At 46.0% G+C, this 138,989-nt stretch overlaps 1 protein-coding gene across 2 annotated transcripts; it reads left to right on the forward strand.

The window, feature by feature from the left end:
* Window positions 1-14,424: 14,424 nt before the first annotated feature.
* LOC149371473 (cytochrome P450 2J3-like) lies at window positions 14,425-98,049 on the forward strand. 2 transcript variants are annotated; one of them, XM_089585181.1, is made up of 9 exons: window positions 14,425-14,537; window positions 63,710-63,930; window positions 71,061-71,182; window positions 77,719-77,825; window positions 78,503-78,810; window positions 86,591-86,706; window positions 87,540-87,798; window positions 90,191-90,381; window positions 96,664-98,049. In XM_089585181.1, the coding sequence occupies exons 1-9, from the start codon at window positions 14,535-14,537 to the stop codon at window positions 96,843-96,845; spliced, it is 1,509 nt and encodes a 502-aa protein (XP_089441307.1). In that variant the 5' UTR covers window positions 14,425-14,534; the 3' UTR covers window positions 96,846-98,049. The 2 variants fall into 2 exon arrangements, with proteins under 2 accessions (XP_089441307.1, XP_089441306.1); XM_089585180.1 differs by lacking the exon at window positions 14,425-14,537 and adding an exon at window positions 44,903-44,983.
* The last annotated feature ends 40,940 nt before the right edge of the window (window positions 98,050-138,989 follow it).

The raw sequence follows: 138,989 nt of genomic DNA on the forward strand, positions 1-138,989 counted from the left end.
GGCATAAATAATCCCAATGGTTAGCATACTATTTGTACTTAGAGCAAAAGACAAAAATGGCGAATAAGTGTAGGTCCGAAGCTAAACAGATATGTGTTATGCGCGATAAGAAGTAGAGGGCTTAAGGGAGTTCGCAGCAATGATTTCTTAATTTTACGCGTGCCCACGACCACGAATGGTTCTAAAAGCCTGAAGCTTTGATTTCTTACACAGAATCTTAGTATACATTGCTGGTTCTGATGGGCTGAATTTGACGTCATTCCACGCCGCACAAGCAATTTTATAACATTGGTCACATCTATTCCTCGTGAAATAATTTGCTTTGGATGATACGAAGTTCGTCATGTCTCGAGTAGGTCAAGTAGACCCGACGAAAGCTCGAGAAAGCGCATCGTCTTGAACGAATTGGTAGAAAGTATAGAAGCTGTAGAAATGTTTAGTAGCTGTCGCACGTTCTGGTATCACTTTATTTCGAGTTATAACGTCTGGATTGCACTGCTTGAGAACTTTGTTAGCCTGCGATCAATGTGACCTTTTTCATTTCTCAACTTTATCTGCCAATCGCTTAAAGCACTCGGTTAGAAACCTTTCTTAATGTGGTCTCCACATTGTGTCAATTATCTTTTGCCGAAAACGACATGAACCTCATACTCAAATCTATTTTGTAGCAGTTAACATGAATATTCTGACGCCACTAATCCACCAGTAAACGCGTATTAATTGGCTCACACTTATAATTAGCATGGCTAAGTAGCTTACACGAGCGATATGGTAGCAAAAAAGGAGTGCTGAGCAATGTGTACTATATTTTATAATTTAAAAAAGTTCCTAAAAAGAAGTTGTCTCTGGTATTATCATGAAAGGCTAGGGAAGTCAGTATCCAGCAACAAACTCAACCTCTCGCAACAAGCCGAGTCGTGTATGTATGATGAAACAAGCAGTGAGCGGCATACAAAAGCAGTAGGCGCGAGTGTTACTGGGAAAAGAAGATACCGTATTTTTTAAAGTGCTTTTCTCTTAAGAAAAACCACAATTTCCGCCGGGATATACTTCGAGGAAAGCAAGACAAATATTGTTGCATTCTATGTTTTCATGTGGAACACTCCGACCCAGCTATACAACCTGTTTCCAGGGATGTGAGCCAGAATTTTTAGATTTATGTTTTTCGAGATTTGGTTTGCTTTGGTTTGGTTATGAGTACCAAAACGACTCAGGCTATTAGGGGTGCCGTAGTGAAGAGCTCCGGAAATGTCGATCACCTGGGGTTCCTTAACCTGCACTGACATCGCACAGTACCCAGACCTCTAGAATTTCGCCTCCATCGAAATTCGGCCTCCGCGGCCTTGATCGAACTCGCGTTTTTCGGGCTATCAGCCGAGCGCCGGAACCACTGAGCCACCGCGGCGGGGCCTTTTAGCTTTAAAGATGACTTGGTAACTGTATGTTGGTCAACTAAAGCACAGTTATCTTTTTATCTATTTAAGTTGGTTAAGTTTTTACCTATTTGAATTAGGCACCTGGCTGCAATCAAAGATTTAGAGCTGCCCGATAGTGATACGGCTTTTTAGGATTTGACAATTAACCTCGGCGCTGTGGCTGGACAATTTTCGGCCGTCACGGGCGCGCTTCAAAGGTAGCGCGTCTTTGGCACACGCACTGCAGCTCCCATCAGTTCACGTCATTTTGTGGCGAGCATATTACGTCACCTTCACTCTCCCGCCTGCTCTGGAGCAGCTAGCAGTGGACAGCACCGCCCCGTGGGTGAGATAAAGAAACTCACGAGTCCGCCCGCCACAGAGTGACGTAAACTGGTGGACGCGCGCAAAAGAAACTTGATCTTTGAAATCCATCCGTGACAGCCAAAACTTGTTCAGAAACAGCGTCGAGGGTACTTTTCATATTTTTAGAAATCCAAATTAGGGATAAGGCAGCAACTACCAGCCAGATAGACATGTATAATTTGAAACGTGTGACTAACTGTAAAAGGTGAAAGTTAACTCTTTAACATTTGTTAACCGACGCATTAGTTAAGATAGTTCACCTGCTTTCTTGGGTCCACAAAGACCGGTATTACACTGGTGCGGAAGCCTTATATAAAGCTCATAAGCCGTACTCTCAAAAATTGTTGTTCACCATTGCTGAAACAGGATACGTAGCACTTATTATCGCTTCACAATATTCAATAGCTAACCGTTCATTCTTGCGTGACGGCATAAAGGGAGGTAACTATATAAGTTAGGGGGCGCCTCGACCAAAGTGAGTCAGCGAATGGTGATTGTGTCCCTGTGTGCACCACATGGCTGAAACCACTGAAACCACTGCACCACCCATTCAATCAAATTACTGATCATTCGCATTCCCTATGTTTGGTACAAAGCTGCAGATTGAGTTCGCGTGAGCTGTTACGACATAATGTGGTTTTGTTTAAAAAAAAAAAGCAACCAGAATATTTGCATCCTATGTAGGATCACATAAAGTATACAAAATCGTACCATTTCCATGTTATTTTGGAGTATTTTATCTTGTATCTTGTACTTTGCATCTTGTGGAGTAACCGCTTACTTAATAATTTTCTTTAATATAGGACACTTCATACAACTCCTGTGCTGAGCTCTGGAGTCCCTCCTTCATGAAATATACAATGTGAAACTATGGGATAAAATAAAACATTTATGATTTTTTTTCTCGATCCTCATGGCAGAATATTTCAAGGATATATGGCGTGCAGGTAAAATTATGCTTACTTGTCTGCATTAAAAAAAGGTACAAAATACTAGTATGTTTGCGATCTGTGCCTGATCACGCACTGAACAGTGTTCTTCATAAATGCGTTTCGTGCCTAATGGTACGCGTATAATTTTTCCCGTTATTCGGCATCACCCAGGAGCAAAGAACACTAATCGAGCAATTCTCATAATTCCCAACACTTGGCAATACGAGCGGGATTTGCGGGCCTCTCTGAAACACGAAAATTGTGGTTAAATTTTAACAAAGAATATTAACCTACTATCTGTCATAGATTGTACGCTGGAGCAATGAACTGGTAATTTTTTTAGTCCGTAGATAAGGACAGGACGTCATTGAAGGGCTCACTCTAATTCGAGGCCTGCTCATACGATAGCGCGATAACCGGCAGCCGCTATCTGCGACCTGATCAAAATAAAGATGATGATGATGTCCTCAGGCTTAATGGCACATACCCACGGCGGGAAATTGGCTAGGGTGCATAGATCGTAGCCATGCTTCACTTCGTTTTTCGCTACTGGCGAGCAGTGTGGACGAGAAATGCACTGTTAGCAAATAGCACCATTCCACTAAGTGTCATTGATGCTTACACAGCATCGCAGAAGCTCTCTGGCTTGCGGCAAAAGCGAAAGAAAAGGACATAACGAAGACTTGAGCTCCACCGTGGACACGTATTGAAACGCGTCATGCTTTCTTATGCTCGTTTCCCGGGGCCGATATCTCCATGTCCATAGAGAGAGGAAGAGCGCAAAAAAACGAAGATCAAGGTAAAGAAAGAGGTTTAGGGGCGCCGTTTTATGAGCTGTTCCTCTCTTTCAGTATTCGTTACTGACTCGCCCACCACTTGCTCCATTTCCGCTTAGCCTTTTTTAAGTATGAAATGATTTTAGCTCCCGTTTTCGGCGACTTTGCGGTGACGTCGAGGAAAAACCCAGAGTCATTAACCGGACACCAATTTCCTGTCATCCGGGCACTAATTTCCCGTCGTCTGGGAGCTGAAACGGGATCGACCGCACTACGAGATTTAACGAGACGAGTTCTTCGCTCTCTAAGCCCTCCTACAGGAGTGGCATACAAACCCTAAAACAACGGCTTCCGCGCCGATCCCAAGGATGGCGCCACGGTCTCGCACAAGCATGTAGAAGGCTGCCCGAAGCCGGCGGTCGAGGTGGAAGGCGTCTGAAGCGCGTTAGGGCATTTGCATTTGGAGTCAAGTCTGTCACTGTGCTGCGGCGTCAGCTCATGGCGTTTCCTCCTTTCGCAGGCGGACGGTAGCACTCGAACGCGCTGTTTATCCCCCATTCTTGCGAGGCCTGCGTCGCGTCGTGGCTGCGTACACTTCTGCATCATTCTGCATTTCAATACCGTCACCTTCGCAGGTGCTTAAGCCGAGCAATGGAGCCTGATGAAAGGAGATGTAGGAAGTGTCTTGCAGAAAGCGATCGCTTTGCGTGCTATACGCCACAGCAGAAGTCTCTTCGCCCATGCCGGCAACGCCATAAATATGCGCTTTGTGATAAGGCTGTCACAGACTGCGACTGCCTTCCTAAGGCCGCACCATTGCAGGAGATCGGTTCGAAGAGACAAGAAGAAAAACTTGCGGGAGACGGTCAGCGCTCTGCCCTGCTGAAAAAAAAAAGCGGTTGAAGGTGACGGCATGATGTGCTTAGCCACTATTTCATATCTACATCTACTCTCGACTGCGCGAGTGCCTGCAATTTTTGTTGTTTTTTTTCTCAGAGTGTTATCCGCCTCTGCACTGAGAGAGGCGGTGCTTTCACAGGGTTCAGGCAATATCTTGATCATGGTTGGTTGGTTGGTTTATGGGGTTTAACGTCCCAAAGCGACTAAGGCTATGAGAGACGCCGTAGTGGAGGGCTCCGGAAATTTCGACCACCTGGGGTTCTTTAACGTGCACTGACATCGCACAGTACACGGGCCTCTAGAATTTCTCCTCCAAAGAAATTCTAGCCGCCGCGGCCGGGATCGAACCCGCGTCTTTTGGGTCAGCAGCCGAGCACCATAACCGCTGAGCCACCGCGGCGGCTATCTTGACCTTCGTCAAAAATAGTTAAGGTGTCCACTGCGCTCGCATCTACTGATGCAGAAGTGAAGCGTGGGGCAATTTTTTGCGAGGCATTAAAAGAAGGTGTTTAGAACTTCACCTAAACTTGCAGTCCCCTAAACAGCTTCCTTCTTAGTTTGAATGGTACGGAGCCTGAAACCGAGCGAATTTTTGCCGAATATTTTACAGGTTTCCATTTTTAGTTGAGTTCTTTTCTTTTGGTTTCTGTTTTGGCTACTTGCCATCTCAGGCTGGGGAGGGGGTTAAGGTATATATAATATTCCAGGATGAATATTCTGCGACGAGAAAAATGTAGTTAGACGAACGATACAGTCACTGAATTGAACTTTGGCTTGAATATATTCCTTTTAGCACAAAGCGTAGGCGAGAGGAAGCGGAGCAGATGAAAATTTTCCACTCGACAGGAGGAACCACAGCTGTGAGACACCTGTAGTGTCACGATGCTTGTACGATCAAATGCTGTGCACTCCAGGCTCAGCCGCCACCGTAGCGAGATAATGATTCTATGTAGACCGCACTCTGCGCATCTGCAGCTGGCATGAGTATTGCGACAAATGCTTTGTATTTGAAAAGGATAGCTGTTTTCAAGCCGTTCGCTCATGTAGAATTGACCGGGAGATTTGGATGACTCGTTAAGCGGAGCAACTGTTTTCAGTGTCCCGTCTCATGGCAGGTGGTGGTGAAAACATTTATTCAGAAGGGACAGGATGTATGTTTGGATCAGCCCGTAAGGGACCGATCCTTACAAACACTAGGTGGAGGTCCCTAGTTTGGGACCCCAGTGGCGGTGGCCGCCGCCCGGGCGCGCCCGACTAAGGCTTGTTGGGCCTGTAGTCGTGGCAGCCGAGCAGGGTCGCCTCCAAGCCCTGCCGGGTTGGGTCGGGGATGACGTCCCTGTCTTATCTGATGTCTTGCTGGCCTATTTGATTGCGCGGAATTCATCTAGAGGTGGCGGTGTGTTTTGTTTAGGCAAAACGAGAAAAAAGTGCTGAATGCAAAATTAAAATATGCGTAATTCATCCTTTCACGGCTAAAGAACTGACTGGAATAGCTCCAAACCTTCCGCTCGTCAGATAGGAAAGTGAAAAACAAATGAAAAAAAAAAGTTTGCTTCTTACGACTACAACGCACTTAGCTTTTTCTTGAAAAGATAGCGGCCTAGGCTCAATGCCTTCTAACACTACTTCTCTGTGCATTGAGATCATGAAGGCTACGTGTTGTTGGATATGCAAGACTAAGAGATCTCTATGTTCAGTGCGCGACGTTGGCGATGATGACTGCAATGCGGCACTTTTTTGTGAGACTTTGGCGAAAAGCAGATATAGTAGCGAACAATAAACCTAGGATACTATGCAAGCTGGTTTGCGACAAACCATTCGGCAAAAGTTGATCGTGTAACGACAGGAAAAGGTCTTCTGTAGAGATAGGGGCAGCCAATTTGGCAAGCCGCTAGACGTTCATTTAGTATAATAGCTTGAAAACACGCGTTAAATCTGCTAATAGGGATACGGTGCCTTGTGAGAAAATCTTGGGCCTTGCTGGAAATTCTATCCCGGCTATATATACTGTTACGTGGCGGCCAGCCGAAGAATGAGACGTGGTGAACGATGGCTATGAGATGATTTAATGGCCGCTGGCCTAGCGCGGGCGCTCCGTCCCGCGCCACTGCCAGCTTCGTCTTCGTCACAATACTCTCTCTCTCTCTCTCTCTCTCTCTCTCTATATATATATATATATATATATATATTAAGACATTAAAATGTGCTCGAATGGGCGTGGTGGCGGCGTTTCCATCCTCTTAATTTTTTAGTATGTTTTTGTTTTGCTGTGAGTTAGCTTCCAACCCTCTTTGGGGCAAGAAAGCACAGTAATGACACGAACAGTGTGCTTTTTTGTGCACAGTATGAAACATTTTAAAACTGTTTCGCTGCAGATAGAGGGCATTGAGGGCGACTCTAGTGTATGTGAATATCAAAAAATTTGAAAGGGCAATTGCGTTTCACCGCCAGCCATAGATCTATAGTTATTACACACATATTTAACGTGCCCTTAGGTTTGTAATATGCACTCACATTGGTAATATTTTGTCTTCCTCTTACTTGGATTTGTGCCCCAAATTGAGTAAAAGGTAACGCCTGCGTGGGTTAATGATACCTAAAGACACGTTTTCACAAGCCTATTTCACAGAGACGAAAGACGCTTGTTCGATCCCGGCCACGGCGGTCGAATGTCGATGAAGGCGAAATTCTAGGGGCGCGTTTGCTTGGCGATGTCAGTCAATGTTGAAGAACCCCGGGTGGTCGAAATTTACGGATCCCTCCAATACGACGTCCCTCAAAGCCTGAGTTGTTTCGGGACGTTAAACACCCATGACCATAAACCGTATTTCACAGAAAAGCAGCAGTGTGTATATTTTCAAAAAAAAAAAGATATAACGGTTATTAAGACTCGAGAAAAATCCAGTTATAGCAGTTATCTATACTTCTAGTGTACTGCTTCCTTTTGCGTTTCCAAGATGCAAGAATTGTTATAAAAATACATTAGATTTGCCGAATGAAGAGCGAGATGAAAAGGTTCTTATGAATATTGTGGCTAGACTGCTAAATGCTAATGCCATCTTATTTAAAATCAGCGCAGGCAGTTTCTCTTCTCTCTCAGAACATCTGCTCTGCATATAGCAGCGCGAATGAACTGATGACGCCAGTCGCGATATTCTAGTTCCAAGAGAACAGGGGCACACTATTTGCATGAGTAAACAGGGAGCCACGAACAGTCGTTGCAGTTTCCTGCCCATCCATGTTTAGGTACAATATTTAGCATCATGTTTAAGTATAAAAAATGAGCCATAGCTCCAGGCGCTCGTACGTGGCCCAGCAGGTTGAAGAAGAGGAATGAAAACGCGCAGCGAGCAAGCGACGATTAGGCTTGCACTCTGACCTGCAGTGACATCTTTACCTTTTGTACAGGAAGAGCTGGCTTCCTGACGCCCCTAATAGGGGCTATTTCGGCTACGTTCCACGATCTGAGAATTAAGTGCTTGCGCTCATAAGGCAGCGCCTCTACCCCACGACTGGCAACTTCTGAAAAGTCTCAACTTGTCTACAGTCCGAATTGATCGAAGGAAGCCCATCGCAGGTTACTAAGAAATACAGCTGTATTTTCCTGTAAGCGTGCACCGGTGGTGATGTTTGCAATGCAGTACTCATCGTCATCATCCTGAGCAATGCAATGTGACAGAAGCCAACAGCCACAGAAACCAAAGGGCACAGGGGATTTTTTTTAAATTAATTTATTTATTTTGTGGTGTTGATCAATTTAGAATATTACTGAATATGTTATCGCTTAAAGATAATTGATTAGAAAAGCAGAAGAAAAAACAACCACATGCCGCCGGTGGGATCCGAACCCACGACCTCCGAATTACGCGTCCGGTGCTCTACCTCTGAGCTACGGCGACGGCTGTCAATTCTTCTGCTTTCGGGGGTATTTATGTTTTACAAGTAACCTAACCTTGAGAGTGTTCATCAGCGCCACCCACGTTCATAAGCGGTGGACGTAGAACGTCCTGAGTTACCGCAGGTGTGACGTAGAACGTCATCGAACGGAGGGGGTGGAAGCTGCGTGATAACCCTCTTATGCTTCCTATGGCGTCAAGGCTGCAAGAATCGAGGCCCTCGCTAAGCAATTAAGCAAACAAGGGAAGGGTAATGAGGGGCTCGTTATAAATATGACAGAAGCCAACAGCCACAGAAACCAAAGGCACAGGGGATTTTTTTTTAATTAATTTATTTATTTTGTGGTGTTGATCAATTTAGAATATTACTGAATATGTTATCGCTTAAAGATAATTGATTAGAAAAGCAGAAGAAAAAACAACCACATGCCGCCGGTGGGATCCGAACCCACGACCTCCGAATTACGCGTCCGGTGCTCTACCTCTGAGCTACGGCGACGGCTGTCAATTCTTCTGCTTTCGGGGGTATTTATGTTTTACAAGTAACCTGCAATGCAATGTTACTTATTCAGATTTTTAGTTCAGCGTATTTTAATTAAAGAAATTCCTCTCCGACTGATTTGTATTCGTCGTGTGCCATCTCCTCTGAGGATATCTCAAGGAATTTTCAAATGCTGTCTTCTCAACAGGCACTTGTCTTGTATACCTTTATCTTCTCTCAAAACACTACTGTTTCCATGACATGGAATCAGCGATCTTTTCTGTGCATTCGACGTTTCGCCCATTTGCACGGGGGTGCTTAGGTAAGGCTGATATTTCAAAATGCAATGCCCAGTGGGCACAATGGGGGCACTTGGAGCTGTGTCTGCTGCCAAGATATCCACATCTTCCCACCCCCTGCGGGATATATGTGGGCTGGCCTATATCGGGCTTCCCCTCTAGAACACCAATCGGACGTGCCAATTTTGGAGGGCCTAATTGATAACGAAGCGTACCTTACGTCATCAGGGGGGACCCATATCTCACTAAAATATGACCGATGGGGAGCCGGGTGGGCTGCCCGTATCGGGTAATGCGGGCTGAATGTGGGCAGCCCCACTTGGGCTACCTGCATCGATTCCAAATGGAACCGATCGGGGTGTTTGTGGTCAACCACTGGGGCCGATGAGGGACCGCATTAGTCCCACCGGGGCTCACATGGGCGGCCTACAATGGAGCAACAGGGGGCCCTCTCTACACAGCACACTTGGTGCTACATAGGATGGCCTGAATAGATGTGATGGTTGCGTGGGAATCTCTATAGTTGGGCGATGCTGAGCAATGAATAAAATATTTAGGGAAGGTATGCTCTTCACCCTTCAGAACAGCCCTTCAAGACACAATGGTGCCGATTCTGAAACGACTACGTTGAATGCCTCCGGAAGCATTGTCATTCAGCGCACCCTCATAAAGAAAGCTACAAAGAGTAAGGCATCATAGAAAGGTCCTAATTTGCAAGCCTTATGGTCAACAGTGGTACCGATGCGTGTATGTGCGCGCGGGAGGGAGGGAGCATATCTGTGCACGGTTGCATGGCTTCAAGGGAATCTCGGAAAGACAGGTTTCAGGTAAATGTGTTGTTTTCGATTGTATGCGAAGTTCATTATTTAAATTCAGGAACACGTGTGTCATCGTACCGAAAATACCAACAAAAAATTTCGTGCCGTGGAAGGTTATACACGAGAATGGTAAACTGGTTGAAAAAAAACTGTCCCATACACATTCAATTTACGGTGGGTAGATAGTATATGACCAGTAAAATGACCAACAAATGAGCTATCAAGCATAGAGATGAAAGGAAAAGTGCTGCTCGTTATAGCACACATGACGGAAGTCAACAACCACCAGAACAAAGGAGCATAGTGGATGTCTTTTTTGTAATATTGTTGCGTGGCGCCCAGGCGAATAATGAGGCGTGATGAACGATGGAAGAGAGATGATTTAATGGCCGCTGGCCTAGCGCGAGTGCTTCGTCCCGCGCCACTGCCAGCTTCGTCTTCTTCGTAACATTACCCGGGGCCACCGAACGATCGTCCCGATTGTAAATAGAAGACATCGATGAAGGGATGGGCGATACGGTGATGGGCTTGCAGGTTAGAAAAGAGGTGGCAAGGTGGTGAAGTGCTGGCCGCCACAGTGGATGAGATGATAGGCCAATGAATCCCGGTCCACGAAGCATCCGGGCCGTAGCGTGCGAGGAGTTGACGGCCGGGGTCCTTGCACGTCCCGAAAGGCAGGGGCAGGGGGGCGGTGTCCTTGTGTGTGGGCAGGTTGTTGGGTCGGTCGGGTCATTCTGGTCGGGGCAACGTCGTCGGTTCGTCGTGTCTAGTGGTCGAGGCGGGGGACGGGGCTGGGGTGAGCGGCGAGGTCGGTTCAGGTCGGACGGGCTGGGGCACGACAGGGCGGGGCGGACCAGGTACTCACGGCCGACTTCCACGGCAGGCCCAGGACGCCGAAGCTCCTGGACCAGGAGGGGATGAAGGGACCCCCGAACCTCACACCAAATGTTGCGTGGCGGCCAGCCGAAGAATGAGGCGCGATGAACGATGGACAAGAGATGATTTCATGGCCGCTGGCCTAGCGCGAGCGCTCCGTCCCGCGCCACTGCCAGCTTCGTCTTCTTCGCAACCATATGTATTTTTTCATCAATGGGAGATGAATAAGAGCATAGGAGAAAAATAACCACATGCCGCCGGTGGGATCTGAACCTATGAATTTCACGTCCGATGCTCTACCAACTGAGCTACGGCGACGGCTGTCTGATCTGCTGCTTTCGGGGGCATTTATGTGTAGTGTAAACATCAGGTGTGACACCCTTGATGACATAGGTAGCATAAGAGGGTTCCAGCAAAGCTCCTGCCCTCACTGCTGGACCACGCTGCGGCACGGCAGTCGTGGTAATACAGGACGTCCTACGTCCGCCGCTATAGAAGAGGGCGGCTCTGGTGAACACTCTCTAGGTTCGCTCATCGTTCACATAAATGCCTAGCTTAATTTAAAGCCGACAAAAAACTTTAAAGGTAATGGGCTGAAACAATCTACAGCAATCTAGAACAACATACGAGTAGCAGCCCTGGAGCACAAATATTCCACTTAGGTCTGATCGCTTCAACCTTGACGAACAATGTTATAAGCGGATGCTGGCGGCTTTTAGCAGAAGGAAACAAGCATTACGAAGCTTACCACCATTACATTGGTGTGAAAGAGCTGGAAAGTTTGTGAAGCGCTACTTTCTCGCCCTTGAATGGCAAATGTAACTGCAATCTTTTTTCTTTCCACCACATTAACAATATCTCTTTTTACACGCTGGGGGCTAGTTGGTGCATGATTTGGTTAAAAGATAAAGAGCAGAAAAGAGAGCACACAAGAGAGAGAGAGAGTCAGAGAACAGAGAAAGAGAGCGCATTTTCTTGTTCGTCTTCCTTGTGTTCTATGTTTTTTGCGCGTCGGCCTTTCATGAAACGATATCTCTTCTTGTTCGCAGAAGTAATGAATGCTTTACACTGATCACGCCAGTTCAACGTGTAAATGTAATACAGATGCATTCACCAATTTCCTGCAGACACATACAGCTTCATACTTTCGCAGTTTCTAGAAATAATTCTTATTATTTACCCACCATAAGCCAGAACTCAAAACAATCCTACAATGTAAACACAGCACACGCTACTCAGGTGCAACAGCATCAAGATGGTGTCCTGCATTTACACATTTTAGAACAAAAGGAAAACTCTAAAGAGTTTCCATACCTCATCTTTACACGCATGTCGTTCGAAGCACCACCTTTAGCTCCTACACCACAACCAGTTCTGCTATTTACCACGGGCTTAGTATTTTGCCTTTCGTTTGTTAACTGCAACAAAATTATTTTTACTTATTGTTTGCGTCGGACATGATAGCATAACCATCACCATCTTTTGATTGTCGTACTTGTGCCACGTCAATAATAATAGAATTTTTCACATAATCTCCTATTTCCGAAAACAAAACTAGTTACGGCAAAAAATTCACTTTATTTTCTGCCATAAACGTGTTAAATTTGGCTTTTGACATTCTTAAAAGCACCTCTTTTAAAGCAAGCAATGTACAGAAGCTAGAAATGTGTGTTTGTAAATTTTGTATTTATTGGCATTTCATTGGGCCTTCTATATTACGTGTGCTGGTTTTTGATTGTCGGCTTGCATATACCAATGTCCTCCTTTTTACCTGGCACCTTAGATTTCTTTCTCTTTACACTCAATATAATTCATTCAGCAGTCTCGATCCCGGCCGCGGCGGTGGCAGTTTGATGGAGGCGAAATTGTATAGGCCCGTGCACTGTGCGATGTCCGTGCATTTTGAGGAACCCCAGGTGGATAAAATTTCCGGAGCTCTTCGATACTGTGTTCCTCATAGCCTGAGCCGCTTTGGGGCGTTAAATGCCCATAAACCAAACCAAAGACAGAAGCATAACTCCTTAGAGGAGTGAAGAAGGCGAAACGTTTAGTGGGAAACAAAAAAAATGAAATATTGAAAAGTAATAAAAATATTTGTCTAGGGAACAAAATATCTCATCACGATTATTCTATGCATCGACAGAGTTTCCGAATTTCGTGAAGGTCAACAAGGTTTGAAAGTATTTCCTCAAAAACATGTGCGGCCGAAGTTTAAATAAAGAAAAGTCGTTAGTTTTGGAAATTAGTTGACTTGGACACCGAACCTGATAGGAGTATTGTGACTGCAATACCACAATTGCTGAATAGAATCTGCGGACCACACGCAGTTAAATGGATTTTTTTTGCTTAATGCAGTACCGAGAGCTTCCGACTAGACATATTTGTTTTAAAAATCTCATCATAACGTCATGCTTCCAACACGCATGCGAATACCATGATGTTTGTTGTTTGTCCTCTTCGGTCCCGAATTGTGATCCTGTAGGAGGATATCTTTCAAAATTAAAAACTTTGTTGACATCACGGCATCACGCCTAGACAGCACATAAACATTCGATTCGCCATGATGAATAATTTCGTAGTTGCTCATATGTCCTGATATTGCCGCGTCATGACTCTGAATCATTTTAACGATATCAGTAATACTTATCCTCACTCATTTCTGGTAGAAGATGTCATTGTATAAACAGCGGGGGCTATTTTATGGGTTTTGAATAGACCCGTGCGCTCAAGACAAGCGGACAGATAGACATTCGTTCCCGAACTACATCGCCGCTTACGTGAAACGTGGAGGTGCCCTTCATAAATTAGTTCTCTGCGTTGATTTCGCATGCTTCGCTTCAAATAGCTGGTCTTGGCTTATCTCGAAAGTTTAGAGGTATAAGCTCCATCCATTTATGACACAGCATATCCGAGCAGTAACAGGAACCGACTGAAAACAAGATGCGTACAGATGCGTATGCATCTGTACGCATCTGTACGCCCTGCCTGAAAGGGTTATGGCCAATCTTTTACCAGGCTTTTGTCGCTGACTGCTTCTGGGGTGCTTTCTGATGCTTTCTGGCGTCTTAATTTCGAAGGATATTATTCGCCTGACTTGTTTTTCAACAAGAATGAAGCTCGTGAGTAATAATTGTCACCTGACGCACATAATGGTTCTGCTGGTGAGTGCTTAGCGCAGAGGGAGGGGTTATAAGTATGTACAGACGGGGAAAAAAGTCTCTGGACTACTTGTTCCTGAAACGAAGCCGATAGCTCTACTATTAGCCATTGGATGGAGACCACACTTGTGGAGATGCAAAAACAAAATTTTGACTCTGACCTCCATAGGTGCGCTTTTGAGCCGTCGGCAAATAGCAGAGCAATCAGCTTCGTTTGAGGGACACGTGGTCCAGAGACGTTTGTCCCAGACTGTACATGCGATGAAATTCGTGTAAACTGTAATCTTGAAGTGCTACACGGTGTTAAACATAGAAACTTTAAACCCCACATGACTCATTAAACACATTGCCGATGCGAATAAAAACTTAGTGCTTTCATTCGCATGACAGTCAAGGTGAACATATGTGGCACAGAGCCGCTGTAGGCGAAAAACACGCCTGCGCATATTCCATACCCCACACACCAGCTGCAGTCCTGAGTCAAATGACAAGTGGCTGTCTGAGCAAATAACACTTTTTTTTTAATTTACAGCCCGTTTTATGCGTGCTAAAATCCGATACGCTGAGAGTTGCAGTAAGCCGCACCAGCTTGGAAAGTGTTCACTGCAAGCCGTCCCATGGTAAGATGCTGTGATTTCCTCGGAACGTGGTGTTCATTGAGCTATGACGCCATTCTCATTACTCGCAAGAAATGAACAACACCCGCTCGGAAGTTCCTAGAAGCGGAGACTTACAGCCGTTTTTTTTTCAAAATGGAGGCTTGAGCATTTTCTTCCTTAGGCGGAGAGAGGAGGGGTAAATAGTATTAGAAATTCATTTAGACTCTTTGCCGGGCTATCGAACAGAGACTGGCCGCTAGAGGGCAGTATGTTTTCGGATGCCTCGGAGAAGAAAGTAATCTGGGTTATAATCTATCGTACAGATTAGGCGGAAATGTAGTTGAGCAGCGACTCCCGGGTTTAATGTATGCGGACGATATTGTACTGTTAGCAGATAGCCAGGAAGATTTACAAACTTTGGTTAATTGCTGTGGAGACGAAGGAGACGCTCTAGGATTCAGTTTTAGCGCAACTAAATCAGGTGTGATGATTTTTAACGATACAACTGATCAGGTGCTTAAAATACAAGGCCACGAAATACCCAAAGTGGCCGAATACAAATACCTCGGGATATGGCTAAACGAAGGGCAGATATACACGGAAAAGCATGAACAGGCTCTTAGGGCAAAAGGACGAAGAGACGCCGGGATAATGAAACATAGGGCATTATGAGGGTACAACAAATATGAACTACTAAGAGGTATTTGGAAAGGAATAATGGTGCCGGGACTTACTTTCGGCAATGCGGTTCTGTGCTTAAGGGCAGAAGTTCAGTCGAGATTAGACGTAAATCAGAGAGCTGTTGGAAGATTAGCACTAGGTGCCCACGGCAAAACCACAAACGAGGCAGTACAAGGGGATATGGGCTGGGCATCATTCGAGGCACGGGAAGCTAAGAGTAAAATACTATATGAAGAACGCCTGAGGAAATTGGACGATAACAGATGGGCAGCTGAGGTATTTAAATATTTATACAGAAAGAACGTTGACTCACAGTGGCGGAAAAGAACTAGAAAACTAACCAGTAAGTATGCCGGTCATGAGGACGGAGAAAGAAAGAGCATTAAACGACAGGTTAAAAACGCGGAAGTTAAAAACTGGATGAATTCAATGGAAAAGAAACATAGTGTAGAACTATATCGATTCTGGAAAAGGCAGATCAGGAAAGAATTTTTCTATGATAACTCAAGAGGCAGTGCCCTACTTTTTGAAGCTAGATCAGGGTGTCTTAGAACGCGCAGCTACAAAAAGAAATTTAACGAAGAAGATGACACATGTGCAGTGTGTGGTAGATCTGTGGAAACAATTTAACACCTCATAATCAAATGTGATGGTATCCATCCGGATGTCGATGCAGGCACAGTCACTCTTTCTGAGGCCCTAGGGTTTAAAGATAACAATGGTCATGTAAATAAATCTGCAGTGGAAGTCAGCAAAAAGCGATTGGAGGATTGGTGGCTGAAAAGCAGAGATGTGGCATAAGGTTAGAATTGTAGGAAGCCGTAGGCAAGGGTGATGGAGAATCTTAATGAGAATTGCCAACACAGTTTAAAAAAAAAATAAGGAAAAGCTGAGCATGGTGGCAATTGCCACCACCCCGTTTCAAAGGGGGTGCTCCTATCCATCCATCCATCCATCCATCCATCCATCCATCCATCCATCCATCCATCCATCCATCCATCCATCCATTCCATCCATCCATCCATCCATCCATCCATCCATCCATCCATCCATCCATCCATCCATCCATCCATCCATCCATCCACCCACCCACCCACCCACCCACCCACCCACCCACCCACCCAACCACCCACCCACCCACCCACCCAACCACCCACCCATCCATCCATCCATCCATCCATCCATCCATCCATCCATCCATCCATCCATCCATCCATCCATCCACCCACCCACCCACCCACCCACCCACTTATCCATCCATCCATCCATCCATCCATCCATCCATCCATCCATCCATCCACCCACCCACCCACCCACCCACCCACCCACCCACCCATCCACCCATCCACCCATCCACCCATCCATCCATCCATCCATCCATCCATCCATCCATCCATCCATCCACCCACCCACCCACCCACCCACCCACCCACCCATCCATCCATCCATCCATCCATCCATCCATCCATCCATCCATCCATCCATCCATCCACCCACCCACCCACCCACCCACCCACCCACCCACCCATCCATCGATCCATCCATCCGTCCATCCATCCATCCATCCATCCATCCATCCATCCGTCCGTCCGTCCGTCCGTCCGTCCGTCCGTCCGTCCGTCCGTCCGTCCATCCGTCCATCCGTCCATCCGTCCATCCATCCATCCATCCGTCCGTCCGTCCATCCATCCATCCGTCCATCCGTCCGTCCGTCCGTCCTCCAACAAAGAAAATGAACTTCCGTTACAATAAGCCGCTTTCGCATACTGGACAGAAGTCCATATAGACTAAGCTTACTGCATATACGAATGCGTTGTGGCCCTGTATTGAGCTTAGAAAGGTCGAGCTTGAAACAGAGACACCTTGCCTCCCTGTGATATTATATGAGCCCGGCAGTATACTTCGGATATGCTTCTAGGCCTGCTATGAAGGATATACCGGTATAATTCGGTGCCACTCATTGTTCTAGCAGCGCTCGACAAACGAGAAGCTTCCTAAATTATCAATTCAAACCCTGTATTCTCCGCACAACATGGTGTTAGAGGCTTTTTCCACGCTGGAAGAAATCTCTCTTCGCCTTACAGTGTTCTTTCTCTCCCTAAATCGTTTTTGGAGCCGCTGTTGCACATATATGACTTTGAACAGATGGACACGCGTCGTTGATTACTTTTTAAAGCAGGAAGGATGTAGCATGGTCACATTTGATGAAACATATACTAGTTTCTCCTGCTTTGCACGCCAACAAATATTAAGTGCAGTCTAGCTGCACGCGCATCAACTAACACAGTGATCTCAACGTGTGGTTGTTGTGTACCTAGTTCTTAGAAAAAAATCATTCAAAACCATGATGTTCAGACAGCGATAAACCGCTCTCTGTCTGCACTTATACTGAGAATGGCTTTTTGCACTTTTATCGCGCAGTTGTTCCCATAATTGGAGCCTTTTATAGGGGCAAAAATTTTTCACGTGCTAAACAGATCATTCATGGTTGAAAAACAGCGCACAAAAGACTAGAGACGAGAGTAAAGGCGACGACAGGACAAGCGCTGAACCTATACCAACCATGAACCTATACCAACTCGCCCAACTTAACGTTCTACTAACAGATCATTCTTGTGCGTTGGTTCTTTCTGTCTCAGCTGTTAAGCCCCTGATACTTGCTGATAAGCTTTCAGAAGAGCACGTGCTCTTGTTACTTCCGGAACTGTGCAACATCATTTTTCTTGTCAGGAGAGGTTGCTCGGCGGCGCATAGGTAACAGCGAGCTGCGATGCCGGCAAGGAGAACGACGGGTGATGAACACGCGCTGGGAGGTTGCGAACGTATTTACTGCTGAGTTTGAAAAGGCAGAGAAAGGCAGCTGAGGTACGCACGCAAACGGTGAAGAGCCAGGAGGGGCGACCGTCAAAAGGCGACAGTAGCGGATGGCGTGTCCGGGAAAACCACCGGAAAAACAAATCGAGTGGTGAGCCAAAGGTTGTAGAGCTGTGTTCGCGCTGGGGGAGGAGCCGATGCCGATTGCGCGCTGAGCTGAGAAGATGAATATGCCGCGCGCGCGCTTTTCCTGTTTCTTCGGAATCATGTCGAGTAGGAAGGACCGGAGTGTGCTGACTTAACTTAGCCGGTACTTCGGCATACGTCAAGGAAATAGCTGAAGGAGTATGCTGGAGGTATGGAACAGCGTCAGCGGCTTGTTTTCAGATGGCCTGCTGCAACGCTAGCATCAGGCGAGAAACAGTGTCGCGACGCAAGGCACGACAAAGCTTCCGCGGAACTTCTTCGCCAAGAAACTATTGAATCGGTATCAGCAGTAGCAATTAGTAGCAGTAGCACACGCAGAAGCAGCAGTAGCAAGCAAGAAGTTCTTTCTGTGAGAGCGGTGAACGAGTGAGGCGTTTCTTGCGGCGGCCGTTGTAGTTCTGGCATTGATTCATGGCGTCGACAAGAGCTGTAGTATTTTTAGCCTTGAGCTTATGGACGGCGTCATCATCTCATCTATTCCTTTCAGAATGGGATTATTTTTTCCTCTCTGGTTCTTAAAGACTTCAATATAACTGCAAATGCTCTGTCCAGGCAGGTATATCTGAGACCACAGGCAATTCTCCGCACGCAGTTTCTGAACTGCAGGGCGAGCGGAGACATTGCCGAAGCCTCTTTTGAAGTCCGACCGCGTAGTAATGTCGGCGTCATGATTTCCGAACGAAAAGAATTGACGGTCAGACAAAAAAATTGCGCTGTTTACCAAGGGGCCGTAATTCTACTTTAAAGTTGCTCACATTTGACGATAACCACTTTTTGAAGTTCCTGCTCTTCAATACTGCCGAAGGCATTACTAGATCAGGCGGTGGAATCCTCCAGCTCTGAGGATGGTAGGAAATTTTGAAGCGGGCCGTGCCTGGACTCTGTGGTAGTGGCGGTCGCGGGGCGAGAGGACCGACTTCACAGTTCCAGGGCGGTGGTCTACACCGGCACTTCATACAAATTTAAAGAACGTTGGTATAAAAGTAAAATGAGGGCATGTGGATTACTTCAAGAAAAACCAAACAAAGGGCCATGCGAATTGAAGCTAGTCCAGGAGTGAGCAGGGACAGCAGTGCTGTTGTCGTCCTAGTAATAAATTACTCACACACACACGCACGCACGCGAGCGAGCACACACGCATACACACACACTCACTCACTCGTTCGCGCGCGCGCGCGCGCACGCACGCACGCACGCACGCACGCACGCACGCACGCACGCACGCACGCACGCACGCACACACACACACACACACACACACACACACGCACGCACGCACGCACGCACGCACGCACACACACACACACACACACACACACACACATATTGTAGGATCGGCCAAAAGTGGCACATATAGAAAGCTATTCAGTTGTACAGGAGTACGGCGGCACTTCGTCTTCCTGTGCATCTCTTGCGATGGGCAATAAGAAAAGCAGCTATCGAAAGCGCATCGAAACCTTAACGCGCATTTCATGAAGTCATGTATAACGGAGGAAAAGAATGCGCACTCAGTCAGTATTCGTGAAACCTGAGCTTAAATTCAACAGAAACGGTTCTGGTCGTGGGTGGTTGAATATACAAAAAAATACCTGGAGGTGCGAGCATGCAACTTCTGCCACTGTCGGAAAACTGACACTAATGGCCTGCAACAATATCAAAAGGTCTTCAAAAATATACTTTTGGCGGTATCTATGGTAATCAAATAACTAATATGTACCCATATATAAGGATGGCGCAAAAATATTGAGAAGCAAGTAAAGTCGGCAGCCGAACCGTACCAGCCGTTGGAGACCAAAGAAGGCTGTGTGATTATATTGCTGCTAAACTGAAGGAATCTCTTACATTTCGGATTTTTTCCTTAGCTCATTATACCATGCACATTCCATTTCATTTCTAACACGCATATCTGAACTCATAGGCCCGCATATCTGAACGCATACAGAAGGCCTCAGCCTTCGCTTGGGAGGCTCGTGAGTCGCACTCCGTGCGACGAATCAGTTGTAACTACAGGAACAAAACTGTTTTAATTCAAACAGCAATCTGCGGTTGGGCAAAGAAGGAAAAAGAGTAAGCGAAGGCAAATCAAGTAATTGCACACGCGGAACGGCAGCTCAAAAAGGCAGCCGAGGCAGCAGCCAACCTGCCGCAGCGGCGAGGCGATGAGACGTACTCTACTAGCAAAACAGAGAACGGACACGCTTGAGCGGGGACTTACTTAAAGTTCACTTCACTGACGCGGTAAACAAACTTCAGGTGAAGCGCTTAGCCAGCGCGCTGAAGTGCTCCGGCCGAAAAAGCTCGCACTGTCGTTTGCTTGCAGCTTATCTAGCCCGGGACGTGTCACGTGCAATTTCGACGCGCTGCCGTCCTGGGACCTGCCTGACATGCGCAATAAGGTCGCTGTCGTTAGAGTGAAGCCGGGTGCACTCGCCCCCAACAGAACACCGCCAACCGCGTGGGTGCCTCGTGCGCGTCCTTATACGCCGAGAAAGAGGGGCCAAATGCCCACATTCCTCCCCCCCCCCCCACCCCCCCTCCAAGATTGAACCGATCCTGGTCGTTCTAGGAGAGAATAGGGAATTGGAAAGAGAGAGAAAAAGAACAGGATCAATCGACATATTAAATGTCATCGAGGTCTACAAGGTTGCCACGTGCGGTACCCTTCCTTTCGCCGCAGGCGCCTCCTGTTGCCCAACAAGACGAGCGCATTGACGCCATCATCAGGAAGGCAACAAAGCGAGCACTGGACCTTCCGGTGGCTACCTCCAACGCCAAACTGAAGGCGTTGGGAGTGGTAAACTCCTATCAGGAGTTGCGGGAGGCCCACCTCGTGAACCAATATACGCGGCTATCGCAGACGGTGCCTGGGCGCCGCCTGCTAAACCGCTTACACATCCAACACACATGCATACCAGAGGGGACGGAGAACGCCCGGTGCTGTGGCGCCACATGCTCTTGGTCGCTCCGCTCCCGCGTAACATGGACATGGCTTCACATGAAGGCAGACGACAAGCGCGGGTTCGCACGCTTGAGAGGCAATATGGTTATAAAGAGGGCGTCTATTACGTGGACATCACAGGGCCGTCGCCCGCGGGATTCTTCACGGCTGCCGTAGTCCACCGGGGAATGAATGTCGATGGGCTATCTTTTCGGGCCCCAAATTCAACACGAGCGGAGGAAGTCGCAATAGCTCTCGCTGCTGCCGATCCAAAATCGAAAACGGTTATCACAGACTCTCGCCGGGCCTGTGAATATTATCTTGCAGGCGAAATATCACCTCTGGCCTCGCAAATTCTAAGACGCGCTCTCGCCGATCCAACTTGCACAAAAGTGATCTGGGCTCCTGGCCACCAGGGTCTACGAGGCAATGAGGCCGCTGATGCGGCCGCCCGAGCGCTCACACACCGGGCTCCTCATCCTAGCTCTCATGGCTCAGAAGCTCATAAACCGCTTCTGCGGTTCCGCGAAATCCTAATTTATTATTGCGACAGCCACCGTCTCTACCCGGCACCTGCCAAGGGGCTGAGTAAGGCGGAGGAGCGAACTCTGCGGCGCCTGCAGACAGGAACCCTTCTCTGTCCTGCAATAGCAAAACACTTCGATCCGAACACAGATGGGCGCTGCCCGCACTGTGGAGAGATCTGCGATATCTTTCACATGGTGTGGGCATGTACTCAGAATCCTCACCTTCCCCCCTCCCCCACCCCCACCCGAGAGGCATGGGAGACTGCCCTCCTCAACTGCTCCACAGCGGGCGCGAGACGGGGCCTCGTCATGCGGTGTCCCGGACTAAGGATACCGACCATGCAGCAGGGTTTTTTTTTATTTTTTTTAACCCTCAAGCTCTCTTTAATTAAAGTTTTTCACCACCACCACCACCTGTTGCCACCGCAAGGGTGCGCGGCAGGTGGGCCAGTTGTTAGGGCTCAGAACCAGGCTATGGTAGGCTCTGAAGTGATACCGATTGCAGGGACCACCGTGTTCGTTTTGGTGATGACGTGGCATACTGCAACGGCTACGAGAAGGAAGATCGGCACGTGTTTAAACATCAGGGCTTGTAATAAATGACTGCAGAGGCAGTCATGCAATGGCCTTTGGGTGGGTACTATTCATTGGAACGCTCATGGTAGGCTCTAAGGTCGTTAATGTTGACGGGCTCTACTGCCCGGTCACTATGATTATTTCTTCGCAGATGGTAGGCTGAACCAGAGATACGTTTAAGAATTACGAAGGACCTTCCCAGCGCTATGCGAGGGAGGCTGCAAAGCCTTTTGCCGCATCGCTGAGTGGATGCGTGCGGCGGAGGACTTTGTGAATACTACGGGTCGCCTTCCCTTGTAGTACTATTTGGAGTGTTCAAGGCGTGCGAGGTCCAAGTTCTCTCTGGCCTCCTCAGGGTTCCGGTCAGGCGGCCAGACAGATCCTGGGTAAACTTTGGGTAATTGCAAGGTGACAATCAAAACAGTGTGTCAGATCATCTTCGATAGGGTACCGGAACTCGCGACAGAGAAGAATGGCTGCTGGCGTGAGTCCTGTTGACCGGTTTACTGGAATACTTGTGGCAAAAGCCATTTCCTGCATCCAGACGTCCCAGTCCTTAAGTCGCTTTGTGCACGCTACCATCATCATCTTGAGGCTTCTGTTAACCCGCTCTGTAATGTTGGCTTGAGTGTGGCATGGCGTAGTTTTTTTGTGCTGCATGCCCAGGGCCTTGCAGGTGTCCGCAAAAATCCTGCCCGTGAAATATGTGGCATTGTCCGTGACAAGCTGCGCGGGAAAACCAAAACGGGTGAAAGTGTTTAGCAGCTTATTCCACATTAATCTCTAGTCTAGTCTATGCAGTGGGTACAGCTCCACCCATTTTGAAAAATGGTCCGTCACCGCTAATAAATATCGGCTCCCTTTACGCAATCGGGGGTAAGGGCCCATTACGTCTCATGCTACAATCTCCCATGGGTATCTGCGGTCCAGGGTCTGCATGAAGCCCGGTATATTCCCTTCCCTCGGCTTCGCTGTCTGGCTCGTAGGACAAGTTTGAGCCTACTTCAAAACATCTCTTCCTTTCTGCGGCCATGTGACGATGAAAGACAGCTTATCGCACGTTTTCTTCCCGTCGCTATGGCCCGCGAGACTCGTGTCGTGGAAGAAGAAGGAAGGGCTGCAGGAAGGGCTCCTAGGAACGACTGCACGGAATGGGGACTCGCCCCTTTCCGGGTCGGCAGCAGGTATGTATCACAAGAGCAAGCCGTCCACAGCTTCTATATAGAAGTCGTAGTTTCCGTAAGGCATTTCGCTTCCGGCAGGTTTGGGACTCTTCACGCTTTGAAATATCAGGTTACACTGGTCATCACCGAGCTGAGCGTCGAGCAGCTGTTGACAAGATACAAGTGTGCCCCAGGTATCTGCGGGTGCTGTCACAGCCAGGATAGCGGGTGTCGGCTCGCCATCACCAGGAAGTGGAGCTTGGAACAGGGCATCGGCTGCTTTGTTGAATGTTCCTTAGCTGTATTCCACCCTATAATTCTAATTTTGAAGACCGAGAGCCCAGCGGGCTAAAGGGCCAGCTGGATTTTGCAACCTTGAGTGCCAAGATAACGACTGGTAGTTGGTTTGAATGGTGAATTCAGCCCCGTCCAAATACATATCAAATTTCTTAAGTGCAAATACAATCGCAAGGCACTCCTTCTCTGTCACGCTATAGTTCTGTCCCGGTCCCGTAAGGGTATGACTTGCAAATGCCAAAGGGCAAAGCCTTCCCTGATTCGCTTGAAGCAAAACCGCCCCAATGCCATACTCACTCGCATCGGTTTGCACCGTGAATGGCAGGTAGAGGTCGGGGAGCCGCAGGCGTGCAGTAACCGCGATAGCTGCAGATAATGCTTGAACTGATCCTTGCTCCGCGTCTGTCCATGGCCAACGGGCACCTTTCCGTAGGAACAGATGAAGGGGTCGCGCCAGGTCGGCGCAGTTTGGTATGAAGTGGCGGTAGAATCGCACCATGCCCAAAAACCGCTGCAGACTCGATGTTCATGGGGGGGGGGGGGGGGGGGGGGGGGGAGCTGTAGTACGGCCCGGAGTTTCTCCTCGTCTGGGCGAACTGTGCCCTGCTCCTCAATGAAACCAAGGAGGTTGATCTTGCTCGTCACTAACCGGACCTTGCCGGGGTTAATAGTGGAGCCTGCGTTCTGCGTTCGCTCTAAGACATTAGATGAACGAAATGCTGTTCTAGGCTTTCCGAGAAGACTGCTACGTCGTCCATGTATGCAATATCGTACCTATATTTAACGTCTCCGAGCCCAATCTTCATTACTCGCTGAAAGGTCGCAGGTGAGTTGCACAAACCGAAATTAAATCGTACAAATTCGAACAGTCCCCGACGACAAGTGAATGGCGCTTTCTCAATATCACAGCGGTCAATCGGGATTTGCAGAAAACCTCTGCTACAACCGAGAGCACTGAAAAACTTTGCTTACCCAAATGAATGCATGACAGAGTCGACTGATGGAAAGGGGTACGAGTCTCGCACTGTCACAGCTTTGAGCCGTCGATAATCGACACAATCGTGCTGTGCCGTCTTTTTTTTAAGTGCCAAGAGCAACCAGAAATGCCCGGGGGCTTTTTGAGGGTCTTACCGCACAGGTGGCCACCATTTCGTCGAGAGCACCACCCAGAAGAGCTCGCTTGTGCATGCTCAGGGGTCTGGGGTTGAATCTGATCGGACGGGTACAGCTGCTGTCGATACTGTGAGTTAGCACGTTGGCCGTCCCAGGAGCCTCTGTGAACATTGTAGCAAAGGGCCTGAGTGTCGTCTCAATTCTGCATCTTTCCGCTGGTGACCACCTGAAGGATTTCAGAACAGTGAGATTATCACTTCCTGTGGCATTGGCCGAAGGGCTGTTTTGGGCAAGCAACTTTGACTGCTGTTCAGGAGGCTTGGTAGTGAACGTAAGTACTTGTGCACCGGTGCCGTACCGGTAGGTGCCCTTATGGAGATAAGGGCTACGAAATTGACACGAAATTCCTGCCCAATATGACTGGACAGGACAAACCGGAAAGATGTAGGAAGCGCTGCATAATCTTTCGCCCACTGACAGTAACCGTTAAACGGGCTGCTGAAGTTGCGGGCGCTATGGGAGCCGACGCCATAAGGAAGTTAGTGTTTACACTTCGAAACTGGAGACGTTTTGTCGCGATCACCAAAAACTGAAACTATTGAGTATGAGTCTAAAAGGGGGGGGGGGGGGGGGTATTTCTATTCCGACCATACTGACCGCGACTAGTGGCGCCTTGTCCAGGCGGTACTGGACTCAAAATGCAACCGTGTCATCTTCTTGGTTTGGTTTTATTCTTTCTGTTTTGGCCTAAAGCGAAGTCCTTGTAAACGTTACACATTTCATTAAACCGTAAGGAAGAACAACTAGAATTCTTAGCGAAATTCTTTCCGTCGTCTTCTTAACGTAGGAAATGCTCGTCGGGCAATACACGCGAGCAGGGTACAATAGATTATCAGAGCTCTGATTATTAAAGTTGACAAGTAATTGAACAGATAATTTAGGCTCAATGTTATGTTATCTTGAGTGAACTGTCGCTAGATCACATAAATAAGTTATAGGCTTGAACGCCACAATATTTACTGCTGTGTAGCGAATTAAACAAATGATGCGTAACTCCAATCATTTAGAATATATCATGGTCATCGTGACCACTGCCTATTAAGACAACTGCAGAACAAAGGCCTCTCCGCTGTTTCTCCAATTAACCCTCTCCTGAGTCAGAGTCGACCATGATATCCCCGAAAACTTGACAACCCCATCCACCCACCCTCTTCTATCCGTGCCCGCTCTTGGAATCCAGTCAATCCCCTCTTTGCAAAAGTTGAAATTTATAAACTTTCCAAAGTTTTAGTTATTTCATTCTCTTGATTTGAATCTGCGCTCACTGCCCGCCCAATGTAGACCTATTTTCTTACGTGATCAAGAGCTTCGCTACCAATCGTACGCGGCTGTTCCCTTGAATACCAGCTACAACACTGCTAGACTTCGGGGGATGAAGCTTTTTCGCCAAAGCATTGGCACTGGTCTGGAGATTCGGAATGCAGCTCAGACATGTTAACTCGTGTCCTGGTACACTCTAAAAGTGAAGTTAACTTTTTAACAATGCCGTTAGTCTCCACATTTATTGAGAAGCTCATAGCCCAGCACAAATACTATCTATCTCAATTTTTAGTATTTCGAAGATGAAGTTACCCTCGGCGCTGTGGCCCAAAAATTCTATTTCTTCGATTTCTGTGCACTGGAGGTGATGCTTTAGCTGAACGTTTCTCTAAAGAACGTGCATTTTGGCGTGCAAGATATTGACAGAATTTGTTGAGCAAAAGCACCCGGGATAACCGCGTTCTCAAAATAAAAAAAATCTATTTAGATATTACTTAGGTTCGCTACACACCTCTCATTAAATAAGGAGACTAACAGTAGTAGTTGAACAGTTACGTCATTATAAGTTAACCAGCCTACTAGTTAGTACATTTCCGCTGTATTCAGATGACCTGCAACCATTGACAATGCGATGCCGAAACAATTACTCTTCTAACTCAAAAAGCCTATGTTTAAGAATTGCATAAGATTTTAGGTGAAACCTGCAGGATGCTACTGCGAGGTACGGGCTGTGGACTCGGTGAAGGTTGGCAATTGGGTCTTCATTTAGAGAATTTTACCCGAAAGAAAAGAGGGCCCCAAGCCTTTGGAAGGTAGAGACTGGCTCCCCGAGCAGCTGCTCTCTTCCGCCTTTCGAGATAGACTCCCCTGCGTTGACTGCCGCGCCCTCGAACACCGTGCCCACGTGACCAAGCTGCGCGTTCTCGGAAGGAAGCGTCCTTGGGCGCTGACGGTCGCGCTCTCGAACGCCGTGTCTACGCGACGAAGCAGCGCGTTCTCGGGAGGAAGCGTCCTTGGGCATTGACAGTCGTGTTTTCGAATGCCGAACATGAGCCCCGCATCCGCGACGAGGCCGGCACCCTTCTGCGCCAAGGGCAAGCCGGAACGCTCGCGGCACAAATTGTTTCCGGGCCCGCAACGCAACAGACTCCTCCCCCCGATGAAGCCCTTCGCCGAGGCTGCGTCTCCAGGTGCACGGTCGAGAGAAGGCGCTCCGGATGGCCACACGACAAACGCATGCGCTCACTTTGAACACACCCGCACCCACACGTTCGGGGCTGACGGTGCCCAAGCGACGAACGACTGCCAGACTCCGTTTGCCACAAAACCTCTCCCTGTCTATTTTCGCTCTCGACAGAAACTATTATCAATTACCATGACTTGCCAAAAAATCGCAATCTGTTTGAACATGACAGTTCACTATACATTTCAGAGTGATCTAAGCTCTTGGCAAAATTGACTAAAAAAAGTTTGCAGTGGCTTAGCTCTGCTATATCAGGATATACGTAGCGTGAGCAATGACGTTACGTGGCTCTGCGCCGGCGGCAGCAGCGGCAGAGGCGAGCGCGCATGGCGAGGCGTGCCAGCTGTGCGCAGTGACGTCACTCACTCCTCGCGCATGCGCAGGATGGTCGACGGAGCGAGCATGTGAAACGGCGAGACTGTAGCCAATGTAACTCACGATACAATTTACTTTTCACTGTTGTCTGCTTTTCTTACTACGGTAAAATCATTAACATAACAACTGAAAAATAGATTCTTGGTCCTAACAATTTACTCTTCAGGGCCCAGCAGAAACTTTCACTGTGGTGTAGCCTGTCATCACGTGGCCAAACAATGAACGAACTATTTCAAAATGCTCACAAATAGAAAGCGATGAGCGGAAGTACCCTCTCTTTTGGGCTCAGGGATTAACATTTCAGCCGTGCCCTACGGGGTCGCGTCCGTCTGACCTTGTCTCCAGCTGCAGAAGCGCGACGAATGAAGTCACCCCTCGCATTAGACATCCCTTGACCACTGCGTTCGTCTCTGGTGGTGGTGGTGAAAAACTTATTTTTGAAAGCCTAAAAAAAAACAAATTTTGCAGCAGTATTGTGGACGGCCTTCAGGATGCCGGTTGTGGCCTCCAGGCCATGCCTAGTCGCGACTTCCTTAGCCCAGGTCACCAGCCGAAGTTGCAGATTCAACTCGGTGCTGGAGAAAGCAGCCTCCCACTGCTGCGGACTGTTTAGGTGCCAAGAGGCGGGGGGCAAGTTTGCTGCGCAGGAGAATAGGATATGAGCGTAGTTGGCTCTTGGGCTGTCACATAAGCGGCAGGCCGGCGAGTACGCTTCGGGGTGGACGAGGGTAAGACGTGCGGGGGTGAGAAAGGTGTGGGCCTAAAGGTGGCGCCACAAGCGTTGGTGGTGTTAGGAAAGGGATTTGTGCGGAGGGGGCAAAGTGAGACGATAGAGGGGGTAGTTTAAATTAATATCATGGTACGGGAGGAGCGCGTCGGGCGTATCCCTTCCCGGCGAGGGCGGTCTTGTTCGGTCAATTGAATCGCGAGCGATATAAGTAGCCGCCTCGTTGCCAGGAGTATTGGCCGCGAGAGCGGGCGCCCAGATGATTCGGATGGGGCGAAAGGGAATGGTGTCTGAACGTAAGATGCCGATGGCCGTGGGTGCCACCTGTCTAACCACGTAGTTGTAGACCGCAGGCTTGGAGTCACTGAAAATGTATTCCGGGGAAGTCGGCGTGATGGCAAGGGCAACAGCTGCCTCCTCGGCGTCTACAGAGGTCGAAGTGTAGGCTGAGGCAGTAAGAGTGGGTTGGAAAGAGTTTTCAGTGACTGCAAAGGTGTGGGCTGGGTAGCGGCTGTACGAGGCGGCATCCACATTAGCCACGGCAGGTTCCCGTCCGTACACACGCCAGAGCGCGGAGGCTCGCGCTGCTCTGCGGGAGGTGTGATGTTCAGGATGCATGTTATTAGGGAGAGGAATGAACGGTTAGGAGGGAGGAGACGTAGGAAGGGATGGGCAGTGAGGTAAGAAGGGGATAAGAGGGGAGAGCTTAAGGGTGGAGAGAAGTGCGCGACCGGGGGGGGGGGGTTGCAGGAGAGACGGAGGAGCGCCGGCGTACGATGGGCCTCCGTCAGCTCCGTGAAGGAGTTGTGAACGCCCATGGTCAATAGCCGAGCCGTCGAGGTAGATGTGGGGAGGAATAGGGCCGACTTAAACGCCAGGCGGCGAATGAGGCTGTTGACTTCGTCCTCCTCGGTGAGAGAAAGGAAGAGAGAGGAAGTATAGCGCCCGGCGACACTATAAAGCGCAGGCGCTGAGATCGCCGTTCCCGCGATAGAGGAAAATAAAGATGGACCGCGCGTGCTCGGAGCGCACGCCCGGCACGGGCTGTTCGGAACTAGAAGCCTGCCTTGCTGGTCATCTTGGTGAAAGACATGAGAGCGCAAAACGGGGACACGGACGAGGAAGGGAACAGGACGAGCGCTGCACTTTCAACAGGATTTATTCAGGGAAGAACGTTTAAATAGCCTTTGCTCTTATCCATGCTCTTGATCGCAGACAATCGCCTCTCACAGATACGCATCAAGAAACAGCATTTCACTGTGGCGAAGAACAACTGACGTGTCACTAATACAACTATCACCTCGCTTCTTGATATAGAAGGCTTCCACAAGCTCACGTTCAGTCCTATCTCGGCTTTTCAATAGCACTTTGCAATCATATAGTCGAGGCTTGCAGGCTACACGCTTCTCTTTCCCAGGCTGCAGAAAGCAGGCTTCCCGGCTTCCCTGGTTCTCTCCGTGGCGCAGACCTTGCTGAAAAAGCTGAAGGGCAGCAAGGAAAACAACCGACCTCAAGAAAAAAAGCAGGCAAGGCCGGAAGTTGTACCTTACGTACACCACACTTCTCATAACCTGAAGAAGGTGGCCAATAAGTATGGCGTCGATGTGGTATTTTCAGCGCCGCGAAAACTCGCCGGAATGTGTTCACGGATTGGAAGAACAAAAGTACAAGAGTGCACCATCAGACACCGAATGCCACATGTTGGCTGCAAGAAAGCAGTAGTCTATGAGTTCCCGCTTACATGCGGCAAGGTGTACGTTGGACAAACCGGCCGTTGTCTTAATGAGCGCCTGCTTGAACACAAGAATTCTTTAAACAAGAGAGGACATCTTCCAGACCACTGCCAAGCCTGCTCGAAAGAGAAGCGTGTAGCCTGCAAGCCTCGACTATATGATTGCAAAGTGCTATTGAAAAGCCGAGATAGGACTGAACGTGAGCTTGTGGAAGCCTTCTATATCAAGAAGCGAGGTGATAGTTGTATTAGTGACACGTCAGTTGTTCTTCGCCACAGTGAAATGCTGTTTCTTGATGCGTATCTGTGAGAGGCGATTGTCTGCGATCAAGAGCATGGATAAGAGCAAAGGCTATTTAAACGTTCTTCCCTGAATAAATCCTGTTGAAAGTGCAGCGCTCGTCCTGTTCCCTTCCTCGTCCGTGTCCCCGTTTTGCGCTCTCATGTCTTTCACGAATATGCACCAACACGCCCAGTTTCAAGTACTTCCTGGTCATCTTGCTCTGGTGCTTCGCTGCGACCCCGCAAATCTTCAACAGTGGTGACCCGGCGAACCACCCCTTCTTCATCAGCGGCGTTTCAGGATGGCGTACTAGCAGGACCCAAGTTTCGACCCGCCGCTCCCAGCGTTCCGGCCTACAGGCGTCGGCGGGTGGTTCGCCCAACTGGAGGCTGCGATGTACTTGAGCGGCATTACCATCCAGCCGTTTAAACACGCAGTCCTTTGCGACATCCTCCCGCCCGACCTCCTGCGTCGGCTCACCTACTCTGCTTTCGGCTGCCGGCCATACGATGAGCTGCGTGCGGCCGTCTTGGCTGACTTCGGCGCCTACTATGTTCCGCCGCCACTCTACGATGCAGCGGACCCGTTTTCGTCGCCGCGAGCCTCTGGCCCTGCACCCGCTTCGCTCGCGCCCACTCAGCCTTCATCAGAACCTGGCCTGCCTCAGCAGCCCCTCGCCGCCTCGCCGCCACTCCTGCACAGCGTTTCCAGCCCGGCCGTCCCTATCGACGCCACACCAGGTGGGATCCGCACGAGCTTCGCCTCGCGTCCTGCTCCCACTACTATCCTACCCGCGCCTCTGGCCCTGCCTCCTTGCGCTTCAGTGGCGTTGTCGCCAGAGCCTCCTGCAGCCAAGGACGACTCTGCGGCAGCAGCCGTACCGAGGTTTCCGACATCTCCATCTACCTCGTCACTACCGCCAACAGCTCTGCAGGCCTCTGCTGTGAGGTTGAAGCCGCCGCCCGCTGATTCTAAAGAGCCCTCGACAACTACCAAGCCTGCTTGTCACACTCCCAGCCCCTCAGAAGGTCCTCAGAGCACTACTCGTCATCAGGAGCAGGATGAGAAGGCCAACCCGATGACAGCAGTAACAAGCATGGCGGTTGCCTCGAGCCCCACTTTGCCTGAAACAGTTCCTGACCCAGTGTCAGCGCTTGCTCTCAAGCCCGAACATGCCGACACGCGCATCAGCACTGGCCAGTCGCTCCGGACTGTCACTCCCGTTTCACCCAAGCACCTGGCATTGCACCGAGCAACTTCCTCCGTCATCACCACAGCTGTCACCGTTGTCTCGTCGGTCACACCTGTGCCAACCCTAGTGGCCGGCCCGCACTGCTGGCGCCCTACATCAGGGGCACCTGAGCCATGTAAGCCAGCCATTTCTACCTATTTGGGCGACTTGAAGCTGGCGCTACAGGAGCGACACGACAACACGATAAAGAGCACATCTGTCCACGGAGCCGTTTCGGCCGCTCCCTTGCTTGTGACGGCGTACTCTGTGTGCCAGGTTCCCGCCGACATCAACTGCAACGGTCCAACACCAATGACACTTGTGCCAGCGGGCAGCACTACAGTCGGTGACGGCCCGACCATGGCCTCCATTGCCCTAATATCCTTTGTCAGCTCGGCACCCTGCATCATTCGCCCGTTGCGCACAGCCAGGCTCGTCCACCTGAGCTCGCGCACTCCACACGACGGCTCTTCCCGGCCCCTGACATGGACTTACCGGACACTCCATCGTGTGACCTCCATATCTACCCCGTCGGCCAACGCTAGGCAACGCTAGCGGCACAAACAGTTTCCTGGCCCGCAACGCAACAATGCCTGTTGTTTGCTGACAAAAATGTGAAGAACAAGTTTTTATGATTAGCAAAATAATATTGCTTAACAGGCATTGCTTTGTGCTGAAAAGGTCCCAGATGGCTGCCTGAAAAGTATAGAACTCTACTTTGCTGGTGGTCACCTATGGGCCAGGAACGTGGAGGCTAACGAAAATGATTCAGCTCAAGGAAAACGCTGCGAGCTATCGAAAGAAAAATGCTAGGTGTATCGTTAAGAGACCGGAAGCGGACAGAGTGGGTGAGAAAACATAGGTGAGTTAATGACATTCTTGTTGAAATCAAGAAGAAATGGGCTTGGGCAGGGCAAGTAATGCGAAGGCGAGATAACCGGTGGTCCTTAAGGGTAAGGGAGTGGATTCCAAGAGCAAGCACAGAAAGGGGCGGCAGAAAGTTAGGTGAGCGATTTAAGAAGTTTGGGGGGATACAGTTGCCGCAGCTGCCAAAGGACAGGGTTAAATGAAGAGACATGGGAGAGGCCTTTGCCCTGCATTGGACGCAGTAAGGGTGAGCAGGAGGATGCCTGCGGGACCGCTTATTTGTCTCGACCGGCGTGAGGTCTACCGTAACTTAGTGTGAAAACTTCACGAAAGCTGAGCTCTTTCTGTGATCCTTAAACCACCTTCATGCCAATCACGAGAAAGACTTTGGGAACAGCAAGACGCCATAAGAACAATTTTGTCCCAAAGTAATAGTTAACTCTCCTCTCGGCAACATGAATTTCAAATTTTTAGCTTTAGACATTTGTCTACCCTTTCTTTCTTTCCAATGTTTTATCTTAATCTGCTTATCAAGGCTAGGCTGGTGGGGTTAGCTTAGGCAGCTAGCTTTCCACTGGTGCCTTGGGATGGGGGGGAGGGGGGCTTAAGAGCGGATTCACGCTCGTACGCACCGATCCAAAGTCAGGTGTAATGATCGTTTATAATGACATTAATCAGCTGTAAGAAAGCAAGCAAGCCTTACCTTTGGCTTCTTTTAGAAGTGCTAAGAATAACGTGACATACCACTTATTGCAATGTTCACACTTAGCACTGTAAATTATAACACGTCGACCTCAGAAAGGCGATCTGAGCATCTTTGTGGGTAGTAAACCTGTATTCAACTAGTCTGCCGCAGACGCTGAACGAAAGCCATCCAGGAAATTAAGAACATAATGCGCCCCTTGTTAAGCCGGCCTTGAACCCTCGACCACCGAGATTAAAACGAGGAGCGCGCTTCCGACGAGAACAGAGGTCTCGCTATTACCGTGGTATGTACTCGGTATTTCTGATTTTGGTAGTTCAGCATTCGGTGAATTCCAAAATGTGAAGCAACTCATCGTGCTCCGCAGAAACGAAAACATTGACGTTGGCCAGGAGCACAACAATTGGACATCCCGCCAGTAACGGAGGAGGTAGTAAAGAAAGCCTTGGGAGCAATGCAAAGGGAAGAAGGAGCTACGGACGATCAGGTAACAGCAAATGTGCTGAAGGACGGAGGGGAGATTGTGCAATAAGAGGTAGCCACCCTGTATACGCAATGTCTTGCGACCTCGAGTGTACCTGTAGATTGGAAGAACGATAACATTATCTTAATTCTTAAGAAAGGAGACGTCAAGACATTGAAGGATTACAGGCCGATCAGCTTACTGTCCGTTGCCTACAAGGTATTTGCTAAGATAATCGCTAATGGATTAAGGACAACCTTAGACTCGAATCAACCAAATGAGCATGCAGTAAAGGATACTCGACAATAGACCATATTCACGCTATCAGTCAAGTGCATTACAATTTGTTATGTATGTAAAAAAACCACTGCAGTGATGTCTGTATTTTGGCATTCGCCATTGAGTTTGTGAGCGTATCCATGTGCGCGCGAATTTTGGAATTTGTTAATATTGTTGCCCAATATTCTTAAAGTAAGGGGCAGGGTCACAAAATTCGGCGCATTTTTGAAAGCAAGAAAAAAAAACAGCGCCGCGCGGACGCATCGTTGCAAAACAGGGTAGAAGGAAACCTCGGAGAGCGCCTAGCCTTGTGTGTGCTGCTCTCCTTTCCACCATCATTCACTGACACGGCGCCGACGGATTGCATCAGCCATGACGCGAATCTTCTGGAATGTCGAAGACTTTTCTACTAAATGTCGGCAGAGAGGGCGTAGCCTTGAGTGGGCTAAGCGATGCCTTCTCCCTCTTCACTCGCGCGTTGGTGGCGGCTCTAGATCAGAAAAATCTGATAACAATCCGAAGCTAGTCGCGGCGCCTGACTAATGAGGGCTCGCGCCCGGCGCGAGAAGGAGGTGACTGCACAGCCGATACTGTGCGTATATGCGGGCCTACCTTTGCGCGAAGAACAAACAGACGCAGAGCTGGCCTATATATGAAGGGCGTTAGGGCGAATCTAGTCAAACTGATGCACCAACTGACCTACTCCATAAAGCTGGTATGCTTACCTTGCAGCAGCGAGCCAAACTAGCACGTCTTAGATTCATGCACCCGTTACTCAAAAAAATATCAACATTTCTAAATATTTATCCTTTATAGATACCAGGCCCACGCGCCATACGCACTGCCATACTTTAAACGAGTACACTTTCCGGGCCGACTGCTTTAAACACTCCTTGTTTCCACTAACCATACAAACTGCTCATCATTAAATACCTTTGTAGTCCTCGTCGAAAACTAGCTGCGTACGGAATAAATGCTTGCAGCGTTTTGGAATATGTACCCGCCTTCTAGGGAGCCGTAGATCATGCTCATTGTGTGCGCATTACTACATGTTCTTCAGTTGCATTACCTTCCATTTTTACCTATTATTTTCAGAATATTGATTCATTGGCTTACAGCGTCTGTTCAAGCTCTGTTCAGTGCTTCCTGTCCATGATTGCTCTGTGTATTTGAAATGTTTAACCTTTTACTTATATTCCTGTGTTCCTGTTAAACGTCTTACTCTCACAACGCTGTCTGTTTACCTTTTTATTATGCTAGCTTGCCCTATTGTGCTTATTTATTAGACTGTTCAACTTATGCCCTTCCTGTTATAATCTCATATGCAATTGAAAGTATGTATCAATAAATATTTATTCGTGGCAGCCCCGACCCTGTCCCTTGAGCTTACGCACCGGGGGCAGGGAGCAGGGAGTCCCCTATATCGGTGGAAAATAAAGTTCTTCGTAACCGGGGAGCAGCGGTCAGGACCGGGGACCACTGCGCCCCTGCTCCGCTGAGAGCCCGCTCCTGGCGCCGTCGCGGCTGCTTAGTTATTTTTGGCAAAGGCAGTACATCCGGCCGGCCCACCTGCCCACCGGGTTATCGGCAACCTGCCAGGTGTGGACAGCTGGGAGGCCGTGTGGCAGGCATTTGCCTGGGTGAAGGTCTTTAAGGTAAAGGCCTTGTGGGTAAACACAGTTTAGTTAAAGATATTTCTGGTCAAAAGCATCTAGGGTAAACGCTTTCTGATAACAACCATGAGTGTGAAGGTCTTCACTGTAAATACATTCTGGGTAAAGGTCTTTATGTTAAAGGCCTTTAGGTCAAATGCCTTGAGCACAGAAGGGTCTTAAGTGCCCACCTTAACTCGTGTTACTCCTCCGTATTCGGTGCTTGGCCATGCTATACCGTCTGCTATTTTGAGTGCAGTAGCACTACTACGCGCATTTTCCGATTTCGGGCCTACCTAAGTGCGTACGTGCAGGTGCGGACAGAAGTAAATTGCGCTTTAAGCTTTCTCACGCGCTGCCTAATTCAGATCCCCATCAACTGCATGTGCATGCTGGCAGGGCACGGCAGTGCACTTTCTCTTGGACAAATAATGATTCATTTCCCGTAGCGATTGCATGATTGTACCTGAAACGAAATCGCTTGCTCTGCTTACGTATGTTGGCGTCTCTAAGCCCCTGAAGCTGACTGCCTCCCGGGTTACGGGCAGAATACCGGGTGTAGCCACCTGGGAGGCTTTTACTTAGGTCTTTACCCAAACGCGGTTAGTGTAAGGGCCTTGCGGTAAATTCCTTCTGGTTAAAGGCATTTAGGTACAAGGCCTTTATGCCACAGGCCTACATGTTAAAGGCTTTTAGGTGAAATGCCTTTAGCACGTAAGGACCTTAAGTACACCCTGTAACTAGTGGTAGAGCGATGTTCTACGCTCAGACATTCTAAACTGTTTGCTAGTATTTCTTTTCAACGAGCTCCGTACATTTGCCCATTTCTACTTCTACCTGTACCACTGAGGCAGAAAATAGAACAAGTTGTAGTTTATCACGATGATCCGCAGCAGTTCGACGCTCGTTGTGGAACAGCAGCATGGCTGTCTGCTTAAGCACGACGTTTCCAGCTTGCGGCTTGCGGTTTGCGGTTTGCGGCTGTGCTTAACGTTAGAAACAATTACTCGACGGCTCGGAAAGGATACCACTCTATTATTGATGGCAGCATGCCGGAAAACATAAACGATGTCCGGGATGTAGACCACAAAAATGACTTGCCATGATTAACGTCAATTGTACGTAAAACATAAAAAAAAAATTGATGTCAACACGCTCGTATGAGCGTTTCGGAAAGGCAGGCACAAGACCAGCCTATCCTATTGCATTGTCAGTCATAAAATTGAGGAATGTAATGCAGTAAAATCAGGTCCTTGTTTAGAGTTCCCTGTGTACATACTACTGCGTTCAGCATGACCCGCCACACTTTAGCCTTGAACAAACGAAGGATTTCTCTTTATGGAAAATCAGTGAGACTTCATACAGAGCATTAAACTTACAAAAACAATTATGGAACTCTGCTGTTCTCGTCATCTATTAAAAGCATAACTTTCCGCCGTCGCTGGCATTGCATGATGCGTCAACTGACTCTCGTCACAGTATTAGAACACTGGAGCAGAGATGCAATAGTGACAAAAGGAACAACAGACGAAGACAATGCGTGACTGACAGCAAAAATTTTTATTTGAAACTCCCTCGCGTTCACAACCAAGAACTGAATGTTATCGGCACTTATCTCCCTGCAAAGTCGTGCAAAAAAACCACTACTTCTTTCGATAGGCCTAGAGACACCGTGCTAACACACTGCTCACTAGCCCCTCGGATGGCCCATGCTTCTTAAATCTCGCGAGTCAGCCTGCCTTCATTTTTTGGCAGAACGTGCACAAAATGAAGATTTTTTGGGGCATTTTCTTACATTGCTCGCAGTGCACAGATCTGTGTGTACCTGAGGTCGCCGTAAGTGATGACGCGTGTTCGCTTGTACGACCATTGATGATACACTGCCTGCCTGATCTATGTATTCGTTTTCACAAGACAGGAGAATGCGATAGAGAATTTGTTTAACGCATTCAGAGTACTTCGTGTGATGTGCGATCGGGCAGTTTGATTTTTTTTTCTCCTGCCCATTGACTCTTGATTGTTGCCCATTCTCTTGAAGATTAAAGGTGCACAAGCTAGCTCAGCTATCAAAGCTCTTATCCGGTTATACCTTGTGCGGTGCAGGTCATATGCAGCGCGATAATGCCTGCATGCTAAGCCCTCAGGTCTCGCATAATTGCCATGGCTCTGCATGCCATGTTGCATTGCGTCTAAGGTGGCCTCCTGAACTATCGGAGCCACCATGAAAGATAGTTTGAAGCATTTGGAAACGTGTTTACTGAGTTGCGCGTTGCTTCTACATGTTCTAGATTCAGATGTCGCCAGTAGAGGTGGTAGTATTAGTAGTAGTAGTAGTAGTAGTAGTAGTAGTAGTAGTAGTAGTAGTAGTAGTAGTAGTAGTAGTAGTAGTAGTAGTAGTAGTAGTAGTAGTAGTAGTAGTAGTAGTAGTAGTAGTAGTACTAGTAGTAGCAGCAGCAGCAGCAGTAGCAGCAGTAGTAATGGTAGTAGCTGCAAAAGTACTGGTAATATTAGTAGCTGTATTGGTAGTAGCAATAGTAGTAGCAGCACAAGCAGTAATAATATTAGTAGCAGTAGTAGCAGTAGTAGCAGCCGTAGTAATTTCTGGTAGCAGTGGTAGTAGTGGTAGCAGTGGCAGCAGTAGTGGCAATAGTGGTAGAGTAGCTGTAGCAAGAGTGTATTACTAGTAGTAGCAGTAATAGTGGTTGTAATAGTCGGAGTAGTAGTAGTTGTAGTATCCCGCCACGGTGGCTCAGTGGTTATGGCGCTCGGCTGCTGACCCGAAAGACGCGGGTTCGATCCCAGCCGCGGCGGCCGAATTTCGATGAAGGTGAAATTTTAGATGCCCATGTACTGTGCGATGTTAGTCCACGTTAAAGAACACCAGTTGGTCGAAATTTTCGGAGCCCTTCACTCCGGCATCCCTCAGAGCCTAAGTTGCTTTGGGACTTTAAACACTAATAAACCAAACCAGTAGCACTTGTAGCAGTAGTAATGAGTAGCAGTAGCAGGAGTAGTAGTAATAATAGCAGCAGTAGTAGTAGTAGCATCAGCAGAAGCAGCAGTATTAGTCAGTAGTAGGACATATCTTCGAAGACAACCGTGAAGCATCGCGTGGATCCGAGTGTCCGCGTTGAGAAAGTGAGCGTGCCAACCTGATCAAGAGTCATTGTCCCTGTGGATGCCGGTGATATCGAAACAGTCGAAGGCATTATCGAGGGAAACAGAATTATGCTTTTAGACCGAGAACTAGGCCTTTCAAGACGCATCGTATGTTGCCGGGATGTTCAAGCACATGTTTTGGTGACGAACTTCAGCGAAGAATACGGACACATGAATAAAGGTCCTTAGAAATACTTTTAGGGACAAAATGGGAGACATTCAACATGTCGTCGCCCTTTTCGACCATTGCGCAGAACAGTCGCCTAAGAAATACCCCTCGTTCACCTTCGAAATCAGCCCACCACTTTCCCGGAACAGACACGAAGAGACACGAAGAGAGTGCTTTTTGTCGTCGTCAAAGGTGCGACATACGCCGATTGCCAAGCAAGGCATTTTAACCGAAGAACACGCCCGAACTCTCCCTCAGGGCCCTTATTGTGAGTCGCTGCTAGAGAGCCAAGGCATCTGGGATAAAGTGCATGCAATGGTTCGCGACAACGCCACCCAGCCATCGAATAGCTCCTTGGCTGCAGCAGATTTTCAGGTGAGAAACACAGGCGACAAACTATGAATCTGTGATGATTAGCGCCACTTGAACAACATGACGAAGGAGGATGTATACGCCCTCCTCCGCATCGATGACGCCTGTATGGGCTCTACAATGCCAGGTATTTCTGTTTGATGGGCCTCAAAAGCCGCTACTGAAAAATGGAAGTCGAGCGCAGACCGCATTCATCCCGCTGGATAGCCTTTTCGAGTTAAAGGTTATGTCATTTGCACTATGTTCCTGGCCAGTGACGTTCCAACGAGCACTGCAAGGGGCAAACGCGTCTGTAGTCCAATAAAACTCAAGAATGAAGCAGGAAATGCCCCTCAAACAGACCCTCAACCCGAAAGCGTCCATCGATTCTAAAGACGTCGTGGCTTTGTGACTTCTAGCGTGCAATCACAGGGGGTGGAGATACAAGAATATTGAACGCGGATCAGTGTGACTAACCATGGTGTCATGAATATCGGTCGACGCTGTTGGCCGGAGCGCCTCCTTTTGAGGTGAATCTGCCGCTTCGTTTTAGAGTTGTATTCGACTTTAGCATACTTAAACGTCATCGTTGTCTTCCCTTCAAACTTTGATGCCCAATAGAAGAGGCTTCGAACACTGCTGGAAGCGATCAAGCCGTCCAGGCTAACCTTGAAAGCAGAGAAACAGCAATGCGCTTACGAGCAGCTGCTGTTTCTAGACCACTTTGTAAGCAGAGATGGAGTACGCCCCGGCCCTCAGAAATCAGCTGCTATGTCACGGTTTTGAAAGCCGGCCGACAAGGAAGCTGAGTGCAGATTCCTCGGGTTGTGTGCAAATTACTGACTTCGCGAATCGGCGAACCTCTGGCCGAGATAACGAAGGCAGGCGTGCTATTTAAATGGGAAGCACCGCAAGCGGAACTTTTGAAAGAAGTTCGGTGTCGTTTACAGTTCCCTCCAGTGCTCGGTCATTTAATAGAAACCGCGAAACTGAAATTCATGCCGACGCAAGCAGAGTAGGCTTTCGCACCGCCTCATTCAGGAAAGTGACGGACTGGAGAAAGCAATCGCGTGCGCTAACCGTTCCCTGTCCAAGGCCGAGGCTAACTATTCGACGACCGAGAATTGGGCGGCGTCGAAATTCCACTGCTAACTGTTGGGACGACCATTCAGAGTGGTTGCCATGTATGACAACGCGTTTAGCAATATATGGGATATCGTCCTCTCCCTGCGTAGTCTTCGCCTACGACACAGTGATTTATTTAGGTACAGCGTACCTGCGTCGCACGCGGCATTATCGCAGGGGAGACAGTTTTACGAGGATGTAACTGTCACAATAACTCGCAGAAAACAGATTCAGCATCAAGGTAATACAAAACAATATGCACAAAAAATAATGAAGACATGTTACACTCATGAATACCTCCGAGAATAAGACTCATGGTTATAGCAGACTCAAAGACATCTTCTGGAAGCAAGTTCCACTCTTTGACTGTTTTAGGAAATAAATTAAAAGTCTTTTACTATTAAAAGTCTTTTACTATTAAAAGTCTTTTACTACTAGGAAATAATGATTTTGCAAACGTATTCGTTTTGCAGTCATGCTCGCGCACCTTTTTGGAGTGGTCGTCACGAGTAGAGGTGTAGGTTGGATCAGACAGATGGTTGCGCTATGCCTGTTTGATTATAGAAGATACTGTGGAAGAATTTGAGCCTCAAATTTTTTCTTCTTGCGCTTAACGTTTCTAAGACCAGCACGGCCTTTATTTCAGCGATACTTTGAAAAGAGTTATAATTATTGGAGATGAAGCGTGCAGCCTGATTTAGCAGTTTTTCTTTTGATTGTATCAAATAGCCCTGACATGGGTCTCAAAGAATGCATGCGTAATCGAGGATAGATCTCACGTGCAAAAAATAAAGTGTTTCTTTAAGGTCCTTCGACGCTTATTTGAGATTTCTACGAATAAAAAGCGGCATATTACTTGCCTTAGATATTTACTGCTGGATGTGTGCATTCCATTTTAGTTTCTGCATGCAATAAACGACAAAGTATTTTCATTCCGACAAGTTCTTGATTGTTATGTTTCAACTTTGTATTGTGTTTGAGATTCGAGCTTTTTATTTGAGAAACGGACATGATTACATTTATTAATGTTAAGACCCATATTCCAGAGCAGACACCAATTTGCTATGTGTGGAGGTCGTTGTGCAGGATGGTTACGTCTGAGGGTCAATTTTTTTCTCTGTACAAAAAGGCAGTCATATGCAAATAGTTTTTTGGGGGACTGTATGTCATCTACAATGACATTAATAGAAATCAGAAATAGCAGAGGCCCCGGAACGCTGCCCTGGGGAACTTTTGAAGATACTGTTATTTACGATGAGCTACAGCCGTTCAGGACCACACATTGTTTACGTTCCTTTAAGTAACTGCTTATCCAGTTTTTTGTTCTATTACGCATTTTTAAAGGCGCTAGCTTAATATTTATTAAGTGATGAGATACGCTGTCAAACGCGTACCTGAAATCAAGTAATACTGTATCTACTTGCTTATTCTTGTCAAGAGAGTTGCCCATAAAGTGTTGGAACTCAACTAATTGTGTATTGCATGAGTGACCATTACGAAAACCGTGCCGCGATGCAGTGAAAAAGTTAATGGATTCGAGGTATTTAAATATTTCAGTGTATAATAGAGTCTCAAAAATCTTGGAGGAAACTGAAGTTAAAGATATAGGCCTGTAATTTTCCACCAGCTACTTATCACCTGATTGAAAGATGGGATTAATAACTGCGACCTCCCAGTCCAGTTGAATCAATCCTGTCTCGAAAGAGGCTTCAAATGTAATACAGAGATATTGTGCTATTATACAGTGGCATTTCTTCAGAATTATGTAGGAGACCACCTAGATTGCGCCGTTTCGGCTCGCCCTTGACAGGCAGGCAAATAGCACACTCGACGCCACGCAGCAGAATGTCACAAGGGAAGAAGACACGCTCAATGTTGCCTCATATCTTCAGCGTGCAGACGTGCCAGGCTACGAATCAAAGACCAGCAGTGCACACACGTCCGGCACTACAGCCTATGAATACGCGATGGGGAGTGGAAGCCAAGCGACAGTCGAAATGTTTAAACAAATGCTCCTTCAAGGACTCAGCGATAAAGTGCTATGGCTTTAATTCGGGCCTTACGAGATACTTTGCCGAATAAGTGAACTATAGACTATGAAGTCGTTCCTAATGGAGCGACAGCACGGTACTGACCACGCGCACGCCTTTGAAGTGGTGCATGTGTGCCTCAGGCCTTATTATGCGCGGTATTAAGGCGGAAGCCTTTAATGTCTCATCGTTGTAAGCAGCAGTTGTCGACAGAAAATGTCACGCTTTTCAATTGGTGGAAACGGTCGTGACGTCACAGTGCGCGAATTTCAAACGGGGCCAATTGTACTTTGCCTAGTAACCATGCAACCAATTGAAGGGATCGTATAGTGATGCTCCAAGTAAGTGGAACTGAGCTTAGTTAATTGCTTAATTACCGAATTAGTTTTACTAGTCAGGCCATATAAATAAATAAAACCGATTAAGAAATTGGTCGAGCTCAGGAATCGAACCCCGGTTTTCGGCGTGAGAGACGAGCATGCTATTCACTCCGCCATGCCAGCTCGATGGTTTGGAATGAACAAAGGCGCGTCTAGTGAATACGATGTCTTCACTCACTCTCATCCTCCTCCATTCCCTTCCGGCGAGGTTTAGGTGTCCACCAACAAATGAGAGACAGATACATTTCCTTTCCTCAAAAACCAATTTACCGACAAGAGAGGCGTAGAACCGAATGGGCGATGGCGTTCTATGGACTCCTTGGCAGCGTTGCAAGACGCTGTCGCGTTCCACTCTTAGGGGCGAAGCTTAACATCTTAACCACACATCAGTGACCACACTTTAGGTCAAAAAAGTGCCCCCCCCCCCCCTGAATTTTGTGACACAGTTACTGCGTAATTTCCTTTCCTCAAATACAATTTTCATTTCCTTCATTACGGCGCCTCTTTATCTATCTTCTTTCACTCCCACTTCCTCCCTTCCTCTACGGTACGGTTCAGGTGTCCACCGAGATGACAGAGAATTACTGCGCCATTTCCTTTCCTCAAAAAGCGTTGCGTTCAAAGGGCAAGGCATCGCGCCGAACGGGTGGTGGCGTTCCGTGTACTCCCTGGTAGCGCTACAACGCGCTGTCGCGTTCCACTCCTAAAGGCGAAGCTTAAGCATCATTAATTAGCAGTTAATTAATATTCAGGCATTAATCAGTAATTAACCATTAATTAGTGATTTGTCATCACTTAGTTATTAGTACTCAATTACATGTGACGCCACCAGTGCCACAGAAACAGCGAAGGTGGTGCGGAAAACGCTTCCGCCTCTACCCACTTTAGACAGTCAAAGTGCCCCCTGAATTTTTAGCTTCTTTATGTTCGCACTCTAGGCGTTGTTTTGCCTTCTTTCATTGTTGTAAAGCATCAGGACGGCGCTTCTTTGTAAGGGGACTAGTGCGACGAAGCTTTGACTGTTTGTTTGTTCATGTTGAAAACAGACGGCATGCGGATTTATCACTTTGTGACGCGAGATGGGACCAGGCTTACCTCCTATGATCGCTGCCACGTGCAAGCGCTTCTACGTTGTCCGCAACTTTTGCGGTTGTTTTTCGGGCTTTATCTCGATAGCTCCTTGTCAGCTTTTCATAGAGCGCAGCCTGGAGCAGCGGTGATTCTGTCCCTTGATGACTGCCGAGCACGCTCACTGCTTCAGCCACCACTGATTTGTTCAGTTTTGTGGGTGCAAATTAGCCCAGTCAATTTCAGAACGTCTTCAGTGACACGTTCAAAGTCCACGGCTTTATAACAACCACGTGAGAATGTGACGGCGTCATGCGCCCCTTATCCGCCCTCGTGCAGTGCAAGGAAGGCTGAGTGCCGTCACGGCTTTCATCGATTATATCGCAATCATTTTAAATGATTGTGATATAATGATCAGTGCTTCTCCTGCAATTTTAACGAATTCGGCCTCTTGAAGCTCGCCAAATTCTAAAAGCTTTTGAGTTAAATAAAGTCTTCCGCTATTAAGAGTTATGGGCGTTTTTACGTGATGTTTAAAATACAATTACTGCATATGGGATATCAGAGACGTCGTAGTTGAGGGCTGCGGCTAAATTGGGATCCCTCGGGTTTTTCAACATGCGCTGATAACACATAGCACACGAAACTTTCTGCGTTTCGCAAGCATGGAAATATGCCCGCCGCAGCCGTCATGGTCATTAACAGCAACCAACCGCATTAAAAAACTTCTAAGCCAGAGGCAACTAAAAAAACAAAACATCTGTGCGCATCGAAACTGGTCGACATGTGTCACCTGACCTCCGCAAAGGAAAAACAAGCCTGCGTGTAGGCCGCACTCCGTGAAGCAGATGTATCTGAGAGTCACGTGACAAGTGATTCAGCGGTCAAAACAACCTTTTATTTATCGGAATGAGTTGAATGAGAGCTTAGCTTCGCTAGGAGTTGCAGCTAGCTGAACAACCCGAAAAAAATGTTTCCTGCTGCCCGTCTCATGGTAAGAACACTGAAAGTTTCAGCTAACGTGGTATTTACTTAATTAACTCTCATTAAATGTTAATTACGTGGAAAAACCGAAGAGGATCTGCAGAGAATGCACACTGTGACTTTTTACTGAAACGTTGATTTGATTTTATGGTCAGGAGAGGCAGCGGTAATAGTCTACTTATATGAACAAAGAAAAACTTTGGGGTGGTCAAGAACAATTTGGACAGATAAAGGAGGACCTTTTCTTCGAAGTTTCCAAGCAATAAATTTAACCTTCAGAGTATTAAGATAACTTTTCCATCAAGACGCGAGATCTTGTAAAGATTTGTTTCAACGGTCTAACACGAAAAGGCTGAGCTACGACGGCAGACATCTGGAGTTCCGATTAAATTAGGTCCTAACTGTAGACTACTACGAAAATAACTAAGATGGAGACCTCATGTTCACGACACTCAAAGCGGAGGCATCCCTGAAACGCAGTCTTTCTGTCTCACTCGTTTTATGTCACAGAACTCCATTTGTATGCGCCGTCAATCTTTACTGGCGCAAGCCCTTTCGGTCACTACCCTGGCGAGCGCCTGCTTTACGGTATACATGTTATACTTCTTCCAAAGCTAAAGTCACCTAAGGAATCTTGCAATTCGGGAACCCGCTGCTAGATAAGATTATTTAAATAGGTATTTGCTAGTTGTAGTTTCCCTTGTGCGCACATACACATGAGTTCATCTGATGTGATACCAGTGTACGGAGCTCTGACACAGCTTATCATCTTATTTGAAACGCATCTTTTGTGCACATTCGTTTCTCACCCAGCGTTTCAAATCTTTTGAATCTATACGAGCTGTTTGACCCAAGTAACAAATGCCGCGCCTTGGATGCTCGTGTGTAAATCGTTAGTGAAAGGACAGGTTTGTTCGCACCGATTCGTTTACAGAAAAAAAAAACAACTCGCTAGTTTCAATGGTGATTTAGTAGCACTACAAGCCGGTAATTTATGGCATCAGTCAAGTTTCCTACTACGCTGAGTCCATGGATTGTCTTCAAGCTTTGTACGATGTTTTTTCTGGATACTCTGGTTTGGTTTATGGGGTTTAATGTCCCAAACCGACTCAGGCTATGAGTAATGCGGTAGTGGAAGGCTGTAGATAATTTAGACCGCTCGAAGTTCTTTGGCGTGCGCTGCCATCGCACAGTTACAGTCCTCTGCCATTTCGTTTACTACGGAATGTGACCGGTACTCCAGAAATCGAGCTCGTGTCACTCGTTTCAGCATCCGAGCATCATAATCACTAAGACACAGCGGCGACTTTTTGGCCATTGTGATGCTGTGTTGTATTGTGTTTGGCTTAATGGCGCATAAGCGGCTAAGGCTATCATGCGCCAAGCTCAGGGTATAGAAAATTGTTTTATATAAGATGTTATACAAAAGTGTAAATCAACGATGGTGTAAAGAGCCTAAAAAGTCATTTCGTGCAGCCTAGTAAAAATATAAAACCAAATTTTAGAAACGACTTATGGTAAAAGCTTTCAGGTAGGTTAGGTAACATCTGCGACCATTCTTGGCTGCGCAAGGATGTCGAGGCTCCCAACAAATCAAATAAAGACCCAGTGTGATGCATTTGTGTACGTAAACAAGCTTCAGTATAGAAGGTAGCAAAAGGAGTAAACTGAAACATTGGCACATATATTTACTGCTATAAAATTTAATTAACAACATTACAGAAGTAACGGACTTAAATTTGGTTTCAAAATGCCACATAAGGCGTTCTCAATCTGGCTGTTACTTCCATACTAAGCAAAGTAGGGATATATATATATATATATATATATATATATATATATATATATATATATATATATATATATATATATTATTTTTTAGCCTCATATTCTAGAATATTTAACAGTGTCTAAAATAGACAAGTAGATAATCCGTATCTTGCAAATTTACGGAGATTTTAGCTTGGCCCGATGCCCCAAACATTTTCTCTCACTGTACTGAGGCACTTCTGCAACAAATCCTACCAATTTTGCATAAACATGACTTCAAGACCATGCATCGCAGTATATTGAAAAATGTTAAAAGTGCACTGAAGATGAAGAGGAATCTGAACTCGTCTTTTTGCCGCGGGAACTCAGTCTGCACGTTCCGGGCATTCTTAGAAAGTTCGATTTATTGTCCTGTGTGGCTGATTTTCCTAATTAAATCGAATTAACGTCCGGCTACCGCCTTTTTTTTTAATTCTCCCTAGTACGGTGGGCGGAGTCGACCAACGCGTGGAGTGCATTTCAGCCAGTCCCGCGGCGGCTTGCGGCGGATAATACGTAGTAGTCCGTAGAAGAAAATAGTCCGCGCGTATTTTTATTTCTGCGGACTTATTTCGCGGCTACATTATCTGCGAATGAAACTATTTATTCACGGAAACCTAAAAAACAAAATAAAGCGAAAGCAAAGCCTCCGCGGAGCTGGCTGCAAGGCACTCCACGCGTTGGTCGACTCCGCCCACCGCACGAGGGAGAATTCAAAAAAAAAAGGCGAGAGCCGGACGTTAATTCGATTTAATTAGGAAACTCAGCCACAAAGGGCAATAAATCGAAGTTTCTAAGAATGCTCAGAGCGTGTAGATCGATTTCCCGCGGCAAAAAGACGAGTTCAGATTCCTCTTCTGTGCACCTTTAAGGTATGCTCAGAATCACGCTAATATTAGGACCAGTATGGTAATCCTCCGATTTTGCATGCCTGCAAGCCTTTCGGGTTGGTTTACAAGCGTGCACACATTTTAGCGCAAACTCTGGGTTGTTATATGCAGGTTTTAAAAAGTTCTTGTGCGTAATGTTTAATAATCAACCAACCGTTTTTAGTGCACTGAAAGCGCATACAGATATAATCAAGAATGCACTCCTTTCTCCATATTGTTTGCTGATAAGCATGTTTCCAAGTTAATTTCATTGCCTTTAATTGTCAGTTCTTCCTCTTTCTCTTTATATAAAAACCACAGATTCATTCTCTGAGGGGTCCCGCCGCGGTGCCTTAGTGGTTACGGCGCTCGGCTGCTGACCTGAATGACGCGAGTTCTATCCCGGCTGCGGCGGCTGAATTTCGATAAAGACAGAATTCCAGAGGCCCGTGTACTCTGCGATGTCAGTGGACGTTAAAGAACCCCAGGTGGTCGAAATTTCCGGAGCCCTGCACTACGGCGTCCCTCATAGCCTGAGTCGCTTTGGGACGTTAAACTATAATGAACCAAACCAAAACCAATATTCTCTGAAGGCATTGGTCGAATGCTTATAAAGCGAGAAAATCATTGCGTCTTCCCTTTTTTCAGCTCTCATGGCTCTAGCCAGCCTGGGAGCCATGCTGTTCGTGGCAATTAGTTTATTCCAAAAAAATTTAGCTTTAAGAAGCCGCAACTTGTGAACGGCATTGAAACATTTACGCTGTGATAAGGAATACAGCGCCACATCGTAACTATAAAGCTGTCACAGTTATATCCTTCATCTCTTCCCCCACGGCGCGGTTGAGGTGTCCACGCCTACTCCTTGTCTCGTTGCTTCCTTGTCACCACTGAGCGCATTTAAGCTAGAGAGGAACGCGAAACAGTCGCTGCATCCTTCTCTTTCCCCCAAAAAAACAACAACAAAAAACAACATATCAATGTCTTGCTAGTGGTGGTCAGTCGTGCAGGCAGCATGCGCAGGAATGTTTTGCCCACTGCACATAGTTCAAGCGCATGTTTTTCACATAGCACATAGTTCACTTGCAAGCATAACTGCCACGTCCTGGCTGCCCGAGAATTTCGATCTGAAGTCTGTATTCGAGTCGACGAGAAAGTAAAAGAAAAATAATTTGAAATTCTTATGTAATCCGCTAAGCTCAGTGGATGCAGCACCTTGGAGCTACTTCCAATTATGGCGCCTTATAGGAAGAAAACGCACTTGCCACAAAAGTCGCCCATATATAAATTTTTTTTAACGCCACTCCATTCACGCGATGGGCAGGTTGTTTGCGAAGAAAGAAAATGGCGCAGTAACTGTCTCACGTCTTGGTTGACATCTCAACTGCGCCATGAGTGAAGGGAGGAAAATGAGAGCAAAAAAAGAAAGAAGAGGTGACGTAATGAAGGGCTCCAGCATAATTTTGACTACCCGGAGATCTTTAACGAGCACTGACATCGCACCCACGAGCGCCTTTCGCGTTTCGCCTCCATCGAAACGGAGCTGCAGCAGAGCTTTACGCCGTGAATAACTCCTGCTATGTACCTCCCTTCGTTCTCTATGTACCTCTTTTTCCTGATCATCCGTTCCCCGATAGCATGGTTCAGGTGACCAGTGGAAATGACACTGTTGTCGTCCCTTTTGTTTCTAAAATCCCAATCACTTGAACTAAAGGAATAATTGTGACGCTGAAATGAAGGTCGTGACAATGGGCGTGGCAGGCGGAATGAACACAGACCAGAAGATGTAGGGCTTGCCGTCCCGATGAAAGGGATGATCAGATGACGATCGCATGAGCGCTGGTCCAGGAAGCTTAAGGGCTACAGGTCACCTTGGGCCGACAGCCGAGGCCCGTGGACGCACGGAGTAGTGGGAAGGGGGCTATGTTCGAACATGCGGGTGGCTTCTCGGGCCGGTGGGGTCATAGGTTCTGGTTGTGGCGTTGTCGCCAAGCCGTCGTGTCTTCTGGACGGGGCGGGCGAGCAACGGCGAGGTCGGTTAGGGTTTTGCAGGCTGGGGCGCAGCCAGACGGCGCGGACAAAGAACGCACAGTTGACGACCACTGGCGACGGAGGACGCCGAAGCTCCAGAACTAGGATGAAGATGATTTCCCGCACCTTCACGGAATGTTAAATGACGACAAGCTGATGAAAACATGGACTACATGACAAATGGCTAAGGCATGATTTAATGGCGGTGGGCCTCGCGAGCCCTCCGTTGATGATGATGATGATGTCTTCAGGCTTAATGGCACATACCCACGGCGAGGGATTGGCCAGGGTGCATGGCGGATACAAACGCACTCATGTACAGGGAATGGAGAATTTTGATAATTTTGACACGCAGAGCTAGAATTTATACAAAACAAAAAAAAAACAGTGAAGGAAAAGTAGTGAATTCCCATTCTAGCCGGGGAATCTACAAGAGGAAATTATATAATCGCAAATATAATCGCACAAAGGTTTCAGGGCATATCCCTTAGAGCTTGCCCCGAACGACAGGACAATTGGAATAGATTGAGGAAGCCCGAGTCGACTCTGTTTCGCGCCGCTGCCCACTTTGTCGTCTTCTAGTCCGTGACTATATAAAACCGCTTTTTTAACCGGACTTGATTGCACGATATTGGCTGTACTAATGACTAACTGAATCATAGCGGTATTAAATTTCTATCTTCACAGGAAATTGGACTGCTTTCGGAAATGGTGCTAATAGTATGATCAAACAGCTTCTGCAGGAAGTGCCGGGAATGACGCATTTGGCTACCATATAGCTATAAAAACCGTTTGATTCTGCTCAAGCAGCACCTAAGCATGGCTTGGTGGAGTTCTACGTAAATACGGCAATATTCCAACCAACCAGAATGGGTCAGAATTCTACGCAGGAAGTGTGAACAAATACAAATCAGAGGGATTGTCGGGCACATTTAGTACACTAATACTCTCTCTGCACTATCCGAGCGAGATCTTGGGATGTACGCTTGCGCTGTTGGGAACCTTGAGACAAGCGAAGTAGTAAATAATAAAAATCAAATAGATATCCATGACTGGGAGCCGAACCCGCGGTGGAGCAACACATCGGCCTTGCATGCCGCTGTGCGAGAGCAGTAAGGTTATCGCCAAAGGCGAGCACACCTCGTGTTAAACTGGAACCACCACTCTCGCGCTGTGCATTGTATATCTTCTGCTTAGTTCATTAATACTGCTATAGAAGTAATATTTGCATTTTGAGCTATGGGGCGGTATTGACAGAGGTGTGCTCTGCAAGCGTTGGCGTGGGGAGCGTTGTGGCAGAAACACGCCATCAGAGCAATACGCGTTGGCGTTGACAGCATTCCTGCAGAGACGCGACAATGGAGCTGACGTCGCATGCGTACATTAAACGAATTGGCATTGACGATGAAAAAGGTGAAGACGGGCATAACTGGCTTCCTTGCTCAGTGAAAACCTTAATCGCGCTTTAGGGAACGTGGCAGTGGGGTCTACATGCAAAAATTACTGTTTTCGTGTAATATAATATCATGGCCAGATCACTAAAACGCAAGGAAACTGGTAATCAGTACAGAGTATCCAGTAACGTAGAACTGAAGAGAAAAACGGTAAACAAACAAAAAACGGGGGCAGAATTATTCAACTTGATAGCAGAGGTCAAGTACCGGCAAGAAAATCTATAAAACGTTTATACTAGTCGTGCAAATAAGTTGGCAAAAACCTTTAATACACCGTTAAGTTGTGGGAAGGAATAAAATCTTCTCTGTGTGATAATGTAGCAGTGAATGTAGCGTGCAAGGCAAAGGTTGCTCATCTTAGCAACTTCTGCGGATGGGTGCAAGCATTTTTTTAGTGTCTGGTGTGACGAAAACTTGATTTTAATTCTATTTTTCAAGGTATGCATCAATAACATCAAATTTAACAAAACATTTGTAACTCAAAATCAACTTATAACTATAGAAGTAAAACTAGCAAAAATATCTTATTTCGAAAAAGGTTTTGTGGTGTATGTACATCATCAATGAAATACACGGCTCTTTTCTGGAGCGTATGGAGCTTGTGTAAGATTTGTAGACCTGTTGTGCCCCAGACCATGCTGAAATACTGTATGAGAGATATCACTAAAGCATTGTAGTGTATAACGTTCACCTCAGCAGGGAGACTATATTGCCTACGGGCAATTACACCAATGCCAGATGACAATATGCGTTGATGTCGTCAAGATGCTCATTTCAATTAATGAAATTTGAGACATTTGAGAAATTTACTCCAAGGGTATCAACAGAACCCCTCACCTCTAACTCCTCAGAGTCCAGAAAGAAATTCATCTGCTTCGTCAACGTTTTCCTTGTTGCCGTTTTGCTTCTAGACATTGCCCTGTTATGCAAAACACAAAACAAATTTCAGTTAATGCTTCAAGAAGTAAGCAGAAGTAGAGTAGTAGGCTTAAATTCGAAGACCAGAAAACAAATGTTCAAAAAACGTAATGAGATGCAGCATCAGTAATTTAGTACATCTGTCTAGGCCAAGCAGTAGCGGCAGATCCGTATTCTGAGGAAAATTACCAAGATAATTGTAATACATTGGAATGCATTTTACTGGTACTCTCTAGTGATGAACAGGAACGTGCGCATATTCTGCTAGTGCCCATCTTTGATGCCTATTCCCATGGACCAAAAAAAAAAGTGCTGAGACTAGAATAAGGACACAGTGAACATAGAAGGAAAGAGAAGTGATAGGGAAACCGTGAAAGCAGAAATAATATATTCTTAACGCGAGTACTAATTGTAGCTTGCGATACCCAAGCGAAAATAAGAAGACAAAAAAGGCTTGTTGCAGAAATGCAATGCAAAGAGGAGGTTACAGGTGGTCTGTTACGGTAACGAAATGGCACAGTTCAGAGGGGAGTCATGTCTGAGATCTAGGAGACGGCAGTGGGTCCGGTGCGAGGATGAGATAAGTTGGAAAAGGGTGGTGATAGCTGGTCCATGCAAGAGCTAATGGCGCTGTAGAAGGAAAAGCCTCCTTTCGTTTTTCCGCATTGAGAACGCCTGTGCGTTATGTCTTCGTGCATCTATAAGATATTTCGAAATCACAAACTTCTTTCATCTTGTTATTAGCTTTATTGCTAAATGCCGCAAGAGTGAGAACTTCCAATTAATAAGAGCCCCTAGTATAGGAAAAATAATTAATGAAGAGATATAGAACGTGACTGAGGTGGTGGAAAATTCGTACATGAAATTGTGGCATAAACGAAATTTATTATCATTAACATTATCAAGCGGTGCAGTGTGTTGCTCCGTTTCGTATTCGCAAAATATTGGTCCATGTCCTGGAAAGAGTTTGGTCGAGAAATGAAAAACACACTTAAATCAAATGTACAATCGCAAGTAAAAATTATTAGTGCTAGTGACGTCCTACATCAACATCATAGCAACCCTTGGAGCTGCGGTTACGAACACGCCCATAACAAAAGCGGCAGGTATATTCGCATAACGAGGCGCAGCGCCAGCCACGTGGTGCGTTTTTCAACACTACGGTGACGTCATTGTGCTAATCATATTCACTCGCAACCGTACTGTATTGGTTAAAATGTTTGCTGAATGCCAGTGTCATCTTTAAAATCATCACTCTCAACATTAACCTCGAGGGATCAATGCTGCTCTAGTTTTCCGCCAAACGGGGGATTCGTTACAATAATAATGAACTAGCTGCTTATTCTCAATTTTACATCATGCGCTGCCTTTTGTTGAATATGGAGCACGTCAATGGTGATGATTTATTCGGAATTCCGAAAAAAATGGCGGGCAGGTTAATAGTTGGTCCACCTGCTCTAATAAGCCTCACAAGTCACCGAAGCGCACACAAAGCGAGAAATTCTGATTTCATTTTCAGTTTAAGGTGCGACATTTCGTCTGCAGACCACGCCGTAGGCACTTAGTGGCTCTTCTCGCCTATTTTCTAACTCCAGTTATAAACAAAATTTGCACAGAAAAACAATTCGGATAAACGCAAATGCAACTTTTCGCAAAAGTTTGAAGCGGGCTAAATGGATATAAGAATTGGTGTGGAAAAAACATCGTTGCATAGTAAAAGTTCCTTTCATCGAGCTGCAGAGTATCGCTGAAGCCCAAGGTCAAAATGAGCAAAAAGTTCCAGAAACTTTAAAGCTAATTTTGCTGCCTGGAGTACATTTAACTCTAAAATATCATGTGATCGCATTTAAAATCAGCACCGCAAAGTTTTACCCTGCACTGATAACACTGCTTTATTTCTACCTGCATGCGCTGTTTCCGGCTGCATTAGTAACGTAGCAGCACCTGGTTTGCGACCTGTACGGGATGTTCATATTAAGAGAGAATAATGCATTAATAGTAACAGATGCGGATTTTAAGCAGCTGTGGCTCTGAGGTACTAGTGAGTTGATCGGATGTGACTGTATCCTGAATGAAAATTCAGGATACAGTGGGGCTACGCAAAGCAAAAAACACAGGTTTCATACAGCACAAAAAGCGCTTTACGTGGTATGTAACCGTCAGGTCTGATGTAGTTTTTACGGGTCGAGCCACGCACGAAGGCTATATGCTCCGGATGTCGCCGCAACGGCGCCCGTAACGTTTGTTTTGTTTCTGTTTACGTTTATGTGAGCATACGCGAGGTATGCTCAGAATCACGCTAATATTGTGACCAATATGGTAATCCTCTGACTTTGTATGCCTGCAAGCATTTCGGGTTAGTTTACAAGCCTGCGCACATTTTCGCGCAAACTCTGGGTTGGTATATGCAGGTTTTAAAAAGTTCTTGTGCGTAATGTTTAATAATCAACTAACTGTTCTCAGTTAACTGAAAGCGCATACAGCTATAATCAAGAATGCACTCCTTTCTGCACATTGTTTGCTGATAAGCATGCTTCCAAGTACAATTGTCTTTAATGGTCAGTTCTTCCTATTTCTCTTTATATTATAACCAGCCACGGTGGCTCAGTGGTTACGGCACTCGGCTGCTGACCGGAAAGACGCGGGTTCGATCCCGGCTGCGGCGGCTGAATTTAGATGAAGGCGAAATTCTAGAGGGCCGTTACTGTGCGATGTCAGTGGACGTTAAAAGCCCCGGGTGGTCGAAATTTCCGGTCGAAACCCCAATAAACCAAACCAAAACCCTCATTCTCTGAAGGCGTGAGTCGAATGCTTACAAAGCGAGAAAATCATTGCGTCTTTCCTTTTTTTCAGCTCCCACGGCGCTAGCGAGCCCGGGAGTCATGCTGCGCGCGGTAATTACTTAATTCAAAAAAAAAATTTCCTTTAAGTGGCTGTGACTTGTCAACGGCAATGAAACATTTACTCTGCAATGAAGAATACAGCGCCACACTAATTGTACAGCTGTCGCAGTTGTATCCTTCATCTCTTCCCCCATGGCGCGGTTGAGGTGTCCACGCCTATTCCTGGTCTCGTTGCTTTCTTGTCACCACTGAGCGCATTTAAGCTAGCGAGTAACGCGAAACAGTTACTGCATCCTTTTCTTTTCCGAAAAAAAAAACAGAAAACAACCTATCAATGTCTTGCTAGTGGTGGTCAGTCGGGCAGGCAGCATGCGGAGGAATGTTTTGTCTGCTGCACATAGTTGAAGCGCATATATTTCACATAGAACATAGTTCACTTGCCAGCATAACTGCTACGCTCGGACTGCCCGAGAATTTCGGTCTCAAGTCTGTATTCCAGTCCACGAGAAAGTAAAAGAAAAATAAATTGAAATTCATAATTAATCTTCTAAGCTCTGTGGATGCAGCACCTTGGAGCTACTTCCAGTTATGGCGCCTTATTAGGAAGAAAACGCGCCCGCTACAAAAGTCGCCCATACATAATTTTTTTTAACGCCACTCCTTTCACGCCATGGAGAGGTGGTTTGTGAGGAAAGACAATGGCGCAGTAACTGTGTCACGTCTTGGTGTCACCCAGACTTCGCGCACTTTTACGTGGGAAGCTCCCAGACACCCTTAGAGCGTGTGGGGGTAGCGGTCTCGGACTCGAAGGAGATGCCCTCGACTCAGCGTGGCAAGCTCAGCGGAGACCAGCTACCAAGTGACAAGAGGTTTTTGGGCGTTCGGTGCCCAGCTTTCGCTGGTCGCAAGCAAGAGAATGGGTCGAAGCCAGAGGTTTACAAAACAAAACAGAGTTTATGCAGCAAAGATACGATACAGAGGGTTACACAATCACTAGTACAAGCACATACAAAGTGATTAACAAACGATGCAACTTGTGCAAGGTTAAATTAGAGAGAGAATACAATACAGAGGCAATATTGCACCTAAAGTGCACTAACGCAAGAGAGAGAGGTAAACAAACAAAACACAATTTGTTCACCGGGCACTGCGGCAGTCCGACGACCAGAGTTCCATGACGACGCCGTCCCGCAGACTGGCGAACGTTGCCTCGTTGGTCCGATGCTGGCCGAGTGGTGTTGTCCCGGGAGACGAACGGGCGCGCTTCGATGAAGCTTAAACGGCTGTCCGGACTGACTTAACAGCGGTCAACGCCCTTCTTTTATAGGCTCGCTCTCCCGTCTGTTCGTTGTACGCGCCAAAGTAGGCGCGCACATACACGCAGCATTTGCAGTGCTGTCTCCCTTCTCTCTTCTCACTGGCCGCGCGTCCCCATTGGTCAGAGTCAGGAGTCGTTTCGCGAAGGTTCCAGCGTGTTCTAGCGTGGCGCCGTCGTGCCGGCATCGCCGACGCCCGAGTGCAGAGGAGGGGTACATGTCTTAGCGCACGCAAGACTTCCCCCTCTTCCCCCCGTCAGCTGTAGAACCGACTCGCATGTTCGAGAATAATCGGCGGGGATGACTCATTTCCTCGGCGCACGCCGCGGCGGTGGAGAGAGAGGCACGCGCTCGGCGGGGCTTTCCCTCTCCCCTGTTGGGCTCGCGCGGGCGAGACGCCGTGCGCGCGGCGGTTTTTCTTTCTTTGTTTCTAAAATGCGCCGAATTTTGTGACACTTGGTAGACATCTCATTTGTGCCATGAGTGAAGGGAGGAAAGTGAGAGTTAAAATGAAAGAAGAGGTTTCGTAATCTTTAACGTGCATTGACATCCCACACACGGGCGCTTTTCGCGTTTCGCCTCCATCGAAACGGAGCTGCAGCAGAGCGTTACGCCGTCAATAACTCCTGCTATGTACGTCCCTTCCTTTTCTGTGTACGTTTTTTTCTCGATCATCCGTTCCCCGACAGCGTGGTTCAGGTGACCAGTGGAAATGACACTGTTGTCGTCCCTTTTGATTCTTAAATCCCGATCGCTCGAACTAAAAGAATGGTAGTGACGCTGAAACGACTGTCGTCACAGTGGGCGTGGCAGGTGGGGTGAACACAGACCAGAAGAAGATGTAGGGCTCTCCGTCCCGATGAAAGGGATGATCAGATGGCGATCGGATGAGCGCTGGTCCGGGAAGCTTAAGGGCTACAGGTCGCCTTCGGCTGACGGCCGAGGCCCGTGAACGCACGGAGTAGTATGGGAAGGGGGCTATGTTCGAACATATGGGTGGCTTTTCGGGCCTCGGGCCGGTGGAGTCATAGGTTCTGGTTGTGGCGGTGTCGTCAAGCCGTCGTGTATTCTGGCAGGGGCGGGCGGGGGAGCAACGGCGAGGTCGGTTCGGGTTTGGCAGGCTGGGGTGAAGCCAGATGGCGCGGACAAAGAACGCACAGCTGACGATCACGGCTGACGCAAGACGCCGAAGTTCCAGAACTAGGATGGAGATGATTTCCCGCACCTGCACAAAGTGTCACATGACGAGAAGCTGATCAAAACATGGACTACATGACAGATGGCTATGGCATGATGATTATGATAATGTCCTCAGGCTGAATGGCACATACCCACGGCGGGGGATTAGCCAGGCTGCATATTTAATGGTGGTGGGCCTCGCGAGCCCTTCGTTTCGCGCCGCTGCCCACTTTGTCGTCTTCTAGTCCGTGACAATATGAAACCGCTTTTTAACCTGACTCGATTGCACGATACTGGCTGTACTAATGACTAAATGAATCATAGCGATATTAGGCTTCCATCTGCACAGGAAAATGGACTGCTTTCGACATTAGTGTTAATAATATGATCAAACAGGTTCGGCAGGAAATGCCGGGAATAACGCATGTGGCTACCATAGATCTCTAAAAACGATTTGATTTTGCTCAAACGCTCGACGTCGTACAGCAGCACCTAAGCACGGCTTGGAGGAGTTCTACGTAAATACAGCAATATACCACCCATCCAGAATGGGTCAGAGTCCTACGTAGCAAGTGTGAACGAATACGAATCAGAGGGATTTTCAGGTACATTTAGTGAACTGATACCCTCTCTGCACTTATAGAACGCATTTTAGTACGAAAGCGCTATCTGAGCGAGATGTTGGGATGTATGCTTGCTGTTGGGATCTATGCTTGTAGTATGTAGCTGTTTGCAACTTTGTGCCAAGTGAAGTAGTAAATAATAAAAATCAAATAGATATCGATGACTGGGAGCGGAACGCGTGGCAGCGCAACATATCGGCTTTGCAAGTCGCTGTGCGAGAGCAGTAAGGTTATCGCCACAGGAGAACACGCCTCGTGTTAAACTGAAACCACCACTCTCTCGCTGTGCATTGCGTATCTTGTTCTTAGTTCACTAATGCTGCTATCAAACTAATACTCGCGTTTAGAGCTATGAGGCGGTAGCGACCGAGAGGTGTGCGCTGCAAGCGTTGGCGTGGGCAACATTGTGGCAGAAACACGCCACCAGAGCAATACGCATTAGCGTTGACAACATTCCTGCAGAGACGCGACATAGAAGCTTAGGCCGCCGGCGTACATTATATGAATTGGCATTGACGATGAAAAAGTTGAAGATGGACATAACTGGCTCCCTGCGTCAGTGAAAACCTTAATCGTGCTTTCGGGAACGCGGTAGTGGTGTCCACCTGCGAAAAACTGTTTTCGCGTAATATTTCATGCTTAGGATTGCGCAACCACGAGCAAATTTTTAGAGGTAAATTAAGAAGAAGTAGCAAAATAACCTAAAGGATAACGAACTGGTTAGCAGCCACCTGGATGTCACCGTTCACAGCATCAGTCATCTTATATTTTCTTTGGAAAGAAGGAGCGTGGTCTAAAAGCCTCACTAGCTTTACGTGGTCCGAAGTTTTTACAAGTTGTTGAAACCGCAGAATGATCACCACATCTCCAAAAGTACCGGCCAGAAAATCTATAAAACGTTTATACTAGTCCGGCAAATAAGCTGTCAAAAGTATTTAATACACAGTTAAGTTGTAGGAAAGAATAAAATATTCCCTGTTTAATAATTTAGCAGTCAAGGTAGCGTGCAAGACAAAGCATGCTCGTCTTAGGAACTTCTGGGGATGGGTACGAGCATTTTTTGGTATATGGTGTGACGAAAATTTGATTTTAATTGTTTTTTCAATGTATGCATCATGAACCCAAAATTTAACAAAACATTTGTATTTCAGCATCAACCTGTAATTATACAAGTAAGAACTAGCAGAAATATCTTATTTCGAAAAAGGTTTCGTGGTCTAAGTGTATGTGCAGTATTTGTCAAAAGTAACCAGGCTCCAGGGTTTGCTTCTCATTCGTTTAGCAGAGCCCACACGTCTTCCCTAAAGATCAAAAAGTTCTTTGAAGTTCAGAACAGCGGTTCTTCTTACCATACAGAGATTTAGAGCTTGAGGGTTGACATAATAGCTCTAATATACGACTGAGAAGAAAAACGTGCAGCCTGGTTACTTTTGACAAGGACTGTACATCATCAATGAAATGCAGGGCTCTTTTGTGGAGCATATGTAGTTCGTGTAAGATTTGTAGACCTGTTGTGCCCCAGACCATGCGTAAATACTATATGAGAGATACCACTAAAGCATTGTAGAACATAACGTTCGCCTCAGCAGGGAGAATATATTGCCTACGTGCAATGACACCAATGCCAGATGACAACATGCACTGAGGTCGTCAAGATGCTCATCTCAGTTAATGAAATTTGAGGAGTGTACTCCTAGGGTATTAACAGAACCCACTACCTCTTACTCCTCAGAGTCCAGAAAGAAATTCATCTGCTTTGTCAACGTTTTCCTTCTAGCTGTTTCGCTTCTAGACATTGCCATGTTATGTAAAACGCAAAAAAATTAGTTAATTCTTCAAGAACTAAGCAGAAGTAGAGTAGTAGTAGGCTTGAATTCCAAAATCAGAAAACAAATGCTCAAAAAAGGTAATCAGGTGCATCATCAGTAATTTAGTACATCTGCCTTGGCCAAGCAGTGGCGGCAGGTCCGTATTCTGAGGAAAATTAACAGGATAATTGTAATGCGTTGGAATGCATTTCACTGGTACTCTCTAGTGATGAACAGGAACGTGCGCATGTTCTGCTAGTGCCCATCTTTGATGCCTATTCCCGTCGACAAAAAAAAAAAAGGCCTGAGACTAGAATAAGCACACAGTGAGCATAGAAGGAAAGAGAAGTGATAGGGTTAGCGTGAAAGAAGAAATAAGATATTTTTAACGCGAGTACCAATTGTAGCTTGCGGTACCCAAGCGAAAACATTAACATTACCATTAACACTATCAAGCGGTGTAGTGTGTTGCTCCGTTTCGTATTCACAAAATATTGGTCTATGCTCTGGAAAGCATTAGGCCGAGAAATGAAAAACACATTTAAATCAAATGTACAGCCGCGAGTAAAATTGATTAGTACTAGTGACGTCCCACAGGAGCATCATAAGCAACCCTTGGCCCTGCGGTTACGAACACGCCCATAACAAAGGCGGCAGGTATATTCGCATAACGATGCGCAGCGCCAGCCACGTGGTGCGATTTTCAACACTACGGTGACGTCATTGTGCTAATATTTTTCACTCGCGACCGCACTGTATTGGTTAAAATTTTTGCTGAATGCTATTGTCTTCTTTAAAATCATCACTCTCAACATTAACCCCGAGGGATCAATGCTGCTCTAGTTTTCCACCAAACGTGGGATTCGTTAAAATAATAACGAACCAGCTGCTTATTCTCAATTTTACATCATGCGCTGTTTTTTGTTGAATATAGAGTATGTCAATGGTAATGAGTTATTCGGAATTCCGACAAAAAATGGCGGGATGATAAAGGTTGGTCCACCTGGTCTAATCAACCTCACAAGTCCCCGAAGTGCACTCAAAGCGAGAAATTCTGGTTTCATTTTCAGTTTAAGGTGCAACATTTCGTCTGCAGATCACGCCACAGGCACTCAGTGGCTCTTCTCGCCTATTTTATAACTCCAGTAATAAACATAATTTGCACAGAAGAAAAATTCGGATAAACGTAAATGCAACTTTTCCCAAAAGTTTGAGGCGGGCTAAATGTATAGAAGAATTGGTGTGGAAAAAACATCGTTGCATAGTAAAAGTTCCTTTCATCGAGCTGCAGAGTATCGCTGAAGCCCAAGGTCAAAATGAGCAAAAAGTTCCAGAAACTTTAAAGCTAATTTTGCTGCCTGGAGTACATTTAACTCTAAAATATCATGTGATCGCATTTAAAATCAGCACCGCAAAGTTTTACCCTGCACTGATAACACTGCTTTATTTCTACCTGCATGCGCTGTTTCCGGCTGCATTAGTAACGTAGCAGCACCTGGTTTGCGACCTGTACGGGATGTTCATATTAAGAGAGAATAATGCATTGATAGTAATAGATGCGGATTTTAAGCAGCTCTGGTTCTGAGGTACTAGTGAGTTGATCGGATGTGACTGTATCCTGAATGAAAATTCAGGATATAGTGGGGCTACGCAAAGCAAAAAACACAGGTTTCATACAGCGCAAAAATGCGCTTTACGTGGTATGTAACCGTCAGGTCTGCTGTAGTTGTTTACGGATAGAGCCACGCACGAAGGCTATACGCTCCGGACGTCGCCACAACGGCGCCCGTAACGTCTGTTTTGTTTCTGTATGAGTTTATGCGGAGGCGACGCGAACGCACTATCCCGCCAGCCGCCATAGTCTATTTTCGTCCCAGGGCGACAAATAGCATATGTAGCATTAATCGGGTGAATGGTGCTAGAAAGTATGCTTCGCAGTTTCCTCTCTGCCACATTCTGAAAGGCGGTGAAGCTGCAAAATGATTATTGAGATTCTTAAAAAAAAAAAAAAAAACCTGGAGAGGGCTGTTGATGTACGCAAAGAACATGTTTGATGCTGCATTTTCGGTCTTCTTTTACCTGAAGACACAAAGGCGCACCATTGGCGCTAATTCATTAAATTTTTGTTTGAAATGTAAACATCATGTGGAGCTAAGCCTTTCAAGCTTGGTTAAATGGCTGCAGGCCGCTATTTTTCTGTAGAAGCAATTGACTTCGGTGGGTGAATTCTGCAGAAGTCATAATAAATTACAATACTTTGTTGCAGTAAATACTAAAAAGCAATACGTTTTTCATACGGGTAAGGCATTTTTCATTCTTAAAATCGCAGTGCAATTAAAGACCTAATTTTAATTCGTGCCGCTGTGAAACCTTCGCCAGGTTTCAAAAAGGGTGAAGCCGAGATGTTAGGTTGGCATATGCTAGAGTGGCGTATGCTACAAAAACAGGAAAGCAAAATATACAGCACTAAATATTCAACAATACGTTTTGCTGGGCAAGTTGGAAGTAATTCATATTGTGGACGAGCGCAAAACGAACAATAGACCAAGGAAAGAGAAGACGACACGGGCGCGTTCTAGCAACTGAAATTTTATTGAAAAACCACGTGAAATATATAAGGTACAAAACAAAAACAACAACCAAAATCAGAACCACATCGAAGATTACACAACGGATGTACGACAGTTATCGAGGAAAGCTATCTCGTTTTTATGCAACGCCATGGATGGTTTCGCAACACCCGTGTCAGTGTTCTTAGCGATGCAAATATAAATATTCTCATATATTCTCAAAGTCGCAAGCTAACAAATAAACAGAAGGATACGTTTGATGAAAAAAAAAATACCCTCTGTCATTTTTCCACATAATATATCTCTCGATATGTATTTCGCTGACTTGGTCTTTCCCTTTCCGAAACATCCAAGTTTATGGAGGATATGGCTTCACGCTTCACTCAGGTCATCTTCCGAAAGATGCACAAATTCTGACTTTGTGACAGTTACATATTAACATTTTTATAAAAAATATAGCGCGGCAAAAACGGCTTCTTAGTAGCCCTGTCGACTTTGTATTCTGCTTGCGTTCGTTCTATAAATGAGCACTTGTTAAGCAAGTCATTATTTTTGGTGCCTTTTCAAAAGAGCCTTCTGACATTACTATTAAAAATATCGTTTGCTTCCACCATTAAATGTGTTTTTGTTCGTTAAATGTTCGCATGTTATTTTTATCCTCTTTACTACACTCAGAACGATTTTCAAACGCTTTTTGACAATAGTAAAGCACACAGTTTGGCGGGTTGCATTTCTTGTCCAATTAGACGACCTCACTGAAATCCTTCTTACCTCTTCTTTGCCGTGGTCCCAATTAGGTGGATCTCTGCTATACTGGAATCAGAATGAGGTAGTCCATAAGATCGCCCGCAAAGCATTCACAAGGTCCTCTGCGATCCCCGTGTTAGGCCCTCCCAACCTGTACGAGGCACTGCGCTACAAACGCACCATCTAGCCACACTACATTCAGCTCAGCGACTCATTTAAGGTATCCCCACACCTTACTGCCAACTCAGCGTCGCCGAGATTAAAATTGTCCGAAGAATACACACCAACACACTTGTAACGGTAGGTCGCCAGCATCAATTTTACGAGCAGTCGAACCCATCCTGCCCCAGCTGCCACTGAAGCTACACCAATCCAGTGCACTGTCTTTTTCGGTGTGAATTTCCTGTTCCCCACCTCCTCCAACCAGGGGTACCTGGCTAGGGTCGGACGAATTGGACAGCCAGCGCTCTCTGGTTCTCTATTCCCAGGATATTTGCAGCGCTAAATCAGTTTCCCTTTAACGATATTATTGCCTGTTTTCTAAGCCTGTGTAATCGCGTCCTTTTTTCCAGGAGCTGCTTCCTACCTTCTCCGGTGCACTATACATCGCAGCTCTGACGGTACTGGTGGCTACAATGCTAGCAACCCTGCTGCGTTTTTCGAAGTGCTACATTCGAAAATCGCCGCCTGGACCCCGCTCTTGGCCACTGCTGGGAAGTCTAAAGTTGTCCACAGCCCGCATTGATCCTCTGGAAGCACTCCAGTGGGCTAAAAAATACGGCTCAATTGTCGGGTAAGTTTGGTTTCATGCTGTTTGGCGTCCAAAAGCGACTCAGGGCATGAGGGACATTAAGTGCGATGCGACGTATTTAGGACTATCAGCGAGTTAACGTGCCATAAACCAGTTCGCAGGATGATTTGCAATTAGTCACACGCCATAAAAGGTCGGGCCATATATATCCCAGCAGCACATGTAATCAGCCCGATATTGGAAATGGATAGTTCCACTCTAGTCCTTTATTGGACCGCCATTCACCAATACATTTCCAATACTGCGCAAATTACCTGCGCTGCTAGAGAATCTTAGTATATGCCATGTACTTAAATTTCTTAACTTTGCCAGTGAGAAGTCACATAAATTCTTTTTGGCTCACATACGGTGAGCCGCTAAATAGATGCTCGTGGAACGAAGAGAAGTGCGTTAGAAGTATTCACCAAGAAACTGCGTACGCAGGCGTGCTAGTTGATGGCCTTTTACACTACGAATAATGTTTGCTGCTTGATAAGGGCCGGGACAGAGGACACAACCAGGTCCCCGTGGCGTGTAGTTTTACTCTGGTCCGTGCGTTTTTCGCGCTGGGAACTTCATTCATGTAGAAAATTCGAATTTCTTGAATAAGAGAACTTCAGATAAGCCGCAGATTGCATTTATAGTGCAGTGGATGGAAGTAGGCTTACTGAGTCCGGATACAACATGCAGCGCAGTGAAACGAAAAGTTTGGCTAGTTGACACTGGTTTTTCACGGTTCGAGCGCAAGCTGGCGAAGATAAAGAAGCACAACATACGCTTTACGTACCTAGCAACTTGGGCGTCATCCTTATTTCTCAGTCTTCATCTAATTGCGCTCGGATTATGCAGGATAATGTGCAGCCCAAGTTTAACTTCGTAAAATAAAATCAAAACAAGTCACCATCTGAATTAGGATCCCGGCCTCATCATCGCTTAGAAAGGTGCCTCGATTCTGTCGCTACTCCAGACACACACAAAGGAGTACTTTTTATCAGGGGAATTACACATACACCATGTAGGATCAGATTGGAAAAACTTTATTAATATAAAAGATCACTGGGGTGGGATCAATGGCCCCATAATGTAGGAGGACCTTTCTCACCCAGTCCGAGAGCTTCGCTTGCGTGTTGCCTGGCTTCCTTATGAACCTAAGCCAGGCCTCCCGGGAGGAAGCCAGAAGGCCTTTCGGAGGTGGATTTTCCTTACAGTCCCATAGGATGTATTCGCCTGTTGCTATGTTATCGCAATGTAAGCAGTTGGGATCGATGGATGGTGGGCTAATTTTAAAAAGAAGAACCATGGAGGATTATGAGAAGGCAGTTCGCTTTGTACACAACAGGAGGCGCAGCGGTTGGCTTTTCCGCAACTTGTGTCGCATCTTAAGCGAGTTTCGTCTGCTCGTCGATGGTAAGCGTATACAGATGTCACAGCTAACTTTAGAAAAAGTTTAGCAATACGCCGCAACACAACAGATGTAGGCAACTTGAATTATGCCCACTGTAGGTAGTAATATGTACGTAGTTACCTTGTTATATGTTGATTCGAATAAACAAAGTGAAAATTTTTCCGTTTTAGCCATTCCGTTTCCGCCACAAATTACCGTCCCAAATTACAGAGTACTTAAAACAGAGTACTTAATTCATCAGTTTCAATTTTGGTGTGAGTTAAAGTTTAGCTTTTTCCGCGTTCAAACGAAAACGAAAAGTTTAAAGAAAATCTTACGTCATCTAGCGTTCGTGCGCCGCGATAACAGCACATTCAAACGTGGTATAAGTGAACGCAGCCTCGGTCGAGGTGTTGCGAACGTGCTGGACGAAACCAGTGAAGTGCGCGCTGGCTGTATCATTTAACGCGACAGCTGTGACCTGGCTGCGTTAAGAGCGCTAAACCGCGGGCGTGCTGGTTCCAGGTGTGCATACGGAGGACACAACACTAAGCATGCGGCGTTCGTAGCTTTCCGGCGACGTTTTGCATATGACCTCTTTGCGTTCGACTCATTGCGTTGCTTCTGAAACGCGATTTTCTTCGGCTCGACAGTTGACACGCCTGACCGGCGACTAGGAGCAGATTATTGCTTCGGCTTGCGTTTCGCTACCGGCAGCCAGCATCCTCCCTATTTTGCGCACTGAATACAGGCGGGCGGCGTGATTTCTTTTTTCAATTTTGCCGCCAAAGGCAACTTTATTGTTTTAATGAGACAGAATTGGTGCATCGTTGAACCACTTTACCACTGCGCTAGGAGGGGTATAAGGACTCCCAGATACCTAGGCATTTAGTGAAGGGAATGACTTTCTGCATTTATGGGAATTACCCATTACGCTATCGCGTCATATTCTCACTGCGCAGCTTGTGTCCTCCAAATCTTTTTCATATTTCGCGCACTTTCTTTAATACGTGGAAAAGATAGTTTATAACACGCATTAACAATAAAAACAGACGAATAGAAGGGGGCGTTTTTGGGACGGTCTATAATCTACCACTAGAAGTTCTACCCGAAACGAAATAGCTAAAATGTTACTTTTTTCAATTAGTTTGTGTATTTAATTGACCAAAGCACAAAAGTCTCTGATGCACTACAGAGAGTGGTCACCAACATGATTGAAGATGACTCTACTTGTAGTGCATCAGTATATTTTTAGCCATTATCCATCGGTAGTTTTGACACGCGTCATAATCATAAGCATAGAGAACTGTAACAGGGTTATTGAAATTTGCAGTTGATGCGATCGTAGTTTGTGAATTATGTACCGTTGCTTGCGCCGGAATACTAAACCTCTTCATAGAGTTCAAAAGCGTAGCTTTTTGGGTTTGTTGGTGCATGATCATAGCGATATACTAGCGCAGAATAGGACAGGACACACGAAGAAGCGCTCGTGTTGTTCGTGTCTTCTTCGTGTGTCCTGTCCTACTCTGCGCTAGTATATCGCTCTTCATAGAGACAACCGCACTGAAGCAGGGCTGCTGTTCGTGAGGTTGAATCGGCCAAAAGTTGCACAAAGCTGCTTACAAAAGAAACCTTCCATGACTTAAATGTGTCATTTTCCCGGCGGGTTTTCTGTCTGCTGCGAGGACAGAACACCTAAAAGTAGATGTGTAGCAAAAATGATAAAAATAACGTAAACTTCTTGTGTTGAAATAATTCAGCATTAGCAGCAGTTACCAGAAGGCCCCAACAATCTTTAGAGCTGCAATGAATACTTGCACTGTACGATTGCCGAATTGTTTAAAAAAATGTTGTGGCCAGTGACCTTAAAGCTTTTATAATGAAGTCATCCTGCGGAGTAAGCATCTAAGTCTACATCCTGTAGTCTTCTTTGCCAGCGCACTTTTTACGGCAGATATTTTAAATAATGGGCCTCTTCAGAACGATTATTATGCAGGGAACAGCGATGAAATATAGCGTGATAGAATTTTGCATACTTTAGCTGATTCCAGCTGACTACCTTTGTTACACCTGCTGCTTGCGACTTACTTTTGTTACATCTTACCAGAAACCAAACGGAATCTAAATGGACCTGGGGGCAAGTTGCATTCTTCACCTTCAGGAGCCAGAACATTGACGGAAGCTAGATTTTCCTATGGGCACTAAATGGGGCGATCACAAAGGCGTGCACGCTAAGTTTTAGATTTTCTGCTGCATCCACGTTTTTTCCCTTCTCTGCTTGCGTCCCAAACAGTAACAATAGAAAGGAAAGCCCCTACACTACTCTACGCTTAGAATTGAAGCAGCTTGAATATTATTTCGTTCTTGCACCGCAAAGGTCAGATGTTAAAGAAAGAAAAAGGTGTCAGTAAAGTTCGCAGCATGCTTTCCATTTCGTGGACACATTCGGGCGATCGATGAAGTAAGGAGACAAGTAAATTGCACACTTAAATCAAACGATGAGTAGCCGCAGAGGGCGCGCTACCTTCGCATAGCGTTTTTTCTCCAGTTCGTTATACACCAGTTTGTTATAACAGTTCGTTATACACAACCGCCGGACAGCCATCGTAACCAGCAGTCCCGTAATGGCGACAGGGTCAAATGACCAAACAGGACGGCGCCCATGCTCTCGCGCTGTAAAATTGTCTATAGAGGGCGCTCTAGCGAAGCTTTCCAGTAAATTGTAAAGTTGCACTTTTTTAGGTATAAGGATGACTTTGGCGGCACAGTCATAGAAGTGGTGGCAAATGTCATAAAACAATTGAATCATGTGAATTGTTAAGATGATTAACTATTTTACTTTGCCTTTTCCCTTTCCCCAGTGTGGCGCTGTAGTGTCACATTGCCGCCGGCTGACTGCTTCATCTTTCCTTTCAGTAAATTAATTTATCTCGCTATCATGATTAACTTTTTAATCATTGTAGTTGGGTCCTTTTCACTAGTACAGAAGAGATTTGTTGCGAACCGTCAGCGTTATTGTAATTTGTGCTAGAATTTCGAACAACGTGTCATGCTAGGCGTTGCAGCCCAAGGTATAAAGCAGTCACATCAACCAGCAAATGTCACTCCGCCATGCCGGGGTCGCATGACCTTCCTTATCTCGCTATGGCAGCTGCTCATCGCTGGTCGCTGATCCAGCGTGATACGTGCGTTGCGGTCTGACGTCTTCTGCTGGATGGGACAATAAACTTTTCACAGCCGGATGGTGTTGAGTTGAAGCGCGGTATGATGAACATTTTTGTGCCACAGCGCAGATCTCAATAAAGTTTTCTTAGTTAAACAAAAAACACAGACATCGCTACCACTGACGGCCGGCTGCAGATGTCTGCCTGCAAGCATGTGCCCGAGTATTAAAAAGTTAACTTTTAGAATTTAGGCAGCCAGCTTTCCAGTTAGCATGATTCATTTGTTTAAAAGCAATGGTAGTAGTAGTAGTAATAGTTGCAGAAAAATTGTATTTTGCAAAACAATCTGAGGCACGCAGGTCCCTGTCTTTCCCAGCGATGCCACTGATGGTCTAAACATTACTGTGGTGCTGGTCCATGATGTATAGGCGGCCCGGCTGACGGCGGTCTACTGCCTGGCCAGGTTCGCTGACTGCTGTAAGGCCTTCCAGTCCTACCAGGTCCGAGTGGCACCAGCCCGGTGAGGGGAGGGAAATAAATAAAAAACAGCATCCAGGTGTCTTAACTTAGTGGCTAAATTTTAATTTTAGAGTTTAGTTTACCAGCTTACTTACTAACAGGGCTCAAGTGTTTTCCGATCTCTGCCGCTTTCCCGAAAAGTCCCATTTTTATACGTAGAATAAACCGTTTTCAATGTATAATCGGGGGTTCGCTGAAGCATCCTGACCCTGTATAAATTAGCTGCATTATATATACTATCAGCAAATGATAATTCAAAGACTAATACTCTTTCGATGACTGAGCCCACAGACGCTCCGAATCTCATGCTCGGCACATATAGAGGCATTTTTTCGGGAGGTACTTATATTTCTTGGTTTATAATTTTACAGGTTACTTCCCTAAATGTTCCTTTAGCGAGTTCAGGGCTTCTAAGCTTCAAAAGGGTTGAGAATTGGGCGAGTTGGTACGAATTCATACTGCTGTGGCACCACAAGCACAAGGACCGAGACAGAGTGACGACAACACAAGTGTTCACTAACAACTGACAAATTTATTAAAACCACAAAATATATAGACAAAACCAACGGTTACTTGCACAGTCAGAGCAAGGTTACAAAGCTTGCTTCCAAGCTTGAAGGCAGGTATCAAATTCCCGCGCCTGCAGCCAATCTCCGTATAGGCCCATAAAGACGCCACGTTAGGTTCTGCGACGACCCCCGCATATTGTAGATCTGAAAACGATGTTGTCTGAAAAACTGCGCATGAATTTGGCAACTGATTTCAGTGCAGCAAGAAAAAATCTGTTCGGGTAGCAGCAGTTTCCTTTCTGCAGCCCATAAGGTAGATTAATCCGTTTTTTATAACTCACTGAAAATAGCGCAGTAAAAATGCTTTCTACAGCTGCGTCGCAACAAAGCAGGGTACAGTAAAGTTTTATGTTCAGAATTTTCCTCGCTGATGTCACTAGGTTCATGCACTAAACAACGTTAGCTTTTATAGCGGATTTTATTTTTCGTAACTGGTCTGAGCAAGCGAAACCCTAATCGAGACATCGTACGAGGAGCAAGCAATTACTTATTTTGAGCAATGGGAAATATTTTGCATGAGAGTTGTAATTTGTTTTCAAGCGCAGCATGAATGCCACAGAGTGCACCGAAGGAGGTTACTCGGCACATTTTTGAGTTATGCTTTTTTCTCGGCAGTGTTCTCACAGCGACCGCCGTTAGGATCACCATGCAGAGTGCACACGTGATCGAAGCAACTTTCAAAATAGCCTTTGCACAATACAGTTGTAGCTTTTGAAACACATGCTTCATGTTGTGACGTCAAAAACTAGAACAATAACAAGATGAAACTTTTTTCCCCCTTTTTAGGTCTCTCAGCCACTTGCAAATGCATATACTGCAGGCGAAGTTTCTGAATTCACTATAACCGCTGGCGATCGCCATATTCGCTCGCTGAAAGAAATCGGCTCGCTACAGACTGATTACAGCTTCGCCTAAAGGCGTAGAGCGTCTGACAGCAGTGCAAGCAATCTGGTACTGTCCGCGAAGATGGCAAAAGAGTGCTTAAAGTCGCACCAAATTGTTTACTGCGACAACATATTACGGCGTGCGCCCTAAGGTATTTGTGCACATACTTTTGAACTTTCTATATGTCGACTTTGAGTGCTACATCAAGCAACAAGCGTAAAAACTGAAGCCTAAGCGATTTTGTAGAATAACAATGGGCGGAACAAGATTTCGCACTGTACTCAAGGTTCAACTCCAGGCCGAGTGATTCGCGATTCTTTTGAGACTCCTTTCAAAAGTTCAAAGAAGGAAAAAAAAGGTTATACTTTGGCGAATGCTTATAAAACAAATTGTGTCGTTTTGTTACGCGTGAAGTATTCGACGTTCTCAAGTAAATTTTCTGAACGCATTGTCCCTCCTGCTCTTAGTTGCAGGCTGCCACATCGCGGCCACCGCACAACTCAGAATATGTGCCGGCGGGAAATAGAGCTTTGAGAACTTTGAAGAAAAGCGTCACTGCTTCCTGACTTCTTCCCTGAACTTATGTTTCTATGCACTGCATGCTGTGTGCAGACTGAAGCAAGGCTCCGTCGACGTGGTCATTCTGAGCGACTACGATGAAATTAAGGAGTTCTTCTCCATGCCAGAGCTGCAGTACCGGCCGACCACGTGGGGCCTTCATTCTGCCGAGAAAGGTGAGGCGCTGACGCATTCTGCACGCGGTATCGGGGACGAAAGGTGGCTGTTAAGCACCCGGGAAATGACTCTTATTATGTATTTATTGTGACGTACTATGCAGCAATTGATGTTCAGCGCAACCTTTGTCTTCAACACATGTAGTAGCTTTCAGAAGAGTGAAATTTGAGTGTCGCACGAAGCAGTCCAAACGCACGCCTTCCTCCTAGCAGCTTTTTTCTTTACTCTTTCCATTTTTCTTCCTTTACTTTTTTCAATTTACTCTCATTATGGACAGCCTTTAGTGTGAATTACATACAGGGTGTTCTGCTTCTGATGACCGGAGATATGTTGAAAACTCTCATTTATTGATAAAGTGGGACTGAAACAGTACTGATAGCGATCGCCTGCAGCAAGCATAAATGTTGTTTTCTTCCCAGCAGCCATTCACTACGAGTGGAAATGATCATAATTTATATTCGTTTAAAGTACTCTACTTGAAAGTAGACAAAATATACCGGAGACTTCAGTGTGCAGCTTGTAGAACGTGAGAGCAAGCCAACATAGGTGCAGTGTTAGAAAAGAGTCCGTCCGACTTTTTCCGCGCTCTTAAAAAGACACCAGGAGGAGGGTACATTCCCGTCCCAGATATCAGCCCTCTACCTATGTGCTTACAGGAGCTGCAGCCGTTCGAACTTGGGCTAGCCTCGTGAGCAGCCGGTATCACCTAAAAACAGGCGCTATATCACTGCATATACAGGGTGTCCAGGCTAACTATAGCCAAGGGTTAAAAAATAAGATCTTTGAGGCATGCCAGTGAAACCCCTTAAATACACCTACCAAGCGACTTGCGCATCTTAGGCAAGTTTTTGTTTTGCAGTTAATTAATTAGCAATTAAGATAATTTTTCTTAATTCGTAAATATTGATTTTAGACAGCAGATGTGAATAGCAAAGTTGGAGAGCACCTTCAGAAACCCCCATTCCATTTGTTTGCGACAAAGAAAGCCTCATCTGTATCTTTTTTCCTATCCCCAAATAAGCCTGCGAAATACAAAAAAATATCACGTGACTAGTGCATTCGCGCTCCGTGATTGTGCTGCTCTCAACCGTGGCATGAGTGATCGAAATCAGCTGCTGGTAAGGCGCTACGACCTCATTGCTCCGGCAGTCCGATATGTTGCGGCGCCCGCGCGAGTCAGTCTGCAAGCGAGACGGTGCAGTTCATTGCTTTCTTTTCGTTATCATTTGCGTGGAGGCAGACAAACAAGAGCCATATTGAGTGGCAAAGAAAGCATTTGAGGCTAATCTAAATTGTACACACCGTCACAAATATATCCAGCAGCTCAGTATGGAGGCTGGAGCAATATGAAAATATGATATGATTTGTTTAGCAATCAATATATTGGAATCCATTACTGTGAAAAAAAGACATAACGAAAGAATAAACTACACTGTATAAAGCAGAACTCGCTGTTTTTAACAACTCAACCAAGGGTAAAGGTAGAGCGGTGAGGAAAGTTTATATACAGAGTGGTACACCATACCCTACCCTTGCTTTGGTATTCAGAGCAACGTGTGTACTTCTGAATATTATTAGACTAAGCTGACTAAGTAAAAAGAGTCGCTTGGATTTTATAGGGCCTGCCTAGCTAACAAAGTCTATAATGCTTTAAAAACCAAACAGGAAATTTTGTGGGCTTCCCAATTGTTTCCGTATTCATCTGCAAAAATAAAGGCAGTAATAAATATCATCCTACAATTAAAAGAGCTAAACTTATTGGTAGCTCCTCTGAGGGCGTTTGATGTACCTCTTTACGTGTCGTGTATTATGTTCTATTGATTTTTGTGGCGACTAGGATTACCGTCATATACGATTTAGAATAAATAAATTGCGACATTTTATCGTCGAAAACTGGTCTAGATAGCTTAATGCCAAGTGAAAGTGCATAATCTATTAACAGTCAACCCAAGACGTCATTGTGCAGTCGAGGGTAAATTTTCGCCCAGCGAAGGGTTGATCTTAGACTGGAGACGCTATCAGTATGCTGCAAGGAGTAAATTTCAAACCTGCACTTTGACCGCCTTACTTGGGCATTAAAACGACGCGCAAATTCAAGTCCATCTTTTCTGTTTGTTGGGAGAGAATATTCTAATCTATTCGAGGCCAGACTTAGCGACACAAATTCAGCCTGATAATCTAGATGCTCGGGAAAGCATTCCTTATAGTAGGAACAAGGTTTGGCGCCAGCCTGAATTCGAGTAGGGCCAAACGCAGCAGAAATTTGCAAACCACGCTTTTATTTTTATCAACCACCGATGTAAAAAAGAGACGAATATCACACAATTATTTTCTATAATCCTGGCATTTTGATCACCAAGTTTGTAAAGGCCAACTAAAGGCAAACGAGAAATTTTAATGAGATTCATTGTTCTGAAACTGTCACATGTTGCTTACACTGTGGAGCGAAATGCTAGAGGCACGCAAAAAAAATTGAGACAGGTTTCAAAAACAAAACTATTACTCATCCTTGCAATAAAGGCACATGAACATGTCTCCATGGACAATATACAGTTTTAATCTTTGCCATCTTATTCGCGTGACAGACACGGCACCGTCACTCGTTTTGCGCTGCGTAATAACTTTTTACTACCTAAGGTCAGAACTAACTACGGGAAACAATGCCTTCATTTTTCATCCGTATCATTTTGGAATTCTTTGAACATAGACATCAAACAAACTAATACGCTTTCTTTATTCAAGGTCAAACTAAAGCTTTTCCTTCTTAATTTGTGATTTTTTTGTTATGTTATTGATTCTATGTATCGCGGCATCTGTGAGTGTTTTATTTTACATTATCGTGCATTACATTGTTTGTATTTAAATATTTCAGTAACTAATATTACACTATGTGCCTATATTTATTCTGTTTCGTCGCTAATTATTGTGTTGTGTATTTTATATTATGTTGCTTATTGAAATTTATTTTCATGGGAGGTCCCGCCCGCGGTCTTGTACCATGGGACCTCTCGCTGTATAGAATTGTAAATTTTATTGTATTACTCAATAAACTTTCAACTTCAACTTCAACCGTACCCGGCAGTGTTGTGTTTCATATACCACGACAGACCAGGCAGTTCTGTAGTAGTCGCATTCCTTTTCTGTTTAAAGTTGCACTGAAGAGGAATCTGAACTCGTTTTTTTGCCGCGGGAACTCGATCTACACGTTCCCAGCATCCTTAGAAACTTCGATTCATTGCCCAGTGCGGCCGATTTCCTTAATTAAATAGGATTAACTACTGGCACCCGCCTTTTTTTTAAATTTCCCGCTTACGGTGGTAGGAGTCGACCAACGCATGGAGTGCCTTTCAAGCAGTCGCGTGGCTACTTTGCTTTCGCTTTTATTTTGTTTCTTTTAGGCTTCCGTGAATAAGCAGGTCTAGTCAGAGACTACATAGCTGCAAATTAGGACCACAGAAATAAAAATACGCATGCACTCTTTGCTTTCGCCGATCACTACGTATCACTCCGCTGATGGCAGAGCGGCAAGCCGCCACGGGACTGGGTGAAAGGTTGGTCGAGTCCCCCCACCGCTTGCGGGGAATTAAAAAAAAAATAACGGCGAGAGCCCGGCGTTAATCTGATTTAAATGAGGGAAATCAGCCGCACAGGGCTATAATTCGAATTTTCCAAGAACGCTCGGAACGCGTAGATCGAGTTCCAGCAGTAAAAATACGAGTTCAGATTCCTCTTCAGTGCACCTTTAAGTGCGACAGCTGTTCTTTGACTTCAGCCCTCTTGAGTGGACATACGATTCAGTTCAATTCGCAGCGAACGAATACGAGGTTTTGAATGTGATTGTAGACAAGACCGATGATATTGCTTCACTGCCAGAAGTCGCTGCACAACTACCTCTCCCTGGTGGACAGAAAGAGTGCGACGCTGAAATTCGCTCTACATTAATATACCTGCGGCCTTTTACAGTGTCTCTTTCGCTTTACTGTTGTTCTGTGGGCTCCTCCTGGAACATCACAATGTTTTACGGCAACTGTGTATCCTGCGGCTCTCTAAAGTTTTGATCATGCATTCTGCTGGCTGTTAGGAATTCAGTGTTTTACTTTTTTGCGCTCGGACTATCGTACAGAAGGAAAACAAGGGTACATTTTAGAAGGAGAAGTAAAATCATTACATTTCTTTTAGAGCCTCCAGAACGATAAATTATCGCAATTTTCCCCTCTTTTAACCAGCTGCTATCATAATAACTGTCTTAAATAAAGAGCTGCCTCATTTTAAAATTCGCATTTTATAACAGTATTCAGAAAATGCAGCAAGTAGTTATATTAATAGAGTACGCTAGGTTGGTTGCAGCGCAAATTAAAAAAATATATGGTATGCAGAATTACGCGACTTTTCGATTGCTTCTTGGTTTACAAGGTCTCACTTTGCAAACTTTTTCTCTGGTAAAGAAAAACAGATGTTGCCAACGTTCAGGCGAGTTGTAGCGCATATGTGGGAGGTCGTGTCAGGTAAACAGCAAGTTATGATTCAGCATTTAGAAGTTACGGCCAAGTAGTCAGCGCTTTTCAAATTTCAATTTCTTTGTCTTGATTCAATCGGTCTTTTATCTGCCGCAGCTTTGCAGAAAAAGGGGCCCATGTAAATCTCAAGAACCTTACAACTCTATTCCCAAAGTTGCTATGCGTTTACCGTGAAATTTTTTGAACATTAACTCCAACCTGCAATTAGTCCAGGTCCTGCTACTGTTGTTCCCTGTGAACTTTGTATTCAAAACAGTCAATAGGACCGCGACCTATTCTATGCGGCATGAATCGTACCGCTTCTTTCAATGCATATCAGTTATGCATAATGAGTTACTGATCACAGAAAGGTGAGATAAAATGAAAGAGAGATGAAAAAATAACTGTAAGGAGTTGCTACTACGAATCTTGTCCAGCCAGTGCCAAGACTGAGATGTTGAGAAATACAAAATTCTGTTCTGCGGGCAAATGCGTCCCATTGTTTTCGGATTTATGTCCTATTCTACAATCCACTGCGGTGGCTTGGTGGTTATGGCACTCGGCTGCTGACTCGAAAGAAGCGGCTTCGATCCCAGCCGCAACAGTGGAATTTTGATGAAGGCGAAATTTTAGAGGCCCGTGTACTGTGCGATGTCAGCGCACGTTGAAGAACCCCAATTGGTCGAAATTTCCGGAGCTCTTCACTACGGCCGCCCTCATATCCGATGTCGCTTTTGAGACGTCAACCCCCCTAAACCGTAAACGAAAGCAGTCCTATTCTACACAATTACTGCAATCATGCCTTAGTTGCCTAATTAAATTGAACGATCGAGGGGTAAAAAGCATTTTTAACGCGGCTGTTTTGCTTGCCACCTATGACTAAATGTTCTGATGTTGCTTCGTTTTTTTTTTTCATTCATTCGAGCTTGGTACGTAGAAACAAGCTGTCTGCTGAGTTTATCACAGTAGGCCTCGCACTAAAGGTGCAATGTTTCTCCACTATCGCACGATGTTTTAAAATAACGTGGCGATATTCAATCAGCGAAGCCTGCATTAGCACCTAGTCTGTGTCGCTCCTCAGTAAATAAATCAGATGCAATGAACAATTTTACCAATTTTTACGTTGTCCGCATCATTCCCTTAACAACTGCCTGGGGTTACGTTTCTTTACCCTCCTGGCATTGTTTTCTGCTTTTGAAACTCCCCACCCACGATTCCTGCGACGTTTTTTTAACTATGCCTTTCACGCCTATTTTAGTGTTTTTGTCTTTTTGTTAGTTAACCCTTTCATGCGACTACTTAAGATCACCCGTCTTGACGCAGCGTGCCTTCCTCTCTGTTACCCCCAACTCCCTCGCCCCACTATATCTGTACTTGTTTGCTTGAAGAAGATTCAGTTGTTAACCTCGTAGACGCATTTTCTTTCCTATGTGTAGCCTATTTGTTGGTTGTAGTTTTCTTAAAATTGATTGATTGCACAAAGAATTTATACTGCGCTTCTAGTTATTTGTTTTCTTTATTTCCTGACAACATCGCAGGTGTAAGCGGTTCTATGTTTAATTGCATTTTTTTCTTACTATACACGACCGCCACCTATACTGCTTTAGCTTAAGAGGGATAAAATGTACCAGTATTTTTAACTTCTTTTAGAGATCCGCTCTCTGCTATGCTTGTTTTCCGCTCCCTTTCTTTATCTGTCCTCAGTGCCATTAAATTATTATATTCAATATATTAAGTTTATGTGCAATTTGCTTTTAGCATGTAATATGCAGCGCATAATTTCGGCGCACCAGACAAGAAAAAAACTTCGGCAAATGTCTTCATCGCTCGCAGTGAACAAAATTTTCGATTGCTGTTGATTTTTTTTTTTCTGCGGGAAGCAAGTGTAAATGATTTAGAGAAAGTCAAATTCATGCATTTAACTGCTGTTTGCGTGGGATGGCTTTCAGGCTAGAAATATTTATGCACTCTGTGGAGCAGTATTTGCTTTCCTGGTGATCTTTGAACGGACGTTATTCATGTCTCATTTTTTTTTCCAGGCCTCACAGTCTTCAATGGGGAAGAATGGAAACAGAACCGTGATTTCTCCATGCGAGCACTGGCGAAATTAGGGCTTGGAAGCACGGACATGAGGCAGCACATCAGGGTATGGGCGGAGGCAGCTTTATTAATTCGCACGTAGCACAGAAACTTGCAAATACTGCAGAATTACATACACAAGGGCCTAGTGCCTCGCTTACTGGCGCGGCTGATATGTGCATACCTATTCAAGCACTGTAAAATGCTTCAATTTGAACTGGTGCACGAAAAGTTGAGCTGTTAATATAGCTGACGGTGCTTAATATTATCCTTAGCGCGCACCGCAAGGAAAGAGAGAAAGATGGGAGCGAAAAAGGAGGCGCCGTAGCAGAGGGCTTCGTACTAATTTCGACCACCTGCAGACATTGAACACGCACTGACATCGCACAGCACACAGGCGCATTTGTGTTTCCCCTCCATCGAAACGCGGCCGCCGCAAATCAGAGGCATTTGCCAAGATTTCATGGGCTTGCCTTGTCTTGCTAGGGTAAGGGATAAACCACTTCTTTTTCTCAGTGTCTTTCCTTTATATTTAACCTGGACAGTGTACTAGAGGTTGCAAAACTTGCATGTAGCGTGGACGCATTGTGCACGAAACGGTGGCCCTAGAGAAACACCTGAAATGCCTAGGACAGCGAGGTTTTGTACTCTTTAAAATCTTCCTCAAAGCCACACAAATTATGACCCTGTGAAAATTTAGCTGTTTGCATCGCGGTTCTCCTTTTGGCTTACGTGCATGCTCAGGAAGAAGCCTGCCACCTAGCGGACACACTTGCGTCTCGACGTGGGTCGCCCGTGGCCGCACACGCCTACATACAAAGGGCGTTCTTGAATTGTATGTGCCGTTACCTGCTCGGCTACCGGTACGACCTGGAGGACCCCCGTCGTAAAGCAATGGACGACGCCCTGTCGGGGTTTCGTCTGCAGGGAGCCACAGCACCGGCCGAGCACCGAGCTGCGTGGCTGCGCCGGGCACTGATCGACCGCTTCTGCCCCAGCTCCACCAGCGCTAACCGGCGACGCTTGCTAACCGCTCTGCACACTGTTGCCAGGTTGGTGTCCTCATCGCACTCATTCCAGACTTTACTTTAGCACCAAACAAAGAAGCGCAGCGCAATTCGAGAAAATTGAAATAAACGCGAGCCGCAAAGGTGCTCAGTGTTGGAGAATGCCGGTGGTTGTACTGAGAGCTATGCCCATAAGGGCTTATTTTGTACTGTTGGGCCGCACCTTGCTTGTGGCATGGAAAATAAAATAAAACCACAATGAAAGGCTAATAACGCAATATTAGAAGTTTCGTTTTGGTTTGGTTAATGAGGCTTAACGTCCCAAAGCGACTAAGGCTATGAGGGACGCCGTAGTGGAGGGCTCCGGAAATTTAGACCACCTGCGGTTCTTTAACGTGCACTGACATCGCACAGTACACGGGCCTCTAGAATTTCTCCTCCAAAGAAATTCAACCGCCGCCGCCGGGATCGAACCCGCGTATTTCGAGTCAGCAGCCGAGCACCATAACCACTGAGCCACCGCGGCGGCCTATGAGAAGTTTCATTGGGAATAGTATGTGAATTCGCTCTCTATCGAGCAGGGAGGGCTTCGGTGTTCCGCGAGCTGCTTATCCGGCGCTGCTAGCACATCTTCAGGTAGCAGACATTATTGGTAATTTAGAACTCATTTCATTCCGTTCAGTTTTGTCTTCATTCAAGTGGAGGTAGATGAACGAGAGCCATATTCGAGTGGCAAATACAGATAGCGTTTGCGGTAGTTTACGGGTAATGTCGATTGTTGACACTGTCGTAAATATAACGAGCAGCTCAGGATGGAGTATTATAAAAACAGCGTATCTTTCTTAGAGTGTTCAACATTTCGAGAGTCCATCGCTATTGAATAAAAAGGCAGAACGAAAAAAGAAACTTTACTGTAAAAAGCAGATTTCTCAATCCGGCACACAGCAAAGGTAGTGGGATGAGCGCAGATCTAAAGGCACAGAGTGATACAGCATACCCGTGCTTTTTGAATAGCAGCAATGTCAGAGCTTCGAAAAATTAATAAACTAAGTCAAGACGGCTCTTGGCGTTTGTAGTTACTGACTAGCTAACAAAGCCTATATTATTTCAAAAGCAAAAAAGTAAACTTGGAGAGCTTCCTAGATCTCTTTGTATTTAATTGCAAGCAGAAATAAAGTAATAAATAAGAACTAAAAGTTAAAAAGACTCAAGTTAATGGTGGGTTCTCTGTGGCCGTTGGGTCTACCTGTATATATGGCGTATATTATGTTACGCTGATATTTCTGGCTTCAAGAAAATGGCTTATTTTGCAATATAATCGTCAAATACGATATAGAATATGAGAACTGCGACGTTATATCGTCAACACCTGGTTTAGATTTCTTCAAGCGAAGTAAAAGTGCATCATCCATTAGCAGTGAACACATGGGGTCAAGGTGTAGTTGAAGCCAAATTCTCGCCCAGTGAGGTGCTTCTCTTAGAATGGCGTCGCTATCAGTAATGCAAGGCATAAATTTGAAAGCTGAATTTTGAACTCCTTGCCTGGGATACAAAGGACCCGCACATTAAAGCCCATCTCTTCTGGTTATTTGCTGACAGTATTCTATACCATCTCTTTTAGGACGTAGTGACATAAGTGTATCCTGGTCACCTAAGTGCCGAGAAAGCATCTCTTAGTGTCGGTACAAGCTCTGACGTTTTCATGACTTATAGCAGGGGAGGCAAAACGGTACTAAAATTTCCAAATGGTGTTTTTATTTTCGTTATTCGGCGATATCGAAAAACAAATACAACAGAAATCAGAGCCACCGAGTTTCAAAAGGGCACTTGAAGGAGAACACAGTAAATTATAATGATATTCATTATTTCAAACTGTCACATTTTACCCACCCTACGGAGGAAGGGCGACATGGCACGAGGCAGGATGAGACAGGCTTCGAAAATAAAGCTATTACTTATATTTGCAATAAAAGAAAACGAACTTGTCCCCATGGGCAACTAGAAAATGCCTTCCATCCTTTTCGAGTGACAGACAGGGCACAGAGACCAACCCGACAATGTTTTGTTCCATACACCACAACAGACTAGGCAGTTCTGTATTTTTCGCGCATTCCTATCCTATTTCTGTTTCAGTGTCGCAGCTGTTGTTTGAATTCAGCCCTCCTGAGTGTATATTGTCACGTTGTAGTGACGACCGTCCAGCTGTCAGGAAGACACCAGAAAGACTTGTAAACGAAGCTCTTTATTTGGGCTGACTTGCGCCCTCAAAAGAACTGAATCACTCGGCGGCGGCGTAAGCAACAGGCGTGCTCGGCGGTCGTCGAACTACGAATGTCGGCTGCTCGCAGCATCGCTCAATTTAAAGCCGGCAAGGAAACTTCCAGATAGCAGGACAAGATCATCTAGAGTAATCTGGAAAAACCTAGATGCAGCCTTTCATGGCTGCGATCAATCGAGATTAGACTGGTCGCTTCTCGCGTCACGAACAAAAATGATAACAGCCCTTTCCTGCAGCATTGAGCGTGAACGAACAAACACTATAATGATACGTGGCATTACCCCCCTTCCAAAGAAGCATCGCCTCGATGCTTTAAAATGAAATTGAACACGGAGGATGCTTCGAGAACTTAAGAGTCCTTTAGCGTTCCTAATAAGGTGTAAGGGCCGCGGTAAAGCTTCAAGTCTGGCCGTGTCGTCGGTGTTGTCGCAGTTTTTGTCGTCGTATTTGTCGTCGTCGTAGTAGTCGTCGTCGTCGTAGGGATCGTCGTCTTCGTAGGGGTCGTCGTCTTCGTAGGGGTCGTCGTCTTCGTAGGGGTCGTCGTCGTCGTAGGGGTCGTCGTCGTCGTAGGGGTCGTCGTCGTCGTAGGGGTCGTCGTCGTCGTAGGGGTCGTCGTCGTCGTAGGGTTCGTCGTTGTCGTAGGGTTCGTCGTTGTCGTAGGGTTCGTCGTTGTCGTAGGGTTCGTCGCCGTCGTAGGGGGCATGGTCTTCTGTTTTCGTCGATGGAGGATCTTAGTTCTTGCGCTCAGAAGCAACCTCACCTCCAGAGGCTGCTTTATTCAGTTTAACCTTCGGGGCTGGGGAAGCGTCCACGCACTGCGTACCCTCGGCTAGGAGATACTTAGCGCGGTGACGATGGCGACGGAGAACGCGATAGGCGGCCCGGCGATTAGTATTCTTCCCGACGCAAGAACTCCTCGATTTCGGCTGGTCGCTGGCCGGGTCGGGGTCGTGGAGCGTCGTAAGAGAACCCTCGGATGCCCAGTCTTCTGTATGGACAGTGCCGGAGGACGTGACCGGTTTCGCCACAGTGGAAGCATAGTGGGCGGCGCTGGTCGGGAGTTCTCCACTCGTCGCATTTACTCGGCTGCGCGCGTCGCTCGTAGGACGGGCGGGTTGGGGCGAGTGGGCGGCGGTCCAACGCAGCTGGCTGAGGGTGATAGTGGCTTGGGTCCCGTCGTCGAGGTGCAGGACGGCGCACAGCTGCGGCGTAAGTCATGGCTGGGGGCTGTATAGGCTGCATGGGTGTCGGCGTCACACCCAAGGCCTGTTGAACCTCGTCCCGGATGACGTCAGTGAGCGATGAAGGTTGCGGCTGCGTTCCCGTTGGCAGCAATCGTCGGAGCTCCTCTCGCACAACTTGACGTATAACCTCCCGCAGGTCATTGCTGTTAGCGGTGTCCAGGCAGCTTGCTGAGAAAACGCGCTGCTGGCGGTAATACTGGCGGGCTCGGGCATCAAGAGTTTTTTCCATCGTGGATGTCTCTTCTACAAATTCCGCGACAGTTTTCGGTGGGCTGCGGCCGAGGCCGGCAAAGAGTTGCTCTTTAACTCCTCGCATGAGCAACCTTACTTTTTCTTCTTCCTTCATGTTTGCGTCGGCACGCCGGAAGAGACGCTTCATTTCCTCAGTGTACACAGCAACGGTCTCGTTTGGGTGTTGTATGCGAGACTGTAGCAGCTGCTGGGCTCTCTCCTTTCGCACAACGTTCGTGAAGGTCTTTAGAAGCTGCTCCTTGAAGGTTTCCCAGTTCGTGAGGTTAGCTTCCTCATTCTCAAACCAGACTTTTGCTGGTCCCTCCAAGGCGAAGAAGACGTACCTAAGCTTCGTAGCATCATCCCAGTTGTTGAAGGCAGCCACACGGTCGAACTGTTCCAGCCATTCTTCGGGGTCGGCGCCAGGCGAAGCGTCTAAGGTTGGTGGCACCCGGGGCTGGTGAAGAATGATTGGAGCCGTCGGCTGGGGCAAGCTCATGGTGGACGCTCCTTCTGGCTTTCGTTTCCGGGTAGGGTCAGGCAGAATCCCGAACTCAGGTGCGTCTCCTAGCAGACGTCGGCTTGCGCGGTGGACTGGACTCAGGTCCTGCGGTGAATGACTCGAAGGGCTGGCGTCGCGACTTGCTGGGGGTGTCCGGTACATAGAAGGCTACCCAGCACCTCCACCAGATGTCACGTTGTAGTGACGGCAGTCCAGCTGTCAGGAAGACACCAGAAAGACTTGTAAACGAAGCTCTTTATTTGGGCTGACTTGCACCCTCAAAAGAACTGAATCACTCGGCGGCGGCGTAAGCAACAGGCGTGCTCGGCGGTCGTCGAACTACGAATGTCGGCTGCTCGCAGCATCGCTCAATTTAAAGCCGGCAAGGAAACTTCCAGATAGCAGGACAAGATCATCTAGAGTAATCTGGAAAAACCTAGATGCAGCCTTTCATGGCTGTGATCAATCGAGATTAGACTGGTCGCTTCTCGCGTCACGAACAAAAATGATAACAGCCCTTTCCTGCAGCATTGAGCGTGAACGAACAAACACTATAATGATACGTGGCAATATACGATTTGGTCCCTTTCGTAGAGCATGAACACGAGGTTTTCAATGGTATTAAAGGCCAGACTGATGATACTATTTCATTGTCTGAATGTGTTGTAAAGTAGCCGTCTCTGGCCGACGCAGAAAGTTCGGTGCTAAGGTTCGGAAGACTTTTCATGTAGTTCCTGCCTTTTATATTCTCTCTTTGCTTTTCATGTTCTTCATTGGGCTCCTCTGGGAACATCTCTACGCTTTATGGCAATGGTGCTGCTTGCGGCTCTCTATAGTTTTGGGCATGCAAACTGCCCTCTAGTCAGAATTCAATGTTTTACTTTTCGAGCGTTAGCTCTATTAATCGTTATGCTGATTCCACAGATAGATCTAAAATGGCGGCCTCCATACCAACGACCCTGTGTGTGTGTGTTGAGCTCTACTTCTCGCGTTTAGGGTTTGAGCGTTGTGCGTTATAACGCAAATCGTAACCAAGTGGTTGCCATGGCACCAAGGTGGTTACATAATCAAACAAAAACAACAGGCTTCAGCGTGATGACCGAGCACCACAGCAAGAAACTAATCTATGTCGATTCGGTCTATATTCCTCCCTGACACGGGACTAGGGCCAATTAGTACCGAAATTTGTGTGAAATTTGTGGGCCAAGCGTTTTTCGGAGGGTGTTCAGGATGGTGTCATATGATTCAGCTTTCTGCAGGACATAAACTCATCAGTTAAGTTAGAGCCTAGCTCACGGCAGGGATTCGAACCGGCGACCGATGTGCTCCCAATTCCACATGTTTATGAATCTTCATATGAGCATTCCGCCTCAACCGCTTGTCCCGGAGTGCTCGGGGCGTTGGCATACGATTTCGCGTTTCGTGCAACACAAACTAACTAGTTAAGGTAGAGTCTAGGTTGTGGCAGGGATTCGAACCGGCGACGTATGTTAGGTGTGTTAACGGTCGATATTCAACTGCTGCCTTAGAGTCGGCTCATTTTTTTAAATATTGTACAGAACAGGAAACGAACGGTAGACTTTTAGAACTAGAAGTAGAATTATTAGGTTTCCTTTAGCGCCTCCGGAACTCTAAACTGTCGCGTATTGTGCAACTTGTAGCCTGCTGCTAAAAATATTCTTGCCTAAAATATAGTATTGAAGTAGGACATGATGTTGGGCTAGTCGCCTAGTCGGGCTAGCCCAACATCCTGTCTTACTTCAACACGTTTCTTCTACTCTGGGCTCTACCACTCTTCCTATGAACAAGGGACAAGCGGTAACCACCTATGTTAACCTCATCCCACTGTCAACGTGCCAGTCAAGAGTCTTGGGCTACTGCCTGAAGCGTAAGATTGTGCCGCCCGAAATCCAGAGGCTCTTCGGCGCCCCGGGCTCTTCCTAGGGACATGTTCGCCGAGTCTGTTCATTGTGTGTGTGTATTCGTGCCTTCTTTTGTACCGTCGTCTTCGCGCAGTTCTGTATTGCTCTAAAATATAGAGCCGCCAAAACTTTAAATCTTCGCATATGCTGAAACTAATCGGAAATTGTAGCAACTAAATAGTTTTGTTAATGTGGGACGCTAGGCTGGCTGTGGTGAGAAGATTAAAAAAACGTGGCATGCAAAATTTTTCGGTCTTTCTACTCACTTTCTGTCTACAAACGCTCACTCTGCAAAATGTTTCTCTCCTCAATCAAAAAACTACTCTCTCCCATGTTCTCAGCACAAATGTGGAAGATTATGTCAGCAGAACATTAACTTATTATGACTCAGAATTAAAGATTTATGGGCGCTAAATAACACAATGGCACATTTTGTACTATTTTTCGCTACTTTCAATTCTGTGCGCTCGCGGTTGAATTTCAATGTAGGCGAAATTATAGAGGCCCGTGCATTGTGCGATGTGAGTGCACACTCAAGAACACCAGGTGGTCGAAATTTCTGGGGTCCTCCACTACGGCGTCTCTCATAGGCCGAGTTGGTTTGGGATGTTAAACCCTATAAACCAACCATTTCTTCGGGCTGTTGGAAAAAAAAGCAGCACTTTAGACTTATGTAATGCATAACAAAAGTAGCTTGCGCTTTTCAAAATTTTATTTTTTTATTTTCACTGGGTCTTGTACCTGCGCAGCTTTGCAGAGAAAGGTGCCCACGTGTATCTGAAGAAGCATGCAGTTTCATTTCCAATGTTGCTATGCAGTTACCGTGAAGCTGCTTTGCGTTGACTCTAACCTGCAATGAGTATGGTATTCCCTGTGAACTTTGTATTCAGAATGGACCCACGGCGCTTTATGCTTGGAATGAAGCTTATTGCTTCTTTCCATGCATGTCATTTATGCATAGAGAGCTAATAATCTCGGAAAGATACGATAGGAGAAATTCCAGATGAAAACTTACCCGTGGGGCATTGCTGCCACAAGTATCGTTCGCTGAGTACCCAGACAGAGATGATGCAAATGAACAAAACTCTGCTTTACCGTTGAAAGCATCATATCCTTTTCGTATCCGAGTCATATTCTTGATTATTACTGCATTCAAGCTACCCTTGCCTTTTGAGAACGAAGGAAGAGGCTAAGGCGTTTTGTTGTTGCTTGATTGTTGCTCACACTTAAGTAAATTCTGATGCCGGTCTCTTTTTGGTCCTATCGTCGGTACATGCTAACTAGAAACAAGCTGGCTTTTGAGGTTGCCAGCTGTACCTCTCATTAAAAATGCAATTTTTCTACGGCTGCTCCGAGCAGGACTTGCTTTTTGATGGATGCTCAAAATAAAAACGCATCTCTGGCAGCTTATATCTCAAACTATTTGTTACAAGAGAGTCTGCGTTTCATCTGGCTCCATAGTGGTATGAGACGCACAGTAGCTCGTGATACGCAAGGGAACTACATTTGCGACTGTATTAATTCCAGAACTATATCTAATCTTTGCATAATCTTTTTCATTACATGCCCCAGTCAAACTAAGCAGCACTAAATATTAACAGTGAAAAGCAGAATACTTACGTCCTCTTGTTTTCTTCTTTTTCCGCAGACAATCAGTCGCTGCAAACAACAATTTCAAACCCGGGGAACGCCAAAGAAGCTACATCGACATCTACATGGAAAGGATACGCGAGGCTGAGAAAGAAAACGACCCTTACTTCAGAGGTGATTAGCGAGCGAATTTAGCCTTTACATCCGCTGCATCTACCAATTTTATTCAAAGGAACGCATTTATCCTAAGGACCACATCGCACAGTCAGAGGAAGAAAGGATTAACATGGGCGAGACTGTACAGTTCCGGCACGTGTTCTCACTTGTTTGCGTTTTATGACCCGCAATAAATTATTCTTGCACGAGCTTTTCCTCATAGTTAATGTAGTAGTAAAGGTACTTCTCGGAACGTTATAACTACTAAGGAGCATTGTAGGAAGGAAAAGAAAAGGGCTTATAAAAATGTATTCATACTTAATGAATTCATCAGCTACACTTCAAGGTGCTCTATGATCCATGTTAAAACCATAAAATTGAAGTTCTAATCCCTACTACTGTGCCGTGTGTTCTACAGTTTCTAAGCTCAAGGAGCTCCTCCGGCAGGAATGATAAACTAGCTCTGACACGAGCTTCGCTTTGGTTTGCGTTTTATGACGCGCAATAAATTATCCTTGCATGCGCTTTTCCTCAGAGTTAATGTATAGTATAGTAAAGGTACTTCTGGGAACGTTCAAACTACTAAGGAGCATTGTAGGAAGGAAAGGAAAAGGTAGTTCGAAAATGTGTTCATACTTAATGAATTAGTCAGCTAAAATAAACTTGAAGGCTTAAAAAAAACGTTCTGTGTTAAAACCTTGAAATTGCTTGCAGCTAGTAAGTTTGTTGTTATTTCTGGCAAAAATAGCAATAAAAGCCGCACCAAGCTAGTTATAACAATCACTGACCTTGGATCAGGAAACAACCACATGTTACCGTACATACATGAGTGTGGGTTATGATATTCGTAGCTGACGCCCTCATCGGCAACATGGTGGACCTACTGACTGGCGCCGCAACTTCAGGCCCCCTTTACGTGCACTGGACCCTGCTCAACCTGGCCGCCAGCGCAGATACGCTTCAAGCCGAGCTGCACCTGGAAATCGACGCCGTGGTGGGCTTCGATCGCTCGCCCAGATGGGAAGACCACACGCTCATGCCGCTGACCATGGCCACAATATGGGAGATGTTCCGCTGGAAAGTGGCCGCACCTTTCAACATACCCCGAGGGTAGGCTTTGGACACTGAGAAATGGTGGCCGCGTGATCGGGCGCGGATGCAAATGTGCAGCTTTTGTATGTGTAGTTGAACACCCTTAAAGCAAAGCCTTTTCAGAAGTCATTAGGCCAAGACATTGCTTCTAAGCTTTGCTGCTCTGCTGTGGTAACATCTGTGGAAGTGCTAACCTCAGTAAGATCTGGAGTGGGGACGAGAGTGTTTCTGTCTTTCAAACAATTTGGAGTGCCGGGGATGCACAGTGAGCAACGCAGCATGTCTCAGAAAGCAGCCCTATGTGTTATTTTCTTTCCATGTGTGTTGTACGGGTTGATAAGGATGCCGTAGCTGAATGGTCCAGGAAGGATGAAGTGAAATTGTTTTTTTTTTTGCCACAGAAAACGAGAAGTATGATGCGAATGTAGGACTCACCTCTATACGATGAGTAATGCGAGTTGAAAATTACCAGAGTATTCAGCTTATCCTAGAGACAAAAAATAGAATAAATTTCTTTAAAATGTACTTTTCCGCTCTGCTAACACTTCAAAAAGTTCCGGTTTGGGTCCACTTTGCCGAGACGTTCCTGCGGGTCTGTCCGACAGGAGCCCCATTGTTTCATTGAATTGCACAGGCACTGGACAAAGAAAAGACGCAGATGAAATTCGGAGCTGAAGGCTGACTGATGCGGAGATTTGAAGTACAGGACACTGCTCCGATGACTGCGCTGAGGACGGGAAATGCTCTCGCGAACTGCTTGGAAACTGCACTATAGATCATGATTGCGCAGTTTGTGCAAAGTCTCCACAATCAGTCAGCACTGCTCTATATTCATGACGCGTGCCCCATGTAAAAAGATGTATGTTTGCCGTACCTTACCTTCAGAGTCAACGTTCAGATCAACGAGCAGTCAACGAGCCACGAGCAGCTTACCTTTATAGTCAACGAGCAGATCGTATCTAGCGTATCCAGCACCCGCAAGGAGAATTATCATAGGCATGCTGGTATTTGACATAGTGTTTCTCCCATTACCTAATAATACGTGCTGTCGGAACGTATGCCACTCTTCAGGTCGGCAAGTGTGAATTTATAAAACAACACAAACAAGATTGCGTGATACTAGTCTTTATGGCACATGCAATTAAAGTTAGTTTTTTTGCTTAGGAAGATTTTCATATGACATAAGCTTGCATACAAAATACATAAATACTGAATACATTTTTTTTAAAGCCGTGGCTTCATTTCCTGTCGAGCTCTTCCTAGACGTAAAAATAACTGATGCTTCCTGCAACATCTTCTTCTTAAAAAAATGCATTCACAGTGGAGCACCTCTGTTGTGTTTTTTTATCAAGTGAACAAAAAGGGGCGGCTGGTTGTTTAGCATTGTTAAGCTCAAAATATTGCGCGAGAACAGTTTTTTTGATTGTGGACACCATCGCCAGTTACCTGAAAGCGCGATTATAAGGTGTGCACTGACAAGTGAGCCAGTTAAGCACATCTTCAACTTTTTCACGTCAATGCCAATTTATTTAATGTATGCCGGAGGCCTATAATCCAGTGCCGCCTTTCTGCAGCAATGTTGACAGCACCAGCACATATTCCTATAGTGCCGTGTTTCTACCACAACTCTGCCCACGTCAACGCATGCTGCACACATTTCTGTCTCACTACAAATACATACCTCAAAGGGCGAATATCAGTTTCACAGTAGTATTCGTTGATGAAAAAGACGATGTGCGATGCAATGCGTGAGAGTGCATTGAAGTTTAACAAGAGGCTTGTTCGGCTGCGGTGACGGCCTAATTCTCGCTCGCGGTAGCCAGCCAAGCTGACCCGTTCACGCGGCCGCGGCTGCGAATACCAGTCGCGGATTTTTATTTTGTTTTCCTTTTTTAACTTGGCACAAACCCACAAACACTGCATGCATACAAACATTGTAAGTCTTTGCGCGACGTTTACCTGTCGGAACAGTGCTCTTGCACTAAAAAAACACCCTGGAAGCATTTTCTATGCCTGCGAGCACTTGATGCGCAGAACTGGCTGATGGCACACAATGAAGAAGGGTATTTTGATCACAAGAAGCTGACGGTTTGATTGCCGGCTTTGCCCAAAGCGGATACTGCACTTTCTTGTCTGATGGACAAAACATATGACACCTTGGGGAGGCTATATTCAACTTTTCCATAAACTGCCTGAATCCGATCAAAAATTATTTTCAGTGGTCACGGAAAGAAGGTGCCGAGTGTGAGACAGCTGCACTCTAAACAGAAACGCGTAAAAAGGGAGCTAAGTTCTCCTCTAGTGAACACCCTTTAAAAAGAGAGTGAGCTAGAGCACAACTTACTTTCTTTCTACTCCCATATAGGCGTATTCGCGTCAAGAGTGTATAAGTTTAATTTCTTCTTTTCAGAACCGGAGAAGACACGAAGTTGGGAGAATACCAAGTTCGCAGTGGCACCATGGTCTTCCCAAACCTACTCGCAGTGCACAGAGATCCGAAACTATGGGACAATCCGGATAAGTTTGACCCTTCGCGCTTCTTGAAGCCGGACGGAACAGCTCAGACAACGAGACCAGAAGGGCTGCTTACTTTCTCCGTTGGTGAGGCTCTTTTTTCAACTGTGCTCTACCGCTGAAGCGGAGAGATGTATTGCGCAATCCTGTGGGAGTTGTCGCTTACGTAATCCGAGGAACTTGGGAGCGTGGCTGACGCTTGTCTTTGCAGGGTGTACCGTAGCCGAATAACTTCGACAATTCTCGCGTCTTTTTACATATATTTCACCTCCGGGGGTATGGTGGCATGGTGCAATCAAGCGACAGAGTAAATCGCTTTTTTCTTTCGCCGTTCATTATCCTGCTGATGGCACAGATTAGTGCAGAGTGCACGTTTTGTACTTAAAGAGATTCTGCCTAGTTATAATATCTCTACCCAGTTATGCACAGTATAACTGAGCACTGATCATGTGACTAGGCGGCAACATCAGTAGGGACATAGCCTCGGACTGTCATTCAACAACGCAAAGGGGCAGCTTGTTCCATTCATTGATTAGTTGCAGAAAAGAGGCGTGCTTGAATGGATTAGCACGGCTTTTTGCCTGGAGTATTTTCTATTCATTGTCGCACCTTCTGGATCGTGAGTGCGGTGGCAGCAAATAAGTTTTATTATCAATATAGGTTTTATTGAGTTACATGCGGTAGAGAAATTCAAACCTAATAACCGGTCGGCGCTCTTAGTGAGTCCCAGTTCAGGTCCTGTTTGATACAGCTACTACGAATCACGTGCCACGATTTTGAACGGCTTCCAGGACACCACGATGAATCCCAGCACGAAGATTCCAAACTGCACAGTCATACTCCATATTTACTACTACGGAAATACTGAAATGTTCCAGAAACATAAAATTTCTTTCGCTTTCTGGGGAGCATCCAGGAAATTCCTTCTTACAAAGTTCGACATTCGCGATGCCGTTGTCGAAATGTATTCGACCTGTTTTTCTCCAGGTTAAGTCAGCAGCTATCCACCTCACATGAGGGAGCTGCGGCGTTCGATCCCCAGAGCCACCAAGTACCCTCCAGTGATGCAATGGGTACAAGCTTCCGCTGACCTGCTGCTCGACTTATTCAGGGGGAATTGCTTTGAAAATGGATCTTTGGCCCCACCTTGAGCAAATAGAAAAACACTTTGCCATGGCGCTCTTTGGCGACAGAGGCCCTTGCGGCACAAAAATTCGTTATCATCAGGTTAGGTCAGCCGAAAAATAAACACCGAGACAATTATAATCGTCAACCAAGGAAGATATTAGCTTCACGCCCATTTAGAATCGTTCAAAAGGTTTTTCCTGGCAAATTAACGGTGTTGTTCTCTTTCTTTGTTCTTTCAAAAATCCTGGCCTCGCAAGAACTTAGTGGGCGGTTTCTGAGCAATACTTGTGCCGATATTTTGACGGCGCACTCTGGAAACTTTTCCTCTCTGTGTGATAGCCATAGCTTCGTTCCCTGTGGGCGCCTCGGCTGCTTTGACATGTGGCAATAGACGCGCAATGAATAGTGTAGGCCTCTGCTTTTTGTCTTAGCTGTTTCGCGTTGCGACCGCTATGAGACGCTGCTATTTTTCATTTTGAAAGCAATAAAATTAAAAATTCAAGCAAATATAGTATATTTTAAGCGAATGGACAGGCCTTTGTTTCTAGCTTTTTTGCACATCAGTGGAGCGCACTGCAACGTAAACTGTCACCACCTATGAAATACACAAAGAGAAGTGATTGAGATAGTAAAAACTTTAAGGAAGAGGTACAGTACGGTCCGATGTTAAAGGGAACATGCGATCGCGTGGCCTCCGCGCTTCTCGGACCGCTGCCGCCGAGAGCTTGTGAAATTGTCGGCACAAGACGCATAAGCGGTAAGCATGACAACTGGTCAGTCCGTGCATGCGCCTGATGCCGCCTATTCTCGCCGCATCTAGGCGGCAGGGCTTCGTGAAGCCTGGAGGGCACGCGATCGCATGTTCCCTTTAACAATGGACCGTACTGTACAAGAATAATAAGGCTCAAATAGCAATGGTCTGAGCAGCAACACAGGTAGTGCTGAAATTCAACAGGGATTAAGGCAAGGCGAGGTAGTTCGCTATCAGTGCTGGTATTTGTTATTTACATCATAAAATGTCAAGAAGGCGAAAAAATGTAGTTTGGTTAATACTCTTTTATAACCTTGGCGGAACGATCGAGGATAAGAGCGTTCTGGTTTTAATATACGCGATGATACACTTTTACCTGAAAGGCGAAAAAATACAGTCCCACTTGATTATTTGTGGAACCGAAAGCTACGGTCTATACTTTACATTTAACCAGAATAAATAAGGCTTAATGATATCCGACGAAGACAAGGATGAGCTGCTCATATTAAACAGGCAAAATGTCTACAGAAATGCGGTGGTAATGAAGCACAGACCACTGTAGAATTACAATGAGCATGAAGTTCTGAGAAGTACCTCTAAATGAGCAATGGAGCGAAGGCTTATTTTTGTCGATGTGGTTGGTGCCTAAAGGCAGATGCGCGAGTGAGGCTGAAAATAAACCAGAGATTGGTCGGGAGATCAGCATTAGCTGCTTCCGGCAACATTACTAATGAGACACTGCACGGAGAGTTGAGATCGGAATTGTTCAAAGCCCGGAAATTTCAGAGTAAAATCCGTTACGAGGAATAGCTTCTGAAAATGGAGAAAAAACATTCGGCTGTTATTGTATTTCTGCTCAGAAAGAGCTTTGACTTAGAGTGAAAGTGGCTTGGAAATCTAATCAGGATAATAGAGACCATTAAAATCAGGCCCCAAGTGGTAGCGTATAAGAACTATGTTGAATTTCGATGGAGGCAAAATTCTAGTCGACCGTGTACTGGGCGATGTCAGTGCACGTCAAAGCACCGCAGATGGTCGAAATTTCCAGACCCCTTCAATACGGCGTGTCTCATAGCGTAAGTCCCTTTAGAAGGTTAAACCCCCATGAAACAAACCAAACCAAATATTTATCCAAAGGGCAGCACTTAGCTTATTGGTTGAAGCGAGATCAAGGTGGCTTTGAACGAGTAGAATCAAGAAGTATTTACTGAGGGAGGTGATATTTAGAATAGCGTGGCAATGATATCACTCTGTAAGTCGCTATGTCGATGCCAGCCAGATCAGCACCTCTTAGGAAGAAATGTTCAGGGATGTGAGTGATATGAGTGTGTCGACTGCAGGGGTAAAAAAAAAAAACGGTTTGAAAATTGGAAGTTTTTCCCCTAGCACACGCAGTTTTTTTAATAGTACCGAAAAGGCAATTTCGTAACCATGCTGCCGTCTGTATGCAGCCCCTCCTCCCCCCCCCCCCCCGCTCCAAAAAAAAAAAAGAAAAGTATATTGGGCGAGCCCTACTCACCTTGAACCAGACGTACAGTGCCAAAGGACGCACGACGAGCTGGACTGCTCAAGAGCCAGAAATGACAATCGGCTTATGAAGAATCCAGCCCTACCTAGTGCGATAGGGGATTAAAAGGCGAGAAGGGACTTGGCTACTGGGTTTCTGGCGTCAATACTAGTGTTACCAAAAAAAAAGTCGAAATTTAACTCAAGAGAAGCGTTGATTCTAAAATAGCTACAATGGTTACGAAAAGAGCTTGATGCAAAATAAATGAGCCAGAAGCTAGTGGCGACTGCCAACACACTGTCTCAAAAGGAGCACATACTAGCAAGAGTTTAGCGCATATACAAGCGTCTGCAGAGGAGTTAAGACCACAACCGCTAACTTCTGCCCGTCTGTCCGTCCTTTCATGGGACGGCATGTACATGAAAAAAAAAAAAAAACCGAAAGGAAGACGATACGTCTGCGTCTAGACACCTGGAAGTCACACAAAAATCGGTTTGTGGGCTTAACATCCCGACGATTCATGGTTCATGGCAGTTCACGCTCTGGATTCAACGCGACTACCTGGATAGGGTATACGCAACTGCACAGGAGACGGTTAATTAAGAGATGTGGGATAGGCTTTTGCCCTGAAGTCAGCGCAGTCGGGCTGATGACGATGCTAACTTTGTCCTGGAGCCATTTAACATACGGAGATCGCAAAGTACTGGGTATTATTTTTTTTTTCATTTCGTCCGCAGCAAAATGCAGCTGACGCGACCGGTATTCAGTACAGCGAACGAGCGTTCTGCTGCTGAACGCCAAAGCGATTGCGCCACTGAGGTGGGTTACTAAGGAATTGCATCAAAACTGCTTCGTACTTGCACAAAATCATGTTTTTTTTTCTGCGAATACCTGCAATGCATGTGCTAAACCATGAAGTTTTGGGCAATTAGGAAGGCTTGGGGAACGCCCACTAAGGTGATCTGGTTTCGCAATTTGGTTTTACTTTGCGACGGAAAGACATCACATCAATATCAGCTAAATGCATTTAATCCTCTCATACCCCTTATGAAACAATGGGTGTGGCACAGCCCGTACTGATTGAAATGGGAATGTAGGTTTCTAGATGAAGTGTAAGCAGTGTAATGTTATGTCTTCATCGAGTGGTGCACAAACTCTACAGAAAGCATCCTCGTCGACTCCTTATGACAGCTGCTTTCTTTACAGAGATCTTAGAAGTGCATCCCAGCCAGCTGATTGGTTCACAGTTGTAGATGATGCACTCGACAAAGGCATTTGATTGCAGATCAGTTCTTGAATTTTTTTCTGTTTTATAGTCATGAAATTCTGTCCTATTGCAAAATCTGGGTCTCAAAACGATGCCGCCGCTACTGAAGCAGATTTGTGTATATGTTTACCGATTCACTCGAAACTGCATTAAAAACGAGCGTAGTGAAAGAGGTCCGATTACAAGAGAAAACAAGAACATAAATGGCTTCACTGGCGTGCGTCTTTGGCGAGCTAGCTGTGTGTTATTAAAGCTAACTTGTTTTACGACACAGCGTTCCCGTCTTAGGAGTAAAAAACAACACAACGCCCAAAGTACTCATAGTCGACATCAATCACGGTAATGCAATTTTAATACACTGACTGCTGTTCCTTTAATCGAAACGAGTTTTAGGAGGAACGCTAATAATGGGAAAATTTATCAGAATAAGTGTGGTACGGGGCTTTGAATAGGCGCTGTCTCAGAGTCTATGTTGTAATTTTCTTAGTGCTAAACTAACATGAGGAACAGTAGTAATCTCTGCGGGTAACTGAAACAACATTTTATTTATTTATTTATCCATACTGCAGCGTAATGGAGTGCTATGGCAGGAATGGGTGGGGAACACTATGTATAAATGTAAACATACAGTGCGGTGTTCAAGAAAATTCGCTAAAAAACAAACAAAATACCAACTTAATCTACAAAATAAGTTGAATAATGCACAGGCAATAAACGCAAATGACAACATCTGGTTTCTATCAATACTAAAAAGTGTTGGCTTTACTGATAAAGCTGGGTTGCTGAGGAAGTTCATAGACTAGCGCTTGATGTCGCACAAGCTGGTTGTACCAGCCGAAGAGTTTTATGTTTATTTGGTACTTTTGCTCCCTCCATTCTAATCATGATGAGGTGATAAAGTTACTCATTGGGTGAATATGAATAAAAAATAAGAAAATACGTAGACAGCAGCCAAGAATTTTCAAAGAAAAGTCTTCAAAAAGAATGCAATAAAAATGCAATGGTTGTTAATGTGAATGGGCTTGAGTAAATGAGAATAAACGTTGGTTGCACCCTGAAAATAATTAGGACGTTACTTGTTTCGAAGGTAAATATTTAAAGCAACATTTGATAATTTTGATTTCTGGTATTGACTATAGGCCAAGCACTTTAATTTATTTGGTTAAGAACTTCAATTCATTAACAAAGGTTGGAATCTAAGCCCCACAGCCTTACTTCAATTTTTGTTTTCCTTTTTCAGAGACATCAGAATTGTGAATTTGTAATACAGTTGATGTCCTTAACCGCTTCGTGTGCAGAATAATTATTTTAGAGAGAGAAAATGCATCGTAAATCCCGCGCTCAGAGGAAATATAGAATGACTGTACATATCTCGGTAAACTTCACTTCACAAATTATACTTAGCTCCGTTTAAACAATAGTGGCCCACAGCGCGCAGGGGAAAGCAGAAAAAAATTATTTCACTAATAATATTTGAAAAAGCAGTGAGCGGTATTTAAACCAGTCTCCTTTGTATATTTGCCGGTCTGCATTTGATGTAACAATATTTCTTGTTTCCGACATTATTAAGGTGGCGGGTGCTAAAGGCTCATGCCATTAACTTATCTGGAAACTACAGTATCTCTGTTTTTCCTACTTGAAAAAACGAAACAGAAATTACTGTTTTCCTTTTAATATTTTCAAAGATATTATTATATTATTGTCATCATCCTGCAGGAAGAAGGATGTGTCCCGGAGAAGGAATGGCCATGGTCGAAATGTTCTTGGCCTTGACAACGTTGCTGCATCGGTTTCGCATACTTCCCGAGGAAGGCGAGACGATCACCATGTCGCCGCTGGGCCCGTCCTTGGAATTGGCAGAAACGAAGCTGCGGTTCATTCCACGTAAAGGAAACTGACTCAACTTTCATATACAATCACGGCAGGGAAGCTGGAAGCATATTTATGCAATCATAAACATTCTCATCAGTTCATGTACTTTTAAAACACCCTCATGCACGCACTAAGGAATAGAAAAGGTCTTCACAGCCTCTTACCTAAAAGCTTCTGTCGACGAGTTGCCTTCAGGATAGTTCTTGGATAAAGAGAAGAAAGAGGAAGATTTAAGAGAGTAAGAAAAACATATCAAGGGGTGAAAATGAAGCACGATGTACTTGGAACTTAGCTGCAAACGCCTGCAATTAGTTCTTACAAAAAGGTGTAACAGGTCTCTTTATTAGTACTCATGCCGTACTTTGTCCGCATCATCATGTTCAAAATTTGACTTATTTTGCTCGCCAAGGAACACACTTCTACCAGGATTTCGACTGGTGACCAACTGAGCGACATATTATGAGTAGTAAAAACACGGCGGTTCACTGAGGAAAAGACACTGAAAAACAAAAATTATCTACATAGACTGAGCTTCTAAACTTCCACAGTTGCCTGTTTAGAGTGCGCCGTTGAGAATAATTTTCATATTCCGCTAAATAAGTGAAATATACAAGATGATCTGGCAGAAAATTATGGCCCACTTTCAATACTATCCCAAGCAGCACAGGCAATCGGGCCAGCATTGCAACTGCATGGTCTCACTCTGATGCTTCGTAGGATCGGCGTCTGCCAATGCATTTCCAATATTGGGCTGGTCAGCTGTGCTGCTTGGGATGCTGACATTCGCTTATTCCGCTCACTTCCGAATACGCTAATTGAAAATATGCACTGATTGCAAAAACTCCAAACACATTGCCAGGGCTGAAAAATTGGCATCATAAAGGTGTAATTTTCTTATCTGCTGCAGTGTACCATAGTGTCCATGACAAAGCGCACATACATCCCATTAACAGAAACCGCGTATCGTTCAGCTGGCTCCCATATGCGATGGACCATACATTCTAAGGTTTCATTTTGTTTACACTTGGTGAGGAGGTAAAGTTAATCGCTACGCAAGCAGCACGAAGTCGACGTGCTAAAGATCTTTGACAGGCATAGCAGGTCAGGGCTAGCCAAAATACCAACACTGCATGCCGTCAGGCCGTCGGACAGGAACCGTGCTCAGCCAGTTGGTTGCACAACGACCGTACAGTTTCTTTCCGAGGACAGAAACAGCACCAATAAACATCGTCAGGCAAACGTGTCGTCTCTGTCTCTTTTTGTTTTACGTCTTCGCCGTTCTGCCAATGGGGCATGAGGATGGGGCACATTTATGAAAGCTAGTGCCATCGTGGGTATGTTCTTGGCACGACATGTCATTCTCCTCATATCGTAATGATAGAGTAGTGACTTGAGCATGCTCCTCGTAAGGATTAAGTACGTGATTTGTTCACCAGTGAATCCCGATACCCACCGGTTTCGTATATGAGGCCCCCACGTATCTGAGACCCCCAGGGGAAACTGAGAGGCTTTACAAATGAGTGCTGCTGTAAACGTATCTGCACGATGCATTGGTTGATCACAACTAGTTGATAGCAAGTAATGTTGCCACGACAGAACAAAATTACTGCAAGCGAAGTATTGAATTCCTCGCAGCAAGCCAGTTGGCAGTACTTTCAAAGTGTCTAGTAACATTCCATAACCTTTGCTATATCTTGCTAAAATGTATCTAAAATTTGAAGCACACACCAATCAAAAGCTCAATGTGACTATCCGACCTAAATCCACTTTGCAACAACGGGGTGTTCCGGTTTATGAGAATGCAGTATATGACATTTCTTGCCAGACATAATAGCTCAAAAAAGTAAGGACACACAATGAGAGAGAAAAGGCTCTGACTTTACCTCAAGGCTTATTGAAAAAGAATTAAAAGAACAATATGCATGTTGTAATATACGCAGCCCAAGTGTGAACACAAACATGAACTGGTAGTAGATGGCAGTGAAATCAGCTTCCTAACATAATAAGATTGTTAAGGAGAAAGACGAAATTTTCTTTTGTTAAGGCTGGTGCCACGGTCGTCAGGAAACCAATGGTGTAGCAGTCAAGCGATGCGCCATGCCCTTCTATGGTAGCTGCTGTCTACGGTCTGACTACTGTTGCTCTTGCCTGTCCTTTCCTGTCCTTTCTGAAGGAACGACAGGCTCCATCCGAAAAGCTGACTATATATATATATTGTAAAGAGGAAGATCATCAGCAGTCAGAGCAGCAGAACCGAGGCGAGGCGCGAGACGAGAAGACGACGATCGGCAGCTGAAGCAGCAGAGCCGACGCGCGGCGCGAGACGAGAGCGTGAACTGTTCCGGGTCCGGACCTGTCCTTGCTCGCTCTAACCGGCCTTCACAACTGTCAATAAAGGCCTTTACATCTTGGTGGAGGCTGCGGGATTCCGTCCTGGAGCTACGCAACCGGACCATCGCTACCCCCATGCCTGCCAACGCCAACCAGCCAGCCGGCTCTTCGCCGGCACCCGTTGCTTGCCATGGTGCGCTCCGCCAGCGCGACCCGGCCGTCTTCAGCGGCACGGACGACAACGACGTGGAGGACTGGCTGTCATCTTACGACAGGGTGAGCGCTCATAACCGATGGGACGACAGTATGAAGCTTACCAACGTAATCTTCTACCTGACCGGCGTTGCCCACCTTTGGTTCCAAAACCACGAATCGGACTTCACCACTTGGACCGAATTCAAAACCAGCTTCTCTGACATCTTCGGCCGTCCGGCGGTACGCAAACTTCGCGCCGAGCAGCGTCTTCGCGTTCGTGCACAGCAGAGCGGTGAATCATACACTAGCTATATCGAAGACGTCGTCAATCTCTGCAAGCGTGTCAATGCGTCCATGGCAGAGGCCGATAAAGTTAAACACGTCCTTAAAGGAATCGAAAACGACGCTTTCAATATGCTTGTGGGCAAGAACGTCACCTCTGTTACCGATATATTCGACCACTGCCAAAGCTACGATGAGCTTCGCCGACAGCGCGTTTTCACTCGGCAGCCGTCTCCACAGACAGACACAGTTACTAGCATCAGCATGGCGACAGAAGACAGCTCGCTACTGCTCCAGATCAAGCAGTTTGTTCGTGAGGAGGTTGCGCGGCAGCTGTCGCTTCTTCCTGCTGTTCCGAGTCCTTCTAACCTAACTCCGACACTTCAGCACGTCATTCGGGAGCAAGTGTCCGAAGCCCTGCCATCGGTTTCCTCTTCGCCTCCCGTCGCTGCGCCACTTACCTACGCCGAAGCCGTCAGGCGTCCCCGGCCTGAAACGTTCGTTTCGTACCAGCATCCACCGCAGTCGACACCATTTCGTCCTGCCCGGCCACCACCGCAACGTTTCCGTCCATGGCGGACACCGGACAACTTCCCCATTTGTTATGCCTGTGGCATTCCTGGTCACGTGATGCGTCACTGCCGCCGCCGAGTGTTGTCCCCTGCTGCCGATCCCGACCCTCGAGGTTACGCCTACGCCCCTCCCCAGCCTTTTCACCGCACTATGCCTTCTGAGACCACTGCTTCCTCCGATCTCAGCCCGTCTATTCGCCGCCGTTCTCCATCTCCGCGTCGCCGCTCGGTTTCCCCGATGCGCCGTCGTCCCTCTTCCCCTTCGGAAAACTAGTGCCCGCAGTTCCGGAGGCAAGAACTGCGTGCTCGTCGCCAAGCTCAAGACCTCGACTTTCTCCGACAAATTTGATCGCGGTTTCTGTGGAGGGCACCGATGCTTTCGCGCTTGTTGACACCGGTGCTGCTGTATCTGTACTCAGTGAGAAATTGTGCCGCCAGTTACGAAAAGTGATGACTCCGCTATATGGTTTTATGCTTCGCGCCGCTAATTCGCAAATTATCGCGCCTTTGGGGGCATGTACAGCCCGAGTTACTATTCAGGACGTTCTGTATATTGTTGAATTCATCGTCTTCCCATCGCCGTCTCACGACGTCATCTTAGGCTGGGACTTTCTCTCCCAACATGACGCCGTCATCGACTGCACTCGTTCCGAAGTCGCCCTTCTTCCATTCGGCGAGGACTCGGTGAACGCTTCCACTAACTTGTGCTCCAAGCTGACTGTGGCTGATGACGTCATGATCCCGCCGTGCTCTGCTGTGCTCGTCTCTGTTCATTGCGACTCTGCATCCAACGGCCCTGTCATCTTCATCCCGTCCGACTCCTTCGCTTCTCGCCACTGTCTACCCCTGCCATTCGCCGTGCTTACCGTCTCAGCCGGCTGCAGCGCCTTGCCCCTGACGAATCCATTCCTGTGCCCCTCCACTCTTCTTCGCGGTGAATGCTTGGGATATGTCCAGCCCTTCGCCTCCGTCGTCACCTGGGACCCTTCTGAGGACGACTCCTGCCGCCTGAAAGTGTCGTCACTTATTTCTTCCCCACCGTCTCCTGATCCCGCTCCCGAGGCCGTCTTCGCGGGCTCAATCGACGCGAATCTTTCGCCACCGGAGAAGACCCAGCTTGCGACCCTGCTAGATAAGTTTCGGTCATCGTTTGACTTCTCTCACCACCGTTTGGGCCGCACTTCAGCTGTTACCCATCGGATCGACACAGGCGCCCATTCGCCGTTGCGCCAACGCCCATATCGCGTCTCGGCCACCGAACGCCAGGTTATCGACACCCAGGTGAATTATATGCTGCAGCGTGGCGTCATACAACCATCACACAGTCCTTGGGCTTCCCCCGTCGTCCTTGTCACCAAGAAATACGGCTCTATCCGCTTTTGCGTTGACTACCGGCGCCTCAACAAAATCACCCGAAAAGACGTCTATCCGCTGCCCCGCATTGACGACGCACTTGACTGCCTGCAGGGAGCTGAGTTCTTTTCATCGTTAGATCTCCGTTCGGGTATTGGCAAGTCCCGATGGCCGACGATGACCGCCCTGAGACAGCCTTTGTGACGCCTGACGGGCTGTATGAATTCAACGTCATGCCCTTCGGACTATGCAATGCCCCTGCCACTTTTGAGCGAATGATGGACACCATACTGCGCGGCCTGAAATGGAAAACCTGCTTATGTTACTTGGACGATATCGTTGTTTTCTCCCCAGATTTCCAGACGCACCTCGTTCGCCTAGAGCACGTTTTGAGATGCCTCGCGGCAGCCGGGCTTCAACTCAATTTAAAGAAATGTCGCTTTGCTGCTCGCCAGTTGACGATTTTGGGCCACGTCGTGTCAAAACAGGGTGTTCTTCCTGACCCAGCAAAGCTTCGTGCTGTCTCTGAGTTCCCGAAGCCCTCTACGATGAAGGAACTTCGCAGTTTCATCGGCTTATGTTCTTACTTCCGACGCTTTATCCGAAATTTCGCTTCTATCATCGCACCTCTGACTGGCCTTCTTCGTGGCAGTAGCGACTTATCAAGCTGGAGTCCTGCCTGTGACGAAGCGTTCACCACGTTGCGCCGTCTACTTACTTCTCCACCCGTACTGCGCCACTTTGACCCTGATTCTCCAACTGAAATCCACACAGATGCCAGTGGCGTTGGTATCGGTGCTGTTCTTGCTCAACGGAAACCGGGGTGTGCGGAGTATGTTGTTGCATACGCGAGCCGCACCCTGACGAAGTCAGAGCAAAACTACTCCGTCACTGAAAAAGAGTGCTTGGCAATCGTTTGGGCGATCGGGAAATTTCGACCTTACGTATACGGCCGGCCTTTCGCGGTCGTCACGGACCATCATTCCCTATGTTGGCTGTCCTCCCTAAAAGACCCAAATGGCCGCCTCGCCCGATGGGCCTTACGCCTTCAGGAGTACGATATTCGTGTGATCTATCGCTCTGGCAGGAAGCATAACGACGCCGACGCTTTGTCTCGTTCACCTCTAGCCAATGAATGTGCCTCTCCTCCCGCCATCGACTGCGCCCCCTTGTCATTGGACGATATGCCCAACGAGCAGTCCAAGGACCCGTGGATCACTTCTCTTGTACGTCATCTTTCAGACCGTTCTGTCGTGTCGGTACCGCGTGCAATCCGCCGTCAGGCTGCCCACTTCACTATTCATGATGGGATTTTGTACCGCCGAAATTATCTCCCTGATGGCCGCAAATGGCTCCTAGTGATCCCTGGACATTTACGCTCAGAAATATGCGCAGCCTTTCATAGCGACCCGCAAGCTGGTCACGGCGGTGCTTTCAAGACCTACAACCGGCTTCGCCTCCGCTATTACTGGCGCGGCATGTACAACTACGTTCGAAAATTCGTCCGTTCCTGCCCCGATTGCCAGCGCCGCAAGCTCGGTCATCATCATTCGACCGGCCCTCTGCAGCCTTTGCCTTGCCCATCCAGGCCATTTGACCGAGTTGGCATTGACCTGTGTGAACCCCTTCCGTTCACTGCTGCAGGAAACCGCTGGGTTATCGTCGCTGTAGACCACCTGACACGGTACGCTGAAACAGCCGCCCTCCCAGCTGCTACAGCGCGGGATGTTGCCACCTTCCTCTTGCACCATTTCATACTTCGGCACGGAGCACCGCGTGAACTGTTGAGCGACCGTGGGCGGGTGTTTCTGTCAGACGTCGTTTCATCTCTCCTGCAGCAATGCAACATTACTCGCCGCACCACTACTGCCTATCATCCCCAGACGAACGGCTTGACAGAACGTTTCAATCGAACATTAGGTGACATGTTGTCAATGTACGTGGCGGCCGACCATACTAACTGGGACGTCGTCCTCCCCTTCGTCACGTATGCCTACAACACCGCTACGCAGAGCACTGCTGGTTTCTCACCATTCTTCCTTCTGTACGGCCGTGAACCGTCCTCGCCGCTCGACACTATTCTTCCTTATCATCCCGATTCGTCAGAAACCACAACCGTATCTGAAGCCTCCAGACACGCTGAAGAGTGCCGCCAGCTCGCCCGGTCATTCACGTCCGACGACCAAGGGCGCCAGAAATACCGCTTGGACCACTCCCATGGCACCGACACTTTTCAGCCGCAATCCCTTGTTTGGCTCCGTGTGCCTTCTGCTGCACCAGTTCTCTCTAGCAAGTTGCTGCCGAACTACCAGGGACCCTACCGCGTCCTTGAGCGCACTTCTCCCGTCACTTACGGAGTTGAGCCCGTGACGCTATCACCCGATCTCCGACGACGTGGGCGCGAGACCGTCCACGTTTCGCGTTTGAAGCCGCACTACGACCCCTGCGTCGTGTTGACCCCCTAAATCGCCAGGATGGCTCTTTTTCCCCCGGGGCCAAATGTAAAGAGGAAGATCATCAGCAGTCAGAGCAGCAGAACCGAGGCGAGGCGCGAGACGAGAAGACGACGATCGGCAGCTTAAGCAGCAGAGCCGACGCGCGGCGCGAGACGAGAGCGTGAACTGTTCCGGGTCCGGACCTGTCCTTGCTCGCTCTAACCGGCCTTCACAACTGTCAGTAAAGGCCGTTACAATATATATATATATATATATATATATATATATATGATATAGGAAAGGGGAATGAGGGGCTCGTTATAAACATCAGAGAAGCCAACAGCCACAGAAACCAAGGCGCACCAGGGATTTTTAATTGATTTATTTATTTTGTGGTGTTGATCAATTTATAATATTACTGAATATGTTAGCGCTTAAGGCTAATTGAGTAGAAAAGCAGAAGAAAAAACAACCGCATGCCGCCGGTGGGATCCGAACCCACGACCTCCGAATGACGCGTCCGGTGCTCTACCTCTGAGCTACGGCGACGGCTGTCAAACCTTCTGCTTTCGGGGGTATATATGTTTACAAATAACCGAACCTTGGGAGTGTTCACCAGCGCCACCCACGTTCTTAAGCGGCGGACGTAGCACGCCCTGAGTTACCGCTCATGTGACGTAGAACGTCATCGAACGGCGAGGGTGGAAGCTGTGTGAGAACCCTCTTATGCTTCCTAAGGCATCAAAGGCTGCCAGAACCGAGGCCCTCGTTAAGCAATTAAGCAGACAAGGAATGGGGAATGAGGGGCTCGTTATAAATATCAGAGAAGCCAACAGCCACAGAAACCAAGGGGCACAGGGGATTTTTAATTTATTTATTTATTTTGTGGTGTTGATCAATTTATAATATTACTGAATATGTTATCGCTTAAGGCTAATTGAGTAGAAAAGCAGAAGAAAAAACAACCGCATGCCGCCGGTGGGATCCGAACCCACGACCTCCGAATTACGCGTCCGGTGCTCTACCTCTGAGCTACGGCGACGGCTGTCAAAGCTTCTGCTTTCGGGGGTATTTATGTTTACAAATAGCCGAACCTTGGGAGTGTTCACCAGCGCCACCCACGTTCTTAAGCGGCGGACGTAGCACGCCCTGAGTTACCGCTCATGTGACGTAGAACGTCATCGAACGGCGAGGGTGGAAGCTGTGTGAGAACCCTCTTATGCTTCCTAAGGCATCAAAGGCTGCCAGAACCGAGACCCTCGTTAAGCAATTAAGCAGACAAGGAATGGGGAATGAGGGGCTCGTTATAAATATCAGAGAAGCCAACAGTCACAGAAACCAAGGGGCACAGGGGATTTTTAATTAATTTATTTATTTTGTGGTGTTGATCAATTTATAATATTACTGAATATGTTATCGCTTAAGGCTAATTGAGTAGAAAAGCAGAAGAAAAAACAACCGCATGCTGCCGGTGGGATCCGAACCCACGACCTCCGAATGACGCGTCCGGTGCTCTACCTCTGAGCTACGGCGACGGCTTTCAAAGCTTCTGCTTTCGGGGGTATTTATGTTTACAAATAGCCGAACCTTGGGAGTATTCACCAGCGCCACCCACGTTCTTAAGCGGCGGACGTAGCACGCCCTGAGTTACCGCTGATCTGACGTAGAACGTCATCGAACGGCGAGGGTGCCTTAGGAAGCATAAGAGGGTTCTCACACAGCTTCCACCCTCGCCCTCATATCCTGAATCGCTTTGGGTCATTAAACCGCAATAAACCAAACCAGACTTGAAAGAAAATAGGCGTGGTGAAGAAACACCACTTTTCTTGATGTTCTGCAGGAGATCGGCCTTCGTCTGAAGGAAGGGAAAAGCGAGGGAAAACTATATTTCACTCTAGTCCTTTTTCCTGCGGTTTGGCGGCATCTTCAGAGACGTTTTCTCCTTGATTCTATCCCCAGGAGTCTACTCTGTCGAAGTCGTCTGCCTCTAATCAATGGTCGGTTGCCCTCAGACCAGGGCTCCGTTGCCACTGCCGCCCGTTGAGCTCGCTGTACCAGACCTTGTTGGTATTCACAGCGGTCACTGGACAGCAGCGTCTGCCATTTGTAGTCTCCAAGTGACAGCTTCCTCTCTGCTGAGAGATTTGTGCGGTGGGAGATATCGCATTCTTCAGCCTCTATAGTTTTGTAGTATGGCCGAGTATTCCCTGGGTGCTGGTGCGAGTTCCGCGGGCTCGTTGGATGCTCGGAAAGTAATGTATCCTCGAGCTATCCTGTCGGCCTCTTGGTTTCCTGCCACCCCCGTGTGCTCCGGTACCCACACAATTTTGTGTGGGATCTTGTCGTTTTGTCCTTCATGGTTTTTAATTCGGTCGCTCGCTGCGAGGACTATACGGAGCGCCTGACGACTATTCTGCCATTCATGTAATTTCGGCAGGCGGTCTGAGAGTCCGTGAGTATTGTTAGCGACCGCCCGGTTCTATAGCCCTCCGCCACCGTTAGAGCAACGGCTACTTCCTCGGACTCTGCAGCTGTGCAGCCTCGGAGAGACGCGCTGGTCATTTCGTGTAAAGACGAATCGACCGCCGCCGCCACAGCGATTTTGGTGTCTCCTCCTCCCCAAGACGCGTCTGCATACACGGTCATGGCTTGAGGAGCGTATCTTTTCTCTATGAATTCGGCCCTCGCTTCTCTTCTGCCTCCATGGAGTTTGGGATCCATTGTTTTTGGTATTGGCGCTACCTTGAGGGTCTGGCGAAGCTCGTCGGGGGTCGTTGCCGTCCTCGACATTTCTCGCATCGGCTCGCGGTATCCGAGCCTCTGCAGGAGCGCTCTTCCAGTCGTTGTTTGCAACAGCCTGAGTTTTTGCGAATCAAGCTGCGCATCTCGTAGCTCCTCAAACGTGTTATGTAATCCCAGGGCCATGAGGTTTTCTGTAGACGTGTTGCGCGGAAGTAGGAGCGCTGTCTTATACGCTTTGTGTAGCAGGACATCCGCTTGTTGTATTTCGTTTTTGTTGAGGCACTGGTAGGGTAGGCTGTACGTGATTCGACTAACTAGTAGGCTTCTGACTAGTTTTAGTGTGTCCTCTTCACGCATGCCATGTCGCCTGTTGGTGACGCGGGTGATCCTGCGTGCGACTTGTAGCGTTGTTGCTTTGAGCAGGGTAAAAGTGTGAGTACTGCGCTGGTTGGATTGAACCCACATGAGTGTGAGTACTGCGCTGGTTGGATTGAACCCACATGCCTAAAATTCTTATTGTTGTCTTTTCGGGTATGGGTGTCCCGTCTAGGTAGACGTTGAGTTTTAGATCCTCGTTGGTTGGGACGGTCCGGTTTTGCTTGCTTCTCCAGACTCTCAGCAGTTCCTATTTCTCGGTCGAGCATGCGAGTCCTCTTTGTGCGAGGTATTGCTCTACACAAGAGGCCGCTTGCTGTAGCCTTTCTTTCTTCTCTCCGAGACAGCCCGTGTTTGTCCAGACTGTTATATCGTTTTCGAGCTAGGCCTATCATAGCTATGTTCAAGAGTAGGGGTAAGATAACTGACCCTTGGGGCGTTTCCTTGTTTGGAGTGCGAATTTTGTCCGATCTAAAGTCTCCTATGCCGATGGTGGCAGTTCTATCGGACAGGAAGGTTTTGACGAAGCCGTGGATTCTGCGTCCCTAATCCAGGTTGTCTATGTCCGTTAGGATCGCTTCGTGGCTGACGTTATCGAATGCCCCCTTCATGTCCAGGGCCATTATGACATTTTCTCCCGTCCGAGGTACGTTTCGCAGGACATCTTGTATTTCGAGGAGAACGTCCTGCGTCGAGAGCTTCGCTCTGAAGCCGAACATGGTATGTGGTACACAGTCGTTATCTTCTATGTAATTTTGCAGTCTTAAAGTAACAACCCGTTCGTAAAGCTTGCCAAGGCACGACGTGAGTGATATGGGCCTGAGGTTTTCAATTTGTAGCTTTTTACCAGGTTTAGGTATCATTATTACTTCGGCGTGTTTCCAATCTTCGGGAACCGTCTCCGCCTCCCAATGTTTGTTAAGAAAGGTGACGAGCTCTTGTATGAGGTCGTCGCTCAGGTTGCGGATTAGGGCGTTGTCGATTCTGTCCGCTCCGGCTGCCGTGTTTCTGGTGGTGTTTCTTATGGCCGCGTAAGCCTCTTCCACAGTTATGGGGCGGTCGAGTTTCTCGTTTTCGGCTCCTCGATACGTTCCTTGGTATCTGAAGGAACTGAGCCGCCAGCACTCTCCTAAATTTATAAGGCTACGTTATCACTATATGAACCAATGACGATGAATATAAAAAAGCTCAAATCGGGTGCAATCATGCAATCGCAAAAACGCTGAAGTTATGTGATCAGGGGTCATCTCAAATACCAGCAGAACATAAACACGCATCGAACTTAGAAAGTGCAGAATAATGCGGAGCGCACATGTGCGAAAAGGGTGTTGTGCAAAAAAGAAAAGAAAAAGAAAAGACACGATGCGAATCTACAGTCTGGGTGAGGTCGCAAGAAAGGCAATTATTTAGAGACTGGCATGTAACCAGAAATACACGCGTATTGTCTAGTCGCGTACAACGCATTTTATAAACTGAATAAAAATACAAGTCACGACCCAGCTGTTCTCAAGAAGTTTGTCAGAAAAATGAGCCGATTAAGACAGGCAAGTTAGTTTACCTACACTTTGGTTTACACCTATCGAGACGGCTTTAAAGTTGCTAATTAAAATGATTCTTTGACATCTCCATCTCAGTGCGATCGAAACCCAGATTCCAAAATGGTGGCTAGTATTTTATCAAAATAACCAACATACATACATACATACATACATACATACATACATACATACATACATACATACATACATACATACATACATACATACATACATACATACATACATACATACATACATACATACATACATACATACATACATACATACATACATACACATACATACATACATACATACATACATACATACATACATACATACATACATACATACATACATACATACATACATACATCATAATGGATGCCTACCACCTGGTGGGCAGATGGGCGGCCTGCCATGAAGCCGGCTTCAGACAGACAGACAAAGAGACGAACACACAACGGATAAATGCAGGGAATGGCCAGTATAAGTGCTAGCGCACTAAGAAGGGGGCTACCTTCGACTGCCAGCGTTGGAACCAGTTGATAAAAAATGGGCCTTATTTTACACGTTGCGTTATTATATGGTTACTCTTTAGAGATCGCACTTAAATTGTGCAGTACTGTCTTCAGCAAGTTTATGGAACTCAGCTGATGTGATGTATTCCTTCTTATGTGCTTTCCTGGACCGCATGAGTTGAAGTTGTGATATTGCATAAATCATAACATTCTAGGTTAAATGAATATCTAAGTGCTTTAATTCGAAGTAGGTTCAAGCTGGTATGTCCACTGGAGGAGCAATTGATTTAAAATACATTTCAATTTCACACGTATGTGCATGTTGAACACAGTTGACAGATATATTTAGACGACCTTAAATATATTACGTCTATTTCATCACATTGCATAAGGAATTCTGTGTTATCCTATAAAGAGGAGAGAGGAAATAATAATTTTCAAGCGACTTCCTGCCCTTAATGGCTCGCTATCTCCGAAAAATTTGGTTTCAAGTTGCATATTAGGAAGTGTGGAAGTGTCGCGCACCGATTTGGTTTATTGAACCACAAGAATCTGGCCGCAGTGAATGATTTATGTAAGTGTAACGCTCGCAGTATGCTTTAAGTCGTCGGTGACATGGCATTAAGTCGATTTAAAAAGTTAATTGTATTCCTGCGAAATATTTGAAATGCGATAATAAGAATAAATTTCGTTACCACCGAGGAGAGCTTACGGCTCACTTGGCGAATATTTGTGACACACCTTTAAAAACTACAAAAATAAAAGAGACGCACATTTAATTGGTGAGCTTGAGGCCGATTTAGTTTCAAGCCAAACTATTAGAGGCAGCCTACACTGTGAAAAGCACGACTTGAATCTAAAATTACAGCACAAAAATAATTACCAAGGAAGTGTCGATGTAATTCAGTTTCGTCAGGCTAATTCCTTTTGTACTTGCTGCCACTCAGCTGCTTTGAAATATGGGGTGAAGAGGTTTCCTGTAGGTGGCAGAAACTTGGTCTCTTGAAAGTCTACTGATTGCGTTTTGTAGCCAAAAGTTACATAGAATGATCAGTCTCGTTAAGAGCTTTGTATAAAAAAACAGAAGTCTATCGACCTGAGAAGGCAGGGAACCAAAGAAGCTAGGCAGGTGAAGTTATCCGCAGGCGAAGGCAGAAAGCCTCCTTAGTAAAAACAGCTGTATGATTCAATTACCTGATACCGTTTATCATACAAATGTAATACAGTTATCATTCAGACGTCATACAACTGTTTTTTATTTTTATAAAATCATACATTCTCTGCAAATGTCTTAATATAATTGTACAAATTGTACCTTTGTATTACGGAGCTTGCATGAGGTTGCGCACCACACAGCCTTTTTCACTATGCTGCGAGGAGGGTGGGATAAGCGGCGGCTGTTACTGGTTTTATTCGGGTAGTCATATCTGGAAGACGGGCTATATGACTTACACGGGCCCTACAGAGGTTGAGAAGATTCGAAATTTTGACAGAAACAACAATGAAACCAAAAGCCTCGTGGTGTAGAAAATAAGCTTTTTGATTTCCCCGAGAAATCAAATGGTATCATATAAAAGAGGGCAGAATCAAACAAAAAAGCGGACACTTTATGCCCAAAGCACAGTGCAGAAAAAGCTTGCGTTTGATTTCCCTAAGGGAATACTTTCTATATTGGAGTTGTTTATTCATATGAAAGATGTCTTCGCGGTGCTCTTTCGCAGGCCTTCCTTTGAAAGGCATAGGAAGAAACGACAAATTCTCGCTGGCCGAGGGCAGACCCGGCAATAGGTAACAGGTAAAGGAGGGCAGAGAAGTTATGAGCCATTAAGGCATGCAGCAATGTAAAAAAAAATTCTAAACCTTAATTAATAAACTTTACTGCTGAATAAATTGATAATGTAAACATGCCTTTGGCTGTCATTAGCTTGTGGTTAATTATTAGGAACGGTCACATTTTTCGTCTTTGGTTTACTTCTTAATGTAATGCTTGCTTCGGAGTGTGAAAGTGGAGAAATGTCACTGTTTCTTGCTTTTAAGACAGTATATTATACTATTCAGCAGTTTTCACAAATGGCACACGCTGTGATAAAATATCAATTAACTGACTGTTTTCCACCAGGGTTTCTTTGATATCTCACTGCTTTTTGCTGCCTATATCGGTTGTGAAATTTTCTGTTCTGTGTATACTTTTCGTTTCTGTTCCGGAGAGTTGATCACCTTAACATCTTCTGAAACGAAAAAAATTGCGCTATTGTATAATCTTCACAAAAAAAAAATGTCACGTGTAACTGCAATTGGAGAACTAAGGCATTACTCATTATGCGACACGCAGGTTTTCCCGTATCAAAGAATGGGACCGGATGGGCCTTTAACAAGCGAAGTTTGGCAGTGCACAAAAAGTTTGTTCTTTGTACCGCAACCACTAAGCCCTTCACAGAACAATGGTTATCTATTGTGAGTTAGGTACGCGGGACTCTTATTATTGTCATTCAGCGCCACGAAAACAAAGGAGACGGCCAAGTGAAATAAACTGGTTGCGAACACTACCCCTGTGAGCAATAAAATAAGGGACAAAGGCCAAGGTTTGGAACAGGAATAAAGGGTGGCGTGTGAGGATGGAGAATTCACACACCTGAATGCAGCTGCATGCGTCGAGATAATTTTGGCTGGAAAAAGTTTTAGGAAACGAGTCTTCCATTGTTCACTTCAGTATGCATCGTTAAGCTTAGATGCCAAGCGTAAACGGTTGACAGGAAATAAGGAAAACAATGTTGTTCGGAGTGAAAAGTTTCGTGAAAGAATGCTTTGTTGAGTGGACAAGTATTTAAAATACGATTGAAGAATATAGTGACCAAGAAAGAAACAGTATTGTACTATTTCCTCTGTGGGGGCCTTCAACAAGAGGTGTACGCGATTAATTCTTTCCGATGAGTAGAACGTCATACGAACTTACAGTAATGTACCTAAGCGCCGCAGTTTTCGACCGGGTTAGGGCTAAAATTTTTTCACTTGTAATTCTTCTAGGGGTTGTCCTGACGGACGGGCGGACTGACAGATAAAAATTTGCTGGCAAGACAAAACGAAGATACCGACGATATGCAGTGCTGCGTTAAAAGATCATTCATATCGCGTGAGGCATCTTGTATAAGCTGCATTGCAGGGACTGTGATTCTCTCTACTTTACCACACGCTTCCTTTATAGCCGTCAGTGCACAGTGTTACTATATCCATATTCCCTCTAAGGAACTAGTTATTTACACCGATGCAGTCTAGGGACATATACCTTCTATTTTCCGGCTCAAATCTGAGACTTTTCACCGGCCATTTGACGGGTTCTTTGAAGCTGCGGGGGCCGCGTCTGGAGGGGAGTCCATTATTCAGCCGAATGTGCGCGACGAGAAGGCAAAGGATTGGCTCTAAGAGAGCTATTTCGCACACTGTTGGCTTTGTAGAAAATGATTGTGAACACGTGCTCGTAAGCCGGTGCAGCAGCGCAGATAGCCGCTTTCATTTCTATTTGAATAACTGTCAAGTGCGAGTGTGAGAGCCCCAAACACCAAGACATGTTTGTCCCAGTGAGAAGGACAAAAGTGTTTAACAAGAAGGATGGTACTCTGGCCAACGTGAAGAAAAGGTCGCGGTAAGAGAGTTATGGAAATGCAGGCTACATGCTGCGATGGAAGTCGACATCGAGAACGAAGTCCCATCGAAAAAAAAAAAACACTCTACGCACGTTGGTCCTCGGCGGTGGCATTCTACACTCTTCCAGCGAAGCGAGTATGTTACCTCTGTTTTGTAGGTATGGGCTCCAAGCCTTGGACGATTCGATAGCAGGGGCCAAATGTTAGGCGGTTCTTGTGTGTCGCAGGTTCAGCAAAGAACGGCTCAATAGAACGACTTCAGCTGATTATGATGAACTTTATTGGCGCAAGGGCATGCGCGCACAATGAACGCCACTACACGAGTTGTTTTTCGCCGGCACATTATAAACATCATACGCCTGACTACGCTTACTACAGGACAAAGGCATTTCCCATATCCCCCCCCCCCCCATTTAACCGTGTCCTGCGCTAGCTGCGACTACCTTATTCCCGAAAACATGTTACTCTTATCCACCCACCTAACCTTCAGCCGACCTCTGCTATCCCTACACTCTTTTGGTAACCAGTCAGTTAGCCTTAGCGACCATCGATTATCTTGCTTTCGCATTATATGCCATGCCCAAGTCAATTTTTTCTACTTTATATCGACTAGCATGTCATTAAATCGCGTTTGCTATCTGACCTACTGTGCCCTCTTCCTGTGTCTGAGCGTTATACTTATAATTTTCGTTTCCACAGATCGCTGCATTGCTCTCAACATAATTTGAACATTTTTCGATATCCACAGCGTTTCTGCTCCATAGGTGCCTGTCGGTAACATACAGCTGTTATATGCTTTTCTCTTCAGGGATATTAGTAAACTACCTTTAATGGTCTGAGAGAATCAGCCAAATGCACTGTGCCCCATGCTTAATCTTCTAGTTACTTCACTCTCGTGATTCGGTTCAACGGTCAATAACTGCCCGAAGTATACGTCTTCCCTTGCCGCTTCCACCACCTCGCTACCAACCGTAAACTGCTGTTGTCTTTTCACACTGTTAAACAAACATTGCTTTGGCTTTCTGCATATTAATTTTAGACGAATCGTGCTGCTCGGCCTGCCAAAGACATTGATCATGATTTACAGTTGATCACCTGGAGGACTTAGCAAGGCAATGTCAGCAGCGAATCCCAGATTGCCAGGCATTCTTCCTTATGTCTTCTACAGGCATGCCCGATCTCTTCTATACCGGGCGTCTCCCCCTGATGACCATGAAGAGTGCCGCGACCTGATAGGTTTAGCAATGTATGCTGACAATCTCGCGCCATACAGAACAGCCAGAAAGGAGTACCCAACACCATACAAATCCCTCAATAAGTTAGAAGAGAACACCCTTAGGAGACTACAAACCACCACATACCCAACACCAGCCAAATTACACCAGTGGTACCCTACACTATACTCTCCGCAGTGCCCACACTGTGGAGAGGTAGCTAACCTCTACCATATGGTGTGGGCATGCCAATTTAATCCCTTAGTTGACCCCATTCCAAACCCCTCGGAGGAGCAGCGGGAAGCTATTCTGCTCAGCGATGATCCTGACCGTCAGCACTGGCTGGTGGGGAGGGCCAGCGCAGCAGCAGCAGCAGCCAGTGGACTACAGGACTAGGCGGCCCACCCACATGTTCTGAGAATATTGACCAAATAAAGATCTTTCAATCAATCAATCAATCAATCAATCAATCAATCAATCAATCAATCAATCAATCAATCAATCAATCAATCAATCAATCAATCAATCAATCAATCAATCAATCATCCATCAATCATTCCTTAACTCTTATCCTTAATTGTTCGCAATACAGGCGCCTGAATACCTCCTGTAAACAAGCGGTGAATAGCTCTGGCGCGATCGTGTCCCACTGCTTGACGCACTTTCTTATAGCTATTCCAATGCGGAAAGGAGTTCTATGGTGGCTTTGCAGCCGTTATATATATATATATATATATATATATATATATATATATATATATATATATATATATATATATATATTGGCGCTTTGTAGCGAAGGCTATATTGGCCACGAACTTGCGATTTCGCTGTGGCGTTTCTCTGAGGAGGCACAAAGACCGACATTGAGCCGTTGCCTAGCAACCACTGCAGTTGGCGGATGCCGCGTGCTCGCCGCGCTATCTGGCATGACGTCACACCGCACGTCTCGCCGCGGTGGATGCGAACCCTAACATCCAACTCTTATAAGACGTTCCATATGAGCCGCTCGCATTGAATTATGGGAACATGGAGTCCATAAGATGTAGAAAAATATACGTAAATCCATATTTTGTCTCTACGGTATTCAAAAGCATTCCATAAAACTTCCGTAAGATTTCTGTATAGACTGCACAACCTCGTGTGGAGTTCGTAAGTCTCAATTTGTGGTTTCAGAAACCCCATACGGACCCTATATACTCCATTCTTAATGTAAATAATTCATTTGGAAAGGTATGTAAATACAACACTCGACTTAAGGAAGCTTTCTGTGGGAAAAAGTGAGTTTTTTTACCATAACGAAGAAAATAACGGGTTTTGATGGGAATAAAACTGCCTCGTTTTTCGCAGGTGCCCATTCAATCGGTGATGGGTATACAATCACTAGATAAACGGATTTTATTTCCCATTGACTGAATAATTATATCAAGCATGGGAATTCAAACGGTCTGTGTGCCTTTGAAATCACTCTTTCGTTAGATTCGCCTTTACAGCTTACTTAAACAAGGGAATTGCGCTAAAAATGACACGGTCGAGAAGAGGACAAGGATGGGCGCAAGCTAAGCCATGTCTTCTCGTTTGTGTCTTTTTGAGCGCAATTCCCTTGTTTAAGTATGTACGACTGACTCGCCCAACAACGTGCTCTCTTAAATTTACAGCTTACGCGTAAACTTATACGCCTGAAACAAGGAAAGCCTGTTTGTGAACTATGTGGCGATGGCGTCAAAGTGAATCATATTGAATGTTTATGCCCAGAGCTCGAAAAATTAATAAAGAAGCATTTCACTTTCACGACATTCTCATTCCTTTCCACCCGAGTTTGTCCTTACGTGACAATGCAATAGAAAACTTATCTCAAATTGTTAAGCTGCTAAAAGAAGTAAAAATTATAAGTAATTTTTAGCTGGTAAAGAAACTAGTAATGCATCACCACAGCAGTCATTTTCTAAACCAGGCGTTCAGAGCACGGTAACCTCAATTGCTTATGTGCTATAAGTCGCGAAACACACACACGCCTCAGCGTGTACGAATGTCTTGCAAAAAAAGAGGTGCATTACCTTTAGTTTTAAATCTTTAGAACTAAACTTTTGCGTACAGTTTGTGAGAAAGGTTCTTGTTGCAGAACGTACACATGTCGCTTGTTAGCTATATCACACGTCTGGATAGTTATCGGGTTAAATGAACGAGTCGTCTCAATAGAAGTAACTGCAGGTGCTAGTTTTAAGGCCTCTATGTGCTTTCGCCTCTTCTGTTCTCTTTGGCCGTGTGCACATGTCTCTATAGAGAGCTTGAGCACCACATATTTTGTAATGAATGCTTTTGACGTTAAAGAACATCGTAAACCTGGAGCTGAATAAAGGTGGCCTGATCAAGGAGAGTAAGTGCCGTGATTGAAGGGGAGAGACCTTTCGAAACAATTTATGGCGTCTGCTTGATAAGAAAGCTATAAACAGCCATCGAAGTGTGTGCTCAGAAGCATAAAAGGAGATCCTATATTTCAAGGGTACAGTCTTGAGGCCGTAAACCCACCCCATTGACCACTGCTTGCTGGCAACTTTCTGAGACCTGAGAAGTGGACGCCACGTAGACTTGGTCATGAGATAAAAGTTTCAATCGAATTCCGAAGGAAACATTCCTTTCACAGTGTTGCGACGGGTACATAAATTGAGCTGACGTAACCGGCAAGTATTCTGGCGAATGCTAAGGTCGAGAAAAAAAAACTACGTATCTTGCAATCTTCTGAAGCGGCTGGGAAGTGTGCTCTCTAAGAAGCCGTAAAAACCTTACGTACCTCAGATGGAAGATTTCCCAAGGCGAGCGTGGTCGTAAATTTCAGGTGCATGAGGTTTGAGATATTCTAACAACAATCCTCGTTTAACGCAATCCAAGCAAGCCCTAAGGCCCAAACCAGAGCAATAAAGCTTGACTACTCGCAGATTAATGTCGAAGGCGCATTAATGCTACTTTGTTCTGATGGTGTCTCGCAATAAGCAACCGAGGAATGTTTCGTGTGAGAAATTTCTTACTTCATAGGTAGTGATAACGCTTTGTGCAACGAATCTGCTACTCCCATTCTCTATGTTTTTCAGTCTATACCTCCGAAGACTTTATCGAGCGCGTGAGAAAAATTGTTCTCGTGCTGGTTATTTCTTGCCTTTCTGCGGCAGAGAGCATACGTTGAAAAGTCTGGCACAAAATGCGCTCGCGACCATTGATTTTATGACCATACCGCAACACTGTGATCATTGCAACTAGCTAGCATTGCTACCAAACATGCGTAGAAGTTTTCTGGAGAATCTATCGAGCGAATTAACGAAAAAACTTCATCATTATACGCCTGCGACTGTACTCTTGACACGATTGAGTTAGCCAAATAAATTAAACAACCTCAGGTATAAGCGTGATATTCCATCCGGGCTCAGACAGTGAAGGCAGAGTTAAGCTTCAACTGAAGAGTCACGCTTGATTTCTTCTACCTCCAGTAGCTTCCTACTGTGGTGGTAAATACGCTGGTCACATTTTCCTCACAGTATGTTTTTAAATTCCCTCAGTTAGTCTATGGCTCTATGGAGGTTTACCGTCCCAAAGTGGCTCAGGCTGGGAGGGACACCGTAGAGATGGGTTCCGGAAATTACGACCACTTGGTGTCCTTTATCGCTCACTCACATCGCATGCTACACGGACCTCTAGAATTTCGCCCCTATCGAAATTCGACCGCCACGGCCGGGATCAAACCCACGTCTTTCGGGTCAGAAGCCGAGCGCCATAACCACTGGGCCACCGCGGCGGCTTATCATTTGGTAATTGGCTAATTTCAATTATAGAGAATCTATAATCAATTTAGGCCCAAGCGCGTTTATTTTTTAAATTTCAGAGTGGGGTCAGAAATAAACGAATATTTTTGTTTGTAGCAACGCACAGCCTGCGCTGTTTTTTCCAGCACTTAAAGAAAGCTATTATAGCGCTCACAACCGCGCTGTGAACGAAAACAAGAGCTCAGGAATGCAGCAACCGCTCATTTCGGCGGGGAGCACAACGACACAAACGGAGGCTACCTTGAAACACGTCCCCGCACTACTTTTCCTTCCTTTTTGTATTGTTTGTGCAACAGCTGAACGCAGTCTCCCCCTAATTGGCTTTCGATAGCATGTCTCGCATTTACCGCCGATCCCGGCGCCCGCTTTCCCTGTCCCAGACGAATGTGCTGACGCACTTTCAAGATAACGCTGACAGCTGTGTTGGCCACCCACTCTGCGGCGGAACAGCGCCAGCTTTGTTCGTTGAAAACGCGTGTGGCGGAGCTATGATTCGTTCGAGGAAGACAACCATCGCGTGATTGTTTTCATATGCCGCGGGGTGTCTTTAAATACCGGAAAAAAGGACCGCGTAGAGGGAGCTTGACTAAATGACACCAAATCCGTTATATCTGAACCTGCTCTACGCCTTAACGAAACGCCAGTTGGATTATAATGAATGTTACAAACGTTTTAAAATTCAATTTAACTAATTAACTCGTTTAAGTCCTTTAAAAATATTCTCAGGAGCCCCGCGTGAGGCGAATAATACGTCATTTGTGTGATGCATCTATGGTTGACCACTGTTTATAGATCGTTGCTTTAAGTTAGGCGAAACCCTCTTTATATAGTCATCCAGTTTTCAGACGATAAGGCGTGATAACCTATTCAGACCTGCATGCCTTCGCTTGCGGACTGAGCTTGGAACACCTCTTTTAGAAGCACACATGACGGAAGCCAATTGTCACCGAAAGGAGTATAGGGGTTGTTTTTTTCAGTTTGTGGTGTTGACTAATTGGATATTAGCTGTGTAATTATTTGATCTCTTAGAGATAAATCATAAGAAAGCAGAACAAAAACCAACCATGCGCCGCCGGTGGAATCCGAAGCCATGACTTCCGAATTTCGCGTCTGGTGCGCTACCACTTGAGCTACGGCGACGGCTGTTCAATCTTCTCCCGTCGGGGGTATTTATGTGCAGTGCAAGCGAACCTTGACAGTGTTCACCAGCGCCACCATCGTCCATAGCGGCGGACGTAGTACGTCATGTATTACCGCGAGTGCCACGTAAGAACGTGATCGAACGGGGGGGGGGGGGGGGGGGGGGGGCGGAAGCTGAACGAGAACCGTCTTGTGCTATGTATGGCATCAGTACTGCCAGGTTCGAAGCCCTAGTTAAGTCTATTGCTCTGTCGAAAAACCAGGCACTAAATTTGTGCAAGCGTACTGCGGCGTAGAGGAAGGGAGCAGGCGCAAGAGGTCGCGCCAAACTGCGCCTCCGTCTCCGTAACTTCTCGAGAGGGCTCGAAACATCTCGAACTGTTGGGAAGAGTAGGGCCAGGGTCATGAGATCTGACGTGCTAGCTGTAGCCCGAGCCTTCGAACGTGCTCTAGAGCAATCTTTTCCTTCTTTTTTTTTTTTGCCGCGTGTTTCAGCCGCGTGACCTGCCTTCATGATACCGCCTTTCTCATTTCTAAACTGTCCAGCTGAACGTTAGGCGGAACCGCGCCGTGTGAGTAGAATGAGCTCAGAATATGCTGTCGCATATAAATACCGCTTACTCTCTACCATGGCAAAGAGGAAAGGTGCTCTTCCACTTGTAATAAGACTCCCCGGCTTAGGGGAGAACAAAAATCGCCTTTATGAAGAAAAATGATGCTCTACATACTACTGCAGAAAGCGGTGTGGGGCTTGGAACGAGCGCTTCACAACCCGGCCTTACTCACCCTTGTTGAGAGCACTTTAAGCCTAGTGTTAATGAAGAACGCCGCATTCATTTCCCCTTTCTGGTTGGTAAAACTTCCGGGCGACCAAGCAATCTGACAGCATACCCGCGAGTCCCTCGACATATTCGGTGAAGTTGTTACCAAGCGACTGAAGAAAAGAGGATGACATCGACGTAACGCGTGCTTAAGGTAGTGATGAATGCATATTTACAAGGAGTATAAAACGGCGCAAATGAGAATAGAAGCTTCAGATGGGAGGAGTTCAGATACAAATCATAGGCATTTGTAGCCATGTTATTTTCTTTGCCTTGCTATCATTCATCGTAGTGCGAGTTGCAAAGGAGTCCTACACGGTTCATCTCTTGATATGAAAACTTGATCTTGAACTTGATGTTCTGAAAACAAGCGAGATAAACATGCACAGACATGAGGGGCGATGAAACGCTATTTGGAATGCGTACAGCTTTCGCCGAAGACTGGTCACTCAGCTCAAGTCCCTGTGACAGGCGAGGTCTGGTCCCAGTCACTGCCTGCAGTGATTAAACGAAGAAGTAAAAAGGAACAAAAAAAAAACCAGGCAGAGAATGGCAAACCGAGTATTTGGGCCATAGTGCCTCGTATTAAAGCGATATTGCGCTCCCGCATTGAAGAACCTGTGCGGCAGGCAAGTCGCCCGTGACGTTGCCCTTAAGAGTCAGCCCAATATCCGTTCCCATAGGACGGTCGCAGGGCGGCGGATATGCCTACTTCCGGTCAATACGAGACGCGTTCTGAGCCGTAGTACGGAAGCCAGGAGAACGCTTAATGCTTTGTGGGTGCAGGTGCCTGTAGCTATATCTCGATAAACGATGTGCGCGCTAATTATCGGGACATTTACTGGAAGTAAACCCCTCATCGCTGTAAAGCCTCACCGTTGCCGGCGCTGCTTACGAAGACGCTGCAATGAATGATAAACTCTTTTTCAGATCTGCTGTGTATGCATGCATACGTAATGCTATTTAATGCTGCAGAGGGAAGGTAAGCAGTGGCTCGACAGAGATTTCAGTTGAATTTTAGGCTTTAACATTTCTAAGTGCAAAACCACGCAGGTGCTTATTTTACCGACATCTTGATTTCAGGAAGACTACTAACAGATAAAAAAGCATCGTTATAGCAATGCAACCTCCCACATGCTCATTCAAGAATTTGTATTGTATGATATAAAAATAATGACTTTTTTTCCTCACGGTTTTAACACATAAATATGCTTGGGAGGCTGTCACTGCACCATGTCGATAGGGTTTCAGATAAACAACCCCGGAATCAATGTTCCCGGATAAAATCTTCACGGAAAAAATGGCTCCGACGAAAGACAACTATTTTCGAAGCAGAAAAAAAAGGCCGAAAACGGGTTCCACCAAACGTCTAGTAACCCACTATGATTTCAGCATCCACAGCGCATGAGGGAGGAGGGGTTCGATCGCCATTGCCATTGGTTACCCAGTGCCTTTCTATTGAGCACAACGTTTCCCCCTGGCCTAGCGCTCTGCTTATCTTACGTTACGTGCAGTGCCGGTATGCAGTGAACATTAAAATGGATACTTGTTCCTACTGGTGCTGAGCTCAACGTAAATGCTGTGGTAGTGCTTTAATAGTGGACCGTTACTGTAGAGACTAATGCCAGAAGCTGTATGAGAAATACTAGACTCCTCTGATACATGGGAAGTGACCGGTGCCTACAGGCGTATGAACGGAGGTAAAACCTGGTAAATTTCCAGCGAACGCCTCTCGCTTATCCTCTTCAGATGCAGAGCGTCTACTTGGCCCCTCTTGATGGAGGACACAGAGCCAGCAACCGTGCAGCATTGTACGCTGCAGCAATTCCACCCATCGGCAGGCAAGTGACTAAAGAAACGTCCATACCCTGTTGGTACTGCGCCTAACGTGATGCCTGACATCGTGTGCCCTAAGGGCTCATGAACCCAGAAGTGTCCTAATCATATCTGAAATTTTTAGAGGCCACTTTCCTTAAGAAGCAGGGGTACAGGCACAATCATTTAAGTTATTCAGGCGAAGCTGTTCCCGACAGGCCGCTGTAAGTCGAATCCTACATTCTGCGTTCCCACCACCACCACTCAGCCATCGCGGGGCCTCCGTGCAAAAAATCATGGCGGCGGAAAGGGAGCGACCGAGGGCAAGTGGGTCTCCGGGTCGTTCGGCGCTTCAGCGAACTCATCGGCAGAAGTCATTTGTGGGGTGGCTTTTATTGGCATGACCTGCACTGCATGACCATAGTGTGATCTGCCAACACAAAATACTTACTGCTTTAAGGAAGAGTTCAAGGCAATACCTTCTCAAATGAGTTCCGGAATAATTCATTCTTTGGCTAATTTTGCGCTTCGGAATTTTTATTGTGAAAGCAATACTACTCCCAAGAACGGCCTTTGGCGTAGCGGCAGCCACTTGGCACGTTTCACCTTTATAATGACCCCTGACTTCATACTATGCCTAGTGACGTCACACCGTGACGTCATACCAGGAGCGAGAGACGGGCTACCAACTCGGCTCGTCGGGTAACGGCGGCCGGTTGGCACGGCGCGCCACGCTCTTCCCACTAGAGGCGCTGCATACGCAGTATAAAAAACCTGCTTTCGCAACCTACCGGGCTTAACGAAAGCTAAGCCCCCGCCAATTTTTTCCCAGCGGGAAAGAAAACTTTCTTTCCTGGGACTTTTTTCCCATAAAGAATATCGCAGAAGTGTGCAGTGAAGTTTTGTTCGCGGTATCTTAACGAAGCGTTCTTTTAATGTTTTCATTTTACAACTAAGAGCGTATATATTTGTGTAAAATAACTAGACGTGACCGTTTTAGGAAAAATAATGGTCATATGCTAGGAATCTTTACGAGCGTTCGCTGCGACATACGTTCTTTATCCGCGAAGCTTCGAGTCGCGCTTAATACTTTCCGCACAGTAATCAAATTGTGCTATATAAAAAAACATACACGCAAAGTGTATCTAATAAAGGAAGAGGATAATTGAAAAAGATCGCAACGGTAAAGTACCGCGTTTTCATTACAATAATTTATGTATCATTCCTAACGGAACCAGAGGGACGCAGTGAGTACAAAAACGTATTCGGGTTAGTTCTGTGAAAATTTTGATTTTGTTTCAACAGCTTTTGAATCGCACTTGTATTTTTTGAGGTACTGTGTGCGATACAGTTCTTGCCAAGAATATGCGAGCATGACATGGCAAGCAGAATTCGTCTCCGTTTTTGTCACTGTGTACGGACCAGTTTGAGCTCCTATGTCGTGATTTGTATGAAGAAAGGTCCCGTTTCTCTGGGGAAGCGCAGTAAAAAGGGAAAGAAGGTTATGCAATCTTTTGACAGCTGCTTCCTGAGGAGGGCATCAAAGGGAATTAGCATTCACATCTCACCTCGTCCACCTCTATGCCCAGATTAACTTTTTGCTTTGCGCATAAAGCTGGAAGACTACTGTAGTCAAGGTACTTCTTTCGGTGGAGCTTCGTATTTTTCAGTTTTTTTTTTCATTTTTGGCAGTTTACCATTTTGCACCAGTACGAGTGCTTGTTTTCGTAGAGTAAATTTTCAAATGGCTTTCAGTTTTCGTTGCTGTTCATTAGCACTTGGTTGTTGATCATCGTCGCAGTTCTAAATCTCGACGTAAAGGCAGAGATAGGATGCAGGTTCACAACTTTCGCATACTGCTCTCTATCTGGGCTCTCATGCGCTGAATACTTCGTCCTGGCATGAATAAATATTAATGTCCTACCCTTCGTCACTTGGAGCCAACTGCTCTTCACCCTTTCTTTCCCTTAAAATGTCGCGTACGCTGATTGTATCTCAACGATGGATTCTTCTTTTTACTGATCACTAAAGCAAGCAACGGGAAGTAACTGAAACGAAAACCCACTGCGTGTTTCATGATAGGGCATCTACACATTAATCTCGAATCCACTGAAGTTCAAAGGAACATATTCCTTTTAAATGTCCATGCCCTAGACATGTATACCATCACAGGGAAATAAAACCGGTTCATCTCTTGATTGTGTACCGGTGGTCAAATGAGAAGGCATATAAGTAAAGTCACTTGATGTTATTCCCACCCTGACGTGGTATTTTTTATATCATGTTGGTAAACAAATTCCTTCTTGGAGGTTAGGGTCCGCTTCGACTAAAGAGTAACTTGGATCTCAATGTGAACCGACTGCTTCATATTGTTCCACGATCAAAAATCGGAAGACGTAATAATATGCAGACAGTCGATTGAAACATTATTTTCGCGTTTTATTACCAAGCTGGTAAACGCAGAAAAAATCAGAAAGCATCTGAATCTCAAGGGCAACACCACTGGAATCTCTTAAAATTCTCGCGAATGACCTGCTCCGAGTTCACTCTGCCTCGTTCGACTCTGAAGACGCATGCGATAACTGCAACCCCACATATGAAGCAGGTCGCTTCATTTTCTCAATGCGAACTGACAACTCAGCGTTGCTTTGATATTCTTGCGATATGTGAAAGCTGCAAAAAGTTTTTTTTACAATTCTCGAGTGATGGCTCTGCTGCATTCATTACTTGACCTTAATTGCACGAATAGTGTCTGAAAGAATCACAGCATCCTTCTGCTAAGAAACCTCTGCTTTACACCAGCTCTTAAACAAGATACAAGTATAAAACTGCAATATAATCGCTGCTTCTACGTTCTCTCGTTTCGTCTCTAGAGGCAAAATGGAGTGAATTAAAATGACGAAGCAGCGATCATATCGCAGTTTCTGTCGCGCCTCGCCTGACCTATAAGCGCACTTCCGGCTATTGAAAGCGAAACTGGAATAGCACGAGAAAGAAACTAAAGTATAAACTGTATAACGGTAGTAGGCGGATACCACGGGGTGATTCATACATACTAGTGTCGTGAGTATCATTGTAGAGAAGAATATATAAAATCAAAATAATGCGATATTACTTCTTCCACGAAGAGTTATCTATTGAAGAAAGTAGCCAAAAAGGATCACAGTAGACTTGTAGCGGATCGACATGCTGTTTGATACTGCAGCCGATCTTTTGATAGGAAATGCATGTAGGAGTTTGGAGGAGGTAATTTATAGCCTAAATGTCTTCCAGAGTTATGAATCAAAGAATAATAGCGGCTTCTTTTTAAATCCTGAAATACTGTTGCGTAAGACACGTGGTAGAGGTGCGCAAGCCGGCCAGGATTTTCTCTGTACAATAAAGGATGTTCATTTTTATACTCAGTGCAGTAGATGCCCGTGCAGTAGTCGCCCTTCTTGTGCATTTTTGTTTGGCCTGGGTATTTGGTGACCGCCTCCAGGCTCATATAAACGATGAGAAATCAGGAAGGTGTTTTATCTGCATTCCTTTGTGTGCATCTTTTTCAACAGTGTTGATATGTGCTGAAAAACAAACGTCCGTCAGATTGCTTTGCTACAGAAAAATTTGTTTGAAGAGTAAAAGTGGGACTACACTCCTGCTTGACAGCTTAAGTTTTCTTGCGAATTTTACGGCTGTTAACAAGAATAGGAACAAAGAAACAAAAATAGGAATTTTGTGCGGCGGCGAGCCGCTTACCATACTGTGCCTACTCGACACGGACTAAGTAATTATAATCAAGGACATCGATATTGAGATGGTAGAGCGCCTTTGAGGCGAAAGCCTTTAATGTCTCATACTGTCGTTAGCAGCTGTGTCGGCAGATGCGTCGGCAGATGTGTCCGCGTTTCAGTCACGTGCTTTATATGGAATATGCCAACCATTACTTAATCGATACTTAATCGATGCATTCGAATGCTATCGGAACGCGATTTAATGCTTTCTATGATAATTGCATGGTAATTGATGACTAATTGAGTAATAATAGTTAAGCAGTTAGCCTAATTAACCTTTCTAGTCAGAGCAGATAAATACATAAAACCGAGTAGCAAATTGGTCGCGTTGAGGAATCGAACCAGGGTCTCCGGAGTGCGAGACGAGCACGCTAACCACTCCGCGAAGATGACATGAGGCGCAGGATTCCCAGTTAAGCTTTTAAAATCGAAAACAGCTTTCAAACATCTGGGACAACATCGAATTACAAGAAAAAGCTCAACGTTGACTCAGCCCCCTTAAGCGTTTTTGACCACATAAAGGGATCTTCTATATCTTGACTATGAGGGACGGGATCTCGCCGTGTTTGCACAGATCAAGCGGGAGAACTACATCTCGCGTGTTCGCTCTCGATTTTCTTATTAATATCTATTGCATGTTAAGAGCGCTTTCGCCCAGAGATTTTGGCCCCAGTACACGCTACAGTTGGTGTATATTTCCGCCCATTTCTTCATTAAACTCAAAAGCAAAAGAGTGCTGCTCTACGAGTGTCCTGCTGATGATATTTTTCAATTAAGCTCAATGATAGGAGCAGGATAAAAGAGTTTCTTTGATAAAGATGTTTAGCTCTGAACTTCACCTAATCAAGACGCAGAAGTAACCCTGGAACTCAACGCGACCAAACAAAGGAGACTATTTTATTAGCCACGCAAGATGATCTCTCACTGCTTTCAATCTCATTCTTATGCAGCGACTTAGATTTTTAGCTTTTGACTACTTGCTAGCATTCCTTAGAAATGTTTTTAGGCGCGAACTATTACTGTGCAACACATAGTGTATCTTTACTTTATTGTTCCAACTGACATCGCACACAGCCAGTGCAACCAAAGCTTATGGCTCACCGGTTTCAACGCAATAGCGTTAAATGCCTCGTTACCCAGAAAATCCAGCGTCGGCGTTGTGAACGATATGTAGGGCGGCGTAGGGAGGCTCGGGTGGCCACAACCCGGAGAAGCATCTTGGTAGGCCCCCTAGGTCACGTGACCTTGTGGCTTCATACCAACCCGCCCAACGGGTTGCGAGTAAACTGACCACCGTGGGAGGCGGTGGTTAAATCAATGATTGATCGCGAGGGGTTGCTCGGGAAAAGCTACTGGCGTCGCACAAAAACCCTGTGGTGGCAGCACCTGCCATCGCTGGACAGTGGTGCATCTCTTAACCGCCGCACCATTGCTGAACGAGTGGTTTTAGGACTCACAGGGACCTAGGAATGTCAAGTTGTGAATGACCAATTCCACATATATGGGCATTAACACATTACGCTTTCGCGTCATATCATTAAGGCGAAGCTTGAATGTCCCCTCCCATTTTTTATGCGACGGTATAAAACCCTCACCGGAGCAGCAAGGAAGGAAACAACTTTATTACACATGCAAAAAAAAAAAACTTCCAGCGTTGTCCCCTACTGGTCCATGAGTCCACGGGCTTGTGTTTCACGTAAAGCCCGATCCACCAGCCATTTCTGGCCGGCGGGCTGAGCGGTCCGTAAAGCAGCCTCCCAGGAAGAATGAGTGGGATGTCCTTTGGGGAAGGACATTCACAAAGGTAGTGGAAAAGTGTGGATCTGGACACGCCACAGGTGGTGCAATCAGGAGGAATGGTGGGGTGAAAGCATGAGAGATGGGGGGGGGGGGGGGGAGTGAATAAAACAGCCTGTTTGTAATTGTCACCATGTGGCGCTGGATGAGGGCGACAAGGTACTGTGGGGTGGTGGCAGTGTCATGCGGCTGAGTTTGTAGAATGTTGTGATTTGATGATATGTAGCGAGGACCAATGGGATCTCTCTCGCAGGATTGGGTGCCTGAGCAAAAACATGGCCCGATTTAGCGTTCTTCAGACAATTCTTCGTTAGCTTGCGGGTAGCGAGGTCATCAGGGACGTTACCAGAGCAGATAAATATCATTGGATGAAGAAACGTGACGTCACTGAACCGGCAGTGACATCACCAGGCTAGGTTCGTCTCAGACACGTACAAGCGCAAAAACAAGGACAGAGAAAGAGACTTGGACAACACGAAGAGCTCGTGTTCTCCAAGTCTCTTTCTCTGTCAGTGTTTTTACGCTTGTACGTGTCTGCTATGAACCAACTAGCCCAAAGGTCTGTGCTCAGGTTCCTCTGTTGTGTGAAGCCTTGATCTGCCAACTGTGGCAGGTGATGTAGGAAGAGCTTTGAGACAGCATTGCTTAGGAAAAGCGATCTGAGTTTCACCGGCCCTACCAATCACTTCCGGGATTGGTAAGGCCGGTGAAGAACACGTAGTGAAGTTTGGCGTCCCTATGTTTTTCTTGGAGCTGGTTCGGTTCCTCAATACTACGACAGGGAGAGTATTCACGGAACCTGAGTTCTTTATCTAAGATTATCGATGCTTACTTTTAGTGCGCGTTTTAAAGACTGAATAATATCATCATCAGCTTGACTACATCCACCGCAAGGCAAAGGCCTCTCCCATGTCTCTCCAATTAACCCTGTCCTTTGTCAATTGCCGCCACTGTATCTCCGCAAACTTCTTAATCTCATCCGCGCACCTAACTTTCTGCCGTCCCCTGCTACGTTTGCTTTCTCTTGGAATCCACTCCGTTACCCTTAAGGACCAGCGGTTATCTTGCCTTCGCATTACATGCCCTGCCCAAGCCCATTTCTTCCTCTTCCGATTTAATTAAAGCTTGCAGAGAACCAGTGATACTTCGTTTCGGGCAAGACAACTCCAGCTTTCAAAGAACTTTGCATCAGCTTCAATATGCCTTCAGTCGAGAATGACCTTTCGTCATCGAGTATCGTAGCACTATGGAGGGTATATACCGGGTGTCCCAGCTAAATGTAACCAAACTTTTAAAAGAGGCGAAGTGTCCTAGTCCATTGAAACCAGCTCAGGGTTGTTTATAGTCCCCTGGCCTAGTCTTGAGTGTTTTTTCGCACTGCAAAGTTAATTAATTAGTTAAGTTTAATTAGCTAACTTTTTAATTATTGACTTCAGGAAGAAAGTGTCAATGCAAAAGTTTTAGATCACCTCGAAAAGCCGCTAGTAATGTTGTTTCCGTCAAGTTACGATTTACGTAGCTTCATTTATTGGCCTTAAAAGAAAGTTGTCACGTGACCAGCTGCTCGCTCACTTCTCTGCCCCAATGTGCACCCAAAGTCTCATCGAGGAGAGGACTTCAGAAAAAACGGATTTCATTCTTTAAGGCGCGTCTTGGGACGTTGAAGTGGCACAGTTGTCATGTAGAAGCTTTTTTTTATTGTGCGGGTTATGGTTAAAGGCCGGTAACAAAACTACTTTGCGTAAATATTACTCTGCTGCAAATGTCTCAGTAAGCAGTTTCTCAAAGCGATCTACAACTTTTCCATTGACACTTCGTTCCTCAAGTCAATAATTAAAAAGTTAGTTAATTAAGCTTGACTAATTAGTCCACCTTGAAGAACGAAAAAAATACTGGAGACTAGGTCATGCGTCTCGAAACAACCTTCATTTGGTTTCAGACGGCTAGGACACCCCGTGTTTTTTAAAAGCTTGGTTACATTTAGCTGGGACACCTGGTATACGCCCTTCTATTTAGGCTGGTAGCTTACCAATATCCCTGAAGAGAAAAGTATACAACAGCTGTATCCTACCGGTACTCACCTATGGGGCAGAAACGTGGAGGCTAACAAAGAGGGTTCAGCTTAAGATAAGAACAACGCAGCGAGCTATGGAAAGGAAAATGATAGGTGTAACGTTAAGAGATCGGAAGAGGGCGGAGTGGGTGAGGGAACAAACGCGGGTTAATGACATCTTAGTTGAAATCAAGAGGAAGAAATGGGCTTGGGCAGGGCATGTAATGCGAAGGCAAGATAACCGCTGGTCCTTAAGGGTAACGGAGTGGATTCCAAGAGAAAGCTAACGTAGCAGGGAACGGCAGAAAGTTAGGTGGGCGGATGAGATTAAGAAGTTTGCGGGGATACAGTGGCGGCAACTGAAAAAGGACAGGGTTAATTGGAGAGACATGGGAGAGGCCTTTGCCCTGCAGTGGGTGTAGTAAGGCTGATGATGATGATGATGATTTTAGGCTGGGAACACTACGTGACATTGGCTGGTCATGGGTTCGAATCCCATTTGTGGCATGTGGTTGTCTTTTATGCTTTTTTTGCAGTGAATTGCTCCTCACGCAAAAATATTTACTCTCCCAATTTCTCGCTTCTTACCCTCTCAAATAGAAACAATCTCGTGCGCTTTCCTTTGTTTAATGATTGTTGGTTTCCATCTGAATTTAGTTAGCCAGCTATCGCTGGAGGATATAGTGTTCTGGGAACCAGGTTTCAATCAGAGTACCATAGCAAAAAAATGGCGGTAATGCCAGCGCATTCTCACTACAAATGCGTCACGTAGCATAAAGGGAACATGTAAGAAATCTGCCGTTGCTAAGGGAATAAATTTGTCCTTTGAGATAATGGTGTCAGCACATTGCGCTCACGTGAACAAAAAGGAAATCAGGACTTTCTGAGATAAATTCCGCAACCTGAAAAAGTACCACAAAAAGCCGCTTGGAATGGGGGGGGAGGGAGGACAGAATTGATCTGAACCTTGATGAGAACGATGGTGACAATTAAGGCGGAGCACGGTAAGATTACAAATATACTAGATGAAGTTTTTGAAAGCATTGAAGTTGCAAAACCATCGATCGTACCATCTATATGCGGTTGAAGCCAACGTATTTTCAGGGTACAGGTAGGTGATTTCTGCTGGAAATGACTACATCGTAGCGGCGCTAATTATAGTACTCTCTGAGCAGCCCGTAAATTGGAAGGAAGGCTTGCTGCAAATGTAGCAGCTTAATCTTTAAGGTTGACCAAAGTAGCAAAGAATTACCCTTCCACTAACAAAATTAAAAACAATATAAGCAGTTCAAAACCTGCAGGCGCAGATATTACTCTCGCTGTAGTAAAAATTGGCAGAGGCTTAGCTTAGTTAAGCCCGGAAGGTTGCGAAAGCAAAGTACGAGCCACTTTAGCGACTAAAGTAGTGAAAGGCGAAAGCGTGAGTGCTGCACGGAACGCCGGAATCAGCTTCAAGTACTATTGAGGTGTCCACTAAACCACAGAGTTGGTAAGGAGCCTTTCCTTTCCTCCAAATCAACGCAGTCTACGACGCTGTCTATGTCAGAGCGCATCAATGAACGCCTGAATAAGCGTAAAGTGTTATTGAGGAGTCCACTAAACCACGGAGTTGATAAGACGCCTTTTATTTCCTCGAAATGAACGCAGTCCCCTCTTTTACTGCCTGGGATCTGCGGCGTTCTGTGGCTACCGCTGGAACCGCGGCGGCGAACTGACTTGGTAGCTCAAATTTCACCTCGGCATGACGCCACAGACGCGAGCGCCTCCACGCGTCATCAAAGTGGAGGCCGTCTAAAGGTCAAACGTGCCTACCGCCGGGACCACGCTGAAGGCTCAAAACCTAGCGTATATTGCTTTCGCAATAAAACACAGTTCACTGATATAACCTCTGCTAAACACGCAATCACCGCAACGAACTACAAAAGTCTGAATTCACGCGGCACCATTTTCTGCCGAGTACCGATGCCACTACGTCTAGTTTTATGGGCTCTTATTAGTTATATAACTATAAAACGTTCCTGAATGTGCACAATGCACGTTACGCAACACGTTACGTAACCAACCTTCTGACACAAGTGCTCAGGTACGCAACGGCATTCGGATATTTAACTGAATAATCCAGTTGAATTTCCAGTCTTCAACAAGAGGTTGCGAAAATTAAAAAAAAAATTGAAAGAAAGAAACAAGTTTAGCTGATATTTCAAGAAGAGGGCTTAGTCGGGCTTGGTCAGCGCATGTTGATGAGACCTGTCTGTGTTTTGTCTGTGTCTGAATTCTTCTTTTCTGTCCTGTCTGTTAGCGCTGTTGAATCAGATTATATTAACTGGGATTTCATTCGACGACGAAGTAAACAAGTTAGCAGCGATTGTTCATAGGTTTTCCTTGAGTTCTTAATACATGAGTGCCACACTAAGGCTTGCGTAGTAAGAAATGTCTTCGGTTCTTTTCGTGAGCCCCACGCTTCATTAACAAAAAGAAGCATCATATCGGCCGGTTCCCATAAAAGGGCATGAGAAACAAGTTTTATTATGTGAACCGTGTTTATTAATTGACTGAACTTTAATCACGCTTTGCACTGTCTGGATACTGAGCCATTATGCCTGGCAGGACCACTTCAGTGTATTTGTGCGTTTGTGTTGAAAGCAGGTGCAGAGAGGTTTGGAATAAAAACTCCGTCCAGGTTTTTAACTTTTCTGCTTTAGTTTTGCGGAATGTTTTGTTATCCTGATTTGAATGACTGGCTGGCTTAAATAGAACGGTACTATTGAACAGAATGGTTAACAAGAAAAATAGCTGCTAACTACGCCAGCCCGAGTGCTGCAAGTACGCTCAGGACCCTAGAATGCGCCGGAGTACCTCAAAGTAGACCAGAAGTCCCTTAAGCCTGCTTCAAAAATACATCATATGCTCATGTGATGCGAATAAACATTGTGAGCAAAGAAAACCTGAGGATCTAAACTCCACGTACGCAAAGAGTGAAAAGTTTTCATGCTGGAGAAGTAATTTATGTCGGCCGAAAAGAAAAACGACAGTGCCGCTTTATGACACATGCATGAAATACGTAATGCTGATTTTCTGGGCCAGCTTTGCACCCCCAATTTGTTTTTACTTGTGCGCCAGTTGTCTCCAGATCCCAGGAAGGACGTACGTTTGCTTAAATATGTGATATGGCGCAAACCTTGGATGAGTCTGCAGAGGGTAGCAAAAGCTACGTGCTTGGGTGAAATACGAGAAAACGGGGAGCCCGGCAGGAAATCCTTAATCATAACTTTTCTTCAGTAAGAGGAGAAGAATGCGTCCAAAAGCATCACAATGAAAAGTGTTACCGCGTTCTCAGTGCCTGAACTCTGCACTGCGATAGCTTGCCCTTAGCATTGTATTAAGAAGAGCTCCCTTCTCAGTTTTTTACAAGGATAGGAATCGGAGAAATTATGAGGCCGCTAGACTGGACCCAACAATGAGAAGGCTTGATCTATCATGCTTAGAGGCAGACACTTTCCCTGCGCTGTAAATCAAAAGTTCTCAAGTGCACTTCAGCTGTACATTTATTGGACCTGCGTTAGCAAAGAAAGCGGCATGAGGCGTGGAGGAGATCTTTATGCCCAAAGTTTTGCTTCTTGCGAAACGTGAATAAAGATATTTGACAGCATTTCACCCACGTCTAAAAAATTAAACGGAATATCACAGCTACCCCTGCGGGCTGAAGAAGTAAGGCAGAGCTAAAAAGTGCAATTTTTGTTGTATGAGCCACTTAAAGTAAACAATACATTGAACTCAGGCTACACTTATCACCTGCATCTCACTTCTTCAACTAAAACGATGAGCTTCCAGTTGGTCTTGGTTGAAATCATTCTTACTGCAAAAAAAAAAAAAAATGAACGCGTGCACAGGAAGATTTGAGGTACAGTCTTTATAAAAAGTACGCAGCTCAAGGGGCCTTTTTCCGACTCCTGCAGATCGGCTACTCTTGCATACTCAGGGGCCATAATCTCATGAAGATAGGAAGAACTCAAGTTCTCAACCCACCCAAGCTTGAGACTGCCAAGTATGCAGTCTCGCTACATGGCTTGGGAGCAAACTTCTTGGGCTGTATATTTTTGACAAAGACTGTACGTATAGTAGTCCATGGATTTGTTGAGTTCGCCGTCAGTTTGTAAAGGCGCAGAGCGGGCAATAATATTTTAAAGCCAATGACTTCGTGGCCCCGAATGAAAAGTCACAAATTACTCTATTGAACATCTTCGGATTCATTAAATTTTATTGTTTTTTCAGGCAGTCTCTCTGCCCCTGGGTGCAGAATAGGGTGCAGAATAGGGTGCAGTGCAGTCATCGCTTTAACAAAGCTGAACTGAATAGTATCGAAATAATTTTGCTCATGAAATTCAGATGCATGTTAATATTTATGCACATCATTTCTATGTTTTCTTAAATTATGTATACATTCATATAACCAAATGCTTAATACATAGGTAAATTCGAATGCTTTGTGAAAAAAGCCCATTATTATGAGAAATACAGTAAGGTATGATTAATGTTAGTGCCATTTGGGGCACTCGTATCCAACAAATGTGGACAAAAGTATTTTTGAGCGGGAAACCTTTTATCAAAGCTTTTTTTTTTTCATATAATGCAAGATTATGTGTTACAATAAATATCTCTGGAAATCAACCGACGGCAGTCCTGATTTTTTTTTTCTTTTAACGTGGTTCCTTTCGTCGGAAGCGTTCTCTATTGGTTTTTTCTGAGAGTCTAACTGTTCGCTGCGATCGATGCAAACACTTTAAAAGAGAGATTTGGTACAGATCTAAAGAATGGACGATTGCCTTCGATGTTTTCGTAAATGTATCTTACAATTTCTATATTTTGAAAATTGTTCACCGATGTTGTCGGACATGAATCAGCGGTAGCTCATATAAAGATAGGCAGTCAATGTCCACACGCGAGCAGCTACGCCTCCGTGCAGTGGCGAACTGCCCGCATCATACAAAATTAAAATCCCTGGAGAAATGGGATAGCAAATTAAGAGGGAATTCTTGTTGCTTTTGTAAGTGCTATGTGAGAACTTTTTCGATCTAACTGAGGCTCAGACATTTGAAGCTACGTGCTCAACCATTGAAAGTGTTCGCTCGCCAACCACCGTTTTGCGATGCAGCCAACAATGAATCATCCCTATTCAAGGCCCGTGTGAATTTATACTGGGCGCCCATAAGAAATGGTTGTAACTAAAAGAAAAAGCGGTGGCTTTGTCAGAGCTGTTATGCAGTTTTGTGTATCTGGCTTAGCGTGCTGTTTTATGACTAGTTCTTACATTTCTTTTCTTGTGAACTGAAGATGTATAAATTTAATGTTATTTTTATGCCGAGAGCTATGCATTTTCACCAGAATGAAGCGCCATCTCAAGGGACTAAAGAGAGAAGAAACTTTACCGCCTACATTGCCGTCCACTCCATAGTTGAAATCCAATTCGGTAGGTGGCGCCAGGATCTCTATATCACAATATCGATTACTAAAGCGGGAATATCAAATCCGGTTTCTTGGTTCAGTTGGAAGGCCTGTAAATTATGGCCGAATAAAGGTCTTGTACTACTACTCAGTTGGTCGGTGATTCATGGCTGGCTTTTCAACTGAGTAGTAGTACTACTACTCAGTTGGTCGGTGATTCATGGCTGGCTTTTCGTTCAGCGTGTTGAAGTAGGCACTGGATTGTACTTTTATCTGTTGTGCTCATAGTGATTGGCGATCTGACATTTTAGCTTCTGTGCATTATTTCTGCGTTTACGCTTTTACTAATCGGAAGCAATATTGAAAAACACGATGCGGAACACGAAGTCCCATCGGAGTATATTCTTGCGTAGATTGTTAGTCGTGGTGTTATCAATGAGGCGTTGCTGAGAACGACAAATACGGTAAATTGTTTGGTCCACATTCTAAGCATCGAAACATTAGGCCTTCAGGGCCAGCATAGCTGCTATAACCGGCATTAAAACGGAGCGAAAGAATTATATACCAATATGTTAGGCAGCGCTAAGGAATGACACCGAAAAACATTCTTTTCGGTTGATTTTGTGCTTGGTGAATATTTGATGGTGGAAAGCTTAAAAAAGCAATAAATATATTGAATTTTCTGATGGAGTTTTGTTTTTAAGAAATCACCTATTATAGTTCGGGCGTTAAACATTGGATCAGACTAAAAATTTATTTACAGATTGCTTCTAACAATAGGTGACGGAGAAGAGGCATTATTACAGTTACGCTTGGCTTTTCCTGACGGTACGTAGGAAGAAAGTTATTTCAATATATTTCCTTTCATAAGGACGTCATTTATTTAGTATGCATTTCATGGCGTTGAGTGGCTTGTGCATTGCCTTTCCGTGCTGCAAGCAGTTTTGCGTTAACTGTGGTGTGGGTCATGCTTTCTTTTCTTCTATACGGCCTCGCATATGGCTGCTATTCTTTCAGTTTTTGTCATTGTACCGGTAAAGAATTCGCCGCATAGCATATCATTCATCCTGAATGCGGTACTAATTGAACATGAATAGAGAACTCTTAACGTACCAAACTACTGCTTAGAAGAGTTCTGTTTTATTTTTGAGAAAGGTAAAGCCTCTTTCATGCATAACGATGCCAGTGCGATTTTTAGAGTTGTCTTGGTACTTCTCAGAACCATTTGGGGTGAGTGGGAAAGCCCTCTTTAAGTTCTATAAATTTGATGTGCCAGAGGTGCAATGGCTGACCAACCGCAGGGTGTAGAAGGAAGAAGGCACGGTAAACTTGGCGTCAAGTAATGCTTATACTCTTTAAACAATTCTTTAAGTTATCTATCATATGCCGGATACAAAGCTATCTTTATTAACACGTAACAGTTGATAAAGAAACTTATTACAAATTCTGTACTGAACTTTGAGCCAGGAATTTAGGGGAAGTTCTTTGACTAGTGGGCGCAGTTCGCGGTCGTTAGACCCGCTGTTTTTGCTCTTTAAATTCTGCTTCCTTCCTTACAGATGCGGTTTAGTATTTGTCATGTTATTTGTCAGCTTCACCTGCAGTAAATATTTTGCAGTGGTACCCTATTGAAAATCGTTGACAAATTTTGTCCTCCAGGTTATGCTCCACAATACACTTACGAGGACCATCATTTGAAAGCGCTCATATCTTCTTCATATTCGCAATATATGTGTGCCTCCGCGTTTCGTCGTTCAGCCCCTTCAACTTGGCCCTGAAAATAAATACGGAACGATTCAATGATTTATTAAAGCCGTTTACTTTAAGATTCTGGTGGTTTCTCCTGTTCTCCACTCGGGGGGGGGGGGGGGGGGGGGGGGGGAATCTGACTGTGCAGCCTGCTCGTGGCCCCCCCCGCCACCGAATACGGGCGGGTGTAGTTTCGGCTACTAGGCTTTGTTTCGGTACAATGCCAGCAGTGGGGATGGGATGGCCGGGACCCATCCTCTGGGGATGCAAACCCCCAATGGGAGTGGCAGCGACTCCCAGACGACTGTGAGGGCCAGTCGTGCACGTGAGGTCCGATGCCTGAGCGGAGGCAGGCCTGGGTTTATACTCAGGTTGGACCCACGAAATCCGGCCCGGAAGGCATGTCAAAACGCCAAAAGGTTTTCAAATACATGCTACCTTCCTTCCTCTGCGCGCGGGGGCGTGCAAGTCTGGCTACCGACGCGTCGGTTTCTGGTTACGGAGAAACCAGGTCCGCGCGGGGGTTCATAGTGGCCAGGCTCTGAGGAACCGCCGCCTCGGGGAAGCGGCCTTACGGCCGGCCGCAGGCTTAACCGCCTGCGGGATGCCGGGGGATGAGGGCTTAGTACTGCCTCGTAAGAGTCTGGCGAAAACCGAAGATGTGTGGAGTACCGGTGGAGTAGGCCCGGGTCATCTCATCCTAAGCCACGTTCTTGGTTAGTGGCCCGGTCGCCCAGCCTTGAACACTCTCTCCTCAGTAGGAGAAGAGTAAGCTAGGAGAGGAAATAAGTGCATGGATGGTTGGAGGAAGCACAGATGGACCCCCCGGAGCGACCAGTTCTGAGGCCGCGAGGCCGTTGACGTTCTGGACCTCCACTGGCTCGGGACTATCACACATACTTCCGGTGTCCGAAAAACCGCGAAAAACCTTCGACGGCTAGTAGCCGGCAGGTGGGAAAGGCCTTCTAGTGTGCGATGAGGAGCCCCAGGTAGCTACTGACCCCGTGTTAGGTTTTCCTGTCTCCGACGGTCGGAGCCCGTTGCGTATGGTGGGTGGTCGGGCATCCCGTGAGTGGGGCCGCACCATTGGGCAATCTCGATGCTCTCCCTGCCCTGGCCAGGCGGGCCAGTAATGGAGTCGAGATAATTGAAGGATCAGAGCAAAAAACTCGCTGTCCCCATTCCCTTCCCATGTCCCATTTCCCTTTCCGCTACTTCCCAGGGGAGGTCAGGGGAGCCTCCCCGGGCCCGCTCTCTCGGCTGTGGGTCGCTAATGTAGCATTTTCCCTATTATTTTATTTTTCCACCCACGGGTGGTCAAATTACAACTTGCCTACGGGCCTCCTCTTTTATTTTTCAATTGGGTTAAGCCTGTTGTGTGTAAACGGTGCAGGCAGGGGCCTATTATTTTTATTTCCTTTTCGGTTGCCCCAACCTATTCAATGTTCTCCACTCGGTCATGTCTTGAATACCCTGATGGGAGTTACGGTGTCTAGTAGGTCTCTATATGGTTTAAGCAAAAGAGACACGCTAAAGCTTAAAAGGACGTCATGGTAAACTGAAGGTGGCGTGTACCGATATTTAACTTAAATCAAACGAAAACGACGTTCATTCATATGAAAAGGAAGTTTTTATAAAGTAGAAATAGGAAATAAATAAAATCAGCAGCCAATTTCGCTGGTAAATTACGCTGTGTCGACACAATTACCCTGCACGGTTTTCAGAAGCTTGGCTGCGTCACCATTCACTTCAAAATGGTGACCGCGGAGTCGTTTCCGGAGTAGATATTACGAGTTTGAGTCGAGCAGCAAACATTTTAAAGGAAATTTTCTCACCATAGTTGTGTATTTTGTTAACGTAAGACGTCAACATATCTAGAAAGAAAAACTGAATCGATACGTCCTACGAAGAATAATAGGGTGAAGTGGTCCTCAGTGTGCCTTTACCAAAATTGAACGAATTTTTTAGTCCATACTATTGTAGCGAGATTTAAAAACAAAACAATAATTGCTTAGGTTTTATACGTAAGACGGAATTGAATATAATGAACCGAGGACATGATTTTGAATTTATTTGAAGGAAACTTCGATTACAGTTTAGGTTCATATTCAACTAAAAGTTTAAGAGCTGTTGCATGCAAGACCACCCCTTTTTCTGCGCAGAAGACATGTATAGGGCATTCAAAAAAGGCACCAGATCCCGCCACCCAAATGCACAGCGTTCGCTGCAGATGGCGACTCTGTGCCTCATTTTTTCCTTTAGGTTATAAGCGGGTAAAGATTTTCACTCTACTAGATCTCGCCTTGCTCTGCAGATGGCGACACCATACCAAGCGTGCTCCCTCACGCCAAAAGAGCGGGAGGCTCAAAATAAAATCGCCTGATGGACCATTAATCTCAAAGCCTTTCATAGTTTTAGGGTCTGTAAGTAGAGACAAGTTAAGAACGGTCTCTTCCCTCGCGTTCATAGCCCTCTGTGGTTGCCTGGCGCGCTACACCACCCGATGTGAGTAGTATGAGAGGTGGACGCAGGCCCGCAGGCTTGGTTGACTAGCGGATGGTGAATG

The sequence above is a fragment of the Amblyomma mixtum genome, chromosome 1 (assembly GCF_055824585.1).
Source record: "Amblyomma mixtum isolate Tamu chromosome 1, ASM5582458v1, whole genome shotgun sequence".
Classification (NCBI taxonomy): domain Eukaryota; kingdom Metazoa; phylum Arthropoda; class Arachnida; order Ixodida; family Ixodidae; genus Amblyomma; species Amblyomma mixtum.

Coding starts and splice junctions, on each gene's coding strand:
- LOC149371473 (XM_089585180.1), top strand. CDS start 44,960: ATGTTTCCTGCTGCCCGTCTCATG. Junction 77,826..78,502: donor ACATGAGGCAGCACATCAGG/GTATGGGCGGAG, acceptor GTGCATGCTCAG/GAAGAAGCCTGCCACCTAGC. Junction 78,811..86,590: donor GCTCTGCACACTGTTGCCAG/GTTGGTGTCCTC, acceptor CTTTTTCCGCAG/ACAATCAGTCGCTGCAAACA.